General features: G+C 38.9%; 3 protein-coding genes across 3 annotated transcripts; 1 reads left to right on the top strand and 2 right to left on the bottom strand.

The window, feature by feature from the left end:
- Positions 1-3,593: 3,593 nt before the first annotated feature.
- On the bottom strand, positions 3,594-12,031 carry LOC140241212 (histone-lysine N-methyltransferase SMYD3-like). Its single transcript, XM_072320967.1, has 9 exons — positions 11,861-12,031; positions 9,799-9,859; positions 8,651-9,024; positions 8,203-8,305; positions 7,622-7,726; positions 6,904-6,989; positions 6,212-6,322; positions 5,017-5,125; positions 3,594-4,055 (listed from the first exon to the last, which is right to left on the bottom strand). The coding sequence occupies exons 1-9, from the start codon at positions 12,016-12,018 to the stop codon at positions 3,972-3,974; spliced, it is 1,191 nt and encodes a 396-aa protein (XP_072177068.1). The 5' UTR covers positions 12,019-12,031; the 3' UTR covers positions 3,594-3,971.
- A 12,867-nt stretch (positions 12,032-24,898) lies between these two features.
- LOC140240723 (uncharacterized) lies at positions 24,899-93,777 on the top strand. Its single transcript, XM_072320487.1, has 32 exons — positions 24,899-25,110; positions 29,011-29,276; positions 29,664-29,879; positions 49,949-50,187; positions 58,060-58,153; positions 58,623-58,764; positions 59,775-59,973; positions 60,696-60,931; positions 64,939-65,154; positions 65,700-65,822; positions 68,554-68,884; positions 71,367-72,292; positions 72,831-73,034; positions 73,648-73,788; positions 74,384-74,600; positions 75,252-75,514; positions 75,818-76,021; positions 76,603-76,986; positions 79,606-79,833; positions 80,563-80,676; positions 81,103-81,213; positions 81,481-81,788; positions 82,443-82,793; positions 83,092-83,457; positions 84,029-84,191; positions 84,843-84,987; positions 85,879-86,105; positions 88,097-88,318; positions 88,926-89,117; positions 89,892-90,164; positions 90,605-92,332; positions 92,931-93,777. The coding sequence occupies exons 1-32, from the start codon at positions 24,963-24,965 to the stop codon at positions 93,152-93,154; spliced, it is 9,201 nt and encodes a 3,066-aa protein (XP_072176588.1). The 5' UTR covers positions 24,899-24,962; the 3' UTR covers positions 93,155-93,777.
- Positions 93,778-97,705: 3,928 nt separating this feature from the next.
- Positions 97,706-104,587, bottom strand: LOC140240403 (heme-binding protein 2-like). The gene is made up of 5 exons (XM_072320172.1): positions 104,545-104,587; positions 103,385-103,585; positions 102,521-102,650; positions 101,474-101,660; positions 97,706-100,265 (listed from the first exon to the last, which is right to left on the bottom strand). Exons 2-5 carry the CDS (start codon positions 103,547-103,549, stop codon positions 100,091-100,093), a joined length of 657 nt encoding a protein of 218 aa, XP_072176273.1. The 5' UTR covers positions 103,550-103,585; positions 104,545-104,587; the 3' UTR covers positions 97,706-100,090.
- Positions 104,588-111,684: the final 7,097 nt, after the last annotated feature.

Genomic DNA, 111,684 nt, shown 5'->3' with positions numbered 1-111,684 from the left:
ATCAAGAAAATTTCTCGAGTCCAACTCGGGAAATTTCTGAACTAGCAGGATAATCAATGCGAACTAGCGCGCTATTTGATAATGTTCGGGCTGATGTGAATAGGAAATGAAATAGCGCACTAATTTGCGATTACGAAAAATATCTCGAGCATGGATTTTTTATCGGGCTGATGTGAAAATGCCTATGATGTGCTGTGTACACTGAACAGGGTTAAATCTTAGAAAGGCATGAAAGGTGGAATCATGTTCATCCCTATATATGCCAGCTCGGGGTCACACTTTGCATATGACCAGAAAAAGAAAGAAAATTTCCATACATGGCATGTTGGTTATTAACTTCATTGCGAGAGGCATCTGATGGTATGCAGCCAAGAATCAACCTGAAACTACCCCCCCCCCCCCATCCCCAGCCCAATTCTCAGTCCAACTGAGAAACTGAAATGGACGTCTCTAGTTGTGATGTAAATATACATGTATTTTAAATGTTTCAAATCATGAATCAAGTTAAGGGGATGGTACAATATTGACTGAGGTGAGAATTAAGCTTTGAACTTTTTGCAAAATATTTAGAAACCACTTTATGGATTGCTAAAAAAAAAAAATACAATTCTAAGTGGAACACAAAGTTTATTTGATGACAATCGATATCCAAAAACAAAGTAAAACAAAGTGATCCAATAATTAACATTGCTTTATGACCTACATACATTTTCATGCATTATGTGTGAATTAAATGACCTATGTATACTTTTGCATATGCACTGAGTGCAAAATCGGACGGAAAACACTCTATTCGTATCTACCCAAGTTCTCTGTTAATTCTGTCTTAATTCCATTACTATTTTCCAGGTTTAGTGAAACCAGGAACAAGAAACAAAGTGAGCATGGCCTGAATACAAAGAAGTTTAGTTCATGACATGACTGTCATCAATTAAGGCACCTGTTTCTGCTCACCATGGGGGAGTAATGTGTGTCTCCCAGCAATGACAAAGCTGTTGCCTTTTCATTTCACAATGGTCAATCACAAGAAATCATATAACACACTTGAAAGTAAGCTTTCTGGCAAGAACCACTTATATTTAGTAATCATATCCATGTGATGTTGCAAAAGCATCTCAAACATGACACATTTTACATGTATTATGTAATGATATCCCAAATTGTAGCCTTCAAAAATCACAAATCTTGCGGTTTTATGTCACTCTGTACAAATGACTGGTCTAGTCAAACTCATTCTGGGGATTTCTATTCACAGAATATTCAGATGTTATTGTTAAATCACGTGTCTTTCATCAATTCGGTAATACGTCTTTTAATGATTTCTTAGAAGTTTTGTAATTGCACATTTAGCCATTTCAGCACACCATAAACATCAAATTTCTCAGACCCACAACTAAATATAATGGTGGATACATACATCTACAAATCATCCACTATCTGTGGCGACACCAGGTACTTCCCTGGAATTGAGGAAATCAGCATGGGACCGCCTACAAGAGTTGAATACAAGCACACTTTTGCCAGTAGGACTGCTACAATTACAAGTATTTCAGTATACATGCATGTGAATGTACCAATGATCTCTTGCACAAGTACTCATATACACAAGTTTGTTTACTTTGGTACAATCTCTAAAATGCCCCAGTTCAATCAAGGTCATATAGCAGGCAATTGCAGGCAGGTGGAATAGCTGTTTTACACAATGAGTATGAAAATGGCATCTGTACAGAGAATATAATTTACAGAGTTTTTGTAAATCTTGTTTATAATGTTAAACACACAGCGTGGTATATTACAAAGTCAAACTTTGGCAAGTTGGAATAGATGTAAGTGGCAGTACAGAGCAATGATTTTTTTTTTTTTACAAAGTTTTCCTTTCCTCCTCTAATTGTGACCGTGCACCTCAAAACGAACAAAAAGTCGCACACACTGATTTTGCATGAGGACTGAAAATTGATGAAATGGGTCAACTTAGCCAATCTTGACTTCTTCATATTTTCTGAAAGAGCAAGTCTTCTTTTACATTATACTAAAATTTGGGATCATGAAACGGGCAGGAAAGTGTGTTTTTTAGCAGTTTATTTCGAACATTTTTGGTAAAATAGTGTGGTTAGGTGTGTCTTTTAGAGTCCCCTTTTCATTTTTGAAAAACCTTCTACACTCTTCACTTTCAACTCTAATAACTTTTGAAAGGATAATGCTACTGCTTTAAAAGTTGGCATTGATTATTGACAGAATGTGTTAATGAGGCATGCTCATTTTCAGATTAATCTGATAATCTCTTCATTGTTGTTACTCCGGTGGTTTACTTATTGTTTTTTGTCCGATTCATCGCACAGCCAGCACGGCTTGGTTAAGATTAAGCGCTTGAATAGACATTATACCTCAGAGCCTCTTTTCTCAGTTTACACTTTTCCCGAGTTTGTGCTTTCTTTCCAATATTTAAATAGGTTAGGAGAGTCCATTTGATTTGAGTTATACATCATTTTAAAGCTTAAAGTCTGCTCTTTCAGAATATGGTCTTAACTGAAAATTCATGTCTGGCGACTTTCTGTTTGTTATGTGGTGCAGGGTCACATTTGGTTTTCTTTGCCTTTTGCTATGTCTTTTTTCGAAATAAATTTGTATCAAGAAATACAAAAAGTACAAATTATGTTTATATTAAGAGTAGCAACTTGCAAGATCAACACACTTACAGTATTGCTTTGAATGAGAATTCTTTCTTTGTTCCGTATAAGATAAAAAAATTAGCATCCTTCCTTCTTTAACTTACTGTTAATGTATTCCCAAGGTCTGAGAGTACTGCTGAACATTACATGAAAAAAGTACTATCAATATTAGAGTAAAAACAACAGAAAAACAACAGTAAGCATAACAAATTGAAAACAAACAAACAAACGAACAAACAGAGAATCAACATCCTTGACCCCAAGCCTTCACCTTGCTCCCAGAGTGGTTGCACGTCAAATGTTTGTTTACACGAGACCATGATCATTTTCACATCAGTCGTGAAATGAAATTGCAATTCTAAATTACAATTATGACTGCAATTATGATTCAAATAATCATCCATACACTTGACTGAGGAAGCTTTGCAGATTCTGCAGTTTTGAATTTCAGAGTGATGGGAGGTGTTGCTTCTTTCGAATTTCCCATCAATTGAGCGGTAAGTATCGCACGCTTTGACTGCAGTGCAAGCATTTGAGAAGCAACATTTTTCTGCAGAAGTGGCTGAAAGGTCACCATTAGCTCCGCCCCCAAACAAGATTTGGAGATCACTCTGTACACACAATTATTTTGTTTCGTAATTCTGGCGAATCATGATTGGTAAACACCTCTGGTCCATCATCTGAATCACAGTTGGAAATACAATTCATATCACCCTCTGTGATGCCAATCTGTACTCACACAGCAAAAAAAAAAAAAAAATGCATAATTTGAATCACGATTCTAGTGATGCGTCATTACAATCATGTTTCAAGTTACGTACTCTCATTACATGTGAAAGCACTCTATGAGGCACAAACTTTTGGTGATATAAGGACCATTGCTTCCAATAGCATTCCCTTGGGAAATGTATTTCAAATGCAGTCAACCTCTCCAAAGTCGAATCCAAAGGGACCACAGAAATTCCTTATTGACTTACAGGAATTTCTACATACATAACAGAATTAACACATTATCATACCCATGCAGGGTAGAAACTTTCAACAATTTGGTCAACTTTTCGAACTGCTTGGGGTCCACTCAAGCTGGGTTGATTGCACCAAAACTTTGTCATATTGTTAGTTTATTCCTCTACTATTTCGGCAAAGGAGTTGCTTGTCATTACTTAGATAAACTACAGGGCACTATTTGTCTGGATCTTGGTAGCCAGAGAGAGCCTCAATGGGTGCAGTAAGAGTTGTTGCTGCATCCCTCTTCATCCAGCTTGAGAAACCATGTTGCCAAGGACTCGATCCATCCATCAGTCACCTGCAGTTGCCAAGGAGATCTTTGACTGTCCCCATCAGAGGGTGCTTGTTGCCATGAGTTACCTCCAACACAGCCATACCCTGGTACAATGCCAATGTAGACAAGAGTTACAACTTTGTCATTTTACATATAACATGTATCAATGTTTAAAAATTAGCTGAATTTATGTAAGACCCCGTTTACAGTGCGAGGCTTGGCCGCGGCTCGGCCGCGGCCCAGCCCACCTTCATTTCAGTGTAAACGCGCTCTGGAGGTGGCCTCAGCCGCGGCCGAGCCGCAGCCGAGCCCGGCCTTTTCTCAGTGTAAACACAAACTGGGCCAAATGCGCGGCCAATTTTAGTCTGGCTTCCAAACCCTTTGCCTGTATCTTTCGTATTCAGGATATTAACCCCCTCAACGTCGAAAACCAGTATAGTTTAAGGTGGTTTTGTCCTGCAAAGGATTTTTTCCTTTGGCAAAGGCCTTTGCCCGAACGGCGACTTTGTCGCCACGGAATTCAGTTGGCAAAGGGTCTGAAAACCAGACAATACCAAATTGCGTTTGTTACAAGCAGAGCACCACTACGACAAAATATTGAAAGGTTCGAATCAATAGCGCGGCCGAGCCCTGCAGTGTAAACGGACAAAATTGCGGGGCTCGGCCTCGCAATTGATGCTGGGCTCGGCCGTGGCTCAGCCGCGGCTCGGCCCAGCCCCGCACTGTAAACGGGGTCTAACTCTGCAAAGCATCTCAAGCTTTCTACAGAACATACTACTATTCAATTGCCTCCTAATTTTTAGCTAAATGTTACTATCGTCTTTTCACATCAAATCTTGAAATGTCATAAACAATTGACTGGTAATGGTATTTGGCAATATGACAGTGGTACCACAGGAAGCATCTGAATTTCATTTTTAACAAATGAGATATCATGTGGCTAGATAGAGGGGAATGACTGAATGAACACAATGCTGGGGGGGAAAAATTATTCAGTTACATGTATGGTTCATATCAAAGTCATATCCAATGATTTGTTTCTTCTGACAAGAGATTTCCATTTACCTGTGTCAGGTACTTGGCAGCCTCTGCAATTTGCTCCAGGTAGAGAAGAAGCTTGCCCACCTTCACAAGATGCACTCCTAGACTTGGGTGATGGTTGCCATAGTGATACCTGTAACAAAAAAAACAAAAGAAGTCAACACTTCTTTCACATGGAAGTAAGCTCTACTTCTTTTTTTAAGGGTATATCACATTTGAAAATGCAAAGAACACACAAATAGATGTCCTCGTAATCATATTTTTTTCAGCAATCACAATCATTATTTGTAAATACCAATGAAGACTTCCACGTTGAAATCACATCTTATTTGCTTTACATCCTGCTTGTTTACATGTATGTAATCTTGTGCATTTATCACAATCAACGCTGTCATCACTCTAACATGAATTGAAAATCCAGTCAAGATGTTGTGGTGCCTATTTCAGTTGAAACGCATGTTTGTAATAGATACCTAGTTTAGAACAAATTGTCTTTTCATGGCCCAGTGATACATTTTGGGGTGAAGTGAATAGAATAATGTGGTTGTTGGGAGACCTCTGGTGTTTGTTTTGATTTGTTTTGTCCTAATCATTACTGTCATCATGTACAGAGAAACTCTCTCCATTAAAGAGGACAATCCACTTCCAGAAGGAAGGTTGGTGCCTACTATGGAATTTAAACAAATTATGATCAAAGACTCAGTACATGATAATAAACAACAACCACAATGCTAGGGACCCCCTCCTTAAAGCAAAAGAAAGAAATGAAAGGATGAATGGGGAACAAAACTTGCACATTTTCCTAATTTAGAAGAGTAAATCCCTGTATTACACACCCCCTCATACCTACATCATTTTCTGTATGAAGGAAGTGGTTGCCACCTTAGTACCACGTAACAAATTTGTACCCAAAATATACAATCAGCTTTCCACCAATATAGTAACAAGTTCTACTTCTTGTTCTGAGAATTGCCTATGGCAAAATTCAGTGGACTAGATGTAAATTTGGCACCACAGATTGAATGATGAGGTGTTCAGCACTATGTTCAGCACTTGTGCTGCCATTTTGGACTACAATGAGAGCAAGTCTTGACAATGCATCATGTAAAGTATTTGCAAACAAGATATCTTGTCTTTAATTTGTTCTACAATATGAATGCTCTTCCACATTGAACCAATGTAAGAAACATGCACTCGGGTATTTCTGAGGCCAACTGACCGATAGGACTCCACATTTTGCAGACCATAGCTGGCAGCCTCCTTCCAAAGTTGGGCCTCAATGCAGACATCCAGGGCAGCATCTCTGAGCTTAACGAGGAGATAGTGATGGCTAGGAAGACAGGACAGCGACAAGGACTCCAGACAAGACTTGCATACATGGATCGCTGTTTGCCAATGTGATGCAGCATTCAGGAAAAAAAGGATGCTACCTAATAGCACACAATACCACACATTTACTGTCGTTATACTGTTATGCACAAATATATGCAACAACAGGGCCCCGTTTTATCAAAAGATATAATCGATTATAAATTTCCGTACCACACAGCCTGTCATAGACTTACAGTTGAAATCAACTGTATAATCAATTTTAACTCTTCATAAAACAGGGCCCAGGTATGTTAAAGCCACACAAAACCATTAACAGATATGACTAAAAATATAGATGAATACATGGCAAATCATGCTGGAGTAAACAAACATGAATCATTCACAGGAAAACATTTCCTATCTTTGTTTTGTTTATTTGTTTCATTGAGTAGACAGTTGAATATGTCCGTGATGACACTTCATCTGATTGACTGGAGACTTTGTTGTTGCCATGAATGTTCTCAAATCAAAGACATTGACTAGATTGATAAAGACTGGGTAAAATGACACAGATCAAGACTAGTCTATCAAAGGATATCATGTAGTCGCTTCGCTTCTTCAACTTTCCGAAAACTTTCCTTGAGTTCTTTTACAGACTGCTTGGAATTGTTAGCTTCTGGATCATCCTTTGGAAAGCAAAACATAAAGAAAGAAATACAACAATGTAGAGAATGAAGCAAGTACAATTCAAGTAAAAGTCCACTTCATGTCCACAGGAACTTTGATGAACAGAGTAACATCAAAGGAACCACAGTGACCAAACTTTCCCTAGGTTATGGAAATTCAAAGTTTCAGAAGTTTTGTGAATAGGGAAATTGGTCACAACTTCACATTCAAGTAAGTTGAAATAATGATGTCACCATCCAACATTTGAGTTTCCTGGTGTCATGCCTAAAAAAAAAAAAAAAAAAACATGTTGTTGTACCACTTTAGCTGAATTTCAGGTACACTAAAGAATTTTTGTTTCATACTCTGATGATTGCAGACACCTACAGATCACTACTGAAATTCTTCAGTATTTCTTGATCTTACATGCTGCTTTATTTCAAATGCATGCGATAAACTGCAATCCATGGAAAAAGTAAACATTTCGTTTGAGATTCACAACCTTGTTTGTCACAGACGACTAAATTTTGGACTGATATGTATTGATGTCTTGCACTTGAATATAGTACATGTATTTCTATGAGTATGATTATTGGAAAATAGTATACATGTACTTGTGCATATGAATGCATTCCAAAGAAATTCCAGGTACCTGATCTTCACATTTCGGACAGTGACAGGTGAAATGGTATCTCTCTAGTAGCTCGGCATGGCGTTCTACTCTTGGAAGAAGACAGTCCACATAGCTGATGGTGCACTGAAAATATAACAGAACAAAATATTTTCTGAATGTTTTTGTCAAGCACTCACACTGATTCCTTACAACTTAACATGACATGATTACAGACTCTAAACACTTGGTTGTAACAAACAAACAAATCCTGATGTTGGTACTAAAGAAAAATATATATATGTTTAATACCATATAGTTTTCAATCTTTTACCTGCTACAGAAAACTGCTTTATCTTGATTCACAAGATTTTCTTCAAAACAAATACCTGTATAACATACCGGGTAAACAAAATTTCAAAAAGTTCAAAGCACGCTTGAATTGGGTAATACATACCAGGATAAGCGATTTTGTTTTTTAAAGGTACTGACATGGGAAAGTAGGAGTTACTCCCCTTAACATTTTGAGCTTAATACATGTCTAAACCTTGAAAAAAGGGGCTCACTCAGACCTAGACCTAGACCAAGACCTATACTTTCAACCAGACGTCAAACAGACTTACCTCTTCTCCTTCCTTTAAGTCTCTGATAGCTCGAACTTGAAGAGTTATGCCAGAAAACACAGCAACACAGTTTGGATCACAGGAATGATTCAATAAGGAGGATCTACAGGAAATTGTCAGAACAGATGGAAAATTATTATAGTCCAGTGATTTTTTTTTTTTTTTTTGTCAGCAAATACAGAGCTTACTTTGAATTCTGCAGTAATATTGCCAATTTTACAAGTTTATCAAACTGTGTTCTTGATATGAAGTATACAATGGCAACAGCATCTCCCTGTTAATACTTGTCCATATAAGAAACCAATATAATGTCACAAAATTATCGTGTGATCATAATCAGCACTCTTGCTGTTGTCCAAATTCACAGAAAAATTTGGGTTCTCAATATTTGAAAGTCAACACTAAGAATGAAGCTTTTGACATAAAAAAAAAAAAAAAAAATTATTACCTAAGATAGATTCCAACACCACAGCTGTTCAGATCAGTGTCACATACTGAAAAACTGTTGCAGACTGCCGCAGCAAACAACTGCAGCAGCCTGCTTGGATCAGGTAGATTCTCTTGACCAACATACTGCTGCAAAACACACAGTACACTCGCAAAATGCTCTTGTCTCGAGGTACCAAGCTTGGAGTGATGTGACTCCAGCTGGTCGACACTGGTGGGGAAACCGTTCTGATCTTTGGAGTCACTGCAGGGGTGCTCTCCCTTTCCTTTCCAGATGATGTGGGCAAGGAGGCGAGCTAATTCTGGGGGCGTCTTTGGAGACACACTCTTCAGGCTGCGGCATTCTGCTTTGTGAATTCTGGACCAGTCTTCCTTCTGCATAGTACAAAATATCAAACATGACAAGCATGTGCATATGTGTGTAGGTATATGTATACATTCCATGAGTTAAAAATGTGGGACAGGTCTTGTGTTTTTATGATGATGTGTATATAAACGCGCATACAAAACATAGGACTTCAAATTATCACACACTACTAACTCATGGAACATATTAGTTAAATTTTGCATAGCAAAACAATCAATGCATGATCATAATATCATCATTAAGTGAATCAATTCTGACATTTTTATGTCTGGGTGATAAGAGATATAAAAAATATAAAGAATTAAATATCACAACAACCACTCCCATCGCTCATTTCCCAATCCAAATATGCCACACTAAATAATTTGATAAAAACACCATGACTGTTGGTACTCGAACATTACAAGAAAAGGTTCTTATCTGCCATGCCTCAAATGATCCAATGACAAGTCATCAATAAAGGAATTTTTTGTGCAACAGATTAGCACATGATATAAGCACTGAAAGTTTAATAGAAATAGTTTTCTTTTTTTCTTTTTCTTTTTTTGAACATAGCATTTGAAATTTGTGTGGTCATGGGGAGGTTAAAGTGGCTATTCTGGTCACATGATGCCAAAACTGACTGCATGGAAATAATCAATTTCTTGGAGTTGTAGATCATAATATAAACTTCCCACATTTTGTAGTAATCACGATATTATGTCAATGGTGTAAATGACAGTTTTTTTATTTGCTTTAGGAATAAACTCTAAATGACTAAATCTCAACCTAATGTACAGTACCTGGCAAGATCTGCAACAATACCTCACAAATTTACAGCTGGAACACCGCTGAAGAGATGAGCTGCAATCAAAAACAGATGTTTGAAGTATTGGGATATGAAGAAATTATTACAGTGGAGAGACACCTAAAGATCATAATTTTCACAAATGAGGCATGTTGATTTAATGGGACATGAAAGGAAGAGCCAAATTACAGGAATCACCTGCATAAGAAACACACCTCATTTTACTCGACTTTGTCTTTGGCATCGAGGTGATACAGATTGTCATGGGTATGCTCATTGCTACTGTGTTGTATTGGCATGTCACTTTTAATAGGATTAGCATGTTTAGACTTCCCAGATTTTATTTGTTAGATCAAGATGGTCTGCCTAGATGATTCGTCTATTCCAAAAATCTAGTTTAGGGTAGAAATCTAGATGTCTAACGTTATAAAGTAAAGTGCAATCTGTACGTCCTATATAGACCTATCCTAATGAGACCATTCCTATAGTATAAAAATAACCTTGTCAATGTCTATTAACATCCTGACCCTGACATGATTGCCAGAGGCATGACCAACACAGCCACCTTTACTACTGAATTTTCACTGTATTTTTTCACGGTATCACGGTTGAAAAGCTCCATCTGGAACATCACTCAACGTTGATAACGGTCTGTGAGGGAACGGTATCTAATCGAGCTGTGTGCTCTCTAGCTTTTGTTTGAATGTCTTTGAGTCCTTTATGGAAATTAATGAGTGGGGGAGGGAGTTCCGATCTTTGGCAGATTTGGGGGAAAAAGACTGTTTGAAGCAGCTGGTCTTGCTAAAAGGAACCTCAAGGGAGAGCGGGTGAGATCTTCTTGAATATTATGGCAATATTATTGACAATACAATATGATAGTAATACACTGTGTCAATTTTAGAATAGGCATTAGAATTTCCTGGTCTACAAAGGGATGCAGCTGCAGCAACAGTGGCTACCGGTAGTTATTTTCTTCAAATTTGTTATATGCTTGTAAATATCTGTAAATAAACTGTATTATAATGTAAATAGCACAGTCTGCAAGAATCTTCAGCCTATTGAGGCAGACTTAATCGGAAGAAGAAGAAGCATAACAACTATTTTTTAAAAATGGGCAAGTAGGCCTAGGCCTAGTGCTAGACAGAATAAGTGGTACCGTACAGTACGATCTAAAGTTTTGTCTCTATTGTGATTATTGAAACCTATAGTATGGTAGCCTTACTACATATCGACCACCCTTTTTCAAACCGACCGCGTATACATTGGCGCACAGAATGCTTAGTACGCACTTCACTGCGCGCAGAGCACATAAAAATGGATTGGCTTTGACCGTTGATGAGGATGGTGTGGGAAAACACGAAAATTCACTGTTCATTAATGGTTTTAATCAAGGACAAAATTTCGAATAAATATTCTCACCGAATCGTAATGTAATGTCTATGGAAGTTTCTAAAAAGCTTCGTACAACACGGTGTTCAATACAACTCAGTTTGCGTGCATTGTCAATGCAAAAACAGCAGTCAATCAATAAGGAACTTTACCGCGGGGAGCTGAAACGAGGCCACGCAAGTTCGACGGCGATATTTTTGCACTGAAACTTCGAATCGAAAAGGGAACAACGGCATTTGATAGTGCTGGATTTTCTCAATCACGTAGGTCAAGTTTTTTACGTGAATTTCAGTGTTAAATATTCTTATCAAGCAAATAAACATTAGGCGGTCGATGAGCAGTAGGTCCAGCCATACATGTGTATCACTGTGTACATTGTATTGTTAATCTATTTAATCTAGCTAAATTTGTTGATTTTTCAACTCACTGGCATTCTATTATTTCTAGCCACTACCCAGTGAACAATGGTGAACACATCAAGTGTAATGCCGGTGCCTAGCGGCTTCTGTACATCTTATAAATACAAGATGTACAGAAGCCGCGGCACCTGTGCAGGTGCTAGGTGCACCGGAGTTACCGGTGCTTTCACCAAAAACATACAGCAGATATAAATTGGTGGGGCTACGCACAATAAAGTAAGGCACGTACGGCGTAAACGATCCAATTACCTCTCTAGCAGACAGAAATCACAAAATATGCCTCTCTTTTTCCTGCTCAGAACATACACAAATGGATCTTCTGATAGAAGCAATTTCCCACGACAAACACTTGATTTGACGACTAAACCTCGCCCTTTCCCGTCCGTTTCTACACAAGCTACAGCCATTCTTCGTCGTACTCGTCCCTCGGCCCTCTTCCTGCGCAAATAGCTCTCTTCACCCTCAGTACCCGCGTTCACATTGGTCCCCGCGATGCGGGGAAAGTCCCGAGCTGTGGGACTTTCTCCTCGAAAACCATAATGTGAACGCTCGCTGGGACTTGTCCCCTCGTCCCCGCGAAGCAAGTCGGGTACGGGGACAAGATTTGGAGGGGAGAGTGACCTTGGGGTGAAACTGATAGCGTCCAGCTGTGGTCATCAAATGTGCGCATGCGCTATGCCTGGTTTCAAGTGGCAGAGCTCGCTCCAAGCCCCAAAATGCCCCCGCAGCTCGGGGACAGATGAGATACCAGTGTGAACGGTCAGTCGTAAAATAGATAAGATCTCTTGTGGCTGTCCCCGCGTCGCGGGGACCAATGTGAACGCGGGGAGTATCTAATCTCCAGTCTCGTATTACCAAGAACCTCCTTGGTATTACTACATTATGTAGTAACTCTCTCGCTGCACTATGTACAGATCTAGATCGCAAAAAGGCGAAAACCAAAATTTTACTTGAGGATTACTGAGAACACATTTTTATCATCTCCAAAAGAGCAGACGGACATCGTAGAAAACAAAACAAAAAACAAAACAAAAACAAAATCTAAAGAAGAACAAGAGGAAAAAGAAGAAGCAGAAGAAGAAGCTAAAGCTGGGAGAAAAATAAAAACTAAGAAGAAAAGGAGAGCATCGTCGTCATTGTATGAAATGAATAACAGAAGACTGCATAGGACCTAATTATATAATTTCTAAGGACTGTGCATCAAACTGCAACACCTATCTGGGCCCAGTTTCATAAAGCTGTTCGTAAAGTTACGAACAACTTACGAGCGACTGGTGATCAGTTCTGATGTGCTATACTTATCAGAATTTCCATAATGCAGCACAAGAACTGATCACCAGTTGTTCGTAAGTCGTTCGTAACTTTACGAACAGCTTTATGAAACACCCCCCTGGCCTGAATTTACTTGATTTGATTTGTGACTTTTCAATAGTTTAGTCGCTTTTTATAGACTGCAGGGGGCGTGGAATGATTCAATTCAATTCAATAGTTTATTTATTTCCATCATCAAAAAAAAAAAAAAAAAAGAAAAGAAAAAGAGAACATGATCCAAAGTGGTACAGTACTCAGTTTGTCTTACATTCGTCTGATAAAGGCATTTTTTTTTTCAAATACAATATAAAGTATATGCACGAATGATGCATTAACGGGGGGGGGGGGGGACTGCATCCCCGCAGACACACACACACATGCACACACACACATGATAACACACACTTTTTACCCTCATTAAAAAAAATAAATAAAATAAATACCATGTAGGGCCCTATATAAACAAATAAAATCTGGAAATTCGAGGGAAAATCACAGCACCCATGAATTTCCCAAAGCTTGATTGGGGGGGGGGGGGGGTCCCGGAATGCCCCACCCTGAAAAGTGTTCCCCACTGAGCCCCTGGACGGGTCTAGGGCAATTACCCCCTGGGCAATTACACCGCACCCTTCCCCTGACCCTAACCCTAACCCCAGTGGCGTATCTAGGGAAAACGGTGCCCGGGGCAAGCACGAAAATTGCGCCCCTAATTTCTGAAAAAGTGTTCAACCCCAACCCCATCTCGGTAGGGACTTTAAACAAAGTCCACATGATGCTTTTTCAAGCACTTAAAAGGGATCTTTTGAGGGTGATTTAAATGTAATGAATTGTGATAGATTTTGGCGAGCGAGCGCAGCGAGCGAGCCGAAAATTTTTGTATTTCAGCTTACAAAACATGGAATTCTTGTCATTTTTTGCTTACCAAATCTTACAATTCTAATCAAGATATAGTGACAGCCTTATAGATATCGATTTATACCAAAAAACTGAGGACTTTAAAAAATACTCTAAATTAGTGCGCGCGAGTGAGCTGAAATTTGTAAATGTCCTCGTCATCATCACGTATTGTTCTTATTTTTTTATATATATAAATTTTGGCGAGCGAGCGCAGCGAGCGAGCCGAAAATTTTTGTATTTCAGCTTACAAAACATGGAATTTTTGTCATTTTTTGCTTTTTAAATCTTACAATTATAGTGACGACCTAACGATTTATACCAACAAACTGAGGACTTGAAAAAAATACTCTAAATTAGTACGAGCGAGTGAGCCGAAATTTGTAATTTCTGCGTCATCATTACGTTTTTTCTTATCTTTTTTGATTTTTTTTTTGCGCCCCCCTCCCCCGTATGTTCGAAACCGTTGGCGTCCTCTTTTGATCCAATCGGCGATCGCTTCAGAACGAATGAAATTGCAGTCGCTGCTCCGTGTAACATTTTTCCTGCTAAATATAAAATGACATGAGTGAACACAATAGACATTATCATTTTGTCCGCGTCATCGTCACGTTTTGTTCTTATCTTCCTCTCTTTTTTATACAAATTTTGGCGAGCGAGCGCAGCGAGCGAGCCGAAAATTTTTGTATTTCAGCTTACAAATCATGAAACTCTTGTCATTTTTTGCTTATTAAATCTTACAATTCTAATCAAGATATAGTGACGGCCTTATAGATAACGATTTATACCAACAAACTGAGGACTTGAAAAAATACTCTAAATTAGTACGAGCGAGTGAGCCGAAATTTGTATATTTCCGCGTCATCATTGCGTTTTGTTCTTTTCTTGTTTGATTTATTGTTGTTTTTTTGCGCCCCCCCCCCCCGTATGTTCGAAACCGTTGACGCCCTCTTTTGATCCAATTGGCGATCGCTTCAGAACGAATGAAATAATTGCAGAACGAATGAAATTGCAGCCGCTGCTCCGTGAAACATTTTGCCTGCTAAATATAAAATGATATGTGTGAACACAATAGACACTGTCATTTTGTCATCATCACGTTTTGTTCTTACCTTCTTTTTTATATAAATTTTGGCGAGCGAGCGCAGCGAGCGAGCCGAAAATTGTTGTATTTCAGCTCACAAAACATGGAATTTTTGTGTGAACACTATCATTTTGTCCGCGTCATCATGTTTTGTTTTTATCTTGTTTGATTTGGTTTTCTGCCCTCCCCCCCCCCCTCCCCCACCATTCTCCCTCCCCCTTTCGGGCGAGTTTTTTTTTTCTTCTTCTTCTTCTTCTTTTTCTTCTTCTTTTCTTGTTTTCTTCTTCTTCGTTTTTTTTTTTCGTTTTTTTGCGCCCCCACGGAGTGGCGCCCGGGGCACGTGCCCCCCTTGCCCCCCCCCCCTAGATACGCCACTGCCTAACCCTAATCCTGAACCTAATCCTACCCCTAACCCAAACTCTAACCCTAAAACCCAACCTAACCATATCACTAACCAGTATTAGCCGGGGCAATTTTGCCCTCGGGGGTATCTGCACTGAGCTAAAAGAATGCAAGTTAGCCATGACGAATGTGAAAATAATGACTCCATCTGCATTCAATACAGAATCTCAGTAATGGACTTAAGTATAGGCCCTATACACTCTGGCAATTCATTACGAATAGCAATTAAAGAACATCCTTTAACTACTAAAGTATAAGCCCCTATATTTGTGAGATTTGATTGATTCTGTGTATACATAATTATTCACCAGCTGAATTGCGGCATGTATGAGAAAATAAACATTACGAAAGAATACCAACATAGGTGCTAATGAGCATGCAATCATAAAAGGCAGTATCACACATACAGAAATACCAGACAGTTCATCGTGTTCTTTTTTTAAAGTATAACATTTCTATTTATATCTTTTCATTATATTTGAAGAAAATAAGCTGGAACATATTATACAGGCCCAGGCCAACTTATTCCGGCAATTAACTAGTTTTCATGAAAGGTTATCTTTCAAGTCGACTTTGAAAAGACGGATTTCTCATATCGGACAAATTTGCTCTCAGCCGATCAGATGCAAGGATTTCAGTAGCTTGTCGGAAACATATCCGACCAAAACGTCCCCCCCCCCCCCCCCTGATCTGACACTTTTTTTCGGGGTGGGGGGGGTGGGGGTGGGGAGTGTTTTGTTTGTTGTTTTTGTTGTTGTTGTTTGCTTCTGTTGCTGGCAAACGGGGGGGGGGGGGGTCCGCGGAACCCCCTGAACACCACCCCCCCCCCCCCCTTGATGTGGGCATGGCTTCCTGGTACCGTTTCATGAAAGTTGTCAGTGCTGACAAGTTGTCAGTCTCTGACAATCCTCATGGTAACAGTCAGTGACCAGGAGCATCTCAGCCAATCAAAACCAAGGATTTTGCTGAAATTGTCAGAGACTGTCAGTCTCTGACAATCCTCATGGTAACAGTCAGTGACCAGAGCATCTCAGCCAATCAAAACCAAGGATTTTGCTGAAATTGTCAAAGACTGACAACTTGTCAGCGCTAATGAAACACCCCCGATGTGAGCCGTGTAATGTTTCATAGCGCCCTCTTCTTCTTCTTCTTCAAAATACTCCTCAACGTTCCGTCTTTAACCAAACGAGGACCCTCAGTTGGTGACAAACCTCGTTGCTTTCCCTCATATTGTGTTTTTCGGAACGTACTGATATTAATTAATCCTTCTCGTTATTGTCATGCATCTTTTTGAAGGGATATCTGATTTTGATCGGCTAGGAATTGGTTTGAATTGATTTGTCACAGCATTTGTACTTTGTTGCTCTTATTTACTATCTATATCGATGATGATGATGATGATGATGATGATGATGATGATGATGATGATGATAGGGCCTATTAAATGATAACAATAACAACAATGATGCTGACAATATAGACTTGATAAGATAATTATGACGATAATAGTGGTCGTATGTTTAATGATAATTGCAATGATGATAAAGTATCTTGAAATATTAAAAAAACTGATGTAACTCTCTTCATGAGTTTGTGATACATTATACGCAACGAGTTTCCCGAATCAGTGTTAGTATAATTCTGTGCTTCTTGTATGCATGCATGACTGTGTTGCCGCCATGAACTTTGCAGGTATCTTTCAAAAGTTTAGAGAGTGTAGGCAAATAATATTTTATTTCAATTTCTTTTATCAGTTGGAACTCGGCATTTAGACCACGCACCATCGAAGTGCTCGTGAGGCGGGGCATTATGTAGTCTGTAGATAGGTCCTGTAGCCTGTACGTCTTCAATAGGAGTGCAGTTTTGCCTGCACTATAAAACAGGGAAAATTATTTTGCAATTATTAACTCAACGTCTCCAGAGGTAATCAGTAAAAACTTGTGGAGATACACAACGTAACTCGTATCCAGTTTGTCGTGCTTGCAACAGTATAGATGGTAATAAGCCGCACTGTTATTACTTTCACCTCGATCTATTTCCATTATCACGTTAGCAAACAAGAGGGGGCGTGATGAGGAAACAACTGACCAAAAGCAAGAATTTGATCTTCCACCTGTTGCTTAAAAAAAAAAAAAAAAAAAAAAATCATACAGATGAATATCACGCTTATATCACTTTTGATGTTGTAATTATTTGGGATTGAGCACGGCTATCAAAAGAGAGGTATAATATCAGGCAAGAACGATAACAAGGGCCCCACCAGAACCATGACTATTTTTTCGTCAAAAAAGGGGTACCATCGACCCTTGACACCCCCAAAGTCCAAACATACACACAAAAAAAACAAACAAACAAACAAACAAAAAAACAGGAAAAACAAAAACAAAACTTTCTGCGGCCCTGGACACTGGTACTCTCAAAGATGGCATCAGAGCCCGCGGCAGATTAAAGAACTACAAAATAGGCCTACGTATTTTAGTAAAACTAATTTTATTGAAAGGAAGAACGGTTCATCAGGTAGACAGAAAACAATCGTAAGACTATATGCCTATGAGCAGAAAGTTCATTACATAAACATTGATTGTTATGATTAATGATCATGCAGTGCACAACTTCTGTCCACTCAGATCAGCGCCGCAATTCCGCTTAGCGCTCTGATTCTCGTCAATAATGAGTCATTGTAGGTTTTGTGAGTTGAATGGCTTCTCGCGAACCTTTGGTAATACCGTAATCCCCACCCAGTAACACACTTGACTACGCAACGGCGTCCCTGCTGATTGGCGTCGAGCGTGAAGAAACCGTGTAGCAAGCCGTTCAAATTCTACGCAGGAGCAACCACAGGCGACACGGTAATCACGGTCGCTGCAAACTATTTCCTTACTAATGCTGCAATCCTCATTTGATGTATCAACATATTTAGTAAGTAGACATTATTTACCACCTTTCTTTATTTATAATAGAGTGCTCATGGTGTATTAACTGAGACTTAAATCAATCGGTTTGCTTGATGTGGACCACGTAAAATGGTAAGTGCTTAGTCCCATATGTTCAAATATTCGTGTATATTTTGTTTTAATTCAATTCCTTCGAGCAATTAACTTATTTTGCAGAATTGGCGTGCTAGTAACATTGTGTCGAGCAGTGCAATAGCATCTACATATGATATTTCTCTGCATAAACCAGTGACAGTTTGCTGAGTTCATGAAATCATTGCCACAGCCAAGTTGCACATGATTCTGTGTAACATTAGAATAGTGAATTTGTGGTTGCAACCACTCTGTTTTGGTGGAAATGTGAGACTCTGGGAGGGGAGGGAGACTTTCTTATTTTGGTCAGATTTGATGAAACTTTTACCATTCTGTTAATCATATTCTATACTCGGCCAAATCATGATATCGGTCCCCTCTTGTTCTGCGTGTGCGTCTCCACTATGTGCAAAGTCTTATGGAAGTTGAAAGAAGTCCCTGGCTATGACGAAATGAATGGTGGTGAATGGAGTGGGGACCTATTTCGCGATATGCCATACAATGTACTCTATACTTTTATATTGATTTGAGTCAATGCTCACATGATGGTGTGGAATTGTTCTTTACTCCCTCGTAGGAGTCATACAGTTCTAGAGTCAAGGGCAGAAAACACGATATGGCCGACTCGAGTCAACCAATGGATAAAAGTATTTTGCATCTCATTCAGCACAAACATAATGTTGGGGGCCTACTTAAGTACAAATGCTGTACATACATGTAAAGTACCTTTTTATTGTGTGATTTGATCTAAGTATGACAGCCACAAGCACAATAGCATTTTTTTTTTTTTTTTTACAAGCACCTGAAACATTAGTAAAAGACTGTTTGAGTTTGATTTTACAGTTAATTCCTGTTTTCTCATGTCATAAATGAACAAAATGTCAAAAAGTAAGGATCCCTAGGAATTAGGATCATTAGGAGAAAAACTAAAAAATGTGGTACATGCCTCCTTCAGTAATGTACAGTAGTTTTATGCAAACAAAACAAAATATAAGCATGATATAGCATACAGTAGGTACATGTAATTCAAACAGACTGTTTTGTGAAGCATTACATGCTTGCAATCGAACCCCTTGAATCAAACTTGAATCAAACAGTATGCCTGTCATTTGTTTCGCTGAATTTTCAGATTACCCAATATCTCTGACCAGCCTGAATGCTTTGCGTCGGGCTGTGGATTTTAGAATTTGGGGTCTTGTACGGGGTAGTATTGCCCATAAATTCCCAATTAAGTACTAAAAATTGCTTCAATTTGAATAGATACTGATGTAGTCCAATTGTTGACAACACACACACTGTGTACCTGGGAACATTAGTCCCTTTCTGTCCAAATTGATGACTTGAAATGATTCGGTCAAGAGGATTCTGTGAGAGCTACAACTGCTCCGATTTTAAATCTAAGCGCATGCGCTAGCTGGTGCCAGTGTAACCTTTTGACCAGGCACTCTTGCTGCGCAACATTGTGTGGCGCCTGATCGCTCTCTGCTTGCCGCTGCTTTTCACTCGAACCCTTTTGTTCGCCACTACAAAGCGCGAAGTGAAAGGGCCTTGTCCAAAGGCTAAAAACATTGCCTATGACCATACCACGCTGAATATACCGAATATACACGTATTCATGCATATTCATATCGTTGATGTGCAAAGTGCCATGCAAAGGTTTCAAAAAACGAAGGAATGAACAGAAGGTATGGAGATGAACTCGTAGAAAAACGTTTTTAAAGACCATGGCCGCTGTGTGAAGGAGCGCCCCAGGGTTAATTACCCAGATACCTGTGCTGTGTGAGTCAAACAAAAGTGATTTTATTGTTATGTTCTTATTGTCTTTACTCCAGAGATAATGTATGCACATGTATTTTTTTCATTATTGTTTTATTCTTACATTTTTACCTCACTTCCTTTGCCTCTTTATGTGATGATGCAGAAGAATTTAAATACAGTTCACCCAAATACCATAAAGAATACTCTGTTCTTCATTATTAGTGTGCATGAATAGAGCTATGCCAAAATCTTTCTGGAGATTCGGGTATTTATACAAAATGTACTTACCTGACGTACAGCACATGTATACTGTCATAATCCTCACCATTGAAGGAAACACTTAGACATTACAATTACTACAGTATGTGCACAGTTTTGAAACTGTTTGAATGAGGGCCAGGGAGGGGTTTGGAGGGGTGAGGGAGGGGCTGGTGCAGTGGGAGCTAGGAAATGGTGAGGAATGGGCCAGATACCTAGTAATGAGGGAGGGACTGGGTACGAGCTGGAGAGATGCTGGATTAGGGGCTGTGGAAGCAGACAAACAAGGCATTAGATTCCTGCTCAAAGGCCTACAGTGGGAATCAGTCCAGCGATGTGTATAGTCATGATCCCTCTAATAATGATCAGCAGTTGATCTCCGTAGGTATACTGCTTTTTAGTGGGGTTTGAAATGTGAACGGCTTGAAGAGGAGGTGACCTAAACAGTCACACTGAATACTGTGGCACAATACCAGTATGCAATTTAATAATACCATCACAGAGAATTCTTTATGCAGTCTATCTTGTAAATATTTTCCTATCTAATTCCCATGGGTTGCATTTCTGAATGTATACATGTAAATGTTCACTGCTGTTTTTTTAAATAAAATGAATATAAAAAAAAAAATATATATATATATATATATATATATTTTTTTTTTTTTATGGGGGGGGGGTGTGTACAATCTACAAGTATTTCTAGTGCATCTCAGAATACAGTCTGTAACAGAAAACAAATCTTGGAAGTATTGTCTATTGTATAGGTGATAGATTTTTGGACACAGAGGCTCTTACTGTACAAGCCATAATGGAACACAGCTGCTGGATTTTTGACATTTGACTTCAGCTTGATGAGTCTTGAAGATTGGAACTATTTCCTCTTGTGTTCAAGTTCAGATGAAACAATGAAAATATATAGTTGTCCACCTCCAGTCAGTTTGCAAAAACATATGTTACACTGTACAGTCAAGTTTTATCCAGACTGTGTACAGTGATTTCAGGTTTTGTATTCAATAATTACACTAACTGTATATGCTGAATATTTCGCGAGGTTTTATTTTCACGAATTTCGCGAGTCAGGTGCTGTTCGCAAAATTAAAGACAGGCGAAAATATTGACTCTGATCCCAATGTGGATGTGACGTACGCGTGTACATTAGGCCTGTTCAGTACAGGACTCTACAATCGCGAATTTAACCGCTCTCGGAATCAAAGGGAATTCCCAATTCGCGAAAATTTAGACTCGCGAAATATATGATGTATACAGTATGTACACTGTAGATACACAGTTTGTCTTAAAAAGTGACTCATGCAAACACTCTTCTAGTTTCCTTAAAAGACAAATTAATGAATGTATGTCAATGCAATGCAATGTGTCATATATAAAAATACAAAATAGGGAGTGTGATACAAGGTACAGTGTATTCATATGTGCAACACATATGTATCAATTCTTCTGTACTGTGCTGTGTGGTGCACTGTGGTTGGACGTTTTTTAGCATGTACACGGTTGTATTATTAATAGCGATTGACAGTCTGATAGACGGGGAGATGGAAATTTTACTTATGATGGAGATTGAGAGTACTCTTTTTTCCCTTTTTGTGTTGATTTAGTTCTTATGTTGCTACGATATTGTGGTAATTTGGAATTGATTACATAATTCCTGTAGAGTGCCTTATAAGACATTGAAATACAGACGTGTATCCTTACTTTATAACTTACTTCATATTAAAAGTAAGTTGAACACATATTTGATGGGGTCTACACATTGTAGCAGTATGTGCAGTATTTTGTAGACTGTAATGCATTTTGTGTGGTCACAGAGTAACAGCAAAGGAGGAGGTTCAGAAGAAAAGGGAGCCGTGAAATTTCTGTTTTTGTTTTTGGAAAAAAGGAAATTGCTGGTTGTCAAACTGGAAGTTTGTAGTTCTCACTTTATAATGCCCCATTGTAATGGGCAGAGACAGAATAGCTGTGAGTCAGGAAATGTGTGTGATTATCCTATTAACAATCTGGGAGACCCCAAGACTTGGGAGACCCCAAGATCCTTAGAAGACAAGACCATCACAAGACAAGAGGTGCATGACTTCAAGATCCACACACTTCATATGACACACCAGTGGTGGTGACCCTTACTCAACATTATACAGTGCACTCCCGTTAGGATGAACATGGTTCTAACAAAATTCTCGTTACAGTAAAGTAAAAATTCGGGCTGCAACATTATCCACCCTATTTTTTTTTTTATTGTTTATTTGTTCTGTTATAACAAAATGTCAATATATAACGAAAGAAAATTGCCAGTCCTGAGGACTTTGATATAAAAAAAAAAGAAAAAAAAAAAAAACCAGACAAGATAATGTTGTCTTGCATTGCACTGCTTATATTTTTTTGATTGTTTACTGACTCAAACATTTGATATTCAAGTTAATTTCAAGAATCATAACAAGCAACTTTGTGCATTCCTTGGGTTGCTCATGGATGTATATAATGTTTGGTTTCTAAGGGTAACTTTTATCTCTATGCTATGAGCATTCATCAGAGATTATACTATGGATTAGAGGTTTAGAATTAAGGGGATTGAAAAAACAATCAGGGGCTGATGACAAATCTTCTTAAAATATCTCCAAGCTTGAAAGATTGTCATGTGTAGTTGACCAAGCACCTTACTCTGTGATTTTTTTATTTGATTTTTTTTTTTAGTCAATCTTCTGCTCTGTTTGACTTTCCTATTCAACCAGACCGTCAATTCATCATGCTTTTTAGTTCACCCTTAAAAGGGTGAATATGATCTACATGTAGATATACTTGTAAAATATTGCATAAAATTTTATGAAACAAGATTGTACATTTGTACCTCTTGACTGAAAGATTCATGACATGTGACCTTCACACAACACTGAACTGATTTTGACTCTACATTTTGTTTGGGGATCAATATTTCATTCAATGCAGCTTTACATGTGGTGCTGTCATCATTGTTTTGATTTATATCATAGTGTAGAGAAAGTGAGGTATTACAAATTGCTCCACCCCCCATAAAGTGTAGATTTATGTCTTTAGAAATCTACCCCTTGTGCAAAGCTGGCCATAACTTGGGGAAATTAGTCTCATTACAGCCAACAAACGAAGAATTTCCTGTGCTGTGTGTAACACGCTGTGTGAGTGCCATTGGACTTGATTAGCCATCTGGAGAGAGAGGGGAGGGTCTGTTGGTGGAGGGATGCGTGGTTGCAGGAGTACGCCGCATAGTCTTAGCCTAATTATCTACAGACAGACAGGGTGATCAAGAGACTCTGGAGTACTGCGAAATTTGCGGGCTGGATTCATCACAGTTCTCGAGTGTCTGGAAGCTTACTAATTACATGTACCTTGCTCAGTTCCTTTCGAACATCATCCCAGACTTTTGTGACTGTGATGTAGGAATACATATTTCTCAAATCAGATTGAGCAGGTTTGAGTGTTGATTGGAAATATCGTCATAATCTATTTTTGGGCTGGCTGATAGTTGCTTTTGTCCTTTGTTTGGAAAGTAGCTACATCAAATCAAATTGAACTTGAGATGAATTTCAATTAATTAGCAGATAAAATACAATGTATGCCAGGTTTATTTTTTTCATGTGAATTCTAACTTCAGGGTTCGAAATTGGCGATGGTCCGCTGGCCATTGGCCACCCAAAATCATGTCGGACTAGCCAAAAATCATAAAATTCTGAAGTTACTAGTCCGTCTGGCTAGCCAAAATATTGCTTCAGTATCAAAATTGATTCTAGGTAGTCCGCCTGGCTAGTTAAAAAAAAAGTTAAGTGCGACCCCTGAACTTGGTGAAAGATTGCGTCTTACTTTCACATTAGCATTAGTGATATGAACAAATGCACTGTAGCAGATATTTTCTCCCATGAAAATGTAATTTTGTAGTGAATACACATAAGTTTTTTGGATACTTCATAAAATTGTTCAGTTTATATTGACTGGAAATTTATGAATTCTGTACAGTGTCTTACGATGACAAGTTTGCAAAAGTGTAGAGGTCCTGGAATAGAAAATGATTATGTAAAACCTACTGCCTGATGAATATTAGTACATCCTGGTAATAATTCATTAACTGGCATGATAGGCTTGTTATTACTAGTGTTGTTCTTTCAAACTTTATATCACATATTGTATGATGTATTCATTATTGATAACACTCTCTGTGTGTATGCTGTCATGCAGACAGTCATTTATATTCTTTTCTTTGTTTTGTTGATTTCAGGTGGTTGCCATGTCCCACCAGGACAAGGAGAAATATTCATGGATTGGAACTGGAGTATTGCTCTGAGAAAGAACAAAGTGTATTGAGGAACCAGGATTTTGGAAAATGAAAAATATGCACGGAGAGATGAAATGTCTGTGAGGATTATGACTGGATGCGATGAAACTCTTTGAACAAATTTTGGGAACACTGATGATATGATCCTACATGTATTTTGTGCAGGCTGTGACATGTATGAGAAGTTAGCTGAGTTGGATTATGAGGAAGAAACCAGTCCAGTGTGGAGCATGACACACTAACCAACAGTCACAGACCGGTAATCTTCAGTACTTACATTGTGAAGAAGAACACACGCCAGAAACCATGAAGAGGAGGAAAGTACAGCCAGGTTGGTTGCATCCAGGGATATCACTGAAAGAAACTGAGTGCCGGAGGTTGTTGCCATGGAAACCATCCCAAAGATCTTCATGCCAACATCTCCTCGTACTCTTCTCACTAGTACTTATATCAGGTAAAGACAATTTTCTCCACTCACTGGTCATGAAGATACACGCTTGATATTAGGAAGACATTCCTTCATGGCAAAGAGCAAGGAAATTTGTAGAGCTCTGTGCTGATGACAAATTCTTAAATTAATTCACATAAGAGATGACAATTTAAGAGATACCTGTGACAGTAATCACTAAGTTGGTGTGTATGTGACAGTTGTCAGCATACAAATAGTACTAAGTACACTAGCAAAATTATCAGTCAGGTGTTTGTTCTTGAATACATTGTACTTGTAAAATCTTATGTACTTCATTTCTCTCAGAGTTACGGGAAATCAGTTTATATCGCAGTTGTAATGGTATTCACCTCAAGTGTCTTGTGTGCAAATTCAGAATTGACATTATACAATGTACAGGTGTACCTTAGTGTGGCTTTTATTCACTGTCATCGTTCTCATTTTGTTCACTTTTGCCAAGAAGGCAAAAATCTAGATCTTCTCTAGGGATTACATGTCCTTGTACCTCAAGCGCGCTGGAACACTTCTGGTTTTGGGGGGGCAAAATCTCAACGGGGGCACATTATGACGATGTGAGATCCTCGGCGCGAATTAAACATGGTGAAAATAATCAGTGCGAAGGACTGTGATTATTACATACGGGAGTACATAATAATGTGATGGTGTGAGATCCTCGGCGAGGGAGCGAAGTGACCGAGCAGGGGGAGGGTGTGGGAGGGGGGATACCCCCTCCCACGATGGGGACTTTTTGTAAAAACAGAGTATAAAAGTCGCGTTTATAGAGAATTAAAGCAAATTTCTGGGGAATTAACATGTTGAAAAAATCAGTTGGAAGGACTATGATCATAACATACGGGAGTACATTAATAATGTGATGGTGCGAGATCTTTGGCGAGGGAGCGAAGCGACCGAGTGGGGGGAGGGTGTGGGAGGGGGGATACCCCCTCCCACGGTAGGGACTTTTTGTAAAAACAGAGTATAAAAGTCGCCTTTATAGAACATTTAAAAGCAAATTTCTATGGAATTAACATATTGAAAAAAATCAGTTGGAAGGACCATGATCTTAACATACGGGGGTATATTATGTGATGTTGTGAGATCCTCGTCGAGGAAGCAAAGCGACCGAGCGGGGGAGGGTGTGGGAGGGGGATACCCCCTCCATGTACGGTAGGGACTTTTTGTAAAAACAGAGTATAAAAGTCGCTTTTATAGAGCGAGCCACTTTCACTTTGCAATTTATCTGAAATGTACTCATTAAAAGCTTAAACGTGATCGCATCGTTCGAACAATGAAAAATATTCTTACACTACTAGAAAGCAAAGAAGAAAATGAAATATATGTAAGGTTTTCTAAAGGTATGTTTCAGCGGGCACACTCGAGGACACGAGGCTACCATCTATACACAAAATTTACTCATAAGTTACTAATAGTGTATCGATACAATAATGTATGTTGTTAGTGCACTTTCGCCCCATTAGGGGCGAAAATTTTGCATTTTCAGTTATGAAATTACAACATTTAGACAAGAAATATGCCTTTATTGTTCATTTTGGTCTTTAAATCAGTGATTAATTATTTGTTACAGGGGGCACTTTGGGGGGGGGGGGGGGCAAAAACTCGTTTTGCCCCCCCAACATTTTGTTTGGGGGGGCAAGTGCCACCCCTGCCCCCCCGCTTCCGGCGCCCTTGTTGTACCTTGTACAGATATATTAAGCATGTGCCTCACAAAAGTTAAATACAAGCTGCACCTTACACAAAATTGATATTCCAAGAATTTCAGACTTGTATATAACTCACAGCTCTTACAGGAACTTACCTTATGAAATCAATACCTGTTTCGAAAGCAGTCAATAGGAAGAGCTTTCAAAAGGAAAATCAATATGTTCACTGGAGGCTGCTACGCTGTGTCTTCCTGTTCAATGTCACTCCTCCCTTTACAAAACGGCCATTGTTGACAACATTGGAAAAAAGACAATTTTCAGCTGTGATCTTTCTATCAACAAAAGCCATAGCTTAAATGACCCATCAATGTTCTTTCAATTCAAAGCTAGTAAATTCACTACCTATTGAAACCTGTAAGATTTAATTGCCCTTTGCAAATTGATTCATTTGGCCAAGTGCAGTATTTTTGACTATCGTAATTGTTAAGAATAACTTGTCCACTGTCAGGCAAATGCTATTTGAAATCCTAATGTATTGCCATCAATTGTATCTGACAAGATAATTCTGTCATCATCAGTGTGTTATTTTGCAGTGCAGCACAAAACAAAACAAAAAAAATCATGTCATTTAGTGTGATTGCGGGTGTAATCTAAATCCTACTCTGGAGTATGATTTTTTTTTTCACTCAAATGCATATCTTGCTTAATTTTTGGCAGTCAGGCACCACACTCCAAAATAGCACTTTACATTGTAGTTCCTTGACTGCAGCACACTTTTCTTTCACATGTATGCACAGCCATCTGCACATTCTATCTATGCGACTTTCAAGTTACTTTCATAAGATTTTATTTAAGTGATCATATTTAAGTCTGATTTTCTGTCAACTACCATAGATAAGAGAATTGTTAGGACTGGAGGTTTACATTGTAGACCAAAATAAAATTTAGCATTGGTTTGTGGAGAAAGAGTTTTTTTTTTTTCTTTTTTTTTAAAGCAAAATTTGTACCTGGTATTCCTAACAAGAGAAACAAGAGGGTGTATGGGGACATGTTGTGTCATACAAAATGTATGAAGAATGCTGGGTGTGACAGACCAGGGGATGCAGTGCATGCAGTAATAAAATCGTCGCCGGTCACACGAACCGACGAATCACTCGATTTTAGGTCAAATTTTCGATTTTGAGATTTTCAATCATTTCGATAGTAGACATTCCATACTACATATTCTGAAATTCTCAGTGTGTAATTCGGTGTAATTTTTACGTAGTTATCACTTTTGTAGAAGTATGTAATTCCATTTGTGAAAATTATTTGTTTTCCCCATAGACGCGTGTGTTAAACAATCAGGCGATTCGACGGTTCGGTGACCGCGCGTACTAGTACGCGCGGTCACCGAACCGACGAATCAGTTTTTGAGATTCAACAGTTCATTGACCGCGCGCACAGTGCGCGTACTATGTAATACATGCATTGACAATAACAACGCTCAATGTACATGTACATATGGACACACATGGAAAATGACAATGTTCTTTGCAGACCGAAAATACATGCACGCAGCTCTTTGACGATTTCCCGTTTATTTGTTAACAATACAATTCGATAAAAACTTCACAAGTTAGAGCAAGAATTGAAGTCTGATGTACTACAAAAATAATTGGAAATTATAGACATGAAAGTGTAGCAACCATAAGTCAAAAATGGGTTAACTTCAAACGCGATTTTCTCGAATTGTCATTCTTACGCAAACCTGAGGGATTCGTCGGTTCGTGTGACCGGCGACGAAATGATGTATTCCAAATTTGCATGATATTTCAAGGCAGTCCAGCACTGCATTTACCAATCGCAATTAATCTACAGTCAGCTAGCGCAATCAGCATTAATGTGCTGCTTTTGAAATACACCGTATGCAGTGTAACAACATTTTTGGATTCAGTACTTCTCTGAAGACGTCTATACACAGTTTTCCCATCCCATCTGCCTCCTGTTAATTATTCTCTGAACAACATAGACCATCTCATGCAAGCAAGCTCATTAAAACTGTTTACTTACCTGTAGATTCCTCGTCAGCTACACTACAGTCACAGCTGTTGAATACCAAGATGATCTATTTTGCAATACAGCAGACTCATGTGTTGTGAGATGGATAAAACCATGCTATCATCCTGGAGTAAAGTTGAAACATCTCTGGATGTCAAATTAGGCATGAAACATAACATTTTCATCTCTCATGTTTTCATGACAGGACTTTCAATGTGCACAGTGGCAGCAGAAAAGTACATTGACATCGATGCCTACATAAGCTATGATGCCGTGTCAGACTCGGAAGAAAACCAGCTGAGGGGTGCAGAACAGGTGTTGGAATTCAGCTTCCGGTATTGCCATGACCCAGGCATGCTGATCTACCAGGAGGGGGATGATGATGAGGATGAGGACTTTTTCTTTGCTCTTGGTGTTAATGGTGGTAGGCTCTATCTGGAGTGGAAGGTGGAATCGGATTCACTGGTTGAGGTATTTTAGAACTTTCCTTCCTCTCACTCTGTTAAAATTCCAGTCAGTTATCAAAATCCCAACTTATGTATTTACATATTTTCACATCCAGTAGAATGCAATACTACAAGTATCATACAACATAACATACAGCATTATTATAAAATAGTAGAAATGTTGAATGAGAGAATGTGTTTCATGAAATTGAAAAAGTATGTAAGTGATTACTTTCAGTTGTCTAAATGTTTATGATGAATCTGGACCATTATGATGAAGCATTGTGTAAATCAAAATCATTATTACATGCAGTGAGGACCGATATGGTGCGTTTGTACAGTTAACAGTAATGTTAATATTGAACTACACTCACTGTGTATGTCACCTCTTTTTGCCCTTGGCCAACTTCAGCTGTTCATAGGGGATGGGTCACTGGAAGCCAACGTTTCTTACAGTGTGGCCATCTTCAACCTTGGAAGCTCATTCCCCGGGACCACCTTTGCCACCATCAACAACATTGCAGCACCAGTGAACTACCTAACCCCAGAGTACCAGAGTGCCCTGGATATGGATCAGCTCCTGGGCCAGCTCTTTATTGGAGGCTACGACGACATCAACGACCTCACGGTAAGACGCCCATGTTTGCTTCGATACACGTGACAGAAGTGTTTGTTGATTTTAATACTGTATGCATCAAATATTTCGCAAGGTTTGTACGTACGCAATTTTTGTGAGTCAGGTGCCATTCATGAATTTAAAAACACATGCATATATTAAATGTGATCTGGACGTGAATGTAACGTATACGCATACATTTCTCCATTTAGTATGGTACTCCACAATCGCAAATTTAACCACTTACGAAATTGTTGGGAAGTCCTGACTCACAATAAATTAGTCTCGCTAAATGTATGGCATATATAGTAATTAAACATACAAGAGCTTGTACCGTTTGCAAACAGATTAGTTCCTGAATAATTACAAAGGAAAGCCTAGAAACGTCTTATTGAAATAGACTGAGCATCAGATCTAGCAGATCTATGCATGGTGATTTCAATGAGATTGAGTAGACAGGATTGTTTGACTGACAGGCGGGAACCCTTGGGTCGCCTGAATTATTAACCCGTTGAAGACGAGTCCTGAGTATACTTGGGCAGATGTCTGTGGGAAATGCATGTTGTAGCAAAATCAGTCCATCCTCAATGGGTTAATTTGTCAAAGCCATGGTCACAGCTGGTGTGGAAATTGTCTTGGCATGCATCTTGCAAGAGAAAGGAAGGAGAGAGAACGTTTGTGTGTATGGAAACATTTTGGAACCTGCAGTCGGGAAAGAAGTTGGGATGTACATCAAGTCAAGAGTCGGGAAGTTGGGGTGGGGAATGGGAAGGAAAGACCCTACATGTTCTCTGAGTCAGGAAGCATTTTGCATTGTTTGGCGTTTGTCATCAATTAAGTCTGCCTTTCCTCACAAAGCCATTTACAACGTATTAGGAGTTTGTCCCTTCAGAAGGCTGAATTTGAGAAGACTTGTTCAACAGTCTCTCCCCTGTGTCACCAAGCTCAAGCATCAATAGATTAACTATGACCTGCCATAGACTTGTGTTGCTCTTTCATGGCCTTGTATTGCATGGCAGCCGTGGTTTGATGATCATACTTTCCTGCTGTGTGTATAGGGTGAGCGGATAGATAGTTTTCTTGAAGTTTCAAACACCTCTGGATCATGATGATCGATGCGTCATTTTTATACCCCTTTACTGCACTTTGTACTTTCTCCTCCCAAGATTGTGGATCTGTCATGATGTCAAAAACAATGTGGTCATGATGATGGATGCTTCATGTTAAACAACCTTTTACTGCACTTTGTTCTTTCTGCTGCAAAGATTGTGGCTCTGCCGTGATGTCAAAAGCACATTGGGTAGGAGAGAAACTCAAGAGGGTCTAGGAAATGCATGAATAACCACGCCCTGTAAGGTAGATTCCTGATCATCAGAGCGAGGTGATCATATGACCAAAGGTGTGCCACTTCTGAAAATAAGAGTGATATGGTGTGAAGGGAGGGGCACGATGGAGGGAGAAAGGGGGAGAAGGGAAGCAAACATCTCATATGACACATGGGAGTCAATCGAAATGCCAGGAATAATTGTAGGATGTTTGTGTGCGCCGTTCATACTGCTGATGCTGGTCACAAGGTCTAGGTTTTCAAGACCAGTGAGGTTAGATTAACAGCAATTAGAGGGGGCGATACCTTCCTCTATCGTTCTAAGTCTCCCATATTACACAGCTTCCTCAGGGCATGGCCTGTAGGCATTACAACTGAGAACAACAGTCATTATGGTACATTATATGTCAGTGTCATATATTTCAATATCACTGCAGACCAGATTTGATATCTGTAGGCATCCAAACAGTACTCTAGCTTGTAAGAGAAAGTATGAACCAGTGTAACTTGAGAAGGATATGAGCTGCTGTAGGTGGAATGCTAGTGTAGCTCTTACTGATCTAGTCAAAGTGTGTCAGTGGCTGAAACTGAACTCCTGACTAGTTACGATATGTCATACACAAATGTAACAATCCACAAATGTTACAATGGATCCATAAAGTTTGAAAATTCAGCAGCAGGAAATAAAAAAGTTGATTTTCTTTACTGTCAGTTATGTAGCACCCTTGAAATACAAACAAAAAACCACACAAACATTGAGACCAAAAAGTGGTGTATATTGTGTAGATTGTTGTCAAGCTTTATATACGGTTTACGGTTCCTGTGAATTGACATTATTGAAGCTCACACAAAATGCCACCGGCAGTGTACAATAACAATGATTTGAATAACACACATTGGTTACTGGTACCTTCTTACACCAGGAGAGTATTAATCAAGACAGTTATGTGACATATCTGGTCTATGTTTCATTTGTAGACAAATATATCAGCCAAAATGTGTTCATTTGACTCTAACTTCAAATGTTCATCCTCATCGTACACATTAACTTAATCTTGATTTTGTGGTTTAATCAGGTTCTGGGAGGAGATAAGATCTGGTTGCTTTCTTGGTCTCCCAGGATAATGACTAATCAATTTTTAGCATGTTCCTCCATGATGACTAACTGGGGATGAGAAGGATGTGTCCACATTAAGAGCTAGTCTTGATACTTGATGGTCTTCTGCACTGAAAGTAATGTTCTCATCAACAAGTGTTCTGAGGATGAGGAGAAGGGAGAGGGAATGGCGGATCTTCACTCTTTGCTCAGGGGAACTGATTACACATGGTGTGATTCCCTGGCTAAAAGATGTACAATAAGTTTTCAATTACTGCAGCCTTCACTCAGCATGTCTAAAGAGCATGGGGGAGGGGGGGGGGTGGGGGTGGGGACTCTTCTTCAAGCACATGAGAATGACAGCTGGTCTTTGGAGTGATATCACAAGAGAAAGCCATAGCTGTCACATTGAATAGGGATGACAAGGCTTGATGGTATTAAAGTCTTGAGGTTTAGAAAGAATGTATCAAGGGATGAGGGTCTAGCCATCATTTATACATATTACTCAGAGGCACAAAGTAGCTTTGAGAAAAAATGAAGCTGATACAGTGCTGACTCCCACTGTTCTTTGATACTAGACAATACATGAAATCTACATGTAGACATTCATTTAACTTTAGCTTTAGTTTTTAATTCAGAAACAGTTTATTTGTCCATTTTTGTAACTGAAAGAGATAACACTCCTTATGCTGCACAGTCTAAGTAGACAACACAAATCAAATTGATTTCACTTTGTTGTGACATGGTATGATTAGATATGAAATATTTATTCGATCTAGATATCACTTCATCCACAAGCGTACATGTATAAGGGTGATTTGAAAGTACTTTGTGTTTAACTGTAGGAACAAGCAACAAAGAATCAGTGCTGTCATTTTGACATCATGTGGTTGCTTCTGAACCAATTGCCATGTTTGTATTGCTGCTAAAGTGTATTACATGTTTATAAATGTTATTTGTGTCCTATCAAGGCTACCAGTATTCACTTGGATATGATATGGATGATTTCAGTGCCCCGTGGTAGTCCCATCAGCCTTAACCCTATTCTGCCCTACTTTGGCAAAAGGAAGCAAGTGACATACCATCCGAATTTGAGTTATTGATGTTTTCATAATTCACATGATGAGCTCTTCTTCCAGGCCAAATTTCATGAAGAAACACTCATCCTACTCAGAGATATGTTAGATAAGATATAATGATATTCCATTGACGTCAGTGTAAATGACAGACACATTTTGCTCTTTTACGAGAAATGTCACTTATGTCACTTGCTTCCTTTTGCCAAAGTAGGGCAGTATTGCTGTACAGACGGATGCAGTCTAGTTTTCTTGTAAAAGACCATACATAGAGACTACCAGCACTGGTTCCTTTGATGACTTTCCCCTCTCTTTGCAGCAGTGGCCTGAATGTTGTATCTTCATTATGACCCAACTGACCAACTAGGCTGACCTAAATGTGTTTGTCTCAGGCTGCATGATGTGTTAAGGACCATGATGTGAGGTAATTGCAGGACTGACCCTAATAATATGAAAGGCTTGTCATATGACAGACCAGACAGTGAAAGTCACCTCTCTTCCTATTGTTCATCATCATGCAGTGCGGCTTGATTGAGCCATCATTTAATCCTTCATGCAGAACACAAACAATATGAGGAGATCTCTAATTAAGATTGGCGAAACAATAGAATACATTACTTACTGTGTGCATATGTAATAAGGAGGTGTCATAATGTATCTGCAGTAAGATTATAATCATTACATTCCAATTAAGTGGCAAGGTTTGAACAAGGAATGAAGCAAATGTTTTGCTCTTGTTCACTGCAGAGCTAATACCAGAGCTATTGAATATGTCAAAAATGCAGTGAATTGTTTTGACAGGACAAGCATATTATCAACTCATACACTCTAATGTGCTGGTGATTGTAGAATTGTGAATCACTCAGCATTGTTTAGATACTTTCACGAAATTATGGGTATGTATTAGCTTTCATTTTTCACTTCGATACACAGCATAAATAGAAAGTAAACAAAATCAGTAAAGATTATTATCAGCTGGTGCTGCAGTGTTGGCCAAAGCTGTTACTTGAATGGACCTCAAGTGAAATGCTGGCACTTTCGGTAGCTAACCTCATGTGTAGAAGAGCATTGTTGTATAATCTTATGAAGTCACTGCTGCCAAAGAAGAATGTGCCAAATCAAAGTTGAATATTCCAGATGATGTCCCTGAAATACTTTAGCTTCACAAAATTCCAATTTATTATTGCTGACCCAGTCTTTTGTGTGTGGGATGCAGTCTAATTCTTGTCTAATTCTGTTCCGGAATGCCTATGGAGAAATTAATTTGATCTGCTTTTGATCTAATTAGCCTCTTTCTATTTTGAGACTAATTCTACTGAGGGGAATCTTTATCTGTTTTAGTGACCATAATCAGCCCAGTTTCCTTTATTCTAGTTAAAGGCACAGGCCAGCTAAAGATATTTCTAGTGCCTGTCATGGATCACATTACAACCCATTCTAGATGCAGGAATTTAAAAGAAAGTGGGATACTAGTTCCAGTTGCTTTATATAGACACCTCAATGGTGCTGTAAAGAAAAGGCTTTAAAAGATGTAGTGTATCAAAGGGTGTGTTGAATACTAATAGATTGAAGACAGCCCAATATAGTGCATGACACTCCCTCCCCCCCCCCACCAAAAAAAAAAAAAAAAGGAAAAAAGAAAAGAAAACAATTTAATAACTGTACTGAGCAAATATGTTCCCACTGTCTTTAATGTTTTTATCATAAGATGAGATTCCTCAAGTACTGAAAGCTTTATTCAGAAAATTGGGACATAGGTTTTAAGTAATCTTCAAATATGTGATATTTGTATGTTTTCATGAAATAATTTGCTGTCAGCATAAAGCTGTAGAGGCTTTTAGAGTATATATACATGTATATATTTTTTTTTTTTTTGGTCATATGATAGGAGGTGATATCTATGACAAAAATTCTTAAAGTTATTGATAGAGTCAATGTGAATTTAATTGATTATAAGATTTGTCATTTTAGACCTTCATCAAATATGACATGACTGTTTTGGAAGTATGACGTGTATAATACTACAGTGAATGAGCTTTGTTATTTTATGGTCAGCAGCTATTTTTGGATGAGGCTGAGCAGAATTCATCCACTATTTGTTGGTAAACTCTGTGCTGATGAAATGACATGGCAGAGCAGGTGGATTGTTTCAGTGAACACTAAACCCTAGCTCTGCTAAGACTGGATGATAACAGAATTCTCCGTGGATAGTTTACCACACTGTCATCATATCTCAACCACTTATTCATGATTTCATGGACCTGCATGGTGTATGAACACTACAAGTTTGTAGCTTACAAAAGTATTATCATCCATACAGTTTTCCATTTCATTCCTCCTACAAATTGTAGTTGTAAAGCTATTGTTATTCCACTTTACATTGTATATATCAGCATCCAAATATTGATCCAACCATGTTTACCAGGTACCATATGAGGTAAATTGACATTGTACAGTTAACTCTAGTTGCAAGATTATTTTGGTCCCCAATTTAGTTTTTAGGTAAAAGCAGCCTTGCTTTACTTTTATAAGTCAAACTTTTTGTTCTTTCTATCCAATGCATTACTTTCCCTCACCCCAATCTGACCCCAGTTTGTGCCTTTATAGCCCTTTTTACACTTGTGTTTCTTAACCCTGTACTTTCTCTGACCCAGGACTATCGTTAGTCCCGTACCAATTTTTTTCAGCTTTTTACACTCGCCAATAAATCCCGTACTAAGCTCTTGTCCTGGGTAAGGAGAAAACTGACCTTTTTACACTCGTATTTCTTAGTCCTGTATTTTCCAAACCACATGAATATTAATTATTACGCTGTTCACTGTACAAGTACACGCACGCACCGGCAGCACTTGATTACCTCGTTTCTGATTGGTCAGTGGGGGTTGGACTTCGTCTCCGTCGCTTAGCCCCGGATTATTTTTTCGTTCTGTTTACACTTGCTTGCTTGGCACCGCAGTTGCGGGGTTGGCACCGCAATGGCAGTGCTAACCCTGCTTTTTTGCAGGGTCAGATAGTACAGGATTATCAGTGGGGCTAGCCCACTTTGGCAAAAACAAGTGTAAACAGAAAGTGGGCTAAGGAAAGTCCGGTACCAACGGTGGGCTAAGGCCCCCCCCCCCCCCCCAGCCCCACCGTTGGTACAGGAATAAGCAAAAATTTGCAAGTGTAAAAAGCCCTTAAAGAGCGCTCTAACACCAACCTGGTCTCTCTCCACACAAATAAGTCTGGCTTACTCATGAGGTTAATTAACACTCATCCCTACCCCCTGTCTGTCCTGCTTCTTCAGTGCTGTGTTGTTGTGATTGCCAGTGTAATCCCAGGTATAACCACCCATCTTTTGTCAATCCCTGCCGCCCCACCTTCTCGCTCACGTGAACTTACATCTCTTTTGAACTGACAGTTTCTTCACCACCAAAGATCCATGAATCCACCTGACCAACAGCTCATTCCACACCCAATTTTTGATGTCGGTATCTTTGATTTGCTTCCTGATCAGTCTTCATAAAACCTGTTTTAAGTATGCTTTACTTAATACCATTACACCAATTCTCATCTTAGCTTTCTTTCACCCAGTGGTGTGGGTTTGGTTTTAGTTTGGTTTAGGAATATATAACATTCTATATTCCACATTTTACAAGTAAATTATAAACATATTGGAATTGAATGTGCAAGCTGTCAAGTACAAACAAAAGAATGAATACACATGAAATATGAGGAATCTACAAAAACATCGATGACTATTGTTTGAAGGGCATAGAAAATTCAGAATATGTTATAAAAGCCCATTCACTAGATACAGTGAGTTATATCATGTGTTAACTTTGCTCATCAGTGTCTAACTTTCTACATTCTGCAGTATTTTAGAGTACAGATAATTGTTCTCTCCCCCCCCCCCATTGTATTCATTTTCTTTCATTGTCTTACACCTATTGCTATTGTGATTTTTATAAGAGTTCATTGTACTCGATGTCTGGAGGAAAACAATAGGGTGTATCCAGCTGGCCAGAAATAGATCCATTTATCATTCCTGCCAAACAGCTTTGTACAGGTATACAAATGAATGAAAACAATAGAATTGGCAAATTCTGGTATGGATATTTTTTCTGATAATTTCAAATTTCAAGCTCTTTTGTAATTTCCAATTAGTTGCAATGGTGATTGTAAATTAAGAATAGCTGAGCTCTGTGAATCACATTTGCACTGAAATCTATATCTTCTTTTGACACAGAGGACTTTCCTTTTTTGTATATTAGCAGTATTTTTTGTTGTTGTTAGTATCATATAAGATCTATTGACTACATTGTAGATTCAATCATATATGACAGGGCTGCACACTGGCGCCGGTCCGACGGTCAAAGACCGGTAAAAGTCACTGTCGGACCGGTAACTTTTCAGGAAATCCACAAGTTACCGGTCCGACATGACCAGTAAAAAAAAAAAAAAAAAAAAAAAAAAAAAAAAAAAAAAAAAAAAAAACATTGGTGGGGTCAGTAGAACGAAAAAGAGCAGCCCCGATCAGGGAGAAACAGAATGCAAGATATCGCACTGTTCAACAAGTTTTACGCAAGTTTTCGTTTATGTCTACCGGTGCAATTTGTACAGTAAACGGGATTAGTTTTGAGCACTAGCAGTCGACCAGTTATCGGAGTCGCGCTAGCTTGCGCATTTGGCGCTGCTCACGCACTGCATGCAATGCAATACATGCAAAGCATGTATACAGTGTAACTGCTTTTCGATTGCTTGCGATCGGCGGTCATGCCAGACAAGAAGCATTGATAGAAGCGCACGCATTTCTGGGTCATTTTACTCATGATTTTTAACGCAAGATCGATCCGATCCCGGCTTCGCTGCAGCGTGGCAGTTATGTTAGAACTAATATACTAGTGTCGATTTTTAGAAAAAGTAAAAACACATTCGATATTCAGCGATACAGTAAATGGATCTGATTGCGTTTATTTTCATTTTTACACAGTCATTTCACAAATGAATATTTTCATTCGCTCAGAATGGTCTCATAATGAAGATAGGCGCAAAAAAGGATCACGAAATCGGCCCTTCCGTGAACTTTTTAAGAACGCATGCACAAAATGTGAAGAGATAATACTAGGGAGAAAAAAAAAATCATGAAATCATGGCAGTCCCGCTTACATATTTGAGGTAGAAATCGTCCCAAAAAGGATCATGAATACGACCGGCCGTGTCGTATCTTTCAGAAGCTTATGATGTACGAAATGCGAAGAGATTATAGAGGAGAAAAAAAAATAAAGGAAACAGTTTGGTGAGTGCATCATAAAAGATTACAGCCGAATAACAATTCATGAAATCAACGCAATCCCGTTGAAATTTGAGGAAATAATAGGCGCAAAAAGGATCTTGAATTCAGTCCTGCATGCCGTGTTGTTCATCAAAAACGCATGCACAAATGCGACGAGATTGTCGGGAGAAGAATAAAAAACACATTTTTACCCTTCTGGTGCTTGCATTACAAAAGATTACATCCGAAGTAATTCATGAAATCGCCACAATCCCGCTGATATTTGCAGGTAGAAATAGGCGCAAAAGGATCGTGAATGTGAACGCATGTACGAAATGGGAAAAGATTAGCGGGAGAAAAATAAAGGACACATTTTCACCCCTTTTGGCGACTGCATCATATAGATTACAGCCGAATAGTAATTCATGAAAATTTGGCAATCCCGTTGGAATTTGAGTAAACAATAATAGGCGCAAAAAGAATATCGAATTCGGCCCTTCATGCAAAGTACGATTTTGAAAACGCATGCACAAATGCGAAGAAATTATCGGGAGAAAAATAAACAACGTATTTTCAACCCTTCTGGTGAATGTATCACAAAAGATAACAGCCGAAATAATTAGTGACATATCGCAATCCCGCTGATATTTGATGTAGAAAAAGGCGCTAAAAGGATCGTGAATTCGGCCGTGACGTATAGGCATGTACGCAATGCGAAGTGATTATTGGGTGAAAAATACAGGACACATTTTCAACCCCTTTTGGCCCGTGCATCATAAAGATTAGAGCCGAATAATAATTCATAAAATCATCGCGATCCCGTTGAAGTTTGAGGAAACGATAGGCGCAAAAGAATCATGATTTTTGGCCGTGTCGTGTATCTTTTAAGAACGCATTTACGAAATGCGAAGAGTTTATCCGGGAAAAATAAAGGACACATTTTCAACCCATTTTGGCGCGTGTATCATAAAAGATTGCATCCGAAGTTATACATGTAATCATCGCAATCCCGCTGATATTTGAGGTAGAAATAGGCGCAAAAAGGATCGTGAATTCGGCCGTGTCGTATACCTTTCAAGAATGCATGTACGGAAGGCGAAGAGATTATGGGGAGAAAAATAAAGAACGCATTTTCAACCATTCTATTAGTTGGTGCGCGCATCACAAAAGATTACATCTGAAGTAATTCATGAAATTGCCACAATTCGGTTGATATTCAATGTAGAAATAGGCGATAAAAGGATCGTGAATTCGGCCGTGTCGTATACGCAAGTACGAAATGCGAAGAGATTATTGGGAGAAAAAAAGAGGACACATTTTCAACCCCTTTTGGCCCGTGCATCATAAAGATTACAGCCGAATAATAATTCATGAAATCATCGCAATCCCGTTGAAGTTTTGAGGAAACAATAGGCGCAAAAAGAATCATGATTTTTGGCCGTGTCGTATATCTTTTAAGAACGCATTTACGAAATGCGAAGAGTTTATCCGGGAAAAATAAAGGACACATTTTCAACCCATTTTGGCGCGTTATCATAAAAGATGACAGCCGAAGTCATTCATAAAATCATCGCAGTCCCGCTGATATTTGAGGTAGAAATAGGCGCAAAAAGGATCGTGAATTCCGCCGTGTCGTATACCTTTCAAGAACACATGTACGGAATGCGAAGAGATTATGGGGAGAAAAATAAAGATCGCATTTTCAACCATTCTAGCCGGTGCGTGCATCACAAAAAGTTACATCCGAAGTAATTCATGAAATCGCCACAATTCCGCTGATATTTGAGGTAGAAATAGGCGCAAAAGTATCATGAATTCGGCTGTGTGGAACATCTTTAAGAACGCACTTACGAAATTCGAAGAGTTTATCGGGAAAAAGTAAAGGGCACATTTTCAACCCATTTTGGCGCGTGCATCATAAAAGATTACAGCCGAAGTAATTTATGAAATCCTCACAATCCCGCTGATTGTTTGAGGTAGAAATAGGCGCAAAAAGTATCATGAATTCGGCCATGTGGTGCATCAAAGAACGCACTTACGAAATTCGAGGAGTTTATCGGGAAAAAATAAAGACACATTTTCAACCTCTTTTGGCGCTTGCATCAGAAAATATTACAGCCGAAGTAATTTATGAAATCGTCACAATCCCGCTAATATTTGAGGTGGAAATAGGCGCAAAAGGTATCATGAATTCGGCCATGTGGTGCATCTTTTTAAGAACGCACTTACGAAATTCGAAGAGTTTATCGGGAAAAAATAAAGGACACATCTTCAACCCATTTCGGCCCGTTATCATAAAAGATTACAGCCGAAGTAATTTATGAAATCGTCACAATCCCGCTGATTATTTGAGGTAGAAATAGGCGCAAAAAGTATCATGAATTCGGCCATGTGGTGCATCTTTTTAAGAACGCACTTACGAAATTCGAAGAGTTTATCGGGAAAAAATAAAGGACACATCTTCAACCCATTTCGGCCCGTTATCATAAAAGATTACAGCCGAAGTAATTTATGAAATCGTCACAATCCCGCTGATTATTTGAGGTAGAAATAGGCGCAAAAAGTATCATGAATTCGGCCATGTGGTGCATCTTTTTAAGAACGCACTTACGAAATTCGAAGAGTTTATCGGGAAAAAATAAAAGGACACATTTTCAACCTCTTTTGGCGCTTGCATCAGAAAAAGTATTACAGCCGACGTAATTTATGAAATCGTCACAATCCCGCTAATATTTGAGGTGGAAATAGGCGCAAAAAGTATCATGAATTCGGCCATGTGGTGCATCTTTTTAAGAACGCACTTACGAAATTCGAAGAGTTTATCGGGAAAAATGAAGGACACATTTTCAACCCATTTTGGCGCGTTATCATAAAAGATTACAGCCGAAGTAATTTATGAAATCGTCACAATCCCGCTAATATTTGAGGTGGAAATGGGCGCAAAAAGGATTGAAAATTCGGCCCTGCATGTCGTGTGCCTTTCAAGAACGCATGCACAAATGCGAATAGATTATCGGGCGAAAAATAAAGAACTCCTTGGAGCGCGTACATCAGAAAATTTCACAGCTAAAATAATTCATTAAATCGTCGCAATCCAACTGACCACCAAGAGCAGGTTACGCAGCAAGTTCGTGCGCCGATGTTTAGAAAAAGTCACAAACGCATTTGATACAATCTAATTTTGTTCATTATCGTTTTACACTGTAATTCACAAACAAACATTCTAGTTTTTCCTATCTTTTTTTTTAATTTCTTGTGCAATAGATAATGCAAGTTTAAAAAAAAATATTAATCTGTAAAATGTACATGGGTAGGGGGGGGGTACGTCCATAAAAAAACAAGAAAATAAGTTTATTTTTTAGGTTGTCGTTGTTGACCGGTAAATTTTCTGTTCAGACCGGTAAAAAATGTTAAAACGGGGCATTTACCGGTCCGACAGAGACAGGTTGGACCGGCAGAAAAATGGGTTAGTGTGCAGCCCTGTATATGATGTTGATGTAGTTTTCTACTATATTATAAAGGAGGGTCTCTCATGTTTGAAATCAGTGAAAACCATCTAAAATGTGTTTAACTTTCATAAAGTTATTTGTCAGATTTTGGCAATACATTGTATGTATGTTTGCTGCTGCGTAAATACAAATCTTTGTCAGATACATGTATTTTCTGTAGTGGGATATGTGATCTGATACTGTGTAGCTAATCAGCTGTGAGAAAAAAAAAAAGTTTAGAATCAGAGATGTGTATATTCTACTGCTATTGATGTTTCTCTTTGCTGGGTTTGGATGGGGGTTGGATTGGGTGGGGATTGGAAAGAATCGGTGAAGGATCAGGATCTCGTAAACTGTATGTTTTATCCTCTCAGGCTCTGAATTAATGCAAAATGATGGTATTACCAGTAAATATAGTTTGAAAAAGGTTTAACTAAATTGCAATAATTCTCACTGAATAGTGAGAATTCTGAGTTAGCCCCCAGTGATGCAATGGTCACTTTCAAAATTTAGGTGTAGGACTTCATCTAGTATTATGCAGTGACTGTGGTCAGTTACATGTAATAAGCTTGCAACGGTCAGGGTGGCAAGTGAGCCTTCCTGACTGACCGATTGCTTCGTTGGATGTAGGGATTCAGGAAAGAACACCTCCAATGTGATGGGATGACTTCATCAACTGTTATTATGACATGACTCACGTCAAGCTAGACACACAACTTCAACACACCCTGATGGCAATTTCAACTTTATACCCTGGTAGTTTTACCTCACCCAGGCTACTCTGACAATCTCTGCCACCTTTCAAGGAAAGTGGATGGGAACTGTCTCATTACAGTGCCTGCAAGGTACTGGATTTGTGATTTCTGTTTCACACTTGCCAGACATGGACACCAAATTTCTGCTCTGGTCATCTGCATTAGCCCTGATTTTGTTCATTCACAGTCAGTGGACTTTGCACATGACATTTCTATTGCTTGCTGTCTCGAGCAATGATGTGTAATTCAAGTTTATTTCCTGTGCATGTACCATCCCTATCATGAAAATGACATGATAAGGGGATATTGCCAGTATTGGTAGTTTTGATAAATTTGCTTTCCAAGGCATGAGTTATTTCTAATTTTGGCAACAGTTTTCACATAGGAAGCAAGACCATTTATGTTGGTATATAGTGAAGTTCTTTCCTAGAAATTCACTGGTCACTAGGTTGTTTCTCGTCATTTTGACATACATTATAGAGTGTCCCGGTAAATGCTGTGTGATGATCGACATACGTGGATCCGGGCGTGCGCCCCCCCCCCCCTCATTTTTTTAAACAAAAGAAATAAAAACAAACATGAAAAGGGCACGGGTGCCCCCCTTTAATTTTTGAAGAAACCATCTTTGTCAGCCGATTGTAGTGGCAGCAGAAAATTGCGCTGAAGGCTTTTTTTTTTTTTTGCTTGTCAGCCAATGAATCCCGGAAGTGCCACAAGGAACTGAAAAATATATATATTTTTTTTGCTTATCAGCCGATGAAACCCAGAAGTAGCACCAGAAATAATTTTGACACCCCCCCCCCCCCTTCGGAATTCCTGGATCCGCCCCTGATTGAGGTACTGTGGTGGGTTCTTTCTATCATAATACCATGATGGAGCTATTCAGTGGCCAACATGGACTATCTATAGATAAGGTGCTATACACACAAACATCTCATAGAATTTAAAAATAAAGCAGAGTAGAGTACAGATCAAGAAAATTCATCAAAACCATTTTCATTCATCAGGGTCTTCAAATACTTGTAGGTTATCCCAAAAGAAAAGAAACATCTTTCACCCGAGATTTTTAAATGGATAGAATTAGTGTTTTGATTATAAATACATTAAAAAGCCTGTGTGATCCCAAGTGGGACAACTCACATTTTGTTGTAATGAATTGGAAGAGTGAAGGGGGTCAGGAAAGGCAAGAAGGGAAAGTTGTTGAAGCTGGTAATTGAGTCTGTCAGTGAGCGTACTTTGGGTGAGTCAGCGTAATGTGTGTGTTCAGCTTATGGCCCATATCATGCCCTGTCTTTGTCATCACTAATCATGAGTGCTGATAACTGTGTGGGATGATATGGAAGAGAGCTGGTGTAGTTCCAGTCATCCTGATAGGGTATGTAGAGTCCATCAGAGGTTTACCCTCATCCTGTGAGCAAAAGAGCTATGTTTGGTGGCATATTAAGGCAGGGCTCCACACTAACTTTTATTTTGGGTGGCCCAAAGGCAAACATCCGACCTTTTTTGGTGGCCCGATCAGGCCACCACATTCTTCATTTCTGAAATTTTGGTGGCCCGACGTGCGTTTTTGGTGGCCCTGGGCCACCGGGCCACCGTTAGTTGTTGTTGTTGTTATTAGATTTTCTGGCGTACAATTCGTGTACCGAATATTGACGCCATCTACGTGCGGGTCTCTGTATTTTTTTGGCTTTCGTTGTTGTTACCGTACTTTTCATGAGGGGTCCCAGGTCCGGCGTCAGTGAAACCTTCCTCTCACTTTATTCTTTTTTGTTCTGGGTTGCATCTTCTGGACAATCCGGCTCTGTACTTTGAACAGATTTCTCAGCCTCAGGAGGCCTAGTCCCCTCCGATGCGCGAGAGGTGTTTACCGTGCCAGGACCTGTTATTGACGCCTCTAAATCCGTTAGTGTCGAGCCCTGCATAAGGTGTGATGTTGTGATGGAAGAATACACCACCTCACTCAACATTTATAGTTCTTTGTAATTAAATATGTTTTAAATGCATTACTTTAGATATGCAAATAGATAAAATGATAAAATGATAAGTACATGTATGTAGATATGGAAATCTAGAATACTGGAGTCAGAAGAACAGGAAAAATTAATTTCCTGATAGTTTAAATTAGTGCAGCACAGTGATTGATGAGTTTTGCCAGTAATGCAATTAGATATCAAGCCTAATCTTTACAGGAACTCAGGAAATGCTTTCTTTGAAGATGTTCGTGGAAGAAAGATTACCAAGTAATGGCTGCTAAAGGCTGTTCACACCTGCCTTCAAATCTAAAGGGAAAGAATACAAGACCAAAGTATCACCTAATAACCTCAAAAGAAAAAAATTCAGGAGGGATTAATAACAGCCCCTTCTGCCGTTCAAATTTCTGGTACAGACATCTCATATGTCACACAGTATCATAGGATCTAGGGCAGGCAAGGATTCTGACTAGAGGGACTTCCTATAACCTTGACTTACGCCATCCATGTTGGCTGAATGGCTAAAGACGCAAGGCTCTCAGACTTTGGGAGTCTTTTGTCACTATTTGGAGATTACTGTAAAAGTGGAAGGTGCTCACTTGAGTAATTTTTCACGCTCAGTCGGATAGAATTATGCGTGGTTTTAATTCCACTGAATCAAGATATGTGAAATATAATTACATGTTACAAGCAAAAGTATGTAGTGCTCTTCTTTTTGCTGTGATTTCGTGTTTCAAAAATGCGCAAATATTTCCACACCCACGGAAACGTCCACTTTTACAGTAAAGGGTGTGTGTGGGGGGGGGGGGGGGGGGGGCAGGGGGAGGGAGTGGAAGAGGGGCAAGGGGATACCATGTTTACTAAATAAAAGCTGAGTAAAGAATAACAAGACTGAGAATGTGAAGATGTAAGATTAATGTGACCTGGACTGAAATATTTGATAGATTCATAGTTATGCCACTTTGTCTACAAATCAGCCATGAATGAGTTATATTCCTTTTGTACAGGTAGCAGTGATGTCCAGTGCAATAATTTCTGGAGGGAAACACTCTTAGATAACACCTAATTATGCAGTGCTGAATCAACTCCTAGTATGATACCAAATCTGGAAAACTGGTAAATTCAAGCTTAGAAATATTAGGAGAGCATGTGTGCAGTATCATTTCTATTCTCTTAGAGAAGACTTTTCTAATCAACTGAATTAAGCAAGAAATAGTATGTTAAAGGACAGGTTCACCTTCATGGATTAAGATAATGCACAGCAATATAAGTAAAATACATCAGTGAAAGTTTGAGGAAAATCGGACAATCTGTTCAAAAATTATTAATTTCTAAAGTTTCTGTGCAGTCACTGCTGGATGAGAAGACAACTGTATTTGATGATGTCACCTGCGTAGAACAATAGAAGGAAACTATAAAGAAAATTCTGCAAAATTTCAGTTTTTAAAAAAAGTGCGCATTCCCTCAGCTTGTAACTGACATATGTTAAGGGTAATATTATTTCCCCAGCCTTTTAAAAGAGGCAAGTCATCTGCACTTTTATCATGTGAGAAAACCAAAATTAAATTGTCTTTATGCTTTCTTTATATATTGTTCTACACATAAAATCACAAGCTGTAGTAGTCTTCACATCCAGCGGTTGCTGAAGACAAGACTTCAAAAATTTATAACTTTTGTCTGGATTGTCCGATTTTACTCAGTGTTCTACTAAGATATTGCTGCATTCTCTCAATCCATATGTTTATGAAAGTGAACTTGTCCTTTAACTTTACTTCATTGTAGGTATTTCAACCACCTTTCAGAGAACTGAGAAATATTTTCTCCCCTGAGATGAAAATGTTTGCATCCTGATAGTAATTTGGGTCTCCTTCCCTTCACCCTCCCAGTTGAAAAGGAAGGAAGACTCCAAACCCCAATCAACCTCATTTGGATGTGAAGCGCAGTGTAAATGAGCTTTAAAGATTAGTTAGGCTGCAGGTCAAATGTATTCCAGGCATGCAGTAACACTTGTGAGGATTTGATGGCCAGGTGGGAAGGGAAGGCTGCTGGCTACTGGAGTGGTGAGAGTATAGGAACATGATTTCCTATTCAGTCACAAACAACCTACTTTTGTCAGATTTTAGCATTGTTTACAACATGTTAAAGTCTTAGTATGCGGATGAGGATTGAAGACTGATTGACTTTATCACTGCACTTCTAAATGTGCATAGTATTACCTTCACTATCTACAAGATGTTCGTTGAATGTCACATATTGTGATGTTTTGGATTACGTTTGTATCAATGAGTCTCTTTGGTTAGTCACTTTGATCATCAGCTGAAAAAAAAGAGAGGAAAATCAGGGCTGTGTGGATCACAAGAATTGTCTTTTCTTGACTTTCCATGAGTTCTAGATGTGATGGTATTACTCTGTCAGGGTTTTTTTTTTTCTTCCAGGTCAAGATTGAGTAGATTTCCCCAGGAGTGGGAAGATTTGCAACTTGCCTAATTCTGACCAGTGAGATATGACAGTAGAGATACTGTACTGACCATGGAGATACTGACCAGTGAAGATGCAGACCATAGTAGAGATACTGACCAGTGAAGATGCAGACCATAGTTGGGATACTGACAAGTGGGGGTATACGTACCAGTGAGCATTCAGACCAGTAGGGATACTGACCAATGGATATACTGGCCTGTTTTGATACTGACCAGTTGGGATACTGACCAGAAGTACAATGTAGTACTGCCCCTGATTTTAGTGATGGAAACATCTCTTCTTGTTCCCATTCTTTTCCATCAAAACCTGACTCACAGGTACCTCATTATAGCGACTTCATGACTTAGCATCAGTTTGAATCACTATCATATTCTGTATTGGTTCCATGTTTCCTTACAGAGAAGAGAAAATTAGCATTTGAGAGATGTACTGGAGAAGACACCACTCATGATTTTATTTTTTTTAAAGAAAAATGGACATTAAGTAACATCAATCTTTCTTTGTACCTCCATGGTCTAACTGTGCACACCATACACTACAGATCAAGAAACACAAAACAAATGATTTGCTGTGTTAGCTTAATGCATGTGGCATTATTGATGTGGTATACAGGCGAGCACTTGACTTCAGTTAAAGTTATCACATTAAACATTATTTTATACTGCGATGAGAAACCACTGCCTGTGTGAAATAGCTCTTATTCTTGATTAAAACTGTCTTTATTGTCATAACTTGTAGTTCCTGCTTGGATCAATAATGATCATTTGGCCAAACACAGAATAGACATTCGTCTTAGACTGACTAATCCTGTTGATTTTCTTGTTCATCATTTTTCATAGAATATTTTTAAAGACATTTTTCTGTTGCGTCTGTTGGCTTTATGTCTACATTGACTGGAGAAAGGCGATACATGGCAAACAATTCACATTGTTCAATAACACAATGTTAATTGTCATACAAAACATCCCAGATTCAGTGTGTGGGATGTTACAAAGGTGCAAGTCATCAGTTTGTGTGGTCATTTATTGGAGAGAAGAATTCATATTTCCTCATTAAAAGCACAATGAGTGATTTATGAGAGGCACTTTTATGGTGTGATTGGCCTGTTATAAAAAAATGAAGAGTTATTTTGCTGTGTTAAGATGTACCATTAAGTGGAATGGATGAGGGGTGAGAGAGGGGTAATGGAGGGATAAGGGAGGGGTAATGGAGGGATAAGGGAGGGGTAAGGGAGGAATAAGGGAGGGGTAAGGGAGGGGTGGGAAGGAGGATATGGTCTGTGGGAGTGAGTCATAGTCTTGGCTATGCTGAGTGCCTTCTTGAAAAGCCAACTTGAGCAGTGTGCTTTGTGGGCTCCCAGGGAAGTCACTCCCAGGGATGCCTTTCTACTCACATTTAAAGGCTGTCTGAGTGTTTTTTCTGTGTATGTATTTCCCAGAAGCTTAAATGTACAGTTTTTGCAGTTCTGTTGGTTGATGATTGCCCTCCAAAAAGAAAATGAAACAAAATGAAGAAAAACAATTGAAAAAAAGATAAATCGAAATTGGCAAACATTCTCTCTTCATGCAGTTAAAAAGAGACTATGCTTTGAGAAAATCACCAATCGTATCATGCTTTTAAAACTTCCTGGGGGAAACTAATAGATGCATTGAAATTTAATTGTTTATAAATGATGATTGTTTTTTGAAAGTTATACATGCTAAACACAAGGACATGTGTGCTATCATTACATAAAGACTCCCTCTTCTTGTACTACTTTCATAACTTTTGTAATAAGATTCCTACCTCTGAACAAAATATTCAGAAGTAAATGCACTTGTTCAAAAGATAACAAGGGGATTTCACTGTTATTCTATAATTTGTGGGGGAAGTCAAGTATTGAGTAACTCACTAGTGCAGAAAAGATTTTTGGGAGGCAGGAAGAGGTCTCATTACTCATATCAACATCTGTAAAGATGGAACTGGATTGTATGTTAATTCTCTATGGAGTGACATAGTCTTACATGCAGTCGAATGCATTTTAAGCATGCTCATGTGACTGAGAATGAGAATTCAGTTTCCCTTTGGGCATATCAATTACCTGCCAATTGGCAACAAATGTTACAGTTATTTTCAAGATCTATTTTTGAACCCTATAATGTCACGGTTACTAAAAGTCACCTTTTTAGAATACTGTCATTTGGCTCTATTTCATAGACAACACTTTATTATATACTTGGAATACTTACAAGTTAACTGCATGCATGTGTGTCGATAGGTAATGGTCAATAAATGGCACAACTGATGTACTGATGATTTTAAGGTGTATCAGAAGAATGAAAGAGGATACGTGCCTTCATAGTGTTGGTATAATCAAACACTGGCTGAGATGGGGACCAATACGTTTTCAGAATTCTAAAGAGTCCTGATACAATCATGGAGATCAATGATACAATGTATGCTTTCAAAGTATCTACTAGATGACATTTCATTCATTCATGCAATACATTTTTTAGTTTCAGAAGAATTTCTATATTTCATCAATGAGTTGGATTTGTAATATTGATATGAAAATGGGTACCATTAGCATTTTTATTTCTGTTGTCTTCTGCAAAACAATTCCATCATCGTTTTCTTCTATCCAATATGCATTAATAGGTGAACACAGAGCGACTGAACGGTTACCTAGTAACCTGCATCAGTTACATCCGGACCAGCTCCAACCTGCTAGACTTTGACTCTGCCTCTGATCTCGTAGGGGTAAAAGATGGATGTCCTGGAGACTTCTGCGCCCCACCCACTACAGTCACTCTCCAGACTAGCTCCTCTTTTGTTTCCATCAATCATGACCTGACCCCTGGCACTCATACCGTCCTGTCTCTCCGATTTAGAACCAGGTGAGCTATCTGCATAGCATAAGACCTATCTGGAGTAACATATTTTTTTAATGGAACTTTAATCTAAGACTTATACCTGTCTTTATTTTTGTAGAAGTAATTGATTTTGTTTTATTTTATATTTCTTTGTTTGTGTAAAGTGATTTTGTGGTTGAATTCACTGATGTTACAGTGAAGGTACTGGTGAGATTTTTCTGATTAAACACATTTGAATATGTTCATAACAATACCATGAAATGAAAGCTGTCACTAACTGTGTATTATAAGTCACATCAGTGCATCCATTTACTGATATGGTTGTAAGCCCGGGTGGATGTGGTGCCAAAGTAGCAAGTCATTCTATGAAACAAAAAAAGAATGCCTAGACGTGATCATGGTTATAAACAAAATCCTCCAAGCTCGTTGCACGCAAAGTAAAAAAAGGCCATGGTGTGTAGTTGCGGTAAACGGTAGCCACAGTGGGAAATAAATCCTGCCCAGTTAATTGGCAGGAATTCAAGCTAAAAACAGACTCACCATACCTGTTGGGAAAAATGTCAGTGATTTATTAGGGAACTGTTTTCAGCGAGTTCATGCCTGGACCTTAATATGTTTAAAGTGGTACAGGTTGAAATATTTTTATTGCTCAAAGTTAATAGTGCCATAGAGAATCCATTAAAATGAAAGAGAGAATAAAAGAGACATTTATTTTGTGCTCAAAGATGAGATGGATCTAACTTACAGAACCTGCTAGGATTTTCAGGAAAGAAAAGGTCTTTAAACGTAAAGTGTTCGGGAGGGAGTGGGTAGGAAGTCAAGTGGTGCCACTTCTAAAATGTCAGGGTCTACATCTGAATCTGTTCTGATCTGTAAAAAAGTTAAAAGGCTAAACTCTACCTTCCTTTCGAAATGTCTTGCTCCGAGATACTTGACATTTTTTCGCCATATCAAGTTTTGTCATCTCTATAATATAAATTGTAATAGCCGTTGAGTTGGAGCAATTCTGTGTTTTTCACTTTTTCATATATTTCGAGGGAGGCTTTGAAAGTGATCTCTCACGTACTTGTTTATTTAATCTTGGCTGGTTAATTTAAAGGGATCATATAGTTTTTGGTTGAGACCTAACTTCAAGTTTCCAAAATTTTTTGGTGAGATAATGCAAAACCGCTTATGAATTATGAAACAGCGTGTAATTCCACAAGGAATTCAATGTTAATTTGATGAAAATTGGTTTTGAAATGGCTGAGATTTCAAAACCTGTTTTCATCAAATAAACTTTGAATTCCTCTAAAGAATGGTATGCTCTGTACTATTTCATAAGTGGTTTATTGGTATCTTGCAAAAAAGTTAAAGGCTAAATTCTCATCTCCACCAATACTGTATTATCACTTTAACATGTGCACTTCCACTCCTGGCAAGATTTTTATTAGTTTTGACTTACGAGATTTACGCTGAAATGAAACGAAGCTGCATGACATGTACAAAGTGTAACTCCAGTACATGATGTACTAGACATTTTTTCTAGTCTTGGATGGTGAACTTAACATGTTCACTTTCACTCCAGGCAAGATTTTTATTAGTTTTGACTTCCCAAATTGCACTGAAATGAAATGAGGCTACATGACACATAACTCCAGTACTAGACAATTTTTTGCTATGACTTTACAAGATCCGTGTCAAAATAAAGAATGGCAAACATGTGGATGTGAAAACCTCTCAAGTGAGCAAATGACTCTCTGACTGCCAAACTTCCATTCCTATAAAAACTCCTTAGTGTAAATAGACATCAACAACATGTGAGGCTTCTCTGTATCTGGTGATCTTGCATGAATTTAAATGGCTACATTTTGTGTGTAGACATCTCAAATGTGTTTAGATGGCATTGAATTAGATCCTGATTGATGTGTTCAGACGGAGATGATTGCTGAGAAGATTACCAGGAAGTGATCATCACATTACAGACTTTTTATCTGTGCAATCACAAATTTGATATGAAAGGAATAATAGGATTGTACAGCAGGCAGTTTGTAGAGCTACAGGACTCAAGCTTCATACACCGTCACAGCAACTGGTTTTTACAGCCAAAATAATGATGGAGATATTAGAGCTAAAGTAAGGAAGGGATATCGATAATATAATATATATTTCTTTTCCATAAAGCTTAATACAATTATTTCTTCTTCTTTTTTTTTCTCATTGTCTTCAGGAAAATCTTAGTGTTCTGAATGAAGTTCGCCAGGAAGGGATATCGATAATACAATGTATTTCTTTTCCATAAAGCTATCAAAATACAATTATTTCTTTCTTTTTTTTTCATTGTCTTCAGGAAAATCTTAGTGTTTTGAAATGAGTTTGCCAGTGTAGGAGTTCTCCATCTTTAAAAAACAAAAACACACTTCCTTGTCATCTCATACAGAGTATGTCTTATTTGCATACCAGTAGTTAGGATTGCTTTTGTCAGTACAAGGTCATATTAATCTATATGTTCTTGATCTTGGGAGGATTGGATAAACACTCAAAGCTGCATCTAAAAGAATGCAATTATTATTCTTATGATTATTCATTTGGCATTTGCAGGGGACAATTCAAGTAAGTAATAAAAAGAAAACAAAACTAACAAAACAAGCACAATACAACAAGAGTGAAAGAAATCAGGCTTCCTGTGATGTGCTTCCTTAATCCGTTGAGGACGGGCTGATTTTGTTACAACACTCAGTTCCCTTCAAAGACACCTGCCTGAGAATACTTGGGACTCATCCTTAACAGGTTAAGTTGCTGGGTGGGGAAAAAAGCAATCAGGAAATACTATGGCCCTTAGGCCTTCCCAACACCATATACATATCTATCTATCTATCTATCTATCTATCTATCTATCTATCTATCTGTCTGTCTGTCTATCTATCTATCTATCTATCTATCTATCTGTCTATCTGTCTATCTATCTATCTATCTATCTATCTATCTATCTGTCTATCTATCTATCGGTCTGTATGTCTGTTTATCTGTCTATCTGTATGCATAAGCTGCATCAGGAAGAAATTACAAATCCACTTCGATCTCACACTTTCTAAGGGTTTCATTCCCAAAGTCCTTCCCAGTTGGGGGGGGGGGGGTGCCCATTGTCCCAATTGGGAGCAAGTGTCCATATACTTGGCGTTTATTTATGTATCATTTGTATAATTTTTTTTCTTCTTATTTCACTTGGAATCAATGTGAATGCACGGATTAAAGGGTGGCAAGAAAGGATTGAGGTTTCAAGTTTCAACACTCGCTGAGTTCAGTGCCAAATCATTACTTGTTATTCTCTGCGTCAACCAATATGTAAGAGTCATCCGCAGTGGGTCAAAGTTAGAAGTAGCAAATATTAGTATGTGTGTGTGTGTGTGTGCATGCGTGTGTGTGCGTGCGTGTGTGTGCGTGTGTGCGTGTGTGCGTGTGTGCGTGTGTGCGTGTGTGTGTGTGTGTGTGTGCGTGTGATAAGAGATTACCCACCCAAAGCCATATTTAGTGGAGTAGAGGATTGTTTCTATGCCTGAGAAGCAGCCTAATCTCCCGTCTTAATCCCAGCTCTCTCCGGTCGGTCAACAGTTGGTGCAGATGTATGTCAGGGTTTCCACACAAGCTACAGGGTTTACAACAATCCACTTTGAGCTGGAACTGAGCAAAGATATCTACATGAGTGCTGTTCCCATTGCATTCAAAATGATGCTTTATTTTGGCTTACAATCAGGATTGTGGCCAAAATTTCGAAATTTTTACAGTGTGAGGAGAAATAACATGCTATTTTACTAGATTTGGGTCGTTATCCATAATAGCAAAATTGTAGACCCCACAATGCACAGCATGTGTCGCTTCTTGCAATTTTTACCAGCTGTGGCATGCCTTGGTATGAATTGGCAATTTGATTAATTGTAGCAAGCATGCATTCATGTACTGCCATGCGCAGGTCAGCTCTTTGCAAATAATCGTGACCTTTCAAAGAGTTTTGAAATTGAGAATGCTGAATCATAATGAAAAGACCCCGATCACAACCCAAATTTTACATAATTTTTTTGCAGTGAGAACTGCACTATTATGGTCACAAATTGCAATGTCTAGTCAGGTTCTACTGCAAATTTCCTGTGATTGCCAAGAAATATTACTGGTGCAGTGTAGTCTCATTAACCATGTGAAAAAGATGAGAGATTTTAGCATAAAAATATGGCTTTATAATTTCCTAGCTCGTCTTCAGATGTTTTTGACACAGGGCAGCCGCAAAATTTGTTGTTGTGTGCATTGTTATTGTACATCGCGATACTAATCCTCACTAATTCTCTATATTGTCAGCCATTTAATGCTACAACAATTGAATTGTTTTATTCACAGAGTGTCAGAAGTATTTCACCTCATTGTGTTTGCCATTTGCTCTTCTATCAGTATGAGAGTGTTAATGGGTAAAGACAGAGCCAATTACAGGTAATCTAGCTTGGTGACAGGAAGCGCCTAACCCACTGATCTTAAGCCAGCTGAGCCATCACATGTATATTTTTGGCTCTAGATGCAAACATATCCCATTGATGTGACTCTGTGGTCATTTATGAACTGGTCTTCAATATGTGAATCTCCAGCCAGGGAAAGCCATGTAATGTCATTCTGGTGATTCCAAATCAATCTTGGTTTACTTCATGTCTGCTTTTTATCTGTATATCAAGTGCTACAGAACTACAGTACTTGAATAATGATGCATAAATTCTGTAAAATCATATATATTGCAATTTTGTCTTAATGAATCTCAGAATGAGTCATATAATTCCCCCCCCCCCATTTAATCAACTATGTCAGGAAGCAGATGTTAAATCACAATTACATTGGGGTTTAGAATAACATCTGTGTCAAAGTATTTTAGTCATTTTTGATGCATTTTAGAGAGTAATTCTGAAAATTCTACCAAAGTGTAGTCACTTAAGAAATGCCTACATGTATTTACAACTTGACAAAACCAATTTAAAAAATCTTACAGGAGTACAGACCGTATCCAGGCAACCAACCCCCCCCCCCCCCAGGGCAATTACACCCCCCCCCCCCCCCCCCCCCCCCCCCCCCGGCTAAATACTGGTTAGTGGTACAAGGTTAGAGTAAAGATTAGGGTTAGGTTTAGGGCTAGGAGTTTGGGTTAGGGTTAGGATTAGGGCCAGGGGAAGGGTCCGGTGTAATTGCCCAGGGGGTAATTACCCTAGACCCATACAGACACGTGCACACACTTCTGTACTCTTTCATACACCATGATTCTTTTCTTTTCTTTTCTTTCTTTTTTTTTTTTTTTTGATATATGAATATCTGTGAAAACATCCATGGCATTAATGTTGTGTTGTCAAAATAGCAACAGGTTCTCTATTTTTACATACTCATATAATGTATTGCTTCATCAGTGAGTGATCAAGTCACATGACTTATTGTACATTGTTGACCAATCATACAGGAGCTGTCTCTTCAGCTGTACCCATGAGATGCCAACTGTTACCTTTTTTTTCAGTGTTTTTTTTTTTTTATACTGCAGGTTTCAATTCATGGAAAATACTGTTTTTCCCAAATTGTGTTACTACACATGCCTATAGCAGGAAAGGAAAAAAATACTGTTTTTCCCCAAAAAATTATGCCTTTTAAGCCCTCAGGGTACTGCAGTGCTGTTTAGGAGGTTACATGTAGCATCAACTGTGAAACAGAGAAATGACACATATTTCATCAAGATATAGCATCTGGTTGTAACTAATGTGAGTTGCAGTATTAAAGTCTGTTCATTTTGCATTCTTGTTTTTGTAAAGTGTTTCATTTTCATTTATTTTCACAATTTCAAGGCAACTGGTTGTCCAAACTTTCATGTGCATTTGCTTCTTAGCAATATGGCAAGGGATGTTTGCTGAACACTAGCCTGAAGGTCTGAATATTGTAAAACATCCCTGAATCATAGCAAACAGTGCCAGTTAGAGGCTCTTCTAGAAAGTAAAGTTTGCCTCATTAAAGAATATCTGGAAGAAAAGTTAATTACTAAAATATTTGAATTATATCATCCGTACAGCATTTTAATGCATTACTAAAGGTTTAGCTCAAATGTCAGCTTATAGCTCCCCATCATGGAATCGCTGTTCTCCATTCCCCAGATACAATCCCCTAGCACAGATATGACCCGTTTCCACTCATGTCTCATTGGATGTCTTGTGCCATGCAGACGACGTTCAGTATTACCTCTTACAGACGATCAACATTCAGTATTCCCTCTTATCCAGCAATGATTCTCAGTCCAAATCCAGTAGTCTAAGCCACCCAATCCCCATCAACTCTCACTAGACCAGAAATGAGGACAACATCAAGATTTAGCAGGAATCTTTCGAGGGGCCTCTGTTGTTGTTGTTGTTTTTTCCCTTTCTCCTCACTTTTTGATGATTCCAAGCAGACATATGTTTGTTGAGAGAGTGACTCCAGCTACCATCTCTCCCCCTCCCGCTCTTTTTAAAGTGGAATGTGGGGAAATGAGATAACGTCGCCACAGACTGGGATTTATTTCCTCACCCAAGACACAGTTTTGAGAGCATGTCTAGTATTTTGTGTCCATCAGCTTTCGGTGATACTAGCTGGAATATTATTGGCTCCAGTTGGCACGCAAATCCACCTGATACTATGCATTATTTTCCATGAAATTTCAAGTCGACTATCAATCTATGAGCAAAATTGTCTGTTGAGTAAAAGTGTTAAAAATAATGTCCAGGATAATGTTTATTACATTATATGTTTTGATCGTCTGACAATCTGAAATGTCTGTATTTGATGTGTACTTGTAATCTGACTACATAAGAGCGGTCAGAAATCTTGAGATTAAAAGAAAAAAAAATCAGTTTAGGAAATGTCTACTGTGGTATTGCAGACATTCTGTGTGTCATAATGGCAACCTTTCTCTAGCTAGCCTTTAATGCTGCTATCATCATTCAGAATGTTTGTTTATGAAAGTCAGAGAACAGTTTAATCTGTGCTTTTAGTGATATCATCAAACCAAATGAAACTTGTCTCCATGTTTAGAGTAATAAGAAGAGAATATCTCTTTCCACTGGGGATTTGCATCAATGTATACACAAATCATGTGATCTGATTTTGTCTGAAAACATGATTGATCGAACCTCTTCCTGTCCTGGCCAGCTGCCACTGAATAAGAGGACATGATTTTTTTTTTTCTTCATTATAGTTGAATTGCACCAGCATCACATGTATGTATGTTGAAGAAGGGTTCAATCCTTATGACAAGCTGATTTAGAATAGATATGGCTGAATAAAAGATAAAGTGCAGAACACATTTTTGAGAAATTAGACTATGCAGTGCCATGGCAACTAGACTGAGTAAGGCCAGTTATAAGCATAATGTCTTACCGACAAGTCGAAGTAGTTCCTGTGTTCATGGAATCATGTCGTTATCATTTTGTCACTCCTCAAGTGGCTGTAATAAATCCTTTAATTGTTTTGTAGATTTTTACTGTATATTTTGCTGCTTTAATACCACTGCTTCCATTCTATTTTTCTTTTTCTGTGGGTTGAAATTCCCTTCACGTGCATCATCCAGTGATAGAGACCGCCCCTCCCCCCCCCCCAACTAAATACTGGTTAGTGATAAGGTTAGAGCAAAGATTAGGGTTAGAGTTAGGTTTAGGGTAAGAGTTTGAGTTAGGTTTAGGATTAAGTTCAAGATTAGGATTAGGGGAAGGGTGGTAACCCAGGGGGTGATTGCCTTAGACCCGATAGAGACACAGACCTTTGTGTTTCTTTTGACATTTAAACTTTGCAAGATGTAGCTCCATGCATTTTACATTACAACCCATTTCAATGTGAGTAATGTCAGTTGTATTCTTTGTCTTGGTTTACCTTGAATAGAGTCCCAACTGGCCTGATCTTCTATCTTGGTGGCCCAGCCTATCTAGCCCTGTACATGAAAGAGGGCCGACTAGTCCTTGGACTTAACACCAGGGTATGTACATAGGTCATGTGATGACAAGGAAGTCATTAGCATGAATCATAATTAGTAGATCTGTTTCATCTCATTAAAAAACAGAAAAAGGAGAAAAATATCGTCTTCAAAAGCATCAAGTGAACAAATCTGTCAGAGGTCGTCTTCAAGCATTAGTGTATTTTCCCTTTATTACCTTGATATGTAAAAGCAGTTTCTTCATTTTTTTTTTAAAAGGTCTATTGATTGTGTTCTTGAGAAATTGCCATTTTCATTTGACATTGTGAGGTTAAATTCCCTTTTGTTTAAGTGTTATTGAATAATATGTCACAGATATGACTATGATGAAAGGAAATTTGTCAGGTCTTATGCAGCTTTCTCTGCACAAGGCCAAAAGATGACAAAATGATTTGCAAAAACAAAGATGTGATCATCAGTAATTTGACAGACACATACACCATACATGTTTTCTGTAATCATCGTGATGTAGGGCACAGGAGAAGGAGCGTTTGCCATGACGACGAGTTCAGATTTTGACGATGGGGAGTGGCACTATGTGAGAGTGAGACGAGAAGGCGCAGTGGCATCTCTGGAGGATGAATTTGGGGCGGAGCTGGTAGAAGTCACCTATTGTGAGTAGTCATGCAATCTGTCAATATGATGGGTAGCACTCCAGCTGGAGTTTACTGCTATACCTTGAAAGGCATAATTTACCATTTGCAGTTGAAACAAAACCCAGCATTAGTGCTTTAAAATAGTTCTAAATTGTGAGTTAGGGATAGAAACAACCACTGTAAAAATTTTAATCCATATTATTGATGGTAAGTGTTGTTAAATACACAAAATGTGAACAATAGTTATGATGAAAGTGTTTCCAGACTAAACCGTCTACAGTTATGGTTTATTGAGAAAAACACTGATATCTCCTTATATTTTAGGCTTTATTGTGAAAATGTTGTATGGTAGGATGTTTTGTGATACAACAGACCTACACATATGCATCAAATGTGTTATCTTGAACATTTTTGAAATCACGGCTCCCAAAGTTAAACTGCCTCTCTAACGCACTATGAAAACATGAAGACTTTAATTTGGGAAAACAGTGGTGCAGAAATTGTCAAAATTGATTAAAACATTAAATTGTGAATCATCATAGAAAAGCATATATTTGATGCATTATTATGAAAGTCATATGATGTATGAAATATTATTTTGTTTTTGTATTTTGGCAGATATGAATTCTCCTGATGCTTTAAGCTTTAAATTTAGATATAATTAGCTCGACTTTGTTGCAAGGAAAATAAAAAAGATAATAATTGAAAAATCACAAAACTGTTTTTAAGAGTTATGTTTTGAGACTTTGGCTTTCCACACGTTTTTCTCCCTTTAAAGATCTCCTTCTTCATGTGGGTTATGTGATAATAATGATAATGATATGAAGTTATTTTTCGCCAGATCCACTCTGTAAGAGTGCTCAAAGTGCACCACATACATGTATATATGCATGTGTTGAATATCTATTGTCCAATAACAGTTGTAATGGAAATGCAATGAAGTCTTATGACCTGTTGACCCATGTTTCCATGAACTCATAACATATTGCCACTAACTGTCGCGTGACTGCATTCATTCCACCCATAAGCTGGCCAGGCTCAAACTCTAAATGCCGGAGAGCTCTTCATCGGAGGCGTCACGGACGAAACCTCCATCACTCAGCCCTTTCCCGAGACTGGCCTGCCCTCACTGAGGGCATGCTTCCAGGAGCTACGCTTTGTCACTTTCAGCATCTCGTCCGAGCCGCCCGAACTGATTGATCTTGATTCACAGCTTAGATTGGAGAGGTGAGCGCTTCAAAAATGATTACGTAGTGAGTCATGGCAGCTTCCGATGTTGGAGTGCCATTTATAGCCCAACCAAAATGTTAAATTCATATTTTTTGTGTATTAACATCATTGAAATGGATCATTCCTGTAATCGTACTATCTCTGTATGTTATATGTAGATAAGATATTTGATTAACAGACTTAACAGACTTTCCTAAGTAATAAAAATGTAATAATCCTTTCTTCTCTCTCTTTTTTCCTCTGTTTGTCTGTCTGTTTGTCTGTCTGTCTGTCTCTCTCTCCCTCTCTCATCATCTGCTTTCTCTGTCTGTCTTTCTCATCGTCCTTTTCTCCCTTTCTCTCATTACCCATATCTCTCCTACCATAAACCTTTTTGCTTTTTCTACTTCACCTCCTACATTCTCCGATCTATTTCTTATTTTTGTCCCACTATCCTTCTTTCTTTGAATATGTGTTGTTATTATTTCTATCCTTGCTGTATCTTTTCTTTACATTTTGACCTGACTGATCACCTGTCCTCTATCCCTATTTCTCCCCCTGACTTGCTACCATTCTCTGGTACTAAATTTCATCTTCCTGTTTCTCTTTCCCTCATTTCCTCTTCACATTCAATCCATCATTTGCTCATCTTCCTGTGTCTAAACACTTCATCTTGTACTTCTACCATATTTCTGTTCCCGTTAACCCCCTCCATTCTGGAACTCTGTCTGAATCTCCAGGAATGTGTCCCACGGAGGATGCTACCCATCTGAGTTGTGTGAGCCAACGTGTCCCCTGCCCTCCCAGACCTGTGACTTTGAGTGCAGCTGTGCGCCAGGATTTCGTCTCACCTCACAGATTCCTCTCATGTGTGAGAACATTGATGACTGCGTGGGGGAACCATGCCTCCATGGAGCAACCTGTGTTGATGGCATTCAAGACTACACTTGTCAATGTACAGAGGAGTTCAATAAAGGTATCCAACAGACAGGTCAAACTTTTATCTTCTAAATATCTTCTTCTTTGTTTTTAATTCCCTATAAAAAGTGTCATTATGTTTTAATGTCAAGTAGGTGACTTTCCCTTTCTTACATTCCCTAGAAGTCTCAGTATGTCTTTAATGTGAAGCATTTACTGTTACTTTGTATAATGTCATTCCCCTGTTCTTGATTTTCTCTGTTTTGCATTGTTCAGGTAAAACAAATATTTTTGTTTGTTTCCCAAATGAAGTATTGACAAGTATATAAACACTACATGATATTCAATTTGGAAAGATTTTATCAAGGTAGGAGAAAATAGATTATGAAATAACTGAAATTTGATAATCATTTTCAGGTTAGACAAGCACTGCGTAGCTGTATTTCCACCTCTTCCCATGTCTGGCTTCAAGGTCGATTGTTTCTTCCTCTGTGTCTCCTGATTCTTTCTCCCTCTTCCTCTCCTTTATTAAGGTTCTGCCACCCACCTTCCCCTCCACTTCTTAACCATTTCTCCCTCAATTCCAGTCTCTCCTTCCGACTCTTCTCCGCTACCGTTCCTTCCTTTAACCTTGCCCCAAATTTCTAAATCCATCTTTGTTCCTTGTAAACATATTTTTATACCAGACAGCTCTTCCCTAGTGAACCAGTATTAAACAAACTCCTCAGTTTGCCGTCTTCATTGCCTTATGGTAAATCCAGCTAGCCCCTATCTTTGGGATTTAGGCAGTGGTGACACCACCCATTGTTCCATCAAAACAGAAACTTGTAGACTCTGTCACAATTATACCCCCTTCACTGCCCCCTGGTAGCCCCTAGTAGCCCCTTTCTCTGTGGGTCTTTCGATGGTGATGACATCACCATTGTTACAGCACACAGCGTGTTGAAGGGCAAGCAATGTGCGTGTGTGTCGATGGAAATCCCAGGCTGATATCACACTAACCCTGCCTGTATCCAGTGTTTTGGCTATGAGTCAAGCAAGCCAGGCCCACACATGCCAGAGTGTGGTGTGAGCTGAGCAAACAGACAGCATCATGGAATCTGTGGAGTGACTTGTCCATTCTTTTTCTGGTTGTGCAAAATGAATTCTGTGACTCGGAAATACTGGATTTATATCCTTCGGTTTGGGATTTTTATGTGCTTATTTGGTAAGTTTTCAAAAACAAAATAGAAAGTTGCATATCTTGCATCTCAAGTTGTTTTCTGTTAGCAAATGGTCACTATGTATGACTGATTTCAAACTATAATGGTTCTTACTTGTAAGTGATTGGTAGAAAATAGCAAGAAGCATCATCACTTCATTCTATCTAATGCTGCCTGACTCATTAAGCCTAATCTCTGATCTTTGTAACAAAAGTAGCTACACATATCTCTAATGTTTTGGAAGCTTACATGTGTATCCAACTTTGAATTTTATGATACCTGATAACGTTGAAAAAACATTGAGAATGACATTTGTATCATGTCCATAGAGATGCTCAGTGTCTTCAAATAAATATAGCACTTTGGTGGTGCTGCATGAAAAGCATTAATTTATGAAAGTTCCGTTCAGTTTCATGCAAGATATGGTTGAAATTCTGAGGCAGTGTTTGGTTTGAATTTTCCTGTCAAAGCAGTGACTCAGTGTGTAGGGGGAATACTCCCGAGTGCATTAGAGTATGGAGGAGGAGGATCTGTCACTGGTAGTCTTTGCCACATGTCTATTATCCAACTAAGTCTGATGGTTTCATCACTGTCCAGAAAGCATTGATGACAGATTTGAGTCTCATTTGATTAGTAGTCATCAGATGTGTGAAACTTGACCATCTGATCTATGATACAGCATGGTTAATGAACAGGGCAGTCTTTGGTCTGACTTTATATATCTGGTTGAAAGTGGGAAAGGCAGGTTAAGTATGGGATCAAAGTTAGAATCAGAGAATAGACCATAAAAGGAAAATGAAACTCAAATGTATTAAAAAAAAAAAAAAATGAATTGAGGGAATGCAGCAATATTGGTAAAACACTTCAATAAAAGTTTAAGAAAAATGGAGCAATCTGTTGAAAGTTCTGATATTTTTTTTAACTGTTTTTTTCTGCCGTCGTTGGATGAGAAGACTATACAACACTTTGTGATTTCATGCATATAAAATGACATAAGAAAATATAAAGAAAGGTCAAAATATATTTTCACTTTTGTAGCATATTTAGAGAGCACTTGACTTACCTCTCTCAGAAAACAGGGGGTATCATATTACCCTTATATGTCAGCAACAAGTTGAGGGAATGTGCACTTTTCATTAAGAAGTGAAATTTCTCTTAATTCTCTCTATATCTTGATATTGTATATATACATGCCGTCATGAATTGTAGTAGTCTTCTTATCTAGGTATTGATGCACCAATACTTTAAAAATACATAACTTTTCAACAGAATGTCCAATTTTCCTCAAATTTTTGCTGATGTGTTCTACTAATTTGCTGCATTCACTCAATTGACATTTATGTGCGAGTTTGCTCTACATTTTGTCCATCCCACAGTGTTGTGTAGGCTGTACGTTTAGTCTTAGTCACAGTTGTATCCCACTGCTTCTGAATATTGAGACTTTGTTACTGTTGTTTCCTGGAATAAATGTTGAGAATGGCAGGTGGGTGTGGATTCAAAGGAATCTCTTATCCAATACCATGTTTGACCTTGTTCATCTGTTTTCTGCATATAGAAGGTAGATTATGGATATTTGAATGGAGTTATACCTCACAGAGAAGCTTCAATAAAAAAAAGTCTCAGATCTAAGGCTTGTCACAGAGGACTCTGTGCCACAAATCTCAATCTAACCTACACATGCATCTCTGATAACAATGGGTTGAACTTCTACTTTAGGGACATCCCTCTAAGGTGTCTGTGCTCATGGTGTCAGCATGTGTCATCCTGCCATTGATTCCCAGCATTATGAAGAGATAGAGCCCTTTAACCCTAATCCCACCGGGTTTTTGAGAGACTTGAAACCACCCGGGGGGCTTTTTTGGGGCCCCCCTTCAGATCTCGGTAGAGGATCGTGCCATCCTCGCAAAAATTTGCGCTAAGGTAGAGGCCAATGTAATCTACAAGACTGTATAGTTAGATTTTTCAAATTTTAATTGATGTATTTTATATTAATTTATGCTAATTCATGCAAAAATAATTTTTTGCCTATAAATAAAAAAATAAAGCTCCAAGACTTCTAATTTTTGGTGAACATATTCTTTTCAATATCCTCGATGACAATATTGAAGCAAAAATTCGGCTTCATAATTATTTTTTATGTATTTCTTTGTTTTTTCACTTCTTGTTTTTGTTGTGTTTTTTTTGTCAAAATTTGTCGCAGAAACTTTTTTAAGCATAATCAGGCTAAAATAAATCATTATCAGCCATTGAAAGTAAAAATATTTATTTTTATATCAATTAATTGCAAAGACACAATTTACATTGGATTTGTACATAAAATCATGTTTTTGAGCAATTTTTGGGTCGACAATTTTTTTTCAAAGGGGCATGGCTTCAAAACGGTATGCCCTGGAGCGACAAATTTGGTCTCAAAAGTTGCGCGATACTTGAAAGAAAAAAGTCGTAAAATGTCGCGGCGAGAGCATCTCACGTTGCGGAATAATGCTTGTTACAAAGACTTATGTAGTTAAGCTGGAGTGTGTCTGCACTACAAGATTGTCCCAACATTGATTAAAATTAAGTAATTTAGTTGTTCACATACACATGTTTTATTGGGTCTAGGGCAATTATTTCCTGAGAAATTACCCCAGACTCTTCCCCTGTCCCTTCCCCTGACCCCCTAATCCTAATCCTTAACCTAATCCTAACCCTAATATTTACTCTAACCTTATCACTAACCAGTATTTAGTGGGGGGGGGGGGGGGTAATTGTCCTTCCAGGGTAATTGCCCTGATACGGTTTTATTGCTTGTGACAGTATAACATTGGTTCTGTCTAGGCAGCAACATTCATCTGTTCCTTTATATCTGTTGACACATTTTTAGGCAAGAATTGCTCCATCCCCAACTTCTGCTTCCCAAACCAATGCCTTAATGGAGCCACCTGTAATGACTTTATGGACGGCTTCACCTGCACGTGCCCAGAAGGTCTTGAAGGAAGGCTATGTGAGAATGAGATTAATGAATGTGAGAGTGACCCATGTCAGAACAATGCTGATTGTCTGGACATCCTGGCTGGCTACGTCTGTAACTGCCTCCCTGGTAAGTCATCAAGGAACTCTCTCCCCACATTGCTTACATGCAACTGAACATCCTTCTTTCCCTCCATTGAATACTCATTGGAAAGTTTCTAAATTATTATCAGAATGTTCCAGTGCAAAATAATTTGTGATGTTTAGGATCTGTCTTTGTTATGAGTGAGTATGGTGGCACAACTATCATAGCCACAAGAGTATACCCAATAGTGCTGTGTGTTTTTAGTCTGACCAGGAAAAAAAAAAAACCCAACAACAACAACAACAACAACAACAACAACAACAACAACAACAACAACAACAACAACAACAACAACAACAACAACAACAACAACAACAACAACAACAACAACAACAACAACAACAACAACAACAACAACAACAACAACAACAACAACAACAACATACCTGTACATATGTATTTATGTATTTTAAGGGGTAGCTGCTTAAAGGTTTCTAAAACATGATTCATTTGCAGGAACATATAACAGGAAACTGTTTTTCAGTTGTATATTGCCTGTATGTTAATAATGTCATGATTTATCTTACTAGGTTTTACCGGGGAACAGTGTGAGATTAACATAGATGAGTGCAGTTCCAATCCCTGCAATAATGGAGCAACCTGCCATGACTACATTGACTTTTACAACTGCACCTGTGCTCCTGGCTGGCAAGGTAAGGAGATATGACTGTTGCATGTTTCCTATGTACTGCTCTATGGAAGGAGGGCCTTTCTTCCTATACAGTGACTAGCAAAAGGATATTGGTTGTTGGCAGATATCCACTACAGATGCTAAGAAGGTCATAATATATTTGGATTTTTGGAAGTAATCGTACTTGCTACAAAAGAGATGTGTCAACTTTCATTGATTATCAAACCCCCTGCATTAAAAGAAAAATCCCCTTTGAATCATGTTGGGCAACTTTGTATTGTGTACTTGTTTTTATTTGCAAGCAGAATGTAACAACTACTCTGTACATTGGTGGAACAAAACAACATCACCAAAATTGTAATATTGTAATCTGGCTGGATGCTGTAAGTTCTTTTCTTACATTACATTCACTCATTCACATACTGCTAATAAAGTGGTGTTGGAGATGCCCAAGACAAGGGAAGACATGACTTGGTATCTTGCTTTCAGAGAGTTGAATTTCCATGAGATGATTATAATCTGTGTATGTCAGGGTGTGAGAAAAGTAAAGGATAAGTGATATCAGGATTCTCTTAAAGAGCATGCAACACAAGGCATAAAGCACGGTGATACTTTGGATAGTCTCCATGGTAATAATTGACGCATTAAAATGTTATTGCTCAGTGTGGGAGTGATGGAAAGGCTTGATCTTTTTTTGTGATGAGAAGCCATGTCATTAAAGGGCAGTGACGATGTCTTTACTTTGATGTAGTCATACATCAGCACCTGGTGTTTGTCCTCGCCCTGCTTCTCTGCTTGAGTCAACTCTAGAAAATCACAGAGTTTCGGATTGATGGACAGATTGCCTGTCTATAGTCTTGTGGGGATTAAAGCACAATAGGTCCTCTTCCAATGACAACACTGCTTTCCCTAGAAGTGATTAAAATTGGTGATAAGTTACATCATGTGTTTCCATGGCTTTCTTAACCCCATGTGTGTCATGGTGTAAACCCCCTGCGAGCCACATTATTCTCAGACCACATTGCCTGAACGCTTTTGGGAAAATGTTCTGTTTTTTAAAGTTGTGCAACTTTTAATAGAAATATTTATACTGGACTTGCAATAAGTAAAATTGTAGAGAAGATTTCATGTTTTATGGTGATGTAAATGTTCTGACCAAGCTATGATAACCATTTTTTTATCATTACTATCTATCTATTTATTCATTTATTCATTTTGCAAATGGCCATTAGCTACATTATTGTTCACGTTTGGGAGGCATGACTTTTACAGACACAACCATGACAGAATTAATTACTTGAAAAACCCCAATTTAACACTGCTATTTAATTACCTTGCAATGCAAATTATCTGTGTGAGACATGAAATCGCAGATGAAGCTTTCGTTGTACTGGTACTGCTGCATTTGGCGATTAATCGATGCATCGTTTGGGCAAGTTGTGCAAAATGTGCAAACTTGGCAAGCAGTCGACTGAGTCAGGCTTGCGAACACGGCACACAATGTGTTTCTTTTTTTTTATAGTAAGCCTTACACTGGTAGCAGGAATTTTTTTCTATCAAATCTTGTTCACCTTTGCATAACCTCTTATTGCCTGCAGTACTTCTGATCAAATCACCACATGTGTGCACCTCATATTTAAATAATTACAATCCTGTAGAAATGACAAATGAGCCAATCATGTTATTGATGAAAGTTACTAGTATGGTGCACATATATACAGGAACACGTCGGCAGCTGGCAGGGCAAACTAACTACTGTGCCAAGTTATCAGAATAAGTAGTCTTGGAATTTCTGTCACAAGGAACACATTAATTTGACCAGACCTTGGCGGTTCATAACTAAATACTGTAGAGTGTTGCTGTCAGTCCATAATTAATTGCTTCTCATGTTGTCAAAATAGTAACATTGGATTGTTTAATGAACAGGCTCCTCAAATCTTTGAGATGTTGTAACTAAGTGCACTCACTCCAGGATATGAAAAAAGGAAATGTTTGCTCATTGCAAATGTGTACAATATCATACACAAAATGGATTTTGCAACTGATCAGGAGGTCATAGGTTCGAATCCTGCTCGAGTATGTACACCCATGATTTTTATCATGGCTACTACTTCTAAAACACTGATCAATTCGGTGCTTTTTTACGTTGAGGAAGGGCAATTTGTCAATCAGTTGCGATGAAAACATCTCGGCAGAAGAATTTCATGAACAAAATGGATTTACCAAACAGTGTACCCAAACAGTTTCTTTGGTGCACATACTATGTTAATGTAATCATAGACATCACTGGTGACTGATCAGTAATATGTACATCTACACTGTCTATAGATGGTTAATGTGTCATGGCCATGGTATGCTTGAAACCAACATTTTATTCTTTATTTGTTTGTTTTTTTAACTGGAAAAATGAGCAAAGAAAATAGGATCCCATAGGGATTCGAACCAGAGACCTCTGGATTGCTAGCCTGGTGCTCTACCGACTGAGCTATAGAAAGTCTTAGTTCAGTGTTCATCCCAGAAACCCTTAATTCTCAATGCTCGAATGGTCAGAAGCTATAGCAGTGTGTTTGCGTGCGACACACATGCACACATTTCTTTTGTGCAGAAGGTATGAGAGTGAAATAACAAGCTGTTAACCAAATAGCCTAGAGTGACAGGATTCATGACCCATGTTGACATTCAAGATATACCTGATTGTATCATTTGTTAACCTGCAATCCCTCATTTTGATTCTCCCTCTCTCTGTTCATCAGGGAGACGATGTGGGCGTAACATCGATGAGTGTGCCTCAGGCCCCTGTGTGAATGGGCAGTGTGAAGACTTGGTCAATGGATTCCGGTGTGAATGCCTCCCTGGTTGGCAAGGCTTGCTGTGTGAGGAGGACGTCAATGAGTGCTTGCTTGGGTTCTGTCGTAACGGAGCCAGCTGTTTCCATGGCACCAACACTTACACCTGTCTCTGTGCCCCTGGCTGGGAGGGCCAGAACTGCACCCAAGAGGTGGACGAGTGCGCCTCAGGGCCGTGCCAGAATGGAGCCACCTGTGTGGATGCCTTCCTTAGCTACACCTGTCAGTGCATCCCTGGGTGAGGTCATCATCCACCAAACTCATATCATACAAACTCTTACTGGCAGAAAACCATGGTAGTTTACTAAGGAGACCTATGCAGTAGTTACTGTAAAATAAAATAAAAAAATCACATGTATTTTAACTTAGCTAATTTCATGAGAACCAAGATTCTCAAAATTAAAATGCACACGAAAGTTCTTGTTTAAATCACACTATATGCACTGAATTCCAGTGGCATGCCACAAAAAGGACCGTTGACTCCAATTCATGAAAATTTCATGCTGCGAATATACTTTGCTTCACAGTGTATTGCAACCTTTAATTCATGGTACTAACACAATATTTGTACAAAATACCAACCACTGTGCATCATGTAGTGAACTTAAAGATATATCTATCCATTTCACACTCAACTAAAGTTGGATGAAATTCAGGGAAGCTAGTCATACTTTTCACTGCTCGGTCTTCAAATGTAAAGTTATGATCACATAGAGTTATATTCTGGGTAGTAGAAGAGCTAGCTTTGGACAAGTAATGACAGTTACCTGTACAGATGAACATTTCTTTATGAAAATATCATAAGCCACAGAGCGAGAAAGAGAAATGTCTGTCTGTGACCAAGGAGAGTCCCTTTCTTTGATGAAGTGTGCAGGGTTGCCAATGTTCAATCTATTAATCACATTATTTAAGTAGTGAGGAAAATGTGGAATAGATGTCACATCTGAGAATGGTCCCTGAATATTATTAATCAATACTGCTGTCCATTTTCTCCAAATTTTAGTCGATATGTAGGCATGAAGAAAAAAATATATAGGCATATATAAAAGTAGATAAGACAAAATAAGTAAATTAGTTTAATGAAGGTAATACAACACTTTTTTTCTCTGAATTATGAATTAGAGCAGAACATTCTTTTCTCTGTCTGAAGTTTTGAGCTGGATATTAGAGATGTGTCTTTGACTTGAGCCAATGTTTCTATTGCTTTATATATTTTGAATCCATTATGAACAAAATGTAAGCATGTTATGATATTCACTGCATGACATAGACTACCCAGTGTAAATACAAAAGTGGGGGAGAATGGGTGTCGAAGAGATGATGAGGAAAACTAAATGGATATGAAAGTAGAACAAACATGTGCTGCCTCATTGGAGCTATCACTAAACTCCATCAGTAACTAATGGAAGCCAAGCATGACCAGTTCTCTGCCCTGGAGACTTCCCTAGAGACCAGAGACCTGTGAGAGAGAGATGACACTGTGTGGAGTGACAGGCTGCTGACATCTGGCTGCTATTTAGGGACTCCGGGTTTTTATAGTGTGGAGTGCCAAGAGCTTTTGGCGTGGCCCTGTACATCATGTTCCATTAAGCAGATAAAGACTCTACAGTGCTTGTCACTGATGCGTTTCTCTCTGGATCTACATTTCTGTACCATTGATGAGTATACCTCTTGGCAGGGTGTTGAAAGTTTGTTTATTTTTAGGTTTCTTGTTAAATGGGCCATGTACTAGAGTTTGTACCTCCCTTGTGTCAGTCACAGGTGTGTATAAAGTAGTCTTGCATCTGAAGTGTTTTTAGATTGGACTTGATAGTAACTATTACTTGGCACGGTATAAGTGCTTTTTTTTTTCTTCTTATTTGTTACAGATATTACTTAACCCTCTGTAGGGTGGCTAAATAAGGCCCCAACATTCTTTTTTTGCAATGATTTTTAAACACAAACATTTTTTTTTGCTGAAATTTTATGATTTTTATCTTTAATATCTTACACACATTTTGAGGTCCTTTGCACCAGAGGTATCAGGGTACACTTGCTGAGATATAGCACATTTTCATGACCAGTGTCACCGAAAATGGCACTTTCCAATTGATTTTGTGTGTAAAATGTATATGGGTTTTACAAGATGAATCTATTTTCCTGGTTTTTCTCTGATAACATCTCTTTTGGTCATCATCAACTATTAAGAAATGATGAAAAAAAGTTAAAACAGCAAAGAAATACGTAAGAAATAAAAACAACAACAACAAAGGAATGCATAAGAAATTCAGATTTATACCGCAGTTTCTTCAGGTAAATTCATTAATAATTCTACAAAGAATAGTTAAAGAAAAATTAGCTTACCTTTATTTAGAGATTTAGAGCTTAAAATCTGATGCACAAAACCTATTATGCATAAGGTAGCATAATTAGCGTAATTTAGAGAAACAACAATGTTTCGGAAAATGCAATGATTCATTCTAAAAGATTTTGTATTGGGCAAAGTGTGTGCTGATTTTCTTCACAATCACATGATTGACAGCCAAGGTCATGGGGGGGGGGGGGGGAGGGGAGCAAATAATCATAATCGTTATGATGATGGTAGAGGAGTAGCACCTTAATTCTTGTGGCTCTGACCACATTTCTAAAAATTCTAAATTAACAATTCTAGTTTGTAGCATTTCTTTGTCATCATTCAGGGGAAGTAAATGCCTTTTGTTTATCTTTGTTTGACCATTCAGGTTTACTGGTCAGCTGTGTGAGGTGAACATTGATGACTGTGTGTCGGCTCCATGTCTGAACTCTGGTACGTGTGTGGATGAGGTCAATGGCTATCGATGTGAGTGTCCTCCCATCTGGTCTGGGGTCAACTGTCAAGTGGAGAGGAATGAATGTGAGTCGAACCCTTGTCGGAACGGAGCCACCTGCAATGACCTGGTAGGATTCTACACGTGTGAATGTCCACAAGGGTTTGAAGGTGTCAACTGTGAGGGGAATATCGATGAGTGCGCTAGCTCACCCTGTCTTAATGGTGCTACCTGTTTGGATGGAGCCAACCGGTTTTCCTGTCGTTGTGCTCAAGGATACACAGGAACTCTCTGTCAGACAGAGATCAATGAATGTCTCTCCGATCCCTGTCTGAACGGGGCGGTATGCCGAGATTTTGCCAACGGATTTGCTTGTGATTGTCTTTCTGGATACACCGGAGAGCTGTGCTCACAAGAGCTGGATGAGTGTGCCTCGCAGCCATGCAACAATGGAGCAACTTGCGTTGACTTCTTTGACCGGTTCGAGTGTGAATGTCCCCCAGGCTTTGAGGGAATACGCTGTGAGATAGACATTGATGAGTGCCTGACCAACAACCAGTGCCAAAATGATGCTACCTGCATCGATGGAATCAACTCACACACTTGTGTGTGCGCCCAGGGATTCAGTGGATTGTTGTGTGAGACAGATATGAATGAGTGTCTCTCTACGCCTTGTGCCTTTGGGGGCCAGTGTAATGACTTACCGGGAGCGTTCTCCTGCGACTGTCCACCGAACTTCACCGGAGAGCGCTGTGAATCGGATGTGAATGAGTGTCTGCAAGAAAATGGGGGATGTCATCCAACGCAAACGCTACTGTGCAACAACACCTTTGGTGGATTTAAATGCACCTGTAAACCAGGTAGGATACTTTCTGATACTCTATTCTTCAACTTTTGTGGTCAATCTCTATCTTGCTGAGAATCATATGATAAACTGATGAACTGTAAACATGCAGGCTTTGCTAGTATGCACAGTGCCTGTGTAGGAATTTCCTTCTCTGTGCTTTGTGTTAAGCATCACAAGTTTATGTCCAACATACATGTACTGTCTGTAAGTTGTCTGTCTGAATGATCATAAATGTTTCACTCAAGCTCTTCTCGAAACAAATTTAGACATTAAACAAAACCCACTTTTCAAATCTAAAGTCTTATATTTGAGCAAGTTATTTGGAGCAAACATGTCTCCTAATATTGATCTTTGTCACATGAATGCTGTGCAGAAAGAGCATGCATGTTTTAAAATCTAAGTAATAAGCTAACATTTAAGGTGTATGTTTCACGTATATTAGGCATTGCCATTGTGCACTTTGTGTAGCACACTGTAGGATATATTGATTGTGTTGTGCAGCTTGTTTGTAAAAAGACTTTGATAAATATTTGAATTTGTTGCCTTTTCAGGTTTTGAAGGAGAGAAATGTGACATCGACATCAATGAATGCGCCAGCAACCCTTGCTACTTTGGCGGTGAATGTGTGGATGGACCAAACTCCTATTCTTGTCGCTGTGGAGCAGACTTTGTGGGTACTCAGTGCCAGGCCCTGGTGAGACAGTGTAACTTCAATCCCTGTGGACCAAACTCAGTCTGCCTAGAACAGCCATCTGGTAAGACTTTGCCAGTTACCTCATTTGTTAAGATTCACCCAGTTCAGTTTGCCTTTCCTCTCCTAGTCCATTACTACATGACTTCTTATTCAAAGATAGCATACAGTGGAATACTGTTGACTAGACTGAAAGGATTTTCAAAGATTGCATAATGTCATGATATAAGAGTAAGAGCAGAGTCTGTAATCCTATCATATGTAATTACCAATATCTAGTGCTCAACATATAAGAATGATATCAAATGTCTGTACATTTTAACAATTTTGTCACAATTTTTTTTTTTTTTCATTTTGAAGTTGTGATGATTTTGTGCTATTATTCACGATAGTCCTTTGACATTTGTTATTTCAGATGGTTTTTCTTTAGGCATGATGTAGTGTTTGACACATGACATTAAATATTCATTTGAATAAGATTGTCCTGTTCAAATAATCCAGCTCCATTTTAATTTGTAAGTCACTTCACTGATATTGTCATTATGTTTTCCTGCATCTGCACCTATGCCTTTGCTTTTGTCCTTTACATCCAGCCCTGAGGAAAATCTTTTCTACTCAAGTACTGTGTTTTGTGATTGATCTAAGTAATCATTTATGTACTCTCATGTGTGATGCAGGTGGCTACACATGTTACTGTCAACCAGGATTCATAGGAACAAACTGTATGGAGGAGATCAATGAATGTCAGTCAGACCCATGCCTCAATAATGGTGTGTGTCTGGACCTTATCAACAGCTATAACTGCACTTGTCAGCCAGGTAAGTGAATCTCTTCCTACTTTTCTGATAATGATGTGACTTTGGCATTAATAAATAGATGCGAAATGTTGTAATGGCATTAATGTAATTAAAAACACGTTATCATGGGATTAGAAAAAAAAAAGAAGAAGAAGAAGTGCATCTTGTTACAATTACAGTGTTGCCCCATTTACTGGCCATAAGGCAAGGTGTTTGAATATAACATTCACTTCCTTTCCATCCCCTTTGATATGATAGTGCTATGTAGAACTCCACATCAACCAGACAAAACTTTGGTATAATGGATATGACTGTTATGTGATATGTACTCATTATACAACATGACAAGAATTATTTTCAGGCTGGAAATTATGTCATAAACTCACAATCGAACTTTGAATTCTGTCTACATGAATAGTCTGAATTTGCATGTATCCAGCTTGACAGCTTTGGATATGAAATTTGAATTAGAGCAAATAGATTGGTGAATTTAAAAGCATACATATTTGATGATGGCTGACCCAGTTTTTTAACAGAAATAATAATGGGCATTAGGAGATGTTCAAGAGAAATGATGGACATTGATTGTTGATGTTTTTATGTTCTTTTGTTGTAGGGTTTGAGGGTGTCAACTGCCAAACGGACATAGATGAGTGTGCCAGTCAGCCGTGTCAGAATGGAGGTTACTGCAGCCAGCCTATGCCCAACACGTATCAGTGTCTGTGTATACCTGGTTTTGAGGGCGTCAACTGTGAGGTCAACATTAATGAATGTACCCTCCATAATGTATGCGAGTACTTCCAAATCTGCATCGATGGAATCAACAGTTTTCAGTAAGTATGGGTACTTATTAATTGCATCAGTATCATTTAGTTCTAGTTACAGCATTCTCCCTTCCCTGAGTTTTAAAGATTTGTGACATGACTCATTTCATAGATTACAGGAAAGTAAGACTGCTGAATTAGCGGATGTGGCAAATCTTCTCTTACTACTGAAAGTAATATCTTAAGAGCTTAAGAGTTTTTCTGCAAACTTATACCATGATTTGATAGGGTTCTGTACAGCCATACATTTATTCAGAAACATGTTTATGTTATCCATACTGTAAAAGTGAAAATTTTCACGGTGTTGAAATTTTTTTGCATCACGCGCAACCAGAAACTAGCGTGAAAATAAAAGCACGCAAATATTTTTGCTTGGCATATCTTTTATTAGTTGATGTCCCTGGAATTAAAAACATGCGAAACTCTTCTTACCGGGCTGAGCGCGAAAAATTAGTCGCGTGAAAATATCCACTTTTACAGTAGGTGATTTTCATATAACAATGTCATGACTCAATTCACTGCTAGAAGGATTAAAATGTGTCATGGGTATTCAATTAAGGATTTGTTGATGTCTTTTACTGTACAAGTGTTATGCTCATGTTAAAAACATGTGATGTTCTACAGACCAGATATTGATCTTGATTCCTCTGCCCATACCAGGTGTGTGTGTCCTGAAGGATATGAAGGTCCTCAGTGCCAGTTCCCAATAGACAGCTGTGCCAGCAACCCCTGCCTGAATGGAGCAACCTGTGTGGATGGTTTATTCCGCTATGACTGCACCTGTGCCCAAGGTTACAGTGGTGTCAACTGCCAAATTGACACGGATGTTTGTGACCCCCAGCCCTGTTTCCATGGCGCCACCTGTCAGCGTTTCCCTAGTAACGGCCTGGACTTCACTTGCACCTGTGCCCCCGGCTTTACAGGTGAAAAGACCAACTACTAGTATCATGTGACAGTTAGGAATATTATGTCACCTGATAGCACTCTAAGCTTGAAATAATGTAGTACATTGTAGATGAATGGGAAAGAAAAGAATTACATTGTTGTGGCTGTCAATTGTGCAGTTTGTATGTCATTTTACTCTTTTAAATTTGTATGTCTGTTTATTTTGTTGTAATATCCAATGTTCGAAGAATTTTCATTGTGGACATTAAAGTAGTCAATCAGTCAGTTATTCAATTTCATGAAAGATGTCAACATGAAATTCAACTTGTATGTCTTTCCAGGTTCCCGCTGTGAAGGTGATATCTATGACTGCCTGTCAGACCCATGTCAGAATAATGGAACATGCGTTGAGTATACCGATGGGACGGCTGGTTTCTCCTGCCAGTGTCTGCCTGGGTTCGTAGGTCATTTCTGTCAGGAAGTCTATGTGGCCTGTTCTTCAGACCCATGCCTGAATGGAGCTACCTGTCTCAAAACATCCACAGGTAAGAAATGAAAATATGGGGAAATGATAATTGCTGAGTTTATTCTTTGGAAACTTAAATGACAAAATGTATAAAGTTATTTAAGAAATGCAATGTGTTTTTTTTTTCCGCCCTGCAATATGTGAAGTGTTTGTTTTCTCCCCATCCTCAAGTATGTATGTCAAAGCTGCATAGTGCTCTAAACTTTTTGAGACTTGAAGTAGAGTTAATAATGAACAACTGGGTGAAAATACAGAAATACTAGAATATAATCATGGATACAGGAGTGTTCTGACAAGACATTGATGTTAACATTAAAACTGGAACTTTTATGATATAAAGCTGCTATTCTCAACTAGTAGGCTGTGGCCCACTGGTGGTCTGTGAAACTCTCGCAGATGGTCTGCAACGTCACCCCAAAATAATATGACAAAGATTTGTGTTCAATTTAACTGTCCTCAACCAAAGTGGGCATCTGGTTAAAAGAGGTTGATAAGCAATTATGTAGAGGATATTTCTTACTGTTTCAGTTTTTATATTGGCTGATTTATATTTTTCTAACTCCTGAATAACTACCTGACATTACTGCCCTCTGGATACAGGCTTTGAGTGTATCTGTCCATCCGCCTGGACTGGCCAGCTCTGTTCAGTGGACGTCAATGAGTGTGTGACTTCACCCTGCCTCAATGGAGGTGTGTGCAACAACCACCGGGGGTCCTATGACTGCATCTGCAACCAGTACTGGAGCGGCAACCACTGCCAGAATGATGTCTTTGAGTGCAGTACTGTGCCCCCAATATGTCAGAATGGGGGCGAGTGTGTGGAGCAGTCGGGAGCGTTGCCGCTGTGTCGGTGTGTGGCCGGCTTTGAGGGGGACTTCTGTGAGATGGAGATTAATGAGTGTGACCCACAACCCTGTCTGAATGGAGGAAGTTGCCATGATTTGGTGCAAGGATTCTACTGCTCCTGCCTGCCTGGATATGAGGGTAAGAGTTTAAACAACTCACGTTATTTAGACTCATGCCTGTTACTAACTGTGGTTATGATATACAAGTAAAGGACAAGTCCACCTTCATATACCAGTACATGTGGATTGACTGAAGGCAACTATATTAGTAGAACACATCAGTGAAAGCTTGGGGAAAATCGGACAATCCGTTCAAAAGTTATGAATTTTTAGCTCACCTGAGCCAAAGGCTCAAGTGAGCTATTGCGATCGCCCTTCGTCCGGCGTCCGTCGTGCGTCGTGCGTCGTGCGTCGTGCGTCGTGCGTAAACTTTTTACATTTTCATCTTCTTCTTGAAAACCCCAGGACCGATTTTCATCAAACTTGGCAGGTAGCATCCCTAGAGGGTTAGGAACTCAATTTCTTAAAATGGGCACCATGCCCCACCCAGGGGGCCCCCAGGGGGGCCCAAACCCCCAAAATTAAGGAATCTGTAAAAATCTTCTTCTCTAGAACCAGAAGTGATAGAGCTAAGTTGATACTATGAGTTAGTACATTGATGACTGTAGTTTCAAGTTTGTTCATGGCAGGATCAGGGGTGCCCCCCTTGGGACCCAGGGGAGGGGGTGGGGAGGGGTTCTAATGGGCCTAAATTGTACATTTTCATCTTCTTCTTGAAAACCCCATGACCCATTTTCACCAAACTTGGCAGGTAGCATCCCTAGGGGGTTAGGAACTCAATTTGTTAAAATGGGCACCATGCCCCACCGAGGGGGCCTCTAGGGGGGCAAACCCCCCCCCCCCCCCAAATTAAGGAATCTTTAAAAATGTTCTTCTCTAGAACCAGAAGTGATGGAGCTAAGTTAATACTATGAGTTAGTACATTAATGACTGTAGTTTCAAGTTTGTTCATGGCAGAATCAGGGGTGCCCCCCTTGGGACCCAGGGGAGGGGGTGAGGAGGGGTCCTAAAATGGGGCTTAAATTGTACATTTTTATCTTCTTCTTTAGAACCCCATGACCCATTTTCACCAAACTTGGCAGGTAGCATCCCTAAGGGGTTAGGATCTCAATTTGTTAAAATGGGCACCATACCCCACCCAGGGGCCCCCAAAGGGGGCCCAAGCCCCCAAAATGAAGGAATCTTTAAAAATCTTCTCTAGAATCAGAAGTTATAGAGCTAAGATAATACTATGAGTGAGTACATTAATGACTGTAGTTTTGAGTTTGTTCATAGGAGATCCAGGGGTGCCCCTCTTGGGGATAGGGGTGGGGGTGGTTGGGAAGGTCCAAATGGGGGCCTGAATTGTACATTTTCATCTTCTTCCTGAAAACCTCATGATGGATTTTCGTCAAACTTGGCAGGTAGCATCCCTAGGGGGTCAGGATCTAAATTAATCAAAATGGGCACCATGCCCCACCCAGAGGGCCCCAGGGGGCCCCAATCCCCAATAATTAAGGAATCTTAAAAAAATTGGGCCCTTATTGTACATTTTCATCTTCTACTTGAGAATGCCTGGTCAAATTTTGGTAGAGCTGTGAATAATTTAGATTAGTGACTGCGTGAAAGGTGAACTTGCGATACTCAGGTGAGCGCTAGACCCTCGGGTCTCTTGTTTAAGTATCTGCGCAGTCACTGCTGGATGAGAAGACTACTTCAGTGTATGATGTCACATGCGTACAACGATATAAGGAAAATAAAAAGAGAGTTTCACAAAACTTTACTTTTTAAATAAAGTGCACATTTCTTCGACTTGTTACTGACATATGTTAAGGGTAATATTATTCCCCCTGCCTTCCGAAGGAGAGAAGTCGAGTGTTCTTTTGTTATGCGAGAAAAGTGAAAATATGTTGAATTTTCTTTATGCTTTCTTTATATCGTGGTACACATGTGACATCACAAGTCTTAGTAGTCTTTTCATCCAGCCATGACAGCAGAAACTTCAAAAATTCATAACTTTTGAACGAATTGTCTGATTTTCCTCAAACTTTCACTGATGTGTTCTGCTAATATTGCTGCATTCACTAAACCCACATGTCTATGAAGGTGAACTTGTCCTTTAATTTCAACTGGCCTAAGTATGTTTACACAAAAGAATGATGAATGTAAATTGTCAAGTTGTTGTTGTAGTAGTTGTAATTCCTGTTTGGAATGTTTCATTGGCATGGTACTAAATATTTTGGTACTGGAAATACATGACATACCCTGTACCAGTACATTAAATGGTAAAGTAATTACATGTGTTGGTTTTGCTCAGTGCATTGATCTTAAAAGTTTCAGTTCGGCAATATCTAACTACATAGGCAGCTTGTTTTGCATCATTCAGATTGTACGGTATGTTTTGCATTTTATTCTTCAATGACATGTATCCGTATGTGCTACCTTTAAAACATCTCCAGTCAAGTAACACCAACTCTTTGTCATTTTATCGTCGACATCATTCATAGGCATGATGTATGATTTGTAGTTGGGAATGGTATTGATGTCAAAATCCTAAAACTCATATTGGATCCATGAGTATGTTACGAGGACAGATGCTCATCCAGTCATCTAATGTGACAGTATTATCCATGATAATGCTTAGTCACGACATAGACGGCAATAATGGTGATGTAATGACGAATCACACAACTTGATTGGTCTTTTCTTCCCATATCAGGTGGTGTGTGTGAGACTGAGATTAATGAGTGTGACAGCTCACCGTGCCAAAACAATGCCACCTGCACTGACCTCATCGATGAGTACGTGTGTTCCTGTCTCCCTGGCTTCAATGGGACCAACTGTCAGACAGAGCTGGACGAATGCTCTTCCAACCCTTGTGCTAATGGCGCCACCTGTTTCAACGGCATCAATTCCTTTTCGTGTGCGTGTGCTGCGGGTTTTGAAGGTATGTTCTTGTACGTGTTCTCTGCACCAATTCTGAACTGTCTCTTGACTTATGAAAAGCTGTATTAGGGTGCTCCTGTGGAGAACTGCCTGTAGAATGGTATGTCTATTAATGAGAGAAGGAGCTTATTCACAAGGAAAATGGCTGATTCATATTTTCACTCTCTAGTGTCAAAAAGATAAACCTTTTCTTTCTTCATATGGGTGTTGTACATTTTCATTAGTCTTGTCAAAGTACTGTACATGCCATATATTTAGCAAGCCTAATTTTTTGCGTATCGGGACTTCCCAATAATTTCACAAGTGGTTAAATTTGTGATCGTGGAGTACAGCACTGATTGAAGAAATGTATGCGTGCACGTCACATTCATGTCTTGATCAGAGTCAATATTTTCATGTGTCTTTAAATTTGTGAATAGCACCTGACTCGCGAAATTTGTGAAAATCAAAACCTTGCAAAATATTTGGCATATACAGTACTTGCCACTCTGAATAGAGATGATTGGTTTTGTACTGGAATAACATTACTGCATCTGAGATTTAATGTAGCCTCTCCTGCAAATAAGTATAGTCTAAAACACGTAAGTTTCCAGTGCATCAAGTTACAATAATGTATTTCAAATGTGTATATTGTTTTATCAAATGTCAGAAACAAAATGTGCCTTGCATAGATATAAGAACACCACACATTTGAATTTTGACAGAAGGAAACTGTTTCTACATTTTTCAGGTGTCCTATGCGGTATTGATATTGATGAGTGTCAATCGGACCCTTGCCTTAATGGAGCTACCTGTCAGGATCTTACCAATGGCTTTGAATGCAACTGTACTGCTGGATATGAAGGTAATACACCTGACAAAGTGTGTGGTAACGGTAACTGCAACAGACCATATAAACTACTTCTACACCATATTTCTTTTGAGTATAGAACCAGATTTGTCCCAAATGTGCTTGATTTACCTCACTGTCACAGCAACTGCTTTCACACCTTCTCACCACCTCGCCTGATTTTGGACATCCTCTTTCCTCTAACAAACTCTCCCAACCTCCTCCTCCACTTGCCTTTTTCATGTCTTCTTTGTTTGTTACATTGCTAATATATTTTTTTTCTGTCAAAGGTAGTTTAAGTTCAAGATCCATAAAAGATTAACACTGGATGACTGAAAACATCAGTAAGAAGCACAGTGGCAAAAGTAATTTATAAATTTCTTTTGTAACTGCCTCCTTACACACGGAAATGAAAATGACATTGTTTTCCATTATATCCAGGTGTTCTTTGTGAGCAGGAAACCAACGAGTGTTCCTCGAACCCTTGTGCTTCCGGTCAATGTAACGACTTCATCTCATTCTACAACTGTAGCTGTGACCCAGGGTATGAAGGTGAGAATTTAGCATTAACTCTGTCTTTTATATAATGTTGAAAATTGGACACTTGAGTGGAGCAGGAGATGGATATGTGTGGAGATTATTCTTTCTTTAATTAAAAATTTGTGTGGGAATGGTGAGAACTTTTTTTTAGATTTTACAAGTTTTATAACATTGCAGTTAGTGTATTTAGTAGATGTATAGGAAGGTAGGACAACGGTCAGCCTGTTATCTCATTTTCATCAATTAAAGCAATTCTCTCTTTTGTTCTTGTCCATATAGGAGCCAGCTGTGAAACTGACATCCAAGAATGTGCCTCCAATCCCTGTCTGAATGGTGCCACCTGCCTTGAGCCAGAGATAAACATGTATGAGTGCATATGTGCCCCGGGGACCTCCGGTACCCTTTGTGGTACCGTCAGCCAGGCCAGCTTCAATGGGTTGGGCTACATCAGGCTTCCCCCTCTGAGTCAGCTTACCACTCCCACCGGTGGTGGTGGCCGTGTACGACGTCAGATAGCTGACGCGGTCTCCGTGGAGATGACCTTTGTGACCACTCTGCCATCCGGTGTCTTGTTCTACAATGAGGGAGTAAGTGTGTCATGGGGGTGGGGGAATCTTCTTATAGTGGCTACTATCATACTTCTGTAAATCTTAAAAACTATTCATTCATTACACATAAGGGTATAGTAAATTTGATCTGTAAGTTGTTCTTGTAGTTATGCAGAAAGTGTGGCAGTGATTGTACATATCACAGATAACTTACTGAAAACAATATTTATAGTTCCATCAAATCCTTCCTAATAATAGTGACATATCTGTAGTATGCATTATATAGTTGTGAAATAAAATCATATTGCGCAGTAGTATAACATCTGTACTCACTTTAATTGAAATTGCTCAAAATTTAGGTAGTGAGTATTCATCAGCCAGAATCACACCAAGTATTTGACATACTGAACTTGTAATTCTGTAAATAATCTACAAAAATAGCTCTTCTTAAGGATACAGACCTGTGTATATTTTAATCATTGTAATGCATTTCAAATCAAGATTGCAGTCATGGCATCGAAATTCACAGAATACAAGCCAGCAAGCAAGTGTACATTTTTACAGTGTACTTCTAAGAGCAAGTTTGAAATAAGCCCTTTGTATTCCTGTTAATGCTAGAAAACTGTTGCATCTAGGTAGCCAGTCACAGTGATACAGTTTGTAAGAATGGCTTGATCATTTTGTGTTTGATAGCTTCAGTCCAATGGATACACTGACCACCTTGCTGTGGAGATTTCTGATGGGTCTCTGGTGACTACCATGAATGTTGGCAGCGAGTCGTTAATGACATCTTTGAGTAGCGCCCTCAACGATGGCTCAACACATAAAGTTACCATCACTCTCAATGGCACGGCACTCACTGTGACAGTCGATGAGGGAAACTGTGCTGCAGCACCGTGTTCTAGCAGTGTGGCGCCCTCTGTGTCAGCAGGAGGTCCAATGGAGCTGAATGAGGACCTCTATGTTGGTGGTATCGGGCCTGCTGCCTCACCCTACATCATCTCCAAGCTGAAGACTGTTGATAACTTCATTGGATGCATTCAGGTATGTCAGGAGTATGGCTACGTCTTCCTTTGTTACTATGAATTCTTTGTGCACTTGCAGCTCTTGTTTTGTTCTGTTGTTGTTGTTGTTGTTGTTGTCATTGTTGTTGTTGTTGTTTTGGTCTTTGCTCTTCGCTCTTGCTGTGCTTGAATGTCATTTATCACTGATGTCTTGTGATAATAGTTTCATGATCTATCCCATAACATACAATAAATCGTCAATCATGCTACCTAACTGACAGCCAAGAATGCCTGGTGAAATGAGTAATGAATAAATGATTGACTTTTCTGTTCTGTAGGATTTCACTGTCAACAGTCAAGTCCAGAGCCTCAGTCCTCCTACCCTAGACCCCTCTGTCACTGCCGGGGCTGCAAACAGCAATGCTACCGGCCCCAGCCCAGGGTGCCTCATTTCTTCCCCCTGTCGAGCGTCCCCCTGTCAGAATGGAGCAACATGCATGGACCTGTGGGTGTCCTACAAGTGTTCGTGTGCTCTTGGCTTCTCGGGGACTCACTGTGAGGTCCAGACCCTCGCCAGCTTTAATGCAGACCAGTTCTTACACTTTGGGGCAGGAGCTGGAGGCATTGCAGCGGGACAGGTTGTTAGTAGGATCAAGTTTTCATTCACAGCAGGAAGTGTTGACCAAGGTCTCATTCTGTACATGGTAGGTGACAAGGTTGAGTTCATTTGTCTTTGCCTTCAAGTCATTTATGTCCAATATTCTTGGTAAATTCCAATATGCCTCTGAAATTGAAGCAAAAGTGATATTCTGTATTTTTCTTAGAATGTAGTACTGTATAAGCTGTTATTTTTGCCAGGGTTTAATTTTCGTGAATCACAGGTAGATCGCGAATTTAACAACACGAAAATGTCGCCATGCGCTAGGATTACGATGCATTTGATAAAGCGTCGGTGTCAAGTTGCAAAAACAAGAGCTCACAATATGTCTGTGACCTCCGAGTTTGCGGAAATATCTGTACGTGAAAATAATAGCTTATACAGTAGTTACCATGAGTGCAGCATGAACACAATTTATCAGCGTGAACATTTTCACATGCTACATGATTGTGGTTTGTGATTTTCAAATGGAACGCATATTTGAAGATGTTATGTGTCTTACTACATTGTTATCTTTTCTTGTTAAACTATATTCTTGTGTTCATAAATGTCCATCCCTGTTCCCTGACCCATTCTTCTCATCTCCTCTCCTTTCATCCTGGGTTTCTTTCCTCCAGACATCAGGTCTGTCCATTTCTCAGGCTGGCAATGAGTCTATCTTGGTCAACTTGCTGAAGCCAGGGAGGGTGCTGTCCACTGAGATCACAGCACCAGTCAGTAATGGAAACTGGTTCACCATGGAGCTCTCTGTACTGGAAAGTTTGCAGCTTATGATTGATGGTATGTATCAGTCATTCATGGTTTGAAACATGGACCAGTAGACTAAACAATCTTACACTCCAGTGATCCATTTTTTTCACTGTTGTAAGATTGACCGATTGGATCTTGATAAGATGCAAATATCAGTGTTCAAGACTTTGTTGTTATGAAATGTGTTTTGAATAACATCAGGAATAGCAAATGTGTCTCCAAATGATAAAACATTAACCTTATACTGTAGAACATAATATATTTGCAGCTTGAACTTTTCGCGAATTGGAGCCGACGGCCTTTTTTGTGGCATGAAATTGTTGGGAATTGCCACTGGCGTTCAATGTATGTAATGTAGACAAGAATTTTCCCATGCATTTTAATTTCGTGAATCTTGACGCTCACGAAATCAAAATGCACACGAACATTCCTCATTTTACAGTATGTTGACTTTCATGCGCAGAAGTGCAGGGTTCAGTTCCTTCAAGACATTTAGATACTTTCATTGTTATACATCATCTGTACTGTACTGACTGCATCTTTAGTACACTCAAAGCTGATTTCTTCATACATGGCTCAATAGATGACTACAATACATCTTGTAGACAGTAGGTTTGTGTGTCAATGTGCTTATTCATTGTGTGCCACTGAAATGTTTGTAATCTCCTGTTTCTGCACCAGTGACAGACACAGAGTCCAGTGAGAGTAGTTCAGGTACTATCCTAGCACCTCCATCATTGGATCTTGAGATGCCTATCTTGTTTGGAAGACTCAGCACTGCATCAGCTTTCATTTCCCTCCAGGACTCGTTGCCTACCACAGCTAGGTAAGACTGGCCCTCTGTATGCAGAAAGCAAAGAGATATTAATACTGGTGTAGGTTTTCCCTAGCTGCAGTGATTTTCTAAATTCTAGTTGTATTATTTGCTGTGCATGTAAAGTTTTTTTTTTTTTTTCAAGTTGTATGTTACAGTAGGAGATTTATGTTTCTACCAACCTTTAGTAGTTTGCTAGCTAGCTTTTGTCCACTCCTGTGGACTTCTTCGGGCCAGGTAGTTACACCGCTTGTCTAGCACTACCTGCTTGTTTCTTGATCAGTGGACTGACAATTGGTGATAAATTGCGTCCAGAATCCCCATTGAGTGTGGACTTGATTCTCTTGATCCAGATGTACTCTTTCACTTTTCTTGGGCAACAATTTCTGTCAGAAGCTAGTATTGTGGCATCATTCCATCCAATATTATGTCCTGTGTTGTATGTTATATGGTAATCTTCTTGTACTTCTCTAAAACATGATTCTTTTGTTTTCAAAGTGCACATTAAGGTTGAAGTACATTTAATTTTTTAGCACATTTTTAGAGTGTGTCTTATATGTTAATTAAGTTAGTATAAAATTCATGCAATATTTGGTTTATTTTGTGCATTGTTGTTCCTGATTCCTCTATGAGACACATGTTTTAAAACCAATCATGAAGAGCATGTTTATTTGTGAAGCTTGCTTGATTTGTTTCCTACTGTCCTGTCCATTTTAGGCTGCTAGTCATAAAATGTGGACTAAAGTCAATCTATGACTCGTATCAACTAGTAAATATTCATTGCATGCAGTACTAAGGGATCCTTTACACATACCCATCTATGATATAGGCTTTCCTTTCCATAATAGTGATGCAGAAAGAATGCAGGTAAAGTGTGCTAATCTTTTGCACCTATCCTTGTAGTTTTGTTGGCTGCATCAGAGAGCTCTCAATCAATGGACAGGAGGTGGAGTTGCAGACAGCCACACCCTTTATTGCTAGGAGTGACCCTCCACCGGCGACTCCAGGGTGCCGAAGGGAAGGCTTCTGTTTCCCTTCCCCTTGTCAGAATGATGGGGTGTGTCGAGCCAGCTGGGAGGGCTATCAGTGTGACTGTACCAGGGATTTTATGGAACCAGACTGCTCAGAAGGTGGGTGCAAGTCAAATGTGAGCTGATGTTTGGAAAGTCAAATTTAGGGTGGAAGCTGTTCACATAATAAAGGTTATTGAGTAATAGGAATCAGCCATTACCATGCTATTAGTTCTGAGCCAGAAGGATGTAAAAACTGCACAGTGCCTGTGGAGTTAAGCTCTTTTGCTTCTGAGCAGTCAACATTTCCCTCTGCTGACCTTCATCTTTTTTATATTCTCTGTGACCAGATATTGTCCATTCTGATCTAGAGCACTTCAAAATATATGATTTGTCATTTTGCTGTTTCACTGACCAGAATTTAGAACTTTTTGTCACCACAGTCAATAAAATTCTAGAGAACACTCTTAAAGGAATATACCAATTGATGAATGATGGTTGCATGATTGATATAACACTACAATAAGTGGACTGTGAGACTATGCCATTATTAGATCATATTTAATGTGATGCTATCAAGTGTCCTCTGATATCTCAAAAGGAGAGACATGCAAGACTGTTTTCTAGTCTATTAAGACATCAGTGAAAAATAGTTGTCTTGTACAAAATTATGTGAGACACGTGCAAGGATATTATTCCAGTGTGTGTATTAGAACCAGTCATTTTTTTCCTTTGGCCACCAGTAATGGTGTGACATATGTTTTAGTGTCTTAATATTCTTGATTTACTGCTGCTCTTTCACTGTGTTTTGTTTTCTCTCTCTCTCTCTCTCTCTTCATTGAAAGCTTCAAATGCTCACGATTAGTTTTTATATCCTTGTTCTTTTTCAAATGTAAATAACAGAAGTGGAATGGTAAGGCACAATTCATTCAAGATGCTCTCTTGGTAGTCTCCTTTAGTCATGCTCATTGTGCTGGGATAATTCACATGCTGTTCATTTCTATACGGATCTTTTATTTTAATTTTGATTTATTACACCTGTGTATTTAAAAGATTGTATAGGAAAGAATATTTGGCTTTGTTGATATCATTTATGGTGAATGGGAAGAGAGTGGCCTATGGAATGAATACTGGATTAAGATGACATGTGTAGAATGGTGTAATATCTTTACTACAGGGTGCAGAGTGATTTTCTGTATTTACGTTTCTCCTTAGTATGATGAGATGAACTTCTTGCATATTGGAAAAGGGAGGCATGATAAAATCTGGACATACATACATTGTGTTTATTGGGTAATTTACAGGAGCAGTATGTTTACCATTGTTCAATCTGTATAGACATTGGTGGAAGAACTCTTGTTGATATGTGGGCAAATTTTGGTGTGTTCTTATATCTGTATCGCATTCATTGAATGATAAGACTTCTCTGACATCATGAATAGCTGGATTGATATTATGAGTTATAGTCACTTGTAGTCTTACATACTATTGCATAGTTGTTGCTACCACATGCTTGTAAATTTGGTGATGGTAAGACATTGTCTAATACAGCTTTTCATGCCACAAGTAGCTTCCAGCATCGGGACAAACAGAAATTTATTCCTTTGCCATGATCTTGGATGTAATCCAGTGGTAAAATATGGGATGTCTCAGTACTTTGGAAATTTTTCATCCATTAATTTTGATTTAATGCATTCAGGTGTGAAATAAAACAAAAAATTGGACTCTCAATGCTTTTGATTAGTGTTTTTTATTAAGCTGAAATAAGATCTTGGGCTTGGGCTTATTTTCATAATTAATTAAAATTAGACGCTGACAATTAAAAACAATCTTGAGACACAGTCTTGTAGATTGCGATGTGGGTGTCGCGCATACTGAATTTCGTCGAAATCGCGCCACTAGTGCCCGAGATCAGGGGTGGGTGGGGGGAATCCGCCTCCCCCCAGATTTAACGTAGCCAAGAAAGCATTGCCTGATTAGGGTTAATGTGTATAGTTGCTTTAATTTTCACACTAGTGTTAGATGTTGGGAATAGTGTATACAATGAAATGTAATACATCTGTCAGTATTTAAAGCTTTATGAATTATTTGTCTCTTTTTACCCACCTTAGCTACATCCTCAACCTATAACGGCGTCTCTAGCTACACACGCCTAGTCCTGGACTCCAGACTCATCTCATTTGGAGACAGCTTCTCGGTGGAGTTTCGCACCCGTGACCAGGGTGGGATCATCATGATGATTAGATTCTTCCACCTTCGAGATGCCAGAGTGGATGATATTGTTCTCCGTATCACTGATGGATCTCTAGTGCTTCAGACTTATTTTGATGCCAGTAAGATTCATTTGCCCTTTCATGTTTGTGTAGACACTGCATGTAGGTGTTGCATGAAAGTGTTGTTGATAAACCCATTTACAAGTTTGTGCACATTCATTTATCATCACCCTTCGACCAGTGGAGCTAAATTATTGACTGTATTCGTGTTGTCATTGTATGATGCATATCATTACATAGTGCTGTAGTTTATCTTGAATGATAATTGTATAAATCCAGTATATATGAGATTCTGCTAGACAGCACAATTTTAAGAAACAGTATCAAAAACTGGCAAAAGAATCTATATGAAAAGGATTACTCAGATATACAGATATCATTACTTGGACAAGTTGTTCTTCAGAATGTCCTCTGTTGGTCTCTTTTATTCTTTTATTTTTTTAGTTTCCTTGTCTATACTAGTCCTTAATGTGAGGTGTATGATGTCTTTTCTCCAACAAATCTAATGGTGGTTGTCCAACTACATATAAATACATATTTTTCACCATTCAGCTTTTCATAGTTTACATTGTAAAATGATGTGTGATATTAGATGGCTCAGAATTGACATATCAATATTCATACAAACTTCACACTGGTATCCAAAATGTGATTTTGCTTTGACTAGACTTGAAGACACTGGAGATCAGCAGCAATGTGACTGATGCCGAATGGCAGGCAGTTCACTTTGAGAGACACGGCTCCTTCATCACCGTGCAACATGATGGCAAAGAATTCACTCTCTCAGGAAACTTTCCCATCCATGGAGACACCAGTAACCCCATTGCTGAGATCCTGCTCGGTGGAACAAACACTCCAGGTATTCAACTATATTCTATGCACGGGCAAACTTGAGGCCTGAATTCTGAAGGTTTCATCTCAGCAGTGTGCAACTAGGCACATGCTAAGATGAGACTGATGTGTGACTGCTATATTGTGTGAATATATATATATATATAACCATTATAATCTCTCCCCTGGAAATAGATCCCAGAAAGAGCCTGGAATGAACAAATGTATCAGTTCATGTATGAAAGTAATTCTATGTGGGATAGGGAATTGAACGAGGTTTGTGACACAACGCAGAGACGTAGCCATCACTGAACTGTTTTCCTAGCTCCAGTGCTTTTTTTTTTGTATGTATGACTGACAGTGTGTAGAAATTCTATGTATGACTGATGGTGTGTACAAGTTGTATGTATGACTGACAGTGTATAACTTTCTGATACATTGTATGTGTGCCTGACAGTATGTATATTTGACTGACAGTGTGTGTGTCTGCCTGACACAGTACATGTTTGACTAACATGGTGTATGTTTCTGTGACAGTGTGCATGTTTGACTGACAACGTGTCTTGGTTGACTGAAAGTGTGCGTGTTTCCCTGACAGTGTGTATGTTTGACTGACAGTGTGTATGTTTCTGTGACTGTGTGTATGTTTGACTGACAATGTGTATGTTTGACTGACAATGTGTATGTTTGACTGACAATGTGTATGTTTAACTGATATGGTGTATGTCTGTTTGGTATTGTGTATTTGGACCGATGGTGTACAGGTCTTGACATTCTGATGTTGCCTTTCTCATATCTGCAGGGTCTCCACAAGGGGTTTTTCTTCAGGGCTGTATCAGGAACCCGATGGTCAACGGTCAGCGTCTACACTACTTGTCCAGCCCAGCCAATGCCCAGACCGGGGTGACCATCAACAGACTCAATGTGAAGACAGGATGTACCTCTGTGGATGTCTGTAACCCAGACCCATGTCCAGCCACAGCCTACTGTGTGGACATCTGGAATGACCACGTGTGTGAATGTAGGGATGGCTGGGAAGGTGCCACATGTTCATCTAGTGTGGATGATTGTTTAGGTGGGTTTAGTCCCCTACATATTTCTCTTTTCTGTTCTGCTTTATTTTTAACTTTTCTCTTTTGTTGTTATATAAATCCAGTTAAAAACAAACTTTTCCTCATGATTTCAGTTTGTCTCATCTTGAAAACTGAAGATTTAAGAAGATTTTGATATAGTTTTGGTATGGGCTTCCTTCGATGCTGCTAGCAGATACCAAAAGTGAAATATTAGATTCATCTCTTTCCTTGCCCTTATTATTTCTCTGTCGAGAGGTGTTGAAGATTGAGCAAAGTGTCAACTGAAATGAACAGATTCGTGACACGTCCTTTTATGCACGTTTGTACAGTGGTCTGTTCTTTTGTATTGCTAACTGTCAATGATATCAGCTTTGTTACAAACTGTCCTGTAATGTGTACATGAAATGATTACATTTTGCTTTCATACCTTCACTCCTACCAGTCAATGAGTGCCAGCGAGGGTCTACCTGTGTGGATGGTCATCAGAACTACACCTGTGTGTGTCCAGAGGGACTGACCGATCGATTCTGTGCCACAGAGATCAATGTTTGTGACAACGACCCCTGCAACGCTGCCACCACAGTGGACTGTAGGCACGTCTTTCCCCTGGACTACCGCTGTGTGTGCCAGCCGGGCTTCACTGGGAGGAACTGTGGCACAGACCGAAGGCTCTGTACTCAGGAACCATGTCAAAATGATGGCGTGTGTGCGCAGAATTACGAGAATACGGAATATAACTGCACCTGCCCAGACTACTGGGAGGGGAGGAATTGTGAGGTGTACAATGCCTGCTTCCAGCACGCCTGTCTGAACGGAGCCACCTGCCTACGGAATGGTTCCTACTACTGGTGTCAATGTCCGGATGGATTCTATGGCTCCTATTGTGAGCTGGTAGATTCCTGTTTCAGCCAGCCATGCTTACATGGAGGAGCCTGCAGCCTCCAGGGGAATAATTACACCTGCAAATGCAACCAGTACTACAGAGGACAAAATTGTGAAGAGCCAATAAATCAATGTGATGTCAATCCATGTGCAAATGGTGGATCATGTTTCCATAATACCCAAATGCCAGAAGTCAACTTCACATGTCTCTGCCAACCAGGTTACACAGGACAGTTGTGCGATGTTGACATTGCAGAGTGTGCATCTGGTCCATGCAAGAATGGAGGTACTTGTGTAGAGAGCCTCAGCCCTGGCCAGGTCTTCTTTGTGGGCTACTTGTGCCAGTGTGCTGAAGGCTACACTGGGGTCCACTGTGGCACAGATATTGATGAGTGCGCCAGTGCACCCTGCACAAATGATGGGACGTGTGTCGACCTTGTGAATGCCTATGAATGCCAATGCCCTGTGCACTTTGCTGGAGAAACTTGTGAGCTTGACCAAAGGACGTGTGATTTGGCACTTTGCCAGAATAACGCAATGTGTACAGATGTGGTGAATAATGGATTTGAGTGTCAGTGTGCCCTCGGGTTTGGCGGAGAACTCTGCGATACTGTCATCAACAGCTGTGCATACAATCCTTGCTTGAATGGTGGAAGCTGTAACTATATTGGACCGTGTGACTGCACTCAGGCACCCATGGGACTGACAGATTGTGGCCAGAACGAAAGCTGCATGCGTAGTCTCTGTTCCCAGGCCCAGGACTGCACCGTGATGACCTCTGCCTTTGAGTGCGACTGCACTGGAACGGGATATGATGGTGAGCTCTGTGAGGTGGACGTTGATGAATGCCTGCAAGCAGACGCCTGTCACAACAATGGTGTGTGTATCAACAGCAATGGGACCTATGACTGTGACTGTAATGAGACAGGCTATACTGGAGAATTCTGCACACAGAACATCAATGAGTGTCTCTCCCAGCCTTGTCTGAACGGTGCAACCTGCATTGACAATCGACCTTTCTTTGAGTGCAAGTGTGCTCCGGGTTACACTGGGGACTCGTGTGAGACCGAGAGGAATGAATGTGCCAGCAGTCCATGTCAAAATGGAGGAAAGTGTGAGGACTCCGTGAATGGGTTCAACTGTGACTGTACAGGGACTGGGTATGCAGGAGCACATTGTGGCAGAGATATCAATGAGTGCACCAATGGACAGTCAGAATGCCAGAATGGAGCCACCTGTAGGAATCTACAGGGAACTTATGAATGTCGGTGTACCAGTCAGTTCACAGGTACGTTCAATGAGATACCATCTATCTTTGTAACCACAGTATCAGCCTTTTGGGCTGCTTTCATATCTCAGAGATACTTTGTAATTACATGCAGTATTCGTCAATGTAAATAAGCACCAATTATTCAGTGCCTAGAGTAAATAGCCATGATAAAAATCGTGGGCATACATACTCAGATGCAATTCAAACCCATGACCTCCTGATTGCTAAACAATATCCATTAGACTACCCAGCTTCTGCCCGTAAGCCAGTGATGGTTCATATCACTTATAGTAGTATAGTAGTGGGTATAGCGTATTTATTCAGATTGATGATTCAGGCATTGAGCTGTTTTAATCATAACTGATTGATGAAGTGCCCTGCGTGGACGTAAATAAGCTCTGATTATTTAGTACCCATTATTTGATAAGCACTGATTATTGAAACAGCTCAAAGCAAGACTCATTAATTTCAGTACATGCAATGTGTTTGAAGATAGTGAAGGACCCTAATCGACTGCATGTATATCATAATAATTGTGGAATCAGCTTTGTATACAAACTATGATATAATTGTTCAGGCACTGAGACTTTTCATATTTCTGTTATATATACAACAGGTGTTTTCTGCACTACACCAAAGCCTGTGGCCACCAATCAGGTGGTGATTGTTGTTCCCCTTGTGGTGGTCCTAGTCCTACTGGCCGTTCTCTGCGTCTACGCCTGGTGGTACCTACGACAATCCCGCAAGATGAAAGGCAAGTACAACCCAGCCAAGGAGGAGATGGATGGTGGAATGCCTCTGGCTGCTTTTGATATGGAGACTGACGAGCGCCTCATCTAGGATTCATGGCATCCTTCGAGTGTTGCACAGAGGAGGGCTTCAGATTAGCTTTTTGGTGGTCCAGTTATGTGAGTTACACAGCCTGGAGACTGGAGGTTTTTACTCATCTGGTGTAGATGTAAAAATACCGCCACCTGCAAAGAGCATTGCCCAAGAGTGGTTGTTCTGAGGTTTATTCGGAGGAAGCAGAACAGCCAAAAGTCTCTCACTACCGTGTGGTTTTCTTTACTAATAAACCACAATATTTCAGAGGTGAAATGTGACAGGAGAACACTGAAGATGGCAAGGGCTGTTTGGCTTGAACACCAATTGTGATGGACCTGCTGGTTAGGTTGGCTGATATCGCGTCACACGGACCATATCTTTTGTCAGACATTCTCACTTGTTGACTGAACATTATATTTGCCATGTGGAATCATGACTGTGATGGCATGAGAGATATATTCTTGACTGATGAGTGTACACACCAAACATTCCATGGTCGTACATACAATTATGTGCCTCTGTAAATGTGTGTTTTTTAAAACTTGTTATCAAAGTCTTTTGCCAGTTGGAGCAGGATGTCTTCTAGGTTGTACCATGCTGGTCCAAGTATGGTGATATACGACATTTATTGAGTGATGATTTTTGGTGAGATGATGAAGACAACCAAGAAAGAGAAAACTTGCTGGTCAAGTTCAGTCATCACATGGCAAAGGCTGAGTGCAATGAAATGATTTGTGTTTCTAATACACTGGATGAAGGTTGCATGGGTAGGTTGGTGTATCTAACAGCATTGTAACGTAATCATGTCCGGATAAACACTCATATGATATGATAGCAATATATTGGTATGACAAGATTCATCTTCAGACTCAGGATTTTCTGTGAAGATTGAAGCAATTGTAATGAAATTTCAATTAGGCCAATATTATCTAATGAAATCATACTTCTGATGTAAAGTTTTAATGCCTGCAAATCTGATTTTTTAGTGCTTTCAGTAACTGAACACCTTGAGAATAAGTCCTGCAGTGTCTTCAAAGAAATGGCTGAATGCACACTTTAAAATATATTCATACATGTGTTGTATATGTATTTTGTTATGGTAGTGATTTTTCTGATATTACTTACCTTCAAATTGCATTATGTTGCTGAAACTAACCTTGCTTATTCAAGTTGGCTGAACTACTTTCAATATAAGGTGCATATTTGCACACATTGACACTTCCATAAATGAATTACACAGGCGTACAATTTTCAGAAGAATTTTTGTTCTTCTGAAGGTTTTATGAGATATCTATGCAGAGTTACAGTGTGATATGCCACAGAGTACTTTTCATGCACTGATTTGCAACAAAACACAGTCTGTACAAAGTATGTTTTATGTAGTTTTTATGCCTTGTATCCACTTCATCAGGCAGTGGTAAATTTTTTACTGGTTAAATTTTCATTTACAAATTGTTCTTGGTAAGCATAATATGTATATACACAAACCCAGTTTTACTTCGCAGCCTGTTTCTTTTAGCTTTTTTTTTTTTTGTTCAATCTGGAGTTCACTTTGTATAAATGCATTTTATACTAAGTACTTTTGTTTTTAAATGAATTTTCAATTCTATTTGTCTAATCTTGAGTGGAATGGAAGTCTTCAGGGACAGAGTTTTTATCAATTTTAACACATGTGTGACTTTGGAACCAATACTGGCTGAAAATAATAGACTGAAGCAGTTCCTTTGTGATGATTGGGTTTTCCGAGATATTCCACAGCCCCCTTCATAGAGGGGTCTGCAAATATCATTCATCTGCGATAACTGCAATACGCTATTGTAATATTCAGGAAAATGTTAACGTTTAAATTGTTGTTGCAGTAACTGCAACTATTGCAACTTACAGCACGCCAATGTGTTCACTCTATGCACATGTCAAACTTTCATTTCAGGGTATGTACTTGTGTTTGACCATTTGTAAAATGTATCTATATATATTCACAGGAGTGCCACCTTTATGCTACAAAATGTAGTTGTAGGAGATATGCAAAGAAACATTTATCATGACTGACAGAATGATTGTCACTAAGAGACACAGTACATCTAACTCTCTGCATAATAAAGCAAATGTCATCCATATTTGTGAGTCAGGGTAAAATTAAAATTGTTGACATTTCGTTTGATAATGTGGTTAGGTTAATTTCAGTAGTCTTCTTAGACGTAGATCCAAAGAACATATATGTTAAAGTTTATCTTGCCATAAAGGAGCTGTAATCTCTTCAAATCTCATTCCTTCCATAGCAGAAAATTATGTGTAAATGTACACTGTGTGTAGAAAACAAGTGTTGGCTTTGTCAAGGGTATTTTGGCAAGGCTATGGGTCAGAAATCACTTTTTAAGGTAAAATGATCAATAATCTTTTACTTAACTTCCAGAAAAATGCTGTTAATCTTTTGTCATGGTCAGAAGTAAGAGAAGCAAGTCTTCCAATCTATCCATCCATCCATCCATCAAATACTTCTACCTGTTCATTTCCTGTTAATTTCCACATCAGTAAAGCTAGCATCAACAAAGATTTCAGTTATTACACTGTATTTATTTACTTCAGGTCATGATCATGGTGTCACTCATCTCAAGTCCACCCAAAAATCATCTATTGTATCTTTAGGCTTGCAATATACATGTATTCAGATAAACATTCAGGCTCCTGATGCTGAGCAATCAACACATTAAACAGAAAGGTGATGAGCTTTTTTTTTTTTTTTATTTCTGCTGCCCCCCCCCCCCCAACACACACACACACACACACACACTTTTTAAAGTTGGGGGGGGGGGGGGGCAAAATAAGTGCAGAAAAAAAAATCAGACATTGTACCATGTAGTATTTTAAGACTCCAACAGGTAAAAAGACTAAGTTGCTCAAAATGCGATGTGGTTGAAAAATTAATTGTATGGATACCAATTTCCTTGTTAGATTACTAAAAAAGTACCCAGTTTGCAAATACCAATTTTGTTGTGGTGATCACTAGTTATGATGTGCAATGTGGCTTTTTTAATTCATCATGCTTGTGAAACTGTGGTGCAAATGTTTTGTATGAACATGTAAGTGTGGCAGGTTACCTCAAAACAACTCAATGTACAGTTCATGTTATTGAAATACTTGTATGAGATATGACTGGGTACCATGTCAGTGATTTTTTTTTACACAGCTTGAGATATCATATGGTTAATAGGTAACTGATCATTACTTTTGCCATTTAGGTACACTTGTAGCAAGTAGCAAGTGAAGTTATTAGAGAAGAAACTAGCATTTGAAGATGCTTTCTTTAATTCAAAATACATAATTGCTGAAATGACTTTTAGTGTGATTAAATCTGCCCAGTTCTCAATCAACCAAACAGGAATGAATTTATGACAAGTCTGACCTGGACCTGGTGTAAGGAGAAAGTGTAATACCAAATGTAGTATTTAGTTGGTTAATGAAAGCATTGTTAATTAGAAGGTCAATACATCATCATCATCATCCATGCAGCATGTAGGGTTGAACATATGAATTTTAATCATTTTATGTAAATATGAATGTGTGTCTGTGTATTGATACATCTGTATATTTTGTGGCAAAATTGATATTTTAACATATATGTCTCTTGTGAAAATGCAAATGTAATATTATTCACTCTAAACACACTTGAAGTTGACCGTGTTTCAATTATTACTCATATGAAGTGAACTACGTATTGATACCATCTTCAATCTTTTTTTCTTTCTTTTTTTCTTTTTTTTTTTTTGATTTTTGAATAGTTCAGAGAGTTTCAAGAACAAACCATCATCAGGAATATCTTTTCCATTGATGCATGCTCCGTCAGATGAAAGTATCGTTTTGGAACAAAATCAGGTGGAAAGACCTTTTCATTACTTGCCCCAGCCACACATTTGTACTATAGGCTGCCACTCATTCTTTGTCCAAATAGTAAATGAATACGTCTTGGGGAAAGACTATCCAATCTGTCATGGCATCCATTCCCTCTACACATGACAACATGTCACATAAAAGAGTAAGTTATGGTCTCATCACTTAATTGAAATAATTGCACAGGTTTGTACATAAAAGCAAATACAGTGCACTCCAGTTATAACAAACACAGTTATAAAAAAAAATCCGGTTACAATGAAGTAAAAATTAGGGCCGCAAAGTTGTCAACTCTATGTATTTTTATTAATTATTTGTTCGGTCATAATGAAATTTCATAATGAAATTTCAATATTGCGAAAGAAAACTGCCAGTCCCGATGACTTCATTATAGTGGGAGTGCACTGTATATTAGAAGAATTTACTTTGATTACTAATTTGGCAATGGCAGCCACTTCATCCTCCAAGTCGTCTTCCATTGGTCATTACCACACAGCAAGAGAATGATGCAAAGGATATATCGTTTTGTTTTGTTTTGCTGTCATGTCAGCAGACGAAAATATGTGAGGTAATGTTATCATTAGCTTCATCTCATCTGCACAACTTATAGCACTTTTTCTGACTAAAAATACATGAGAGACTTTATGTATAGAATTTCACAATTTTATTGTAGTGTAATCATATATCCAATCACGATAAAGCCTGTAGTTTGCTGCTTGTTTGACTTCACTCTTTCCAACTGGAATATGGAGTAGACTCGCTCAATGGAAAAAGAGGAGAGAAAACGAGTGACAGTTCTACATCTTTTTACAACCTTTTTTTTTTTTGGGGGGGGGGGTGATTTTCAAGTGTTGCATAGGATGACCTTGAAAAAAATGACTGAATACAGTGGACTCCCATTATGACCAAGTCCTCGGGACGGGCAATTTTCTTTCATTATATCGAAATTTCGTTATCACCGAACAATTAAACAATAATATTACATAGAGTGGATAGCGTTCCGGCCTGACTTTTTACTTAGTTGTAACTGGAATTTTGTTATAACCGTGTTCATTATAACGGGAGTGCACTGTACAATTCTAAACAGTACAGAAGTCACAGTTACAATGTCACGAATTCATCTGCAGTAGAAAAGAAGAGCACTTTTATTTTTACTCCACATATACATCCCATTCATTAGATTCTTCTACTTATTGTTAATGCTTAGCATACAGCCAAATACATGTAGACAAGAAAAAGAAACATCAATGACAAAACATACCTCAAAGTTTTTTGTGGAAGAAGACAGAATAATACTGAAACAAACTCATAAAACACGCAATTGACAGCCACCAATGCAAAATAAACACAGACAGATCACCAAACAACAATAAACAGAGATCTTCCAGCACTAAAAATAATGTTCCTTGTCACACAGTCAATGTGGACAGAAAAACTGTCATCGGGTTTTACCCCGAACAGGAAAACCTCATAACAAAGTTAATGGGACTCTTCAGTTTGTCCCTTTTTGATAAGTACAGTGATCACTAGAATAAACAAGCAATCCACAGCTCTATTACTCACATCCATAGCACACTTCACTCTCATGGCACTCCACCTTTCATAGGCAAATTATTTCAGCAATCTTGAGATTTGGGGACATATTGCTGCAGGACCCTTGAGCAACAGACTCTTAAATCTTGAGTCATATGACCCCCTGGGGACACCACCATCACAAACTAAATCCCCCCCCCCAAAAAAAAAAAAAAAAACAACAACAACAACAACAACTTTGCACCTGCCAAGTTTGGTCAAAATGCAAAATGCGCTCAACTGTTTTCAAGAAGGAAAAAACTACACTGTAAGTATCAAAATTAGCTAACTTTGCCCCGAACGTATCGAGGGGCCCCCTATGGGACACCACCACCATTTGCACAAACTGTGACTTTCTCCTCCATTGATTATCCTGCCAAGTTTGGTCAAAACCCATCTCCCTGTTTGCCAGAATATAACAATACAAAATATTGTGAAACTCTGCTAATTTTGCAGATCTGGGCCCACCACATCATAGGGGCCCACCATGGGCATCACCATCATTAGAACAAATTATTACCCCCTCCTTCCCCCCCCCCCCCCATGATTCCTGCCAAGTTTGGTCAAAATCTAGCAAAAAGTTTTCAATAAGATGAAAATGAAACTGTGAAAAAATCTATACACCCTAGTTGCCTGACAGTGAACAGCTACAATAGACCACTTAAGCCATAATTAGGCTAAGATTAGCTAAAAACTACCATGTGATATCCTGTCAATTCATCAGCATATGCTACACAGCAAAAGTTCATTCAATGTCTGCAAAGGGCCATATGGACTAGTTTCATATCCCGAAGTGCATGTATACAATGTAAAGGTAGAGTAAACTGCATCATATAAAGCAAGACCACAGAGGGGCCTATTTACTTGGCTTCTCAAAGAAGCTTTACATTTTATATATGGACCATATCTGAATTGAAGAACCAATTTTCAACTGAAAAAATAACCAAAATATCTACATACTATCACACACAAAGACACCAATGACTCTCGATTAAGTAAACACCTGCCTCACAAGAGATTTCATTGTTAATTCACAGTGTCGTAAAATACAAATCTGAACATAGTGCTACCAGTCTGTTTAATATGCATAAGAAAATCACATGTGAAAGTGGCTTAATCCACAAACAAAACATAATTCCTATTCCTTCCTTATCAAAATGATTACAGAGTACATTTGCTTTAATGCTGCCCTTCATTTCATTCTCTGAAATGTTCAGCCTTTTAAAACCAAACTCAGTACACACTTCAAGATTATAAGAGAGGTGCTATTTCCCTACTCCATAATGACCACCATGATTAAATGATATTTGGAAGGTTAGATCGTAATTCAGAATTAATATTCTTATCAACTAATGCAACTAGTAAATCTTAAGAAATAGTATTCTCCTTGCTGCCAAACAATGACAACACTGTGATAAAAGCATTTTTCAAATCAATTTGGGCGGTCAGTGGAAGTTGGATAAAACCCTTGCTCCTGTAAATCAAGACAGACTAATTTGTTCCCACAAACCAGATCTCATTGTGTCTGTCGATGATGTGCCAAGGACTGTCATAGCCAGCATAGTAGAAATAGCTGTGATCATAGCTCCATTTGTCCTGCAAATCCATTGCTAATGCCCCAGCATTGAACAAGTCTTTCTTGGCACTGGTATATCCCGGGAACGATCTGTAAGTACATGCACAGAAAATGGACTAGAGAGAGTAGTGTTATGGGAGATACCCACATCACACACAATTCAGACAATTAGAAGTAGTCCCCTGTATTATAAACAAATAAGCAAGTATGTGTACACTTGTAGCAGATCTGTGCTGAATGCTCTGTATGAAAAATTTCAATTAAGTTTTCATGAAGCACAGCCATTGACAGACTATTCAGAGATTATCAAATGTTTTGATTTTATGGAAGTAGTAATTACAAATGCCTTCACATGACATTTTCATTCATTTTGCTAACCAGCAATATAAATAATTCTCCGAACAATACATTGACATCCTGCCTTATAAGAGTACAGCATAAATCCCTCTAACATATGCTGAACAGATATTGATTACCAATATATTGATCACCAATATACTGATTGTCCACCCATCATCTAATGACAACCCTGCTCAAGTTATGACTGCATGCATTTATTCATTCCTATCAGTATAGTACCTAATAATAATAATAATAATTGCATTTATATGGCGCTTCATACTGACGTATCTAAGCGCACTTTGCTACTCATACAAATAGATTAGAAAACACAATAACATTAACAAAATCAGCGTTAACAGTAACAAAAGAAGAAGAAAGAAAAGAAAAGAAAAGAAAAATACATGTGATACAATGGTACAATAATTGATAACTGTGTGCGCCTCCAGGAGGAAAAAAAAAAAAAAAATACAACTGATTAAACAGGTGAGTTTTAAGAAGAATTTTAAATGATTCGACAGAATCTAAATCCTATGGTCAACCAAGCATGTCATATCTCTTGAATCAATCCTCCTTGTCAGAATGGAACAATGCCCCCCTCTTGATTTATTCAAGTCTCATCACATAACTCACCTGCTGATAACTATCTAAATTGTGGTTGTTTTTTTACCAGTAATTTTTCTTCCCCTTTTTGCTTTGTTCATGTACACTGTTCGACATAACTAAGCTCTCCTTGCTGTGTGCACTTTGTGTATTCTTAGCTTTCAATTCTTTTTCCATTTTCTTTTATAATGAATGTGTTTCACAAAATTTGATCATTACTTTTTATTATCATTATCTAAACAGGTATGTAGGCACCTGAAGTGTCACTGACAAAAGCTTATGAAAAAACTGATATCATTGTCTCAAGATTATATTTCTCAGTAATACTGTCCTTACTTCTCACCACTGCAACTCACCTGACAAAAGCTGTGTGACAGGGCTTAGTCCACAAAAATACCTCGGGGTCACTTGGTGAGGGCGCTGTGGCATTTTGGTAGATGAAAGGCAGGTAGAAGAACATGGTGAAGTTGTTGAAGAGTGTACCCTCTTTCTCGTTAATGGTTGCCTTTATCAACACGGGGGCTGCCATCTTCACTGTAACACCTGTAGGGTTAGATATCAATATCAGATTGTTTGACGTTTACTAGCATCATATAGTAAGTCATGTTACTCACTCTCAACTCCTCAAATTTCTTGGAGGATGCTAAATACAAAGCATTAGTTCCAGTAACCTCCATATCTGCTCTATTCTGTTCAAACATCAAACATGCAATCATAGAATTGAGGTAATTCACATGATGGATATGGGCTACAAATGATCAGACAGAAACAACACACAATAAACAGTAACAAACACCAAACAACACTTCATTTGCTACTGCAGTTACAGCTTCTTTTTCATTTTTTTTTTTTAGCCCACTTGTTCCTACAAGTTAAAACAGCTGAAAAAGTAAGACATCACTTTGTTTGTACTTTGATAACATTACATGCAAAACTGTTATTTGCATACATGGGTGTATGCAAGGGGGGCTCGGGAGGGTCGTACGACCCCCCCCCCCCCAAAAAAAAAAAAAAAAAATTCAAAAGGTCCACTTTTTGTAAAAGACAATTTTTCTTTTTCGAAAAAATTTTTAAAAATGCATTTATGCAGTTTTCAACTTACCGATTAACAAACTTGTAAGTGACCAACACAGGTTTTATCACCAATTTTAACATAAATGGGTTTTTTTTTAAGTGTGCTGAAAAAGTCACTTTTGTATGCACCAAATGGCCCCATTTTAAGATAAAAAATTCAAAAACTCCCTACCGTGGGAGGGGGGACACCCCCCTCCCACACCCTCCCCCCGCTCGGTCGCCCCACTCCCTCACAAAGGTAAAGGTCCAAAAATTGTGATTACGACCCCCCTAGAAAAAATCCTGGATACACCCCTGGCATAACTGCTTCATAATAATTTGCTTCTCACCTTGTTTATTAGCCCCCTCGATGTAGTCAAAGAGTTTCATGAACATCTCCCTTGTTGCAGTGTCGAGGTCCATGCCATGTGAACTGGTACCAACCCACTGAGAGATGTCATAGAAACGCTCCTCCCAAGTCTACTGAAAAGAAATCAAGAGAAAATTAATAATGACAACAAAGACTGCAGAACAAAGTGAAATGATGATATCAACAAACCTGCCTCAAATTGCTACTCTAGCTGTACATTCTTCACCTTGCTAAACTCATTTTGCAGTGTCCGGCTTGGCCTGTTACTTATAAATTCAAACTCATTCATATTTTGACACAACAGGTCTTTCAAACAATCACTAAAAGCCAACGAGTGCTCATATCCCTCGAGGATTATCATTAACCAAAATTTGAGATACCAAATTTGAGAGATGGGAGGAAAAGGAATACAATGTGTAATTAATGCTAAAGTGTTATCTTTTGTGCTATTTACTACGAATATAACAGTACAGTCTGAATAGTCTTCCTACAGACAGATCAGTGCATGTAATACTCAATCGATTTTTTCTTTACTTTTTTCTTTTTTTAAGGGCCGTACATTTCAGCTGGTTGTATTGTGATGAACAGGTTCAGCAGGATATTCCAGAATGCAAACTATGTAGTTCTGTTGTCACCCTGGCTCAAATTTTCAGCAATCACTTTGTATTTTCTCTGTACCCCATCCAAAGTTTCAGAAAAATGCACAAAACATTTCCCACTGAAGGCAAACTTCCAGGTTTGTTATAATTCAGTATTCCCTCTCACACTGCCACCTCTCACCAGCACAGACCAATCCAAAGAAATACCAGGTAGTGAAATGGTTTCTACAGAGCATCCTTCTTACCGTGTGGTTATTGTCCAGCACTGTGTATTTAGGACAGTCCAGGTCATTGCAGAACGCTGGTGGCCATGAGGTCTTTGCCTTGACATTGAGCGATCTGCCTCTCACAGTCAGTACCATGGCCAAGAACACCACCACCAACATCGTCATGTTCATCCAAGTCTTCATGGTCAGTGTGTGATTCAAGGCTCTCTTGCAATTTTCCTGTTGTAAATGTATTACATTAATTAGATCTAAACTGAGATATGGAGATAATGCAGACTGAATTCTATGAGGCTGGGTAAGGAACATGTACACCATGCTACTAGTACACTATATGGGCTTGGAACGTAAAATATCTTCTTCTTCTTCTTCTTCTTGTTCGTCATCGTCGTCGTTGTCGTTGTCATTGTCTTCATCTTTGTCTTCTTCTCCTCCTTACAACTTTATACAAGAAAAAAATAACATCGTCTTCTGTGTCCCAACAAAGCAGTGAATCCATTTTTAACTCATGATCCTGGTGGCTGGAACCATGGCCAGGGGACATTATAGACAATGAAAAAAAGAATAGGCCTAGAGAGCTATAGAGATTTTAGTCACAAAACTGGGCCACGAGTATTAAAATGCATGCATGCACCTCCATCAGCCACAGGACACACGCACACTAAACACCCAAGACATCGACCCTGCCATGCGACAGCAGACTGCATGCACACACTTGAATTTGAAAGGGAAGAAAAGAAGGAGCCGAAAGGAAATGAAAATGAGAAAGATTAATTAAAAAGAGAGAGAGAAAAAAAAAAGAAGGATGAATGAAAGGAGGGAGCAGAAAATATGGATACAGAAGAAAAAGTGGAGGACAAATTGAGGAAGAGGTTGACGGTGCTCTGGAGGTACAATGGGGACAATCCAATGCTGTATTAAACTCGTTAGATTCGTCGGGCCCCTGGTGGTGGTAGCGGTATTTACACAGCTACAGCACGATACAGCTAGCGCGTTTCAGTGCAAGGGTGTGCACCAAGTTAGTCAGTTTCACTCTTGATTCTATAGTTTTATAAGCAGCACTACAGTAAAAGCAGAAAGAATAAGCAAACTGTTTGCATTTCGACCGTGTATGTCCGTGACTGGAGTGTCCACTTCAATGACAGAGGGAAAAAGAGAAACAACTTAACTAGCCAACGTACCTTATTCTTCGTGTGATCTTCACTACAGCGCACTGGTACAAAAGCGTAGCATGTTGTAGTGCAGTTCGTCGTTGGTTGGGTGAGTCGTTATTATTATCCTTTTATGATTCATTAATGTTACGTAGGTTGAAATGTGTTGCGAAAATGGATGGCCGGCTCCGGGGGAAAAAAAAAAAATAAAAAAAAAAAATTGCCTCTGGCGCTCCGGGAAAAAAAAGAAAGAAGAAGAAAGAAGTCTGAAGGTTCGCGTAGAATCACTGTGTCTGGAGCGGGGGGGGGGGGGGGGGGGGGGGCCGGGGGTTGCTGGGGATGGTGCAGCCCCTCTGAAATTCTGGAGCGGGGTGATGCGTTTCAGTAATAGCACTCCTGTGGGGGGGGGGGGGGGGGGGGGAGTTGGAGTATAGGAAGCACCTCGGAAGTTTGTGTGTATTCCGGCCATGTTTCACATTATAGTTCACTATTTATAGTATTACATGTGTTCATCATTCACTGTACATCAATATTGCAGTCTCCGAAAATACTGTGATGGGAAAGTGGATATCCCTGCCGCACTGTCCCCTCCCTCGGTGCACCTCCATGATCGGATGAAGTGAAGAAGCATGACATGCCGAGCAATAAGAGGTGAGAGGTACTATACCACGATTTAGCAAATCCACATTTGCCCTGAATATCATTTTTTTCTTCTCCTCCTCCTCCTCCTCCGTTCTTCTTCTTCTTCTTTGATTGAATATTTTCCGATAGTCGAACAAATAAAGTGTTCTCGATTGTTGAATATCAGTTATTCAAAAATATGCAATACTCCCCATAGCTCGCGTGGGAGGGTAGACAATCCCTCTCACTCCCCCCCCCCCCCGGTCTCTGGTTAATAAAGTTGCAATTAGGCCCCACATGATATTAGATTTTCAAATATCAGCAAATCAGCAATCATGCAATGCTTACAGATTCTAGTTGGCTGGGTTTTTTTATTTTTCATTGCAATGTAAATGATTAACCAACTTACCACTTAACTTTCCTAAAGATTTCAAAATATTTCTCCCTCACGCCAACGTGTATCAGATCGCTGAATTTCAATTCTGAAAATGCAAAAATCCCCTTGAGGAAAGGAAGAGCACTCCCCTTTCCCACCCTCCTCCCACTTGGTTGCTGCGCTTTGACACTTAATTTTCAACCAGGCTTTAATATATGATGAATCACGCAACAACAGAATTTAGTTGGTAGACTTTTGTTTTTAATTTCTCGCAACTTCCATGGTTAACTAACGTATCGTTTTATCTCCTTTTTTTAATCAAAATTGTCCAAATGATATTCTATCCAAAGCGTGCACCAGATCATAGGCTGCATTTCGATTCCTCAGAATGCAAAAGTTCCCTCGTGTTCAGCATAATAAATCTATCCAGGTGTCGATTGTTTTCGTGGCAGGGGAACGGATGGCGTATGGAGGAGACGTCATACTTATAACCAAGTATAATAGGAGGAACTTTGGCAAAAATATATTGTAGCGACATCGCACTGTAAAAGCGATTTTGCAGTTTAGTAACTATTCTGAAAACATGAAGACAGTCAAAATAAATTGTATACCGTCTTATGGTTCAAAATTATATAAGCATTTGGTGTGTTTTTTTTTTCTTTTAAGCGGGCCACATTTGAATTGGTAGTAGGAGCTTGCTTATTGATCGTCAATTTTTAACTTGAACGCCTGGAAACATACCTAATGAGATGAAAAACCCCGAGTAAGAGAGAGACAACAAAGGGAATGCAATTAACAAAACTTGTACTATTATGGACAGCAAGTGATGTTGACATTATTGTCCCCGCCGAACGAGTTCGAGCAGGGGACTATGAAACGGGCTCCGTACGTGTGTGTGTCCATGTGTCCGTCTGTCCGTCCGTCCGTCTGTCCGTCCGTGCGTCCGTGTGTGACCAAAATGTTCAAAATGCTACTCCTTCGCCATTTCTAAACCGATTTTGATTCTGTTTGCTTTATATGATAGCACTACATGGGAGCTTTGAAACTTCTATACAGAATTTCAGTTGTGACCTTTGACCTTGACCTTTGACCTATATTGTACATTTTGCTTCAAAATGCTACTCCTTCGCCATTTCTAACCCGATTTCAATTCCGTTTGCTTTATATGATGGCACTAGGTGAGGGCTTCAAAACTTCTACACAGAATTTTGACCTTTGACTTCTTTGACCTTTGACCTTGATTTTTGACCTATATTGTACATTGCCTACAAAATGCTACTCCTTCGCCATTTCTAACCCGATTTCGATTCCGTTTGCTTTATGTGATGGCACTAGGTGAGGGCTTCAAAACTTCTACACAGAATTTTGACCTTTGACCTTGATTTTTGACCTATATTGTACATTTTGCTACAGAATGCTACTCCTTCGCCATTTGTAACCCGATTTCAATTCCGTTTGCTTTAAGTGATGGCACTAGGTGAGGGCTTCAAAACTTCTACACAGAATTTTGACCTTTGACTTCTTTGACCTCTGACCTTGATTTTTGACCTGTATTGTACATTTTGCTACCAAATGCTACTCCTTCGCCATTTCTAACCCGATTTCGATTCCGTTTGCTTTATGTGATGGCACTAGGTGAGGGCTTCAAAACTTCTACACAGAATTTTGACCTTTGACTTCTTTGACCTTTGACCTTGATTTTTACCTATATTGTACATTGGCTACAAAATGCTACTCCTTCGCCATTTCTAACCCGATTTCGATTCCGTTTGCTTTATGTGATGGCACTAGGTGAGGGCTTCAAAACTTCTACATAGAATTTTGACCTTTGACTTCTTTGACCTTTGACCTTGATCTTTTTACCTATATTGTACATTTTGCTACTAAATGCTACTTCCGGCGGGGACATATATTACGCACCGCGTAATTTCTACTTTTCCTTGTTTTAATACAGACATTATAGCTATATGTTTATAAAGACTGGCAGATGTTTAACATAGGCCTACCACCAAGGTAGTAATAATGATGATTGTAATTGTAGTAGAAATGACATTTTATCATACTATCATGATATACATGAAAATTCTTCGATGTAAAGATTCTATGATAAAAATGATGAGTGTTTATTAAAAAAAAAGCGCTCGATCGGAGAGAGCGAGCTCTGGACTTCTGCGTTTTCTGTCGACGAACGTTATACTACAGAAACATTTATCTTTGTGTGCTCTTCAGGAAAATCAAAATGGAGCGAGGCCAGAGGGTGACGATAATGCATGAAGCTCCTACGCTCCTCTTGCAGAGAGTCACAATGACATAAATTATTGTAATCACTTCCTCATGAAGAAACAAAACAACAACAACAACATAAAATACAACAAACTGAAACAAGACAGAGACTTCAAATTTCATTACTTTCCTAGAACATATCCGATCTCAAGAAAGCTTTGCTGCTTATCAAAGCCCTACAATGTATATACCACTTTTGTTCTTCCGGTTAACAATCATAGATCAATATCATCTACGAGTATTCTTCTCTTTTTTTTTCAGTAGTCAAAGACGTGCCATGTACAGACTCATCCATTATTGTGTACACTCATCATGACAATACTTCCGCATTTTGGTAGGAATTTCCTTCGCTGCTGTGTCGAGTTGTTTGAAGGGCAATGATCCCAAAACATCAACTTTCGAATAGGGTGAATAGGGTGAGATAATTCTTTTCCACATTTTCCTTAGCCATGATCACTCTCGTGTCAAAATCGGTTCACGGTTGCTTTAGAACCGCACCATCACTAACTTCATTTCTGAGCGTAATTGTGTTGTGGGTTGTTGCACTTGTTGCGTTTGATTGATTTTGTTCATTTCCTCTTTGTTGTTTGCGGCCTTCGCTGTAATGGGCAACCAGTGTCCTGTTTGAGATGTTTGGTATCAGTAGTGGAAGTGTTGACAGAAAACAGACAAATGTCCAACAAACATCCAATCCTGATCATCAAGTCGACAAGCGTTCATGGCTGTAGGTGTAGGGTTCGCAAAGTCTGTTAGCACATGGTATTACTATTAGATACCAGTACTGATTTGATATTACTGACATTTTGCTGCAAAAATTGACTTGAATGTAACGTCAAATAGACAGAAAGTTAGAACTTTCGTTAAAATCAGAAAAGGTTATAAGAAAATAATGTAATTTGAAATATTCATTGCATGATTTTCACAAAATGATTATTCTCCATCTCACATTATGCAAATCAGTTTCGTAACATCTTAATGACGTAATTGCCAAATAAATATCAATGACCTACGCGCAAAACATTCACTTCATCTTTTAAGGATGAAAGAGATATGATTGCATCTTTCGCACCATATTATTGAGGTGTTGTAAGAGTTTTTGTACGACCTTTTATAGGGGATCGAGGGTATAGTAGTCGCTAAATCATCGACCAAAACAAGACTTCAATTCAATATTTTCATATGCAGGAGCCGCAGAACCGTGTCCCCTATACACAGTGAGATCTTACTCCTAAATTTAAAAAACATTTTATAAAAACAGAGAAACAAACAAACAAACAAAGGGAAAATCGAAAGCCCCAAAAGAAAGCGGGTTCCGCCTCAAATTCCATCTCATCACGTGATCATGCACGGATGAGCTGGGGGGGGGGGGGGGTATAGGCAGCATTGACCCCGGACCCAACCACCCCCAACACACACACACACACACACACACACACACACACACAAACACACAAACAAACAAACAAACAAACGAAGAAAAATAATGAATACTATTGTAGGCCCCACACAATCCGAGGAGTTAGGAGGCGGTGACACCATCATAGTTTTAGTTTGTGCTTTGTTACCATATTGTGCATGTGAAATAAATAACGTTCTTATTGAAATACCTAATTTTCACCAATGACTACACCTATACCAACATACCAATGGAAGCAGTGATAAAAAAAAAAATCGAGTTATCATATTTGATGCATATGTGTAGGTCAGTTGTATCACAACTACCATATAAAATTTTTGCACCTTAAAGCCTCAAATATAAGGAGATATCACTATTTTTCTCATTAAACCATAACTGTAGACGGTTAAGTCTGGAAACAATTTTATTATTGTTCACATTTGATATAATTAACAATACCTGACATTGATTGTATTGATTAACTCGTTTACATGCACTGGTTGTTTCTTTCCCTAACCCACATTTTAGAACTATTTTGCAGCACTAAAGCTGGGTTTTTGTTTCATCTGCATATTGCAAATAAAGCCTTCCAAAGTATGTAGCTTCATTCAATACATCCACATTCGTTATTATGATTAATGATTACTGTACTTTACAGAAAATGATCTCTTTGACGTTACATTTTGTGTCACATTGCCTTCCAATATTGTGTCGGTATCGTTCACATTGAATCTCAAAACATGCCTCAATAATTATTATTACTTAAATTACTCGAATAGATGTTGCAAAGGCAAAGACAACTCCTAATAACATCTTAGAATTTTACTAAAATGCCGACTAATTAGTGTTAAGTTCCTCTGAATAAGGACAATATGGTACTTGTCTGGGTATTGTTTGTTGTTTACGTAAGCTTCACACATTATCAATCTCCATCGAACTCAACACTATCTTGTGAACCCCGTTCATGCAAACCGGTACGAAACAGAGCAGTTCCTTAGGCCCGAATTGTTGTTTTGAAAATCAAAAGAATAGAAGCAGGCAAATTAAAAAAAAAAAAGTCAAATAAAGTGAATTGTACAACAAAAATCCCCATAAAAGCTGCACATGGAAAACTTATTTGCTGTTTTTTGTTTTTTAAGAATAATATGCAATATTTTCTGCTCTCATTAAATGCAAATGTTGAAATTTAAAATGGTCACCAACCTGTCTATAGCGGCCACTTTTGTTGTTTCCCTTGGGTGGCCGCTATAGACAGGTTTGACTGTACAATCATATATACTGATTATATACTCGTGAATAAGTAAAACCACCAATCTCAAATATCCTCAGTGATATCAATCTCCTCCGTCAAAAAGCTACACAAATCAAAAATATTATATAAATATGATTTTTTTTAATGCAATGCCATAATGTTTTTCACATTACAAACCACTCTCCATAAAACAGCTTAATTCTCTAGACTTGAAATTTATTTTTCTCCTGTTCATATTGTCTGCCTGTCTGTTAGTCTATCAGTCAATAAATTAACGCCATCTATATTTGACTCTGAAAGTAAAAACGGTCTTTTCCTCCCCTTCCCCTCTATCTCTCTCTTTGTCTATCTATACTATCTACCTATCTCTCCCTCTCTTTGTATTCTTTTATTAGTGAATGAGTGAAAAGTGTATAACCTTTTAATGAAAGTTAGATTTCGGAAGTTGGTCCCGTGAATTTAGCAGCAGTCACAGGAAACTATCGGAACTGCTCTGAGTGATGCGCGGAAGCTCGGCGCGATTAAAGTGATATGGAACTCTCTTACATGCGCCGGGAAAGATGATTAAGCCTCAGATTCCCAGACAGATACTGGCTGCAAGTCGAACAGTACACGTTGGGGATAGCTCTCGGGAGCTGAGCGGTTAAGAATGTGCTCCGAATGTGTTGTACAAAACGGCGTGTGATATACCTGAATATAACCTGTGCAGCGCAGTAATTAACAGCAAACCTATTTTATTGTTTCCACGATTGCGACCTGTGCACTGGAACGTACAGGATACAATACGCTTCTCCATAGATTACACTCTGCAAAGGCGTGGAAAAGACTTGTTGTTAAGACGAGCAGAAAGAGGCATTGCAGTGCTGAACTAGTCTACTGGGTTTGGGGCGATAGAGCTACGCATTTAGTCCTATTCAAGTCAACAGCCAGCCAGATAGTTCACAAGGTGAGGCATATCGAAAACAACTCATGAGTTCATTCATTGTTCTTTTTCTACTTAACACTTCGACGCGTGATCATATCTGTTCTATACAATATACTGTAAAAAGTTGTTATGGTTTATGTACAAGACAGTGATGTTTAAAACATTTTTTTTTTCCGCTGACGACCTAAACATGATTCGTATCCATCGATAATTAATTTTCTCAAACCTTGTGTGAGGAAAGCATCCGCATGCAGGGGGAGACACGTAAAGTTGCTGCATTCATGTGCTTTGTATTTTACGTCCAAGAGACAGAAGTA

This window comes from Diadema setosum, chromosome 17 (genome assembly GCF_964275005.1).
Source record: "Diadema setosum chromosome 17, eeDiaSeto1, whole genome shotgun sequence".
NCBI lineage: Eukaryota > Metazoa > Echinodermata > Echinoidea > Diadematoida > Diadematidae > Diadema > Diadema setosum.
This window is presented reverse-complemented; position numbering and strand designations above follow the sequence as displayed.

Excerpts from the sequence above, each read along its gene's own strand:
- LOC140240403 (XM_072320172.1), bottom strand. The coding sequence starts at position 103,549 with ATGAAGACTTGGATGAACATGACGATGTTGGTGGTGGTGTTCTTGGCC. Across the intron at positions 101,661-102,520 it reads CGAGGGGGCTAATAAACAAG|GTGTTACAGTGAAGATGGCA; the intron begins GTGAGAAGCAAA and ends CTAACCCTACAG. Across the intron at positions 100,266-101,473 it reads TGTCACACAGCTTTTGTCAG|ATCGTTCCCGGGATATACCA; the intron begins GTGAGTTGCAGT and ends ATGTACTTACAG.
- LOC140240723 (XM_072320487.1), top strand. The coding sequence starts at position 24,963 with ATGAAGAGGAGGAAAGTACAGCCAGGTTGGTTGCATCCAGGGATATCA. Across the intron at positions 76,987-79,605 it reads CTGCCTGCCTGGATATGAGG|GTGGTGTGTGTGAGACTGAG; the intron begins GTAAGAGTTTAA and ends TTCCCATATCAG. Across the intron at positions 81,789-82,442 it reads TCTTGTTCTACAATGAGGGA|CTTCAGTCCAATGGATACAC; the intron begins GTAAGTGTGTCA and ends TGTGTTTGATAG.
- LOC140241212 (XM_072320967.1), bottom strand. The coding sequence starts at position 12,018 with ATGGCTGTAGCTTGTGTAGAAACGGACGGGAAAGGGCGAGGTTTAGTC. Across the intron at positions 6,990-7,621 it reads GTCCGAAATGTGAAGATCAG|GATGATCCAGAAGCTAACAA; the intron begins GTACCTGGAATT and ends TGCTTTCCAAAG. Across the intron at positions 6,323-6,903 it reads GAAGAAGCGAAGCGACTACA|CCATCACTATCTCCTCGTTA; the intron begins TGATATCCTTTG and ends CTGTCTTCCTAG.